The sequence below is a fragment of the Notechis scutatus genome, chromosome 3 (genome assembly GCF_049901735.1).
Source record: "Notechis scutatus isolate UNSWTSFEM ecotype Mainland chromosome 3, rNotScu1.2, whole genome shotgun sequence".
In the NCBI taxonomy this organism is placed as follows: domain Eukaryota; kingdom Metazoa; phylum Chordata; class Lepidosauria; order Squamata; family Elapidae; genus Notechis; species Notechis scutatus.
In genome coordinates, this window is record NC_142011.1 from 5802599 (window position 1) to 5924494 (window position 121896).

General features: G+C 43.7%; 3 protein-coding genes and 1 long non-coding RNA gene across 5 annotated transcripts; 3 read left to right on the forward strand and 1 right to left on the reverse strand.

Annotated features, from left to right (window-relative positions):
* The first annotated feature begins 22884 nt into the window (after nucleotides 1–22884).
* Nucleotides 22885–38224, forward strand: TNFRSF6B (TNF receptor superfamily member 6b). The gene is made up of 6 exons (XM_026688060.2): nucleotides 22885–22969; nucleotides 30770–30884; nucleotides 31668–32043; nucleotides 32925–33119; nucleotides 34747–35566; nucleotides 35805–38224. Exons 2-5 carry the CDS (start codon nucleotides 30867–30869, stop codon nucleotides 35028–35030), a joined length of 873 nt encoding a protein of 290 aa, XP_026543845.2. The 5' UTR covers nucleotides 22885–22969; nucleotides 30770–30866; the 3' UTR covers nucleotides 35031–35566; nucleotides 35805–38224.
* Nucleotides 38225–38741: 517 nt separating this feature from the next.
* Nucleotides 38742–39447, forward strand: LOC148131067 (uncharacterized). Its single transcript, XR_015748411.1, has 2 exons — nucleotides 38742–38977; nucleotides 39013–39447. It is a non-coding gene; the product is annotated as an uncharacterized LOC148131067 (long non-coding RNA).
* Nucleotides 39448–75583: 36136 nt separating this feature from the next.
* Nucleotides 75584–107528, reverse strand: ARFRP1 (ARF related protein 1). Its single transcript, XM_026688065.2, has 8 exons — nucleotides 107317–107528; nucleotides 102668–102767; nucleotides 101484–101571; nucleotides 96461–96543; nucleotides 94599–94680; nucleotides 92782–92852; nucleotides 78958–79058; nucleotides 75584–76497 (listed from the first exon to the last, which is right to left on the reverse strand). Exons 2-8 carry the CDS (start codon nucleotides 102758–102760, stop codon nucleotides 76410–76412), a joined length of 606 nt encoding a protein of 201 aa, XP_026543850.1. The 5' UTR covers nucleotides 102761–102767; nucleotides 107317–107528; the 3' UTR covers nucleotides 75584–76409.
* A 79-nt stretch (nucleotides 107529–107607) lies between these two features.
* ZGPAT (zinc finger CCCH-type and G-patch domain containing) lies at nucleotides 107608–120241 on the forward strand. 2 transcript variants are annotated; one of them, XM_087962352.1, is made up of 7 exons: nucleotides 107608–108295; nucleotides 109401–110157; nucleotides 111983–112116; nucleotides 114570–114740; nucleotides 116031–116162; nucleotides 116925–117342; nucleotides 119643–120241. In XM_087962352.1, exons 2-7 carry the CDS (start codon nucleotides 109550–109552, stop codon nucleotides 119779–119781), a joined length of 1602 nt encoding a protein of 533 aa, XP_087818478.1. In that variant the 5' UTR covers nucleotides 107608–108295; nucleotides 109401–109549; the 3' UTR covers nucleotides 119782–120241. The 2 variants fall into 2 exon arrangements, with proteins under 2 accessions (XP_087818478.1, XP_026543847.1); XM_026688062.2 differs by having other exon boundaries at nucleotides 107608–108052.
* The last annotated feature ends 1655 nt before the right edge of the window (nucleotides 120242–121896 follow it).

The following is a 121896-nucleotide window of genomic DNA, read 5'->3' on the forward strand; positions in this document are numbered from 1 at the left end:
GAGCCTGATTTCCCCCAGTCTATATGTGTACTTTAGTCAGAGGTGGGATTTGCCGGTTCTCTGAACTACTCAAAAGTTCCACTACCGGTTCTCCAGAAACAGTCAGAACCTGCTGAATACCACTTCTGGATTTGGCCTCATGACTCCTTTCAGAAAATACTATAATATTTTAAGTCTTCCCTAGAGAAGTCCTAGAGATCAGAACACTAATCTACCTACCTATTGACCTATCTATCAATCTATATAATTTATATAGTCATCTATATATCTATTTTATATAGTTACCTAAATTTATTTTATATAGTCATTTTTATATGCTCTGTTGTATATAGTAATCTATTTATCTCTTTATTATCTATCTCTAATTGATATAGTCATCTATTTCATATATGTATCATCTATTTTATATAGTCTATATAGTCATATTTCTATTCTTTATGTTTATGTATTATCTATCTCATCTATTATCTATCTAATATAGTCATCTATCAATGTATCTATCATTTATCTTACCTATCTTCCTGACTGAGCACAGGGTTGAACTAGAAGACCTCCAAGGTCCCTTCCAACTCTATTATTCTGTTATATTGTCATCTGTCAATCAATTAAATGTAGGTACCATTAGTCTTCTCAGACTAATATAATGCTGACCCCCTTTAATCACCAAGATGAGATATGATATATTTAATGGAAAGTGCTCTAAATATCTGAGATTGCCGATTTATACATGACTGGTTTACTCAACCATGCTTGACTTAATTATGCCTGTGTTAGATGAATCACTCTTGGTTGGGTTCATAAGCTAAATGGAAAGAAACAGAGCATTTGATGGGTAAATTCTTAGTCCTGGAAAATAAACCTAGATGCAGGAACATTGACCCTGTATGTTTGTGGGTGTGAGAGAGGGAGGGAGGAGGAGAGATAGAGAAAGAGAGAAAGAAAGGGAAGGAAGGAAAGAAAGATAAGAAATAACAGATCATCAGAGTTGGAAGGGACCTTATACGTACGGCATCTAGTCCAACCCCCTGCCCAAGCGGGAGACCCTACACCATTTCTGACAGATGGGAATCCAATCTCTTCTTGAAAGCCTCCAGGGATGAAGCTCCCACAACTTACGGGGCCAACTTCTGTTCCATGGGTTGATTGTTCTCACTGTCAGAAAGTTTCTCCTTATTTCCAGGTTGAATCTCTCCTTGTTCAGTTTCCATCCATTGTTCCTTGTCTGGCCTACAGGCGCTTTAGAAAATAGCTGGACCCCTTCCTCCTCTCTGGGGCAGCCCCTCAAATATTGGAAGACTGCTATCATGTCTCCCCTGGTCCTAGATGATAGATAGATAGATAGATAGATAGATAGATAGATAGATAGATAGATAGATAGATAGATAGATAGATAGATAGATAGATAGATAGATAGATAGATAGATAGATAGATAGATAGATAGATAGATAGATAGATAGATAGAGATAGATAGATATAGATAGATGATAGATGGATGGATGGATGGATGGATGGATGGATGGATGGGCGGGCCGGCAGGCAGGCAGGCAGATGATAGATAGACAGACAGACAAATAGTAGAAAGGGAGGGGAGGGAGGAAGAAAGAAAGAAAAAGAAAGAAAGAAATGAAAGAAAGGAAGGAAGGAAGGAAAGAAAGAAAGAAAAAGAAGAAGAAAGAAAGGAAGGAAGGAAGGAAGGAAGGAAGGAAGAAAGGAAAGAAAGAAAGAAAGAAAGAAAGAAAGAAAGAAAGAAAGAAAGAAAGAAAGAAAGAAGGAAGGAAGGAAGGAAGGAAGGAAGGAAGGAAGGAAGGAAGGAAGGAAGAAAGAAAGAAAGAAAGAAAGAAAGAAAGAAAGAAAGAAAGAAAGAAAGAAAGAAAGAAAGAAAGAAAGAAAGAAAGAAAGAAAGAAAAGGCAACATATGTATAAATACAGGCCGGAGCTTTGATTGTGTTCTTGTGGTCACCATGTTCAACCCCCCAGCCTTGGCCCAGCTCCCCAAAGAAGAAGTGTGCCCAAAAGGAGCAACGGATGTCACACCATCAGTTCCGTACTTTCTATCACACTTCATCACTGACTAAAGCCCGCGTGCTGCCACTACCACCCCCGCCTCCTTCAGAAGACCTTCTAAAAATTGTCCTGACCCGGCCCATTTTAACAGGGACGGAAGTGGAGCTGATCAAACTGCCAGTGGAATCCTGAGTGCAAATTCCTGTTTTGTTCACAGGAAGCTGCTTTCTTTTAAGCCCGACATTTTCCAGGAAGCGAAAATGTGTCAGGTTGAGGATGACTCAGCAATACATTGAAAGAAGTTAAGTCAATCCATCGTTTTTTGGTCATGCTGAATAATCCTCCCTTCAAATAACATAGGGAGGCAAGGATGACGGGGCCAAAAGTCCTTGAATGACATGAAGATAAGCACAGCAAACCTAAACGAGAACAAGATGTCGAAACGTCTGGATGTGTGCTATAGCGGGCTTTTGTTTTTATGTTGCTTTCTATAATTAGGCTGCTGACTTTGTGAACCACACATTTAAATTGCGAGCCTCTTCTTTCTGTAACTGTACTCTTCAGTGAGTTTGGCTCTGTTTTATGACCATTCTTGCCGCAGTTGTTAATGTGCAATACATCAGGGGTCCCCAACCACCGGGCCCTGGACCGGTACCGGTCCGTGGACCATTTTGTACTGGGCCGCCTATTTTGCTTGGGCGCCACCATCTTGTTTTGACGGCGCTTGAGAAAGTGCTTCCGGGTGAGCTTGTTGGTCGTCGATTGCTGGAAAGCGGCATTTGGGTGCTGAAGGAATCCTTGCGCCTTAGTTTCGTCGAAGAGGGGGGGGCGGCTTCGAACGAAGAGCTGTCCCGATGGCGGTGGAGTCTCACGTTACTCAGGAGGAGATTAAGAAAGAGCCCGAAAAGCCCATCGACTGCGAGAAGGTACAAAGGAGGAGTTGAAGGTGGCGGGGAGAAGTGGGGGACGGCTGGCTGGCCGGTCGCTCGGCTCGCCTTGCCTTGGTCGTGCGTGCTGATGCCGGTACCAGTCCGTGGATCATTTTGTGAAGCCGGTACCGGTCCGTGGATCATTTTGTGAAGCCGGTACCGGTCCGTGGTACAAAAAAGGTTGGGGGCCACTGCAATACTTCATCCTGCTATGAAAATTGCCTTCATTAGGTCATACTTCTTGAATTCAAGAATTGCTGAGCCTGACTTGAAAGCTGACTCTTCATATCTCCCTCTGGCTTGAAAAAATCTTACTGGTGCTGTCACTAAGCCTGAACATTAAATGCAAGCTTTCCAGAAACAAATGAGTATTAGGCATCCCAACCATGGAATTACTTCAGAGGAGACTGGTTGCCAAAAATCACTGTATTGTCAGGACAAATCCCGAAGGAAAAAAAAAGTCAAACCACAACCATTAATACGTAATTTGTTCCTTGCTGTCTTTGACCAAACATTAAAGTTGCAAAGAAAAATGTTGGAAACTAAAGTGGAATATTCCCCGTGGATGTTGATGTCTTTTATTAGCAAGACATTTAATGCTTTTATCCTTAGCTATCCAGGCTTTTTGGAGAACATTCAAATATCTCTTTGGATTGATATCTCCATATCCATCAGGGCCAATGACTTTAAAAGGTTTGTCTGTTTTTACAAGACTTATAAAAAGTGAAACAAGCTTGAACATCTGAAAAAAGGGAACTCAATATCCATTACGCCAATTAAAATCCTGCCAATTATCTTTCATTTTAATTAAGTTTTTCCACTAGCTATTATCTGATGCTCAGCTTTCCAGAAGTCAGCCTTCCAATGGGATTTCTTTCTGAAGTTTAAACCAATTATGCTATAAATTTTAAAGCAACAGTTATTTTACAGTGGGGCAAGAGGAAAAAAATGTTGTAAAGGATATATTTATACCAGTAGAAAAAAACCACCCAAACTTTCAAGATACTGTAAAACAAAGGAGAAAATGTTAACCTTGGGGGTGGGGGGGTTTGGGAAATCATGTCAGTTCCTGAACTGAATTCCACACCCTTTCTCTCCTCAAACCATAAACTAATATGAGTCTATGCTGGAAGTTGATTCAAAAGTACTAACATTGAGATAATTCTGTTTTAGGGCTATGGATGCCCTGCCAAGTTAAATGTAAGGGAAGAACTGTGTGTATATACAGGCATACATGTATATACTTCTGTCAAAAAAATAATAATAACAAAATGAAATTCAGTGGTGAAAAAAGTCAGGTTCTTCATTTAGGCAAGAAAAACCAAATGCATAGGTATAGTATAGGTGGTAGCTGGCTCAACAGTAGTTAACAGCGAGAAGGATTTTGCAGTCCTAGTGGAGAATCACTTAAATATGAGCCGGCCGAGTGCTGCAGCTGCGAAAAAAGCTAACATAATCCTAGGCTGCATGAACAGAGGGATAGAATCAAGTTCACATGAAATGTGACCACTTTATAATGCTTTGGTAAGTCCCCTTCACATTCTATACAATTGAATTGAAAACCCCTGATATGGCATTAATATTGCACTATATAGTAGAATTCAATGGAGCTACTGCCCTGGGATAGAAGCTGTTTTTCAGCCTATTTGTCCTTGTTTTTGATTGTCCTGTACCGTCTGCCAGATGGTAATAGTTCAAAAAATAAAAGGGTGCCCAGGATGAGATGGATCTTTGAGGATGTTTTGAACTTTCTTAAGGGAGCTATAAAGCTCTTCCAAAGAGGGGAGAGGGCAACCCATGATCCTCTGGGCAATGATGGGCATATAGACATAGGAGAAAGTGTATTCTAGTGAGTGCCACACTGAGCAAGGAGGTAAGAGGCCAGGATTTGCTGGACAACTGTGCCAAAGTGAAAATCCACTTCATGAAACTGGGCAGGAATCGTGGAAAAAGATCTCTGCGAGGTGAACTCGGGGGGTCCAACACTGGAGGTTTTTTTTTAAAGAGAGATAGAATAGCTATGTTGGAAGTTTCGATTCCCCCCCTCTTCTAGGGAAACAGCCCGCACCCTTGGTCAAGTAGGGCTATTAAAATAGCTGGAGCCAGCTTACTTTTCACAACAAAGGAAGGAGAAAATTTACAGGCATGGGATACAGAGGAAAAAAAACCCTACAAACTAGCTAAGATCCTTTCCCATAGAAATCAAATAGATGGCAACTTATAAAAACTTGTGAAAAGCAAACCGAAAGGCATGGCAGGAAGGAAACATGATAGCAAACAACGGATCAGGACCATAAAAACCAAGATCCCAGGAAGAGATCCCAAAGAGACAGGAATTCAACGCACACAAATCAAAGTCTTCAAAGATTCACACCTAGAAATCAAAGAACCTGAAGTGTATAAAAGAGAGGTTTTTCTACTCACTTATTAGATTAATCCTAGGAATGCTGTGAGATTTTTTTTACCTGCCTTTCTATTAATAAACTGATTCTGACTTTCAACGCAGCTGACTAAATCATTTTGCATTTCTCCCAGCCGGGAAATTTGAATCCACAAAAGGAAAGAACTTTGCCTATTCCTTAAAGGGCAAGGTTTCTTTTTCTTTTTTTTCTTTCCTCAGCTATTTGTCTGAAATGGTATAGGATTTTCTACTTGAGCAGGGGTTGGACTAGAAGACCTCCAAGGTCCCCTTGCAACTCTGTAATTAAGACAATATTTGCAAATTTGCCTTGACCAGGCACATCAAATATGCACCTGCCAGAAGACAGGTGGACTAATTTGTCCCCCACTAATTGGCAAATGAGCAAGAAAAGGGACACAACGCTCTATAGAGCAGCCCCTGGAGAGGAAAAAAAACCCTCAATCAAAAACAGCAATGATAGACAGAAAGAACAGTCCACCCTCCCAGTCAAACTGAGCAGTGATGGGGAGTTTATCCCTCAATGCACCCAAGACACAAAGCGCAGAAGGTCCTTTGAATTCACACACACCAAACAGGGAGAATAATTGCCCCTTCCCGGTTATGAAAATCATGCAGCGTACGATTATTTAAATTCTGGAGACGGGAGAGAGATGGAAACTGCACTGCATATTCATACCTAGCTAATTAGGGTTTTCTAGTGCTGATTTAAACTGCAAGTAATTTGTCTGTGGTTTTGAAAAGCTATTAGACAGCTTTCAAGTCAAATGCGATCTAAAGAACCTGGCAACCCCCATTTAAATCAGACGTTTTTAAATCTTGAGGGTCAGGCGGTGCAGAGCCCTTTAGAAATCAAAAATTCCTACAGTGCTTGAGGCGAAGTCAGCAAGGGAAGGAGATGGGGCCCTGCAGTTGTGTGCATATTGGCACAGTTGTGCATACACAGTCAGCCTGTTGTGCTCTTAGGAGGCCAGGACTTAATGGATCCATGGCTGGTCAGGAAAATCAACTCTGTGCTTAGTAACTCGATATAGGAAACCACCGGGAAACCCCAGAAAAAGATCAGACGAAGAAATGAAAAGGAGGCAGAAGGGCAAACCAAGATGTGTTGACGCCACAAAACCTGATAGGGGTTTTTGTGTGGTCACCAGAAATCACCTAGTGGTCTTGGTTACCTTGAGGAAAATGATCTGGTGTGCACCTGGTGTGTACAGCACATGGTTGGGAATTCCCTAGACAACTACAGGTCCCCCCGAGTTCACCTCGCAGAGATCTTTTTCCACGATTCCTGCCCAGTTTCATGAAGTGGATTTTCACTTTGGCACAGTTGCCCAGCAAATCCTGACCTCTCACCTCCTTGCTCAGTGTGGCACTCACTAGAATACACTTTCTCCTATGTCTATATGCCCATCATTGCCCAGAGGATCTTTGGTTGCCCTCTCCCCTCTTTGTAGCTTTATAGCTCCCTTAAGAAAGTTCAAAACATCCTCCAAGATCCATCTCATCCTGGGCACCCTTTTATTTTTTGAACTATTACCATCTGGCAGACGGTACAGGACAATCAAAAACAAGGACAAATAGGCTGAAAAACAGCTTCTATCCCAGGGCAGTAACTATAGTGAATTCTATCGTATAGTGCAATATTAAAGCAATACCAGGGGTTTTCAATTCAATTGTATAGAATGTGAAGGATGTGCATCTGTTTTATTTTTTATAGTTTTCTTATGTATGATGATGTACACTGAAGATGGCATTTAATTTCGTTGTAGAGCTGCAGTGACAATAAAGTACTACTACTAGTAGTAGTAGTAGTACTACTACTACATTGATCTTCCATCCATCCTCCTTCAAATAGTGAGCAGGATGCTGTTCCTCAGCCTTCATAACTCTGGACCAACTCCCAGAATCCCCCAGCTAGCATTTGGGAGCTGATGTTCACCCATGCTGACAAAGGAATTCTGGGAGGTGAACTCCATCCATACTGGCAAGGGAATTCTTTGAATTGAAGTTCACTCATGCTGGCAGAGGAATTCTGGGAAATGAAATCTACCCATACTGGCTGGGGAATTCTGGGAGTTGAAATTCATTCATGCTGGCTGGGGAATTCTGGGAAATAAAATTCACTCATGCTGGCAAGGGAATATGTGAGTTGAAATTCATCCATGCTGACAAGGGAATTCTGGGAAGTGAATTTCACATGCTGGATGGGGAATTCTGGGAGCTGAAGTCCCCACATCTTAAAAGTTGCCAAGGTTAAGAAACTCTGGGTAGTACACTTCATTTTGGAGTCACGATGCATGAATAAGTCACATCGTAGTGGTTTGGTTCATGTGTCATCTTTATATAACGGAGGCTTTTGCTGTCGTTCTCAGTGTCTCTCCCTTTCTGCCACCTACAAAATTGGTGGTGCCATTTGCCTCTTGTTGAAACAAAAATAATTAAGGAAAAGTCTGCACGTGCTTGAAAATAACAAATAGCAATGCAATCACAGCATGCAAAGTTGCCTGAATAGGAAACCAACATTTAGGCAAATATTCGTAGGGTTTTTGGTGTCCTGCAGATGTTAGTCTGGTAATGAAATGCCTGCAAGAAAGCCACACAGTGTGGAGAACACCTAGAACCAAATAATAACTCTAGGTGGATTCTCTACTATTGGAACAAATATCTAGGTTACCTCTCCTTTTTAAATTTTATTGATTTTTATTTGTCAAACATGTACAAGATAACAAGCATAAGTATGAACATAAATAAGAACAAGGGACAGTAAGACAGGGACGGTGGGTATGCTGGTGTGCTTATGCACACCCATAATAATTTATATTATAATTTATAGGCATCAAGAATTTTTCATAGGATAAAAGCAGAAAGAAAAGGAAGGGAGGAAGAAAGATGAGAGAAAGGAATGAAAGCTAGAAAGGGAGGGGGGCTGATGTTGAGGAAGGGAGGGAGGACAGGAAGGAAGAAAGGAAGGAAAGGAAAGAAAGAAGGAAAACTAGTTAGAAATATGATTATTTTTAACCTTTTCGACAGATTATTACAATCTTATAGTCCTTCCTCCTACTTAGATGCCATATGTCTCTTCTGCCTCCTCACTTCACCCACATCCATCTTAATCTTCAAATCCATACATCATCCATTTGTGTTTTTCTTCTTTCAGCAAAAAGTCCACACAAGATTTGTAGTCTTTCAGAAAAAATTTTTAATTTTTTCCTGGGTCAGTTTTGACATTGCTACAAATCCTGACGTTTTCACAATCCATTCCTCCACTGTGAGAACTCCATTCTTTTCCCATCGTTGTATAAATCAATTTTCTAGTTCATTGTCCATAAGTGGCAATGACAAGATTTCTTCTCAGTGGTGGTAATTCTCAACTTACAAGCATTTGTTTGGTGACCGCTGCCTCTTATACAGATAGTCCTCAATTTACAACAGTTCATATAGTGACCGTTCAAAGTTACAACAGCACTGAAAAAAGTGGTTGGCCACCATTTTTCACACTTACGACCATTGTAGCATCCCCCATGATCATGTGATCAAAATTCAGAAGCTTGGCAACTGACTTGTACTTATGACTGTTGCAGTGTCCCAAGGTCATGTTATGCCCTTTTGCAAAAACGTCTGACAAGCAAAGTCAATGGGGAAGCCAGTGTCAGGGTTCCAGTGATCGCCCTAATTAAATCATGAATCTCGAGCCAAGTTTCAAAAACTTCAAAGAATTTATCAGGAGCGAACATGTCGGCATGACCCGTATGCAGCCAATTCTGAGACACATCATTCACTGTCATCCTTGACCCTGGTTTTTCCCCAACCCTCTGGGTGTATCATAATTCATATTCTCCAATGAAACACGTCCATAGCCCAGAGTCATCAATCATATTCTCCAGTTAGAGATCTGCGCAGCAGAAACTCCAGTCAGTTAGTATAATCTTTGCAAGGTATGTGTCATGCCCCTGGTGGAGACTGACTCTGAGGGAGAGGAGGAACAGCCAACAGGGAGTGTAAGTGTGAGGCTGGAGGTTATGGAGGAGGCTGGGGAAGGGCAGAGGCCGGCTGGGCAGTCAGAGGAGAACCCAGGCCCATCCCCTCTCCATCCTAGGGCACGCAGGGAGGAGAGGATAAAGGAGAGACATGGTCTATGGGGGAGGAAAGGGCCTTGATCCTCTTCATGGGCTGCAGCTGTGACAACTGAATAAGAGGATGGACTTGCGTATGGGCGAGTGCTGGAAACAAAGCATGGAAATATCTCTAGTTTATTGTTCCTCTCTAAGTTGGTGTTCTTCCCAGTGTGTGTTCTGATATCTGTGAATGTCCTCCAGCCCTTATCTTGCCTGGTTTGTGTTGCTTTTTCCCTTCTTCTTGTAACTGTTTGTATGGGAGTTTTTTGTCTTCTGTCAAGGATATTTGGAGCTTGGAAGCAAAGTGAAGGAATAAAAGGGACTTCACCTGTTTTCTGTGACTGTGTTTGTTTTGTATCCCACACAGTATGCATGGAACGCACTTTCAATTCCAAACTGCTCTTTCAAACTCCTTCCCCCAACCCTTTTCTGTTGGCAACTGTAAAACGGGCATAGAAAACGTTTTATGAGTTGACAGCCAGATTCACTTAACAGCTGCCTTACTAACTTAACCACTGTGTCAAGAAAAGTGGTAAAATGAGGCAAAACTCACTTAACCCCTATCTTGATTAGCAATGGAAATGTTGGGCTCAGTTGTGGTTGTTAAGTTGAAGACTGCCTGCATCCATTCAACTATTTCCCACCTGCAGTGTCCTAGGAATTTAAAGGAAGGAGATAAAAAAAAATCGAAGGTAATTTGTTGGATCGAAATCTAAAGAATTCTGTGCGCGCACCAAGACTGGCAATCTATTTTCTTCCCTGCCACCCCAAAAATCGCTGAGCAAGCATGTATTTTTTTAAAAAAGAAGAAAAAAAGTAAAATTTAGCTCTTAGACATCAGGGAAATATTTTACACCATCGAGGGAAAAAACACAAGTAAAAAAAACAAGAATGATTTTGAAAGGACACCTTGACATGAATCAAGCTAACCTTTGCTCTTTGCTTCTGTTAAAAAGAATTTGATCGTAGTATTTTGTAAGGATGGGAATCGTTTGTTAGGAATTCGTTCTGTAAGAGAATTGTATCCTTTTTCTGTCTGGTTTCTCGCCTCTGCAATTTGCTTCGGAGCTAGACGCATCCTTGGGGACAATTCCCAGGAACATCCTACTCCATAGACAGGGGGGAGGCTGCCTAGGACCACAAACACACAAGGACAAGGGATACTGTGCAAAATGCTCCATGGATAAGGAAGGGGAGGGCATGGGCAAGACATTATTTATTTATTTTATTTTATTTTATTTGTCAATCGCTCACAAGATAATAGGCATAAGTATAAACAGGAAATAGGTATGAATAAATGGGGACAATAGGACAGGGACGGTAGGCACGATGGTGCACTTATGCACGCCCCTTACAGACCTCTTGGGAATGGGGTGAGGTCAATAATGGATAGTTTGAGGTGAAAGGAGTGGGGGTTAGAGGCATTGCCCACATTAATAACAAACTTTTGTCTCTGATTGGATCAACTTAATTTCTATCAGTGTAAAATGTATATAATACTCTGAGCCACTCTCGCAGTGTGTGGTTATTCCTTAAATGGTCTGACTTAAACATGGTATATAAAATCATACATTGCAATGTCCTACCTGTCAATGAATACTTCAGCTTCAACCACAACAACACAAGAGCACACAATAGATACAAACTCAAAGTAAACCGCACCAAACTTGATTGCAGGAAATACGACTTCAGCAATAGAGTGGTCGATGTCTGGAATACTCTACCCGACTCTGTAGTTTCTTCCCCAAACCCCAAAACTTTAACCTTAGACTGTCTACTATTGACCTCACCCCTTTCCTAAGAGGTCTGTAGGGGCGTGCATAAGCGCACCAACGTGCCTACCGTCCCTGTCCTATTGTTTCTCTTATTCTTTTATTTTTCTTATATGTACCCATTTCATGTATTCACAACTATGTATACACTTATACTTATTATCTTGTAAACAATTGGCAAATCAAATAAATAAATAAATAAAAATGCATTTTGTCTGTATGTTTTGGACATAGGATTCACCCAGACTTTTTTGCTTCGGGTAAAGAATAAAAAAAAAAGCTGTTATTTTTGCAAGGGTCATCTTGAGTCTCACTCTTTGGCATCTCTGTGGCTCGGGGAAACTTCTGGGAGCTTACATTTTATTTGCATTCTTGCACCAGGGTCGTCATTTACAAAAAAAAAAAAAAAAACACCAGTCCAGTTTACTCACTGGATGCCTGCAAGTTGATGAGGAACGACTAATAATCATTTATGCAAGGCAGTGATTCAAATAAACATTCTTAACTCTGAATAAAGTGCAGCAGCCCAATCTTGAGTCAGGCAATGAGTATTCTCTGAGTGTTATTCTGTTGAAAGCATTTAAAAAAAAAAAAAAGTCATGGTCCTCCGATGTTAAATGAATTTAAAATATTTTTGCACTTGATGGCCAAGCAAATTACGTGAGATGAAGTGGCCTGGAAATGTCCCCGCAAAGACAGTAGGTCCTCCCCTTAAATCTTAAAATTATTATATATATGAATCAGATATGAATCCTCCCCGTAAATCTTGAAATTATTATATATATGAATCAGATATGAATCCTCCCCGTAAATCTTAAAATTATTATATATATGAATCAGACAGATGCGTCACAAAAGGCATTAACAGATCAGGTATGCATTACAAAAGGAATACAGATGGTGCTAAACTTACAACAGTTCGTTTTAGTGACCATTTGACGTTAGGCTGCAAAAAAAAAAGCGCGACATGATCTAACAGTCATTTTTCACGCTTATGACCATTGCAACATCCCCTGGTCACGTGATCCAAATCATGCTTGGCAACTGCTCCATGTTTATGACGGTCGCAGTGCCCCCCACGGGGTGTGTGTGTGTGTGTGTGTCACAGAATCCCCTTTTGTAATCTTCTGGCCAGCAAAGTCAACGGGGAAGCCTGATTCACTTAACAACCATGGCAATAAATGTCGTAATGCAGGGCAGAGCTCATTTAACACATGTCTCACTTGGCGACAGAAATTTGGGGCTCAACTGTGGTCATACATCGAGGACTACCTGAACCCTTTTGTATTCCTTTTGTAAGGAACATAGGAGAACAAACCCATCAGGACAAGAGCCAGCAGTCCATCTACAAAGGCCACTCTGTGCAGAGGGTTGAACTAGATGACCTCCAAGGTCCCTTCCAACTCTGTTATTCTATTCTATTCTTTTCTCTCTTTCTCTTTTTCTCTCTGTCCTTCCCTCCTCTCTCTCTATTCTACTCTATTCTACTCTACTCTACTCTTCTATTCTCTCTTTTTCTTTCTGTCCTTCCTCCACTCTCTCTATTCTACTATCCTCTCCTCTCCTCTCCTCTCCTCTATTCTTCTATTCTATTCTCTCTTTTTCTTTCTGTCCTTCCCTCCTCTCTCCCTATTCTACTCTACTCTACTCTACTCTATTCTTCTATTCTATTCTCTCTTTTTCTTTCTGTCCTTCCCTCCTCTCTCTATTCTCTACTCTACTCTACTCTACTCTACTCTACTCTACTCTACTCTCTCTTCTTCTATTCTATTCTCTCTTTTCTTTCTGTCCTTCCCTCCTCTCTCCCTATTCCTACTCTACTCTACTCTATTCTTCTATTCTATTCTCTCTTTTTCTTTCTGTCCTTCCCTCCTCTCTCCCTATTCTACTCTACTCTACTCTACTCTACTCTACTCTATTCTTCTATTCTATTCTCTCTTTTTCTTTCTGTCCTTCCTCCACTCTCTCTATTCTACTATCCTCTCCTCTCCTCTATTCTTCTATTCTATTCTCTCTTTTTCTTTCTGTCCTTCCCTTCTCTCTCCCTACTCTACTCTACTCTACTCTACTCTACTCTACTCTACTCTACGCTACGCTCTACTCTATTCTTCTATTCTATCTTTTCTTTCTGCCCTTCCCTTCTCTCTCTACCTACTCTACTCTACTCTACTCTACTCTTACTCTATTCTTCTATTCTATTCTCTCTTTTTCTTTCTGTCCTTCCCTCCACTATCTCTATTCTAGTCTAGTCTACTCTAGTCTATTCTATTCCATTCTATTTTCTGAAGACAGCAAAGTCCATATGTTGGACAAGAGAGGACTTCTGGTTTGAAAGAAGGGTCAAAGAGGCCATCAATGTCCAAACTGAACAGCCCTCCATCAACAGAGGGGGAGGGATAAGGCATCATCCATCTCCAGTCTACAACACGGTCCTTTCAGCAATTCCACACCCATTTAATTTAAGTCTGTCTTATGCAAAGAAGGTCTAGGGGTGACATGATAGCAGTCTTCCAATATTTGAGGGACTCCTACCAAGATGGGGGGGAGGGGTGTCCAAGTCCAACCTATTTTCCAAAGCACCAAAAGACAAGAAACAATGGATGGAAACTAATTAAGGAGAGAAGCAACCTAGAAATAAGAAGGAATTTCCTAACAGTGAGAACAATCAACCAATGGGACATCTTGCCTCCAAAACGTATGGATGCTCCAACACTGGAAAAGAAGAAATTGGACAGCCGCCTGTCCGAAATGGTATAGGGCAGGGTCTCCTGCTTGATCAGGGGGTTGGACTAGAAGACCTCCAAGGTCCCTTCCAACTCTATTATTCGATGTTCTATTTCCACTCTTCAGCTGATCCCAAGGTCACAGATAAACCTCCAAGCAGCCTCAACGATTCTCAGAGAGAGTACTAACGATCAGATGACTGTAAGGGGTATAAATCCTTCTATCCTCCACCATTCAGTCAGAGCTGGAGAAGCTTCTTGAATGAGAAGCGAAACGTCTTCAAAGGGAAAAAACTAAGCAAGTCCAGTTGTCTTTTGAAAAAGCCCCTTTGGGACAAACCATGACCTAGATGACTGAGAATCTCCACAGACATTACAAAAAGGATACGTGTACGACCACAGAATTACTTAACCTTGCATTTATTACTCAGTTGCCTGGGAAAATATATTTATTCCCAGCTGGGTTTGGGAACATGGCATGATGCAGCAAAATAATACTTTTAGCCTAACCTATTTGATATGTATTGGAAATAATAACAGGAGCGGGGGCATTTTGCCAACCATCTGGAGCGCCTATAGAAAAACGTAGGACAGAAATGTAGGGAAAAAATGAAACGAAATGAATATGAGTTTTGCCTGGAGTTGGGTTTGATATTACTTCCTTCTGCTTCATAGCTGCATCTTCTCCAGAGAAACCCCAAGGAACTAACTACATTTCTGATGCTAACACCATTAATCTTCAATAAGCAGTTGAGATCTCCGTATCTATCAAAACCAACCAGAGGAAAAACTGCCATCTGTAATGGCAGTGTCTGACCAGCAGTTCAGGTTCCACACTGCTACTGGTAATTCAGCATTATAAATGGGAAGGCAGGATAAGAAGCCATGAATGGTAATTAATCAAGGAGAGAAGCAACCTAGAACTAAGGAGTCATTTCCTGACAATTAGAACAATCAAGCAGTTGAAACCAGAAATATTTTTGTTGGGTATAATGCCAAAGGGACTGTATGTTTAGTTTTGCATGTATTGACAGCTGCAAGGATTGTATTTGCATAATATTGGAAAAAGGGGAACACCCCATCAGATGAAGAAGTAATTTGGAAAATACTAGACTGTGCAGGGATGGATAGATTGATATTAAAAATAAAGGACAAAGAAGACACAGAATATTAATTAACATGGAACAGATTTTATGAGTAGTTAGAGATAAGAGGTAGAAATTAGGCAAAGAAAGATTATTGTTATGTATGAATTAAATACAAAGAGGATTGATAATTATAAATATGTTAATATAATTAACAGAATTATAAATAAGCTAACACAAAGAAATGTAGTTAAAATTATTTTGTTACACTATTATTATTGCTATTAGTATATTTGTTGATACTTCTGTTTTTCCTTTGCTTTTTCGTAAATGATATGCCCTGACAATATACTGTATTCAAAATGTTTATGAATAAAAATAAAATATATACAGAACAATCAAGCAGTTGGAACAATTTGCTTCCAGAAATTGTAGGTGCTTCAAAGCAGGGGGTTGGACTAGATGATCTCCAAGATCCCGTCCAACTCTGTTGTTCTGTTATTAATCTTTGACTTAATGACCACAATTGAGCCCTAGTTTGTCTAAACTTACAAAAAAACAACAAAAAAAAAAAAAAAAAACCCCCCCCCCCCCCCCCCCCCCCCCCCCCCCCCCCCCCCCTCCCTCCCCCGTCCCCCCCCAAACCTAGTTGGGTCGTGAAACGTCTGCAAGAAAACAGTCAAACTCAGAGAGCACCTAGGACCCCACAGTCCTCCTTCTCCTCTCCACAAACCCCACTCCCTTCTAGCCCTGATGATGTTAAGTGGTTGGGTCATGAAATGTGTATTCTATTGCCTTCATTCATGTTATTAAACTGGCAGGGAAATTCCCTGAGATCATGGGCGAGACGTTAATTTCATGCTCCCCCATGTTCCTCTCACATACTTCCTCGAGCACATCTGACTGGCAGTCCCTCTCCAGAGTAATCCTGAAAACAGGAACTGACTCAGTCCTCTTCTTGCAACACATTTGGGTCTCCCAGCTTGTCCTTCTCCTTGCCCCCCCCCCTGTTTCAAAGAATGTGCTCTCAGCAGTCTGAACCCCCAGTTTCCCCTGGTCACAAGGCCCTGAGGCTGGCACAATGGCCAACATCTGTCTCATGAGGGGTCCCTGGTGCTCTCTGAGCTTGGTTGCTTTCTTGCAGACATCACATTACCCAAACTAGACTGATAATGTTATCTAGTTTGGTAATGAAACGTCTGCAAGAAAATAACCAAACTCAGAGAGCACCAAGGACCCCCCCCCCACTGTCCTCTTTTTCCTCCTCCCCTTCCTCTTTCTTCTCCTCCTCCCAACCCCCCTTCCCTTCTAGCACTGATTATGTTATCTAGTTTGGTAATGAAACGTCTGCAAGAAAATAACCAAGCGCAGAGTGCACCAAGGACCCCATGGTTGTCATCCTCCTCCTCCTCCTCCTCCTCCTCCTCCTCCTCCCAAATCCCCTTCCCTTCTAGCACTGATGAGGTTATCTAGTTAGGGTAATGAAACGTCTGCAAGAAAACCGCCAAGCTCAGAGGGACACCTCATGTCAGCCCTGAGCTTCAAATATTCTCCTTTATCAGTGCAGCCATCTCAGGATGCTCTTGGGCTGGGTGATCTCCAACATTCTTTGGATATGAAGAATACCCACCTCCACATTTTTATATGGGCCAAAGGTTTTGGAAGGAGGCAGATGATGTGTCAAAAAGTTTCTTCACTTCTGCCAGCACTGTCATCTGATGTTCACACGGGGGGATGAAGCATCCAGCTCTCCTTTAAAAGGGATTGATTTATATGCTGGTTGAAGGGTACCGATAAAGGGGAATATTTGTAGGTTAGGGTTGAAATGCGAGGTCCTTAATGCTCTCCAAGCTTATTGGTTTTCTTGCAGATGTTTTATGACCCAACAAGGTCATGTCATCAATGCTAGAAGGGAGTGGGTTTTTTGGGGATAATCGCATAGTTTCGACGGCCGGGTCACGATATTTCGTGATTTTTTCCCCCAGTTCTTTTTCTTCAATTCTGGCATCTCCCGGTACAGGGATATCAATAAATTGTACGCTTTGGTTTTTCGACAATTGTGATATCTGGTGTGTTGTGTTCCAAATGACAATCCGTCTGTATTCGAAAAGTCCCACAAGATCTTCACCTTCTCATTTTCGACAACTTTTTCCACTTTTTGTTCCCGTGGCTTTTCGGATACAGGTAAGGCGCTTTTTTTTTTTTTAATATAACAACCAGTGGATTAATTTAGCAACTCGGTCGTGTCTAGTTTGTAATCAGTTTGCGCGATTTTGCTGCACTCACATATTAAATGCGAAACAGTGTCGACTTTGTCGTTGCAAAGTCGGCTGTTTGGATTGTCGGTGGATTTTTGTATCTTCGCTTAAGTCATGCCCATGTCAAGTTGTTATCGCATTTTCCTTCAATCTTTTTCAAGTGCTGCCCATGCAAAGCTTTGGTTTTCCATCCATTTAATTTGTCATCCAGCTGTTTTCCCTTATATTTGTCTTTGTTTCTATTGTTTTTATAACGTTCTCCGTTTTCACAGCCTGCGGCAATTTTTCTGTACTTCGATTCACATAGTCATTCAAACTTCGTTTCTCTTCTTCTATGGTTTGATGGATTTGCAAAAGCCCTCTGCCCACTATTCTGCTTGGCAAGTACCTGTCGATGTCACTTAGCGGATGTAAAAACATGGTACATATTCAATAGTTTACGTATTTTCCGATCCAAGTTTTCCAGTTCAGCCACAGTCCACTTGATGATTCCAGCAGGGTAGCGTATCACCGCCCATGTATTAATGGCTTTAATTATGTTTCCAGCATTCAGCTTTGAGTAGATCCTCCTGATGTATTCCTTTTGCGTTGACTCTTTGACTTTTCCATTCAAGATGTTATCTGCTTCCAATATGCCTAGGTATTTGTAACCGCCATCCTTTGCTAATGCTTTCACAAACGCTTCCATTTCCCAGTTCTATTCCTTCTATATATTTTTTTTCATTTTTCCTCGCTGCATGGATAATACAGCACATTTTTCAAGTCCAAATTCATTCTCATGTTGCTGCTGAACAGTTGAACCGTGTTGAGTATTGATTCAAGTTCAGTGGGGCTTTTCGCATACAGTTTTAAGTCATCCATGTTGCTGTTATTATTATCATCTCTTTTATTCATTAAATATGAAACTCAAGTCAACTGAACATTTAAAAATGTACCACAAATATCATTGACTGGCGCTAATGGTTGATACGGGCTGCTGCCAACATCCTAGGTATCAACCAAGTATCTTTTTAAAAGGTATTATTATTATTACTATTATTATTACTATTATTATTACTATTATTATTATTAGTATCATCATCATCATCATTTAATCTTTAGTGAGATTCACAGCCTTTGGGGCTGGTTGGTAGCTCAACAGCCTCCAAGGACCTAGGAGGAACTGTTTAGGTTTCATAATCAAGATATTTTCTACCTGCTTTTTCGATTTTTCTTCCAGTAATTTGTCAGCCCCATGCCCTGGTTGCCTAAAAGAGGGAGCTGAGCCCTGTAGCTCATTTTGCAAAGAATGCCCAGGAGCCATGGCATCCAACGGAATCCTTGTTAATCCGGGCGACAATTCAGCTGGCATAAATTTTGTTTTTCTTGTATTCACCATGTTTAAATGGGTTGTCCCTTCACCTAAGACCTGTCTGATATGGTTGCACCTGTTCAGCATGTTGTTGTTATTATTATTATTATTATTATTATTATTATTATTATTATTATTATTATTATTATTGATGATGTTGTTGCTGTTATTCTTGGTTGTTTTGCATGGACACCTGAGTACTGGGGACAAATTCTATTTTAATTTATTTTCATTATTCTAAGACCACACTTAGAATATTGTATCCAGTTTTGGTCACCATATTATAAAAAAGATGTAAGACTCTAGAAAGAGGACAGAGAAGGGCAACAGAAATGATTAGGACACTAAAACATAAGAAGAATGGTTGCAGGAATTGGGTTGGTCTAGTTTAATGAAAAGAGGAACCATGACATGATGAGAGATAGCACTGTTCCAGTATTTGGTATTTGAGGGGTTGCCCCAAAGAAGAGGCAGTCAAGCTATTCTCCAAAGCAGTGATCCCCAACCTTTTGACGCTGCGGCCCGGTAGCGGCATCAGCTGGGCGCCGCCATCTTTTTGATGAAAAAGTGCTTCCGGTGACCTCACGGAAGCGCGTTTCATCAAAAAAGATGCGGCGCTCTCGATGAGCTTTTCCGGGTAGAAATGGCTTTCTGCCGGAAAAGCTCACGAGCGCTAGCGCCGCCATCTTTTTGATGAAACGCGTGCTTCCGGTGAGCTTTCTACCGGAAAAGCTCACCGGAAGCACTTTTTCATGAAAAAGATGGCGGCGCCCAGCAAGCCGGAACCGGTAGGAGTTGTTCCGCGGACCGGTCCCGGTCCGTGGACCGGTGGTTGGGGACCCCTGCTCCAAAGCACCTGAGGGTGGGACAAGAAGCAACGGATGGAAACTACTCAAGGAGAGAAGCAACCTAGAACTATGGAGAAATGTCCTGACCGTGAGAACAATTACTCAGTGGAACAATTTGCCCCCAGAAGTTATAAATGGTACACACTGGTAGTTTTCAAGTAGAGACAGGACAGCCATTTGTCTGAAATGGTATAGAATTTCCTGCTAATCCCACTTGACCAAATAAAATATCCAATTCAATTATTCATAGCAGCCCAGACAGATGGCTCTATAAATTGATCGAATGAATGAAGAAATGAGTAAAACTGCCTAAATCTACCAAAGCAATTTTTTGCAATATTGCTTTTCTCACTCTTAAGATCGTGCTATCAAATTTCAACACGAAGCAGTAAGTCTGCTGACAGGTGTCAAAAACTCCCCTCCATAATACCACATGAACCACAATTTTCTTTCAGAGTCATAAAATAATTTGGGCTTGTTTCTGACTCAGGAAAAAAATAATAATATCCTCCTCTAGTCTTATCTTAAGCCATGATTTTTTTTTAACTGACTCAACCACAACTAGAATAGAATTAAATAGAATAGGAATAGGAATAGGAATAGGAATAGGAATAGGAATAGGAATAGAATAGAATAGAATAGAATAGAATAGAATAGAATAGAATAGAATAGAATAGAATAGAATAGAACAGAATAAACAGAGTTGGAAGTATGTGAGAGGAACATGAGGGCACATGAAATTAAAGTTTGTCCCATGATCTCAAGGAATTTCCCTGCCAGTTTAATAACATGAATGAAGGCAATAGAAGAGAATACATGTTTCATGACCCAACTAGGCAACATCATCAGTGCTAAAAGGGAATGGGGTTTGCAGAGAGGAGAAGGATGATTGTGAGGTCCTTGGTGCTCTCTGAGGTTGGTTGTTTTCTTGCAGACGTTTCATGATCCAACTAGGGCTCAACTGTGGATGTTAAGTTAACGATTATCTCTAATAATAGAATAACAAGAGTTGGAAGCAGGGGTGGGATTCTACAGGTTTGCACCTATTCGCTAGAACCGATTGTTAACATTCTAAGCAGTTCGGAGGACCCGTTGTTAGAAGAAATTATTGGGCAAAACCTGTAAGGAAGGCAGGAAGGAAACATTCTGGTGTTGCTTACAGAAACTGCCTCTCCATTAACCCTTATTATGTTCTTGGCAGGACTAGATTTCCTGTCTCAGGAATGTCTCTGGAGTTTTTTTTTCTTCCTTTGCTGGTACTTTGCTCGTGTGGAGTGACCATTCAAAGTTACAATGGCACTGAAAAAAGTGACTTATGGCCATTTTTCACACTTACGACTGTTGCAGCATCCCCACAGTCATGAGAGGCCAGACGAGGAGATGCACGTCTCGATGTGAGGGATGTTGAGTTGGCCACACCCAGCCAGTCACATGATCCACTAAGCCACACCCACAGAACCGGTTGTTAAAAAATTTGAATCCCACCCCTGGTTGGAAGGGACCTTGGAGGTCTTCTAGTCCAACCCACTGCTCAGGCAGAAAACCCTACACCACTTCAGACAAAGTCTCTTCTTTAAAAACTTCCAGTGTTGGAGCATTCCCAACTTCTGGAGGCAAGATGTTCCACTGACTAATTCTTCCCACTGTCAGGGAATTTCTCCTTAGTTCTAGGCAGACTTAAGGAAAGCATTAACCAGGAACATCAGCTTATCATCTGTGGCAGGGAAAGGGGGTAGGGGGCGTTTACACACAAACCAACTTGCTTTTATGTCATTTCAACATTAAACCCAAGAACTCTCACCCACCCACCCAGCCATGACACATGACACATCTCAGCAGAAACGGTTAAAAATAAATACCGCAGACTTGTGTGTGTGTGTGTGTGTGTTTGTGGCGGGGGGGGGGAGTGGGAGCGGGGAAGGGTTCTTTTGAAATCCCACAATTTGGTGAAGAAAAGTACTCTGGAAAATAGCAATTCGGGGATTCTCCATGCTGGGAAATCAATGGCAACCTTGTGTTACCTGGGTGAAAGTGAGTGGGTAGATAATAGCCCCATCCAAGTGGCTAGAGGGCTACCAGGGATGGACACAAATATGTATGTATGTATGTATATACACATATGTGTGTGTGTGTGTGTGTGTGTGTGTATTTCTATAGATAGACAGACATATACATTTATATATATATACACTCTATCTGTCTATCATCTATCTATCTATCTATCTATCTATCTATCTATCTATCTATCTATCTACCATGTTTATCCATCTATCTATTGTATCTCTCTCTCTCTCTCCCTCCCTCCCGTATCTTCTCTCTCTCTCTCTCTCTCTCCCCCTATATCTATCTATCATCTATCTATCTATCTGTCTATCTGTCTGTCTATCTATCTATCTATCTATCTATCTATCTATCTATCTATCTATCTATCTATCTATCTATCTATCGTATTTATCCATCTATCTACTGTATCTCTCTCTCTCTCCCTCCCTCCCATATCTTCTCTCTCTCTCTCTCTCTCTCTCTCTCTCTTTCTCTCTATCTAGGGTATCTATCTAGGGTATCTCTCTCTCTCTCTCTCTCTCACCTATCATCTATCTATCTATCTATCTATCTATCTATCTATCTATCTAATTTATCCATCTATCTATCTATCTCTCTCTCTCTCTCTCCCTCCCTCCCGTCTCTTCTCTCTCTCTCTCTCTCTCTCTCTATCTATCTATCTAGGGTATCTATCTACCGTATCTCTCTCTCTCTCTATTTCTCTCTCTCCATCCATCCACATCCATCCATCCCCCCCCACCCCGCCAATTGCATGACTTTCGCTGAATTGGATTACAGAATTACCTGAATTTCAGAGTTCGCAGAAAACACTCCGATTCCCGTAAGCCGCTTTAAACCCAAACCCAGCTGTGAAGACGCCACCTCCGCCTTTCCTTAACCTGGTTTAAAATGCCGTCTCAGCTTAACCTAAATCGCAGGGTGGTTGTTACCCCAAGTGTGTGTGTGGGGGAGAAAAAAAAAGGAGCCCTTGCAGGATTACGCCTCCGGTGCCGGTCAGGAAAACCCAATAGATCCGGGAGGGGAAGGAGAGGGAAATCCGTTAGGAAGAGAGAGAGAGAGAGAGAGTTAGAGAGCGGTTCGGATCCAAGATCAGGAGGAGCGCGGGGATGAGTTCCTGGATCCCACCGGGAAAGCGACCAGGCGAGGCTTCCGACGGTCCCACGACGACGCTGCTCCGGAGGCTGGATATCCAGCAGGGGCTCGACTGGATGACCTTGGCGATTGGGGGGGGGGGGGGGGAATTGAGTCCACTTATCTTCATCCACCAGCCCGCGAGGCGCAACAGTTGCGTGTGTGTGGGTGTGTGGGGGTGTGTGTACAAGGTGGAGTCAGGACGGCTTATAAGATCCAGGACGGCACAGCGACGAGGCAGGACCAGCGACCGAGGCGGCGCCTGGAAGGTAACCGCGTCCGGGCGATGGGGAGGAGGCTGCTGGCCAAGGAGGGCAGGCGGCGCCCGGGAAGGCAGAAGGGCCAGCCGGGCGTTGCGCCAACCTGGGTCCCGGGGAAGGGGAGAGAGGGAGGGAGGGAGGGGTTGTCCCTGCTGGGCTTCTCCTGCTCGGCCGTCCGCTGGGCTCCGACGCTGAAGTTTTCTAGACAACTTCAAGACGCGGCTTTTGGTTGGATTTGCTTTTGGTTTTGAACACGCCGGAGATCCCAAACGAGCAGGAACTGGTAATTGAGACGCAAGGGAGAGAGAGAGAGAGAGAGAACAAAGTGCAGAAAGAAAGGAAAAGAAAGATTAGGGAGCTTTGAGGCTCTTGGACAAGAGTTCTACATTTAAATTTAAATTAGCCTCTTCTTCTAAGATTAAAACCTTAGGTTTATTTTTTCTGTGAGCTGCTATTTGTGTGTGTGTGTGTGTATATGTATTTGTGTGTATCTATATGTATGTATATGTATGTATGTGTATATAAATATGTAGGTGTATATATATATATGTGTGTATGTAAGTATGTACACACACATGTATGTATATATATACCATATACCATATGTATGTGTGTATGTATGTGTCTATATATATGGATGTGTGTGTGTGTTTGTGTGTAGAATCTGCAATTTATAATATGATATAGAATCTGTAATACATAATATATATTTATAATCTATATCTATCTATCTATTTGGATCTTTGGTTATTTGGGTTTTCTCCTGCGTAAGATTGGAAGTATCTAGGCAACGTTTCGATGAAGTCTCATTCATCATCTTCAGGCTAATCTATTTCTATCTATCTTTCTATCTATATCTATGTATCTATCTCTTTCTATCTATCTTTCTATCTATCTATTTATCTTTCTATCTATCTTTCATTCTATCTATTTTCTATCTTTCTATCTATCTATCTATCTATCTATCTTTCATTCTATCTATTTTCTATCTTTCTATCTATCTATCTACACACACACACACACACAATCAGAATCTCATTTCCCCCCCACTTCATGCAAAATGACCTAAAGGGCTTTCAATCAATGTTAAAAAGTAATTGATGATCTTTCATCAATAATAGGGTAATTATAATCAAAATAGCCAATCACAGGGTTTCCTGCAAGGACCTTTCCAACCCTGCTATTCTGTTATTCTCTTTTATCTAGAGAAGTCTTTGGGGCATCTCAGCTGGTTCTACTCCCTTCGGCATCCTCTCTTCCATTTGACCCGCCCTGCCCTCCTTGCCTTGACTTTCATACCTCCCCCCAAACGCTCCCAAGGTTGCCAGGGAGCTCTTTTGATTTGCAACCTACTACAAGGTTGAAGTGATCCTCAGAGAGAGGGGTTGGAGGAGGGGAGGAAGGAAGGAAGGAAGGAAGGAAGGAAGGAAGGAAGGAAGGAAGGAAGGAAGGAAGGAAAGCCCTCTTCCTGCTAACCAACATGATTGAAAAAATTAGCCAGATGCAGTTCAGTTCTTGAGACGGGGTGGTTTGGCTGATGGATGATTTAAATGGAGATGAGATGGGGGAGAAATAATAGGAATAGAAATAGGAATAGGAGTAGGAATAGAATAGAGAACTGGAATGGAATGGAATGGAATGGAGGGGAGAGGAGAGAAGAGGAGAGGAGAGGAGAGAAGAGAAGAGAAGAGAAGAGAAGAGAAGAGAAGAGAAGAGAAGAGAAGAGAAGAGAGAATAGAATAGAAGAGAGCAGAGGAGAGCAGAGGAGAGAATAGAATAGAATAGAATAGAATAGAATAGAATAGAATAGAATAGAATAGAATAGAATAGAATAGGGGAGAGAATAGAATAGAATAGGGGAGAGAATAGAATAGAATAGAATAGAATAGAATAGAATAGAATAGAATAGAATAGAATAGAATAACGGAAGGGACCTTGGAGGTCTTCTAATCCAACCCCCTGTAGGCAGGAGATCCTACCATTTCAGACAAATAGTTTTCCAATCTCTTTTAGAAAACTTCCACTGTTGGAGCATCCACAACCTCTGGAGACAAATTGCTCCACTGATTGTTCTCACACTTAGGAAATTCCTCCTTAGTTCCTGGTTGCTTCTCTCCTTGATTAGATTCCACCCACTGCTTCTTGTCCTGCCCTCAGATGCTTTGGAGAATAGCTTGACTCCCTCTTCTTTGGGGCAGCCCTTGAGGTGTTGGAACACTGCTATCGTGTCACCCCCTAGTCCTTCTTTTCATTAAACGAGGAAGGAAGGTATATGGAAAAGACAAGCATGACTGTTTTTACTTTCTAACCAAAAGGGAAATAAATGTGGCGTCCTTGGTGCTTTCTGAATTTGGTGGTTCATGCACTGATGATGTTACCTAGCTGGGTCGTGAAACGTCTACGAGAAAACAACCAAGCTCAGAGAGCCCCAAGGAGCCCTTATTTCAACCTGAACTACAAACACTCTTTTCTATTGGAAAGACATATTCTCAATAAATATATTTCTTGGATTATCTCGCTTTCCACTGTGGCAATACTAATGGATTTGACTTACATGTACGTGATATATAGAGAAGGCTGATATTACTGAGAGGATGACTAAAATCAGAAAGAGTCCAGGAATACTTTCTCCTGCTTTCCATTAAAGACCTGTTTCTTTGCATGGGCAGGGGGTGGGATTCTACCGGTTCAGACTGGTTCTATAGAACCGGTTGTTATGATTCTGGGCAGTTCGGAGAACCAGCAAATCGTGCCCCTGGTTGGCCCCGCCTCTCTCCACCCACTCCTCCTCTCCCCGCCCAGTGAGTCCTTATCGTGCATGTGCAACATTGTGCGCATGCCCGACATCGCTGACTAGATATCTGTTCTACTGTATTCTGTTGTACTCTTATTTTATTCTGTTCTGTTCTATTCTGTTCTTTTTTACTCTACTCTACTCTATTCTTGTTCCCATTCCATTCCATTCCACTTACTCTACTCTACTCTACTCTACTCTACTCTATTCTTGTTCCCGTTCCATTTCATCCCACTCTACTCTACTCTACTCTACTCTATTCTTGTTCCCGTTCCATTTCATTCCACTCTATTCTACTCTACTCTACTCTACTCTACTCTACTCTATTCTTGTTCCCGTTCCATTTCATTCCACTTACTCTACTCTACTCTACTCTATTCTTGTTCCCGTTCCATTTCATTCCACTTACTCTACTCTACTCTACTCTATTCTTGTTCCCATTCCATTCCATTCCATTCCATTCCACTTACTCTACTCTACTCTACTCTACTCTACTCTTGTTCCCATTCCATTCCACTTTACTCTACTCTACTCTACTCTACTCTTGTTCCCATTCCATTCCACTTACTCTACTCTACTCTTGTTCCCATTCCATTCCATTCCACTTACTCTACTCTACTCTACTCTATTCTTGTTCCTGTTCCATTTCATTCCACTCTATTCATTTCATCAGATGCATTTCATCAGAGTAGCTCAACCGATGTAAGGAGGAAGAGACAGAGAGTGGTTTTGCTGACGCAAGACTGAGCACTTTATTCTATTCTGTTCTGTTGTTCTATTTTCTACTCTACTCCCACAGCAAACCTGTTCTGTTCTATTCCATGTTCTGTTCTTTTCTACTCTACTCTATCTATTCTTGTTCCTGTGCATAATATGCCTGACATCGCTGACTGCGTTCTTCCCTGCCCAGTCACTCCTTAAGGTATTTCTTTTTTTCCCCCTCCCAACGATCAGCTGTTCCAATGATCAGCTGTTCCGGGATTCCCCTCGCTTACTTACTGTTTCGCCCAGGAAGCTTTCCTGAGGCCCAGGGAGGCAAAAAAAAAAACACCTTCATTTTTTGCCTTCCTCAGGCTCCCCTGAGGCCCAAAAATGGGAGGGTGCTGCAAAAAAGAGGAAGCCACACCCACCCAGTCACATGACCATGCCCATCTAGCCATGCCCACAGAACCGGTTGTTTCGAAATTTGAATCCCACCCCCAGAAGTTGTGCTGAGGAAAATATCTACAGACCCCCTCACATCCTGGACATCAACTCTTCCTGACAGTTAGAACAATTAATCAGTGGAACAGGCTAATTGCCTTCAGAAGTTGTCGGTGATCCATCACCAGAGGTTTTCAAGAAAAGCCTGGACAGCTATTTGTCTGAAATGGTATAAGGGTTACTGCTTCAGCAGGGGGTTGGACTAGAGGATCTCCAAGGTCCCTTCCAACCCTGTTGTTCTGGTATTGCAGACCAAAACCACCAGACACAGGGGCAGCTTTTTTCCTCATGCCATCACTCCGCTGAACACCCAATCCTCACAGCATTGTTTTGTAGGTCGAAGTATATTTACCCATGTTATATGGCTGTGGTATTACTATTAGAACCATAGTGGCACAGTGCTTAGAACGCAGTATTGCAGGCTAATTCTGTCAACTGCCAGCGGTTCGATCCTGACTTGACCAGCCTTCCATCCTTCTGAGGTGGGTAAAATGAGGACTCAGACGGTTGGGGGCCAGGCTGACTCTGTAGAACCACTTAGAGAGGGCTGTAAAGCACTATGAGGCAGTATAGAAGTCTAAGTGCTATTGCTATTATCCTTCTCATCTTCTCTATTACCCGTCTTATTGGTATCATTATTATGTTTATTATTACTCTGTTGTTTTGCATGTACACTGAGAGCTTCTAAACCAGAGACAAATACCTTGTGTGTCCAACCAGACTTGGCCAAATAAAGTACAGTCTTCTATTCTGTTCTCTTCTGTTCTACTCTACTCTCTGTTCCATTCTATTTCCTATTCTGTTCTGTTTTATTGTTCTATTTTCTACTCTACTCTAACAGCAAACAGTTCTGTTCTGTTCTACTCTATTCTGTTGTTCTCTATTTTATTCTGCACTATTCCCTGTTCTACTCTATTCTATTCTGTTCTTTTTTACTCTACTCTACTCTACTCTACTCTACTCTACTCTACTCTACTCTACTCTACTCTACTCTACTCTACTCTACTCTACTCTACTCTTGTTCCTGTTCCATTCCATTCCACTCTACTCATTTCATCAGATGCATTTCATCAGAGTAGCTCATCCGATGTAAGGAGGAAGAGATATAAGAGTGGTTTTGCTGATGCAAGACTGTGTAATTTATTAGCCATTTAATATGTCCAGAACAGGCCGTTCTTGTTGAGTCCTTCCGAAACAGCCTAAATGGTGCATGCAAATTCGACCATTTCTCGCTCAATGGTGCTGTAAATTTCCAATGTGGTCACCCGTGGAAAGTACAGCCTCTTCTCTTTTGTGCTCTGTTCCACCTTATTTAAATCCTGCATCAGCCAAGCCATGTTGTGGCCGCAGCTCATAAAACCTTTGGCCTTTGAACCCCAGGTGCTCCTCCACTTACAGCCATTTGTTTAGGGACCTTCCGAAATCGTAAAAAGCGACCTGTGACCGTGTTTCAGACTTACGAGCATTGCAGCCTCCCCGTGGCCACGTGATCAAAATTCAGACGCTTGGCAACTGCCTCGTATTTATGACCCATTGCAGTATCCTGGGGGGTCACATGATCCCCTTTTGCTCAAGGTTGACTCAGCCTTCCATCCTTCCAAGGTCGGTAAAATGAGGAGCCAGATTGTTGGGGACAAGAGCCTGGCTCTGTAAACCGCTTAGAGAGGACCGTAAAGCACTGTGAAGCGGTATGTAAGTCTAAGTGCTATTGCTATAATCAGTTCAGAAATTGCTTCCTTGCCAGCATGGCTGTTTGCCCTCCTGGACTGCCATCAGTCAACAATGATGTAGGGTCTCCTGCTTGGGTGGGGGGGAGGGGGGTGGACTAGTTGACCTAATAGGTCCCTTCCAACTCCGTCATTCTGTCCTGCTCCTCTTCCCCTTAAATTCTGGATTAATTGCATCTCGTTCTTTTAGCGTTTTCTTGATTTCAGCAGCTTCAGGTCAAGCTGCCCTTTGGCAATTGACCAATGGGGATTTTTTGGGTGAATGCTGATGGAATTCAAGTGACGCTTCAGATATTGTTGGATTTGCACCCGAAGCATCTTTCATTTATTTATTGGATGGATGGATGGATGTAATAAAGCCAAACCCTCTCAATTTAGATGTACAGCTAGTCCTTGACTTACAACCGCTCCTGAAAGGTGATTTAGGACCTTTTTCACACTTATGACCGTTGCAACATCCTCATAGGAACACGATCAAAATTCAAATGGCAACTGACTCACATTTATGGCGGTTGCGTTGGCCCGGGTCACATGATCCCCTTTTGCAACCCTCTGACAAGGAAAGTAAACGGGGTGGGAGAGCCAGATTCACTTACTCACTGAACAACTGAAGTGATTCACTTAACAACTCTGGCAGGAAAGGTTGCAAACTGCGGGGAAAACTCACGTAACAATTGTCTTGCTCAGCAACAGAAAATGTGGACTCCATTGTGGCAGCAGCCAAAAAAGCCAATGCAATCCTAAGTTGCATTAACAGAGGGATACAATCGAGATCAAGGGAGGTACTAATACTACTCTATAAAGCCTTAGTAAGACCACACCTAGAGTACTGCATCCAGTTTTGGTCACCACACTATAAAAAAGATGTTGAGATTCTAGAAAAAGTGCAGAGAAGAGCAACCAGGATGATTAGGGGACTGGAGGCTAAAACATACGATGAACGGTTGCAGGAACTGGGCCTGGCTAGTCTAGTAAAGAGAAGGACCAGGGGAGACATGATAGTAGTCTTCCAATATTTGAGGGGCTGCCACAGAGAGGAGGGAGTCAAATTTTTTTCTTTTTTTTTTAAAATAATTTTTATTATTTTCCACCAGTACAAATCTTAATACTTTTTCAACAACATTGACATCCACATATAATATTGTCTTATACTTTAACACCTATTCGTACCTATTTTAATCTATGTTATTTTTGTTTATCATTAATCGATACATATATTAATTGATACATATATTATAGTTATTATTATACATCTTTCATATTGTCTTTAACATCTATTCATACCTATATTTAATACATATATTACACTTATTATTATACATCTTTGATCTTTCTGTCTATCCCTATTATATCTTGTGTATCACGCTATTTACTAAAGCACCCGAAGGCCAGACAAGGAATAAAGGATGGAAACTTAACAAGGAGAAATTCAACCTGGAAACAAGGAGAAACTTTCTGACAGTGAGAACAATCAACCCATGGAACAGAAGTTGTCTTCAGAAGTTGTAGGAGCTTCAACAGTTGAGACTTTCAAGAAGAGACTGGACTGCCATTTGTCAGAAATGGTGTAGGGTCTCCCGCTTGGGCAGTGGGTTGGACTAGATGACCTACAAGGTCCCTTCCAACTCTGATTATCTGTTATCTGTGGTTGTAAGTCGAAGACTACCTGTACATATGTGAGCCAGGAGGAGGGGTGAGAATAACAGATAATCAGAGTTGGAAGGGACTGTGTAGGTCATCTAGTCCAACCCCCCTGCCGCCACCCAAGCAGGAGACCCTACACCATTTCTGACAAATGGCAGTCCAATCTCTTCCTTGAAAGTGGACGAACCTCTGTTTCTTTATTATAAAATCCCCAAAAAGGAAACTGAATTTAGTTGTAACCACAATTGTCTGCGATAAGATGACGAGGCATTTTAACGTATGTGGGTTGTGACAAATGTTCTCTACGGGACGTTTAGCCTGTAAAGCGCCATTTGAATCTTTTTGATGTGCGCAGGAAACCTGCTTGCAAATCTTTTCCTGCTTTGAGAGAAAAAAAGGTAGTAATTATGGCGTTTTCTCTTTCTTGCTTCCCTGCCTTAGAATTGTAAGAAGAGGAAATTTCCATTGTGCGAAGAGTCTGCCCAGCTACAGACCATCGTGAATTTCTGGGAAAGTGAATCGATTTGATTTCAAGAAAATGCAAAATCTGGGCCAGGTAATCAATGTAAATTTAAAAAAAAATATTATTTCCAATGTTGAGTGAATGATCAGATGTTTAGGGTAATGTTAACTGACTTGTATTTATGACGGTGGCAGTGTCCCAGGGTCACGTAATTGATTCCCCTTTTGTGACCTTCTGTTGAGCGTAGTCCATGGGGAAGACAGATTCTGCTAACAACCACGTTACTCATTGAACAACTGCAGCGATTCACAGTACAACGGTGGCAAGAAAGATCGTAAAACAGGGCAAAACTCACTTAATAGCGATCTTGCTTAGCCATGGGAATTTTGGGCTCAGTGGTGGATGTAAGTCGAGGACTAGCTGTGTCTGGGAATCTGCGTGTCAACTCGTAAAATATTTCTATGGTCCTTTTAGAGTTGCCAGCAGAAAGGGACGGGGGAGCAGTGCAGCAGTTTGCAAACCGAAATTGCATTTCATAAATGTTTTCAAAGATAGTAACTAGGTGACCGAAGTTTCTGCCCCGCAAAATTCTACCAGGAGAGCATGATTGAGGACTCTTGGCTATGGAGGTGTCCCATTGGAGGATATGAATTATGATACACCCAGGGGGTGGGGGGGAAAGCAGGGTCAAGGGTGACAATGAATTATGTGTCTCAGAGTCAGCTACACCCAGGCAGTGCCGGCATGTTAACTCCCAATAAATCCTTTTGAAGTTTTGGAAGTTTGGCTTGAGATTCGTGATTTCAATGGGGGGTAAATGCCGGAATCCTGACACTCTGCTAACCTGCCTTCCTTTCTCTCCCCCCCGGCCACTAGTGGGCGATTTTGAGCATCTTGCTCTGGAGTCCTCTGACCCATGCTTCCCCGCCCACCTTCGAGTGGAAAGACCCCAACACCGACGAGAAGCTGTTGTGCGAGAAGTGCCCCCCGGGGATGAGCATGGCCAAGCCTTGCACCCGTAACGTGGGCACCCAGTGCAAGCCGTGTGCCAACGAGCACTACACCCAGTATTGGAACTACGTGGACAGGTGCCTGTACTGCAACGTCCGTTGTAACATCCTGGAGGTGGAGGTGGGGTCGTGCAACAGGACGCACAACAGGGTGTGCGAATGCAAGCCGGGCTACCACGCCGAGTCGCTCTTTTGCATCAAGCACTCCAAGTGCCCGTCAGGAAGCGGAGTGGTTGAGCCCGGTACGTACCAGGGGAGGAAAACGGCAACCTATTCCTGGTGTGTGTGTGTGTGTGTGTGTGTGTGTGTGTGTGAACTGGAATTGAGCAGGAACAAGCTGACATCTCTTTAAAATTTGGAGGGGTGGGAAGTCTGAAGGATCAACCCTTCAAATCGGTGTTTGTCACTCTCAGCAATTTTAAGATATATGACTCCTCCCTCCCTCCCTCCTTCCCTCCTTCCTTCCTCCCTCCCTTTTCTTTCTTTCTTTCTTTCTCTCTCCCTCTTCCTTCCTTCCTTCCTTCCTTCCTTCCTTCCTCCCTCCCTCCCTCCCTCCCTCCCTCCCTCCCTCCCTCCTTCCTTCCTTCCTTCCTTCCTTCCTTCCTTCCTTCCTTCTTTCTTTCTTTCTTTCTTTCTTTCTTTCTTTCTTTCTTTCTTTCTTTCTTTCTTTCTTTCTTTCTTTCTTTTTTTCTTTCCTTTCTTCTCTTCCTCCCTCCCTTTCTTCCTGATCAACCTTCCTGTCCTCTCCTCTCTTCCCCTTCCTCTTTGCCTCTCCCCACTTCGTCCCTCCCTCCCCCTCCCTCCCTCCCTCCCAACCTGTCCCTTACTCTCCTCCTTCCCTTTTCTCTTCTCTCTCTTCTCCTCTCCACTTCTCCCTTCCCCTTCCTCTCTGCCTCTCCTCCCCCTTCCTTCCTTCCTTCCTCTCTCCCAACCTCTTCTCTCCCCTCCTCTCCCCTTTTCTCTCCTCTCCTCACCCCTCCATTTCTCCTCCCCTTTTAAGGTTTTATTTAATTATTTTGATACACATTGAAAAAAGTCCTCCCGCTCCCCGAAAGAGACAGCAGCCATGGAAGGTGGCTGGAGATAAAACGAGACCTCTATTTCTGCTTCCGTTTTTTTCCAGGCAACGCACGAGAAGATACCCAGTGCAGAGTTTGCCCACAGGGGACCTTTTCCAGCAACCATTCCAGCAGCCAGCCCTGCCAGCCCCACCAAAATTGCTCCGCGCAAGGCCTTCGGGTCAACGTGCCTGGCACCCGTTTCCACGACACCTATTGCACCTCCTGCAGGGCTGACAAAGGCTGGGAGGAGGGCTCAGGTAAGACCCCCACCACCACCTGAGACTTACTGTCAGCTTTGGAAGCCATATTGAGACCAGATGCTCCCACGCTACCACATTTTGAGCCCTGGGAAAATGGGAGGGGGGGAATTTCTTGGAGTATATGTGGTTAGACATAACAACATTCTTTTTCTAAGTCAAGGTCATGTTATTTCTGCACCTGGGTGAGGGGACGTCTCAAGTTGGGACAGATGGTGATTGGGACAATGGGATGTGATGATGGATGCAGGGGGTGGATTTGTAGATTTAATTAATGCAAGGAAGCCCAGAACTTTCAGATTTGGGATTCCCCAGTTTGTGCCGGTTTACTATCTAGTTAAAACAGAACTTTTGAGAAGATGCCTGTCTCGGAGTTATTGGTTGGAGTGGAGGGTTGCTGGAACGCTGACACACTCCTCCTTTGTCTCTCTCTTTTGCTTTCTCCTTCTTCCCTTCCTTTCTTTTTCCTTCACTTTTCCCACCTCCTTTTCCTTCTCTCCCCTCTTCCTCCTCCTCCTCCTTTCTTCTCCTCCTGTCTCCATCTTCCTTCCTTCTCTTTCTCCTTCTCTTTCCATCTACCCTTTCTCCTTCCCTTCTTTCCCCTTCCCCTTTTACCTTTTCCTTCTCTTCTCTTCTCTTCTCTTCTCTTCTCTTCTCTTCTCTTCTCTTCTCTTCCCTTTCTCTTTTCCTTCTTGTTTCTCCTCTTCCTTCTCTCTCCTTTTCCTTCTCCTTCCCTTCTCTCCCTTTCCCCCCCTTTCCTTCTCCTCTCCCCTCCTTCCTCCCCCTCCCCTTCCTTCTTCTCCCCTTCTACCCTTTCTCCTTCCTCTTCCTTAGCCTTCTCTCTCTCCTCTTTCCAATTGCTCCAGATTCTTATAGAGAACTGGACTTACAACCATTCCTTTTAACGACCCTTTGAAGTTAAACAACATTGTAAAAAAAAAAATGAACGATTTTCACACTCAGGGCTGTTACCGCATCCCCATGGTCACGTGATCAACATTTAAATGCTTGGCAACTGACTCACACCCTCAAAACCGACGCTATGGAGCCCAGTACACCAGAACAACTTGACACAAGGACAGTTTTGACACAGATGACACAGATAGTCCTCAGCTTAGAAACACAACGGGGGCCAGAGTTTCCACCGCTAAAGGAGGCGCTTCTTAAGTGAGACATGCCCAATACTGCGATCCTTTTTGCCACGGTGGTTAAGCAAATCATTGCAGTTGTTAAGTGAATCACATGGCCGTTAAGCAAATCTGGCTTCCCTCCCATTGACTTTGTTTGTCAGAAGCTGGCAGGGAAGGTTGCAAAGGGACAGGGGTGGATCTTTACCTCCAGTGGCAAGAAGTTCCAGAGGTCAAGGGGCCATGGCAGAAAAATATCTTCTCCTGGACCCTGCTAAGCTAGCTGAAATTTCTTGGCTGATCAAGTCCAGAGCATGGTGATGTGATAGCCGTCTTCCAATATCTCAGGGGCTGCCCCAAAGAAGAGGGAGTCAAGCTGTTCTACAAAGCCCCTGAAGGCAGGGCCAGAAGCAACGGATGGAAACTCATCGAGGAGAGAAGAAACCTGGAAATTAAGGAGGGACTTCCTGACAATTCCTCACCTGTTCTTTCTCTTCTAGGTATCGGAGACTGTCACGAGGCAGCCCTTGACTTCGTAGCATTCCAACTGAAGTCCCCACGAAGGCTCCAGCGTCTCTATCGGAAGCTCACTCAAACTCCTCCTGGGACGCAGAAGAAGAAGGCCATCGAAGAGCTGCAGGTGGACCTTCACAGCTACTTGCACCAGCTGAAGAACCTGCATGGAAAGGAGCGAGCGTGGGATATGGTCCAGGTAGCCCTGGCCAAGATGAAGTTGGAGCACATTCTGAAGAATGTCCAGAGGAGTTTCTCTGTGGGTTTATGAGGCCCCCGCCCCCTCAGTACGGGGTTTATTATATCGTCATAAGATAGGTATCAGATGGTTGGTCATGGATTTATTTATTTATTAAAAAAAAAAAGATAGTTTTTTAAAATGAAAAATCGGTTTTCGAATCCTCTATTAGGTATTTGGTTTGAAGAAAAGGGGGCTGCGGAAAGGAAGGGTGGCCAGTTCGTTCAGCTTCTCTAAAATGTGGTCTACGTGACCGTGCGCAGACCGCACTAGGGAAACACAACAGACCCCTCTCCATCCTTGGACCAAACAGCTGCGTTCCAGAAGGAGCCGCCATTTCGGAGGGGCACAATTCCTAGCAGCTGCTCAGAAAATGGCGTCACAACTATAGGGTCCAGGGATGTTGAGTGGCCTTCCCTCCTTCTCCAACATAAGATCTGGAGATCTTCTGAGGCTCTTCTGGAGATCCTCTGAGGATCTTCTAGAGATCTCGAGATCTTCTATGAGACTTCTGGAGATCTTCTAAGGCTCTTCTGGAGATTTTGAGATATTCTGAGGATCTTCTGGAGGTCTGAGGATCTTCTGGAGATCTTCTGTGGATCTTCTAGAGATCTGGAGATATTCTGTGAGACTTCTGGAGATCTTCTAAGGCTCTTCTGGAGATTTTGAGATGTTCTGAGGATCTTCCGGAGATCTTCTGTGGATCTTCTGGAGATCTTCTGTGGATCTTCTGGAGATCTTCTGTGGATCTTCTGGAGATCTATGGATCTTCTGGAGATCTTCTGTGGATTTTCTGGAGATCTGGAGATATTCTGAAACTCTTCTGGAGTTCTTCAAAAGATTGGTCCTGGACAGGTGACAGGGTGTGGGAGAGTAGGTGGGGCCCGCTGGTCTGGGAAACAGGTCCAAGGCCTGCGAGGACCTGGTGGGACAGGATGGGAGGGAGATAGGGAGGGGAGGGAGTAGATGCTGCAGTGTCCCTGGGATCGGTTGTAAGGGCGAACAATCCCAAGGCTGCCATAACTTTGAAACATGGTCATAAATAATGTGTGTGTGTGTGTGTGTGTTTGGGGGAAATCTGCCCTAACTTTGAATGGTCACCAAGTGACCAGTCATAAATGGAGAACTACCTCTCTGCAAATGTCTATTTTGGGGGGAAATGCACATGTTTTGACCCTGTAGATCAGTGGCCCCCACTCCGACTTTTCAGGCACCAGGTTCCGTGGTATGTCCACGGGCCGTAGGGGCCGTGGTTTCATGTGCTGCCTGCATCCTGTGGATGGGACTTTGCCTGGCCCGGTTTCTAGCATGCCGTACACCAGTGCCAGACCATGGATTGGAGGTTGGGTGACCCCTGCTCCATCAGGTTGAAGGTTGTCCAAGGGTTGGGAAGAACCCAGATCCTGTTGGGTCGACACGCTAAACTGCCCTTCCCTTCCGAGGTCATTATTATACAGCCCTATAATCCGTGATGGAGAACTTATGGCACGTGGTGTCAGAGGTGGCACGCAGAGCCCTCCCTGTGAGTGCATGCGCCATCACCAACTGCACTTCTGGTTTCTGGAATGCACATGTGTGCCAGCCAGCTGGTCTTTGCAGGCACCAGAGTGCCGGAAAAAAGCCGGAAAAACAGCCAAAAAAACAGGCCATTTTTGGACCTTTTTCATGCCATTCTTCAGGCTGTTTTCAGGCCATTTCTTGACCCCAAAACGGCCTGAAACGGCCCAAAAAAACTGCCTGAAAATAGCCTTAAAAAGGCCCCCAAAATGGCCAAAAACAACCCCCCAAAAGGCCTGAAAACGACCCCAAAAGTGGCCAAAAAACAGGCATGTATGCACTGGCCAGCTGGTCTTCGGATTTCCAGCGTTCGGCACGTGCATTCCAATTTGGGCACTCAGTGTTGAAAATGTTCGCAATCACTGCCCTCTGTCTAGGGATTAGATGGAGGGATTGTGTTTTTCAGGAATTAAAGTATTTTCAATTGATTTGCTTCTAGGAATTCAGTGTGTTTTTCCAGAATATGAATTTCTCAGGGGTGGCCGACCACCCCGAGAAACCAGGAACAGGCAGTCCTCGACTTACGACTATTTGCTCAGCAACCGTTCAAAGTTAACAACAGCACAGGGGGGGAGGGGGAAGCGGTATACATCCAATCCTCACACTTACCACCGGTGCAGCATCCCCGTGATCACAGGATCAAAATTCAGGTGCTTGGCAACTGGCTCGTATTTATGACGGTTGCAGCATCCCGGGGTGTGTGTGTGTCACACAATTGCTATTTGTGACCTTCCCAGGGGGTGTTCAACAAGCAGACTCAAAGAAGAGAAGCTGGCTTAACGGCTGTGTGATGTGCTTAATGACCGTGCCGTTTGCTTAAAAATAAAAGTAGCGTAGTGGTCAGAGTGCAGTACTGCAAGCTACTTCTGCTGACTGCTGGCTGCTTGCAATTTGGTAGTTCGAATCTCACCAGGCTCAAGTCTTGACTCAGCCTTCCGTCCTTCCAAGGTGGGTAAAATGAGGACCCAGATTGTTAGGGGGAAGAGGCTGACTCTGTAAAACCGCTTAGAGAGAGCTGTAAAGCACTGTGAAGCGGTATATAAGTTTAAGTGCTATTCCTTCCTTCCTTCCTTCCTTCCTTCCTTCCTTCCTTCCTTCCTTCCTTCCTTCCTTCCTTCCTTCCTTCCTTCCTTCCTTTCCTCCCAGTGGTTAGAATGCAGTATTGCAGGCTGCTCTGCCCACTGCCAGCATTTCGATCTGACTGACTGGCTCAAATTTGACTCCGCCTTCCGTCCTTCCAAGGTTGGTAAAATGAGGACCCAGATTGTTGGGGGCATTAGGCTGACTCTGTAAACCGCTTAGAGAGAGTTCTAAAAGCACTGTAAAGCTGTATATAAGTCTAAGTGCTATTGCTATTAAGGACCACACCCCCAAAAGTTTGTAAAATTGGGTGCGGCTTACTTAATGACCCGCATTGCTTGCTGACAGACGTTTTTGATCCCAATTTGGTCGTAAATGGAGGACTACCCAGCTCTGAGAAATACAAATATTTTGGGGTGTTTTTGCGATCCTTTCCAAGGGCACCAGTTACAGGCAGCTGAACCGAACATCACTGTGTGTCTGTATTTCTGTATTGTAACTTCTGCGTTGTGCATGTGTCTGCATGTTTACGTTTCTTAGTCTAATCATGGTCTGTTACATTTCAAGCAAAGATAGTGTCTCTACTTGAACTGTGGTGTGTGCCTCTTCCTTTTCAATGCAGGAGCTTCCGAGAAGTATTTTTGTGTTCAACCGCTTTTTTACATTCAGGGAAAGATTACAACAGTTGGGTAGCAAACCAAGGGAGGAAGTTGGATGGAGCAAGTGGTTGCAGTCAGCCCTGAGCCACGTTGAAGGTGGTTGGTCATCTCCAGATTATGCTGAAGCTCCACTCCCAATAGCTGAAGAACAGGGCAAGTGATTTGGGGAGTTGTACCCCAAAATATTGGAGAGCCCCAAATATTTGGGGGATGTCTGATTTACTAGACCAAAGTTTCTCCATCTTTAGAAGAGAACATGAGTAGCTTGTCGCTGAATTGTGGGATCCTTGTGCTTTCTGAGCTGGGTGGCTTTCTTGCAGAAATTTCATGGCGGAGGAGGAGGAGGAGGAGGAGGAGGAGGGAGGAGGAGAGGGAGGAGGAGGGAGGAGGAGGAGGGGAGGAGGAGGAGGAGGAGGAGGAGAGGAGGAGGAGGAGGAGGAAGGAGGAGGAGGAGGAGGAGGAGAACAATTGTGGGGTCCTTGGTGCTCTCTGAGCTTGGTGGTTTTCCTTACAGACATTTCATGGTCCAACTAGGTAACATCATCAGTGCTTGAAAGGAGTGGGATATACACTGATGATGTTACCTAGTTGGGTCACAAAATGTCTCCAAGAGAACAACCAAGGACTTGGAGAACATCAAGGTCTCCATAGTTTCTCAACTGTGCTGGATGGGAAATTATGGGAGTTGTCCATGTTGAGAAGGTTGAGAAACCCTGTAGTAGAGGCCCTCTTCCACTTATCATGCATGACATGGCCAGGCCAAAGAGTTGGCGGTCTTCCTTTCCATTGTCAAACCTTAAAACTCACTTCCTGAGTCAATCCCAGTTTCTGAACTGGGGGGAAACAGCGTGGGAGTTGGATCCAAGGGTGGGATTCTACCGGTTCGGCCTGGTTCGGGCAAACTGGTTCACTCTGACAATCAGCTGTTGGGCTCACCTGCCTGCCCCAGCTCTAGTCTGGGCTTTATCTCAAGGTTTTCCAGCTTCCAGCTTTCGAGTTTGCTTGCTAGCAAATTTTATGTGACCGACTCAGGCAGCAGATTGCAGAAAGGTGAATCTCTGAGTGAATCCGTGATTCTGTGAGCAATCTTTCTGCCTGCTTTGCCTGATTTTGGGTAAAATTGCTCTTTTTTTAATAAAAAAATTCAATATTTACATACATGGTGTGTTGTGAGTTAATTTTGTGAGCTTGCTTGCTAGCAAATTTTATGAGTTCGCTTGCAAGCAAATGGTACGTGACAGACTCAGGCAGCAGATTGCAGAAAGATCGATCTCTGAGTGAATCTGTGATTCTGTGAGCAACTCAATCTGCCTGCCTGCTTTGCCTGCTTTTGGGTAAAAGTTGCTCTTTTTTTTAAAATAAAAAATTCAATACTTACATAAATATTTACAATATTTACACACAAGCCATGCCTAGCCAGTCACGTGACCACCAAGCCACGCCCAGTCACATGACCATCAAGCCACACCCACAAATTAGGCCATGCCCACAGAATCAGTTGTTAAGAAATTTGAATCCCACCCTGACAATCCCTGATATTAGTGGCTCCATCACACTTCTTTGGAGAGTCCCAGCACCACACAACAAATTCAGGGGAGAAGAATCGGCCGGGGGGGCTTCAGGAAAGATGGACCTTGAGGTGAGGTTGAGGTGAACAGCTGGGCCTTCTCCAGCACCTCATGGACTTGCTGTGTCTCTCCAAAAGCTCCTTATACTTGGTCATTCGTGAAGAAGCCACTCTTGTTCTCCCTACTTCGCCCACAAGAAAATGTCTTTCTGCGTTGAAAGCTGCTCCTTCTGCCTAAGGGGTGTTTACTTTGTAAAGTTGTCTACTTACAGGTAGTCCGCGACTTGTTCATTTAGTGACCATTCCAAAGTTACAAGGGCACTGAAAAAAAAGTGACTTATGGCCATTTTTCACACTTAAAACCATTGCTCTATTCCCCAGGGTCACGTGATCAACATTGGGAAGCTTGGCCACTGAATCATTTTTATGACGGTTGCAGTGTCCCGGGGGTCATGTGATCCCCTTTTGCGACCTTCTGACCAGCCAAGTCAGCAAGGAAGCCAGATTCTCTTCACCGCCACGTGACTAACTCAACGACTGCAACAATTCACTTAATAACTGTGGCAAGGAAGGTCATCAAATGGGGGAAAGTTCGCTTAATTGTCTCGCTTAGCAACAGAAATTTTGGGCTCACCTTTGGTCGTACGTCGAGAGCTACCTTTACCTTTATTCCGAGAGACTTTTGTAAATTCACTTTATTATCAGTGGTACTCACAGCCTCAAAGACCCATGTAGATTTACACTTCAAAGAGTACATTTTTGAACAGCGGTTGCCAACTGGTGAGCCGTGAGAAAATTTGGGTGGGCCGCAGCATGCTGAGGGGGGGGGGGCAATCCTGCAGTCTCCTGTGTCGTGGCCGCTGCCTCCTGCCTCAGCGCATCGAGGAGGCCAAGCAGCATCAGGAAGAGCGCGGACCTCCTGAGCCGCAGGAAGCGGCTGCCCTCAGGTGAAGATGTTGCGAGAGGGCGAGGCTCGACACCCTCTTCCTCCTCGCCAGAAGTGCTCACACGCTCAGCGGGAAGGAGCTGGCTTGCCGGGGTCCAGAGGGGCAGTGAGTGCTTTGCGCATGAACACAGGGCATCGCTGTTGCTTTGGGGATTAAATCATTCTCCTTTCCTCACAGCTATCTGAATTTCGTTCTTATTTCTTCTTGTGCAACCCAGACTCAAGTTGGAACCCCAAATTAGTCTTCTGGCACTCCTGACAGCAAGGAGACAGGGGCAATTGGGGAAGCGGGCTGTTATGTTCTGGGCATGGGCGCAAGGAACGGAGACGAGGCAGTGAACGGTGAACTTCAACTCTTTATTAACGATCAGGAACAGAGCAAAAACCCTAGGCAGCAGCAGCTCTTTTATAGAGCTGGCTGCTGTCCCATTAACCAATGACTTACGTTAAAACGTTTAAATTGTACCCAATGAGAGGCGTTCCGCTAATAGCCAATCAGGTTGCTCCGTAAGGACCAATCCCAGCTCGCTATCCACGGACCAATCAAAATTGCAGGATTACGAGCTTGCTTTTCTATCAAGGTTGTCAAGCTTTATTAAAATACGTTTATGTTAGTTCATAACAGGGGCACTCTTGCTTATTCTGCAAGTCCTCCCCGACTGTCATCTTGTTGTGGCCCGCCAGCGGCCAGTGGAGCTGGCAGCAGACTCGGACAGTGAGGGAGTTGGGGAGGAACATGGGCCAGTCCTGGAGTCCGGGGAAGGCTCTGTCGGGTGCTCTGCATTGGAGGCAGAGATGGGGCCAGGGCCGTCCGACAGTTATCAGCTGCCTTCTGAGTCTGAGATCAGTGGGGCAGAAGAACAGCTGGAGCCTGTTCCCAATGTGCACATGCACAGAGCTGCCAGAAGAAGGGAACAATTAAGGAACAAGAGTTGACTTGGGAGTAAAGGCTCAGGTGGACGGTGAATGGCCCCTCCCATAGGGAATAAAGAGGAGGGAAAGGGGAAGTGGGGTTTGCAGGAGACAATTAGTTCATTTCATGAGGGTGAAGATTTGTTCCTGACTCCTTGCCAAGCATTTTCTGGTACAGCATTGCGCTTCGAAGCTATCGGCCTGGCAACTCTCCAAGCCTGATAAGGTCTGTGGTTGTAAATCACCCTTGAAAGACGGTTTGCCGGGACTTCGCTGGATGTGAATGAGAGGAATTCACGTTATAGCCTAATAAAAGGGGCTTTGTCAGGATGGGGAGTCTGCTTCATGATTTTGGAAAGCCTAGGTCAGAACACATCTGTTTCAGATTGAGTCAGGCCCCACGAACCAAGAAAGACATGTGGAATTACTTCACATGTGGTGCTTTGCATGCACAGCGAGGCTTCTAAAGGTGTTTATTCAACCCTCTCAAACACAAAACACACACACACCCACTGCCACAGGTTCAGATTCCGAGCTCACACAGCAAGAGCCACTGAGTAAACTGAGATGGACTGACATGAAGTCCAGGGAAACAGTCCACGGGTCAAACAGGCCAGGATACACAGCACGAGCACACAAGGCACAGAACTGGGCACATTGCTCCAGCAACGTTCAAGTCCTCAGGGTGGGATTAAGGAGACAACGCCAGTGCAGTCCTTCAAGAGAGGTGAGGTTGCCTCCTCGTGAGTAATCTAACTGACTGGCATTGCACCTGACTTCTCTCCGCTCTGTAACAGAATAATAAGAGTTGGAAGGGACCTTGGAGGTCCTCTAGTCCAACCCCCTGCTCAGGAAACCCTATTGCATTTCAGCTGTCCCAGTCTCTTCTTAAAAACCTCCATTGTTGGAGCACCCACAACTTCTGGTGGCAAGCTGTTCCACTGATTAATTGTTTTTATGGTCAGGAAATTTCTCCTTACTTCCAGGTTGCTTCTCTCCATGATTAGTTTCCATCTGTTGCTTCTTGTCTTGCCTTCAGGTGTTTTAGAGAATAGGTTGACCCCCCTCTTCTTTGGGGCAACCCCTGAGATATTGGAACACTGCTATTATGTCACCCCTAGGCCTTGTGTAGAATCTTAGCACCCGCCCCTCTCCGAGAAGAATAAATTATTTTGAGAAATATTTTTAAAAAACCAGAATATTATATTTCCCTGGATGAAAAATTGAGAAACATGTTTTTAGAGGGAGGAAAGCAGCCCCCACCTTTCCTAATAGCCCTCAGCAGATGCCAGCACTTAAGAGATAAAGAGCTTATTGAGATCTAGGTAGCTCTACTCATAAGCAAATTCTCTGCAGCAAAAGTAGGATTAGCTAACTTGAAATTTGGCAGGTATGTTCCTCTTGGCTTCTAGGTGTTCACTAAGAAAGGATTTTTCGAAATGACCATCAGAGCATTTAGAGTATTTCCTATATTATTATTATTAACATGCTCTGATGCTAAGGAGTTTTACTCCCACCTCTCCACCATAAGCTGCCTGGGAAAGCCAAGGGAAATAATCAAAACCATTAAAAAGAGAAAGTTACAATATGTCGGACATGTGATGCGACAGCTAGAAAAATACGGCATTCTTCACTTTTAATCTTCCAGGTTCTGGCAGAAGAAGAACATCAAGGCTTCAAAATCTGGGACTGGTTTGGACAAAACTCAGCAGCACTTTTTCGTTTGGCTGTTGATAAAAATAGGATCATGAACGTCCGATGACAGATATGGAAGGAGGAGGAGGAGGAGGAGGAGGAGGAGGAGGAGGAGGAGGAGGAGGAGGAGGAGGAGGAGGAGGAGGAGGAGGAGGAGGAGGAAGAAGAAGAGGAGGAGGAGGAGGAGGAGGAGGAGGAGGAGGAGGAGGAGGAGGAGGAGGAAGAAGAAGAAGAAGAAGAAGAAGAAAGAAGAAAGAAGAAAGAAGAAAGAAGAAGAAGAAGAAGAAGAAGAAGAAGAAGAAGAAGAAGAAGAAGAAGAAGAAGAAGAAGAAGAAGAAGAAGAAGAAGAAGAAGAAGAATGGTCGTAGGTTGAGGATTTACCCTGGCTGCTAAAAGGAGCAGAAAGGAGCAGCTAGTGCACCTCTACAGCTACCCAAAGAGTACTGGTAATGGTTGGCTGCATTCCAGCTCCCTCAACCACTTTAAATCTGCATCAAGATTATGTAGGAGGGAAATACCACTCAAAACAAGAACAGTTGAAAATGTCTAAGTTCTTTCAGTTGCCGTTGGGACCAAGAATCACAGAATGAACAACTGAAAGGCTCCACACCCATTTGCATTAATCAGGTGACCCTGAAAACACAGATAAACCTCCGAGTGGCCTCAAGGACTCTCTAAAACAGCGGTCGCCAACCGGTGGGCCGTGGCCCACTGATGGGCTGTGAGAAAATTTTGGTGGGCCGCAGAGAACTCTCACCCCCAGAGCACCCCCCCAAAGCAATTAATCCAGGCTGCGCAGAAACACAAGGCTGCACCGCCCGCATGGCCCGTGGGAACCTTCCCCACCCATTCACTCCCTACCTGGCAAACTTGCCTGCTAAATTGCTATTTTTCCAGCCATCAGCTGTGAGATTTAAATTAGCTAAATTAGCTTGCTTTCTAGCTAAGCACAGCCGAACCTCCCTTAGGACTGAAGGTTTGCTTGCAAGCAAATTCAGTGCACTCACGCCAAGCAAATTTGAGAGACTGAGCTAGCCGATGGCAGATAGATCACTGAATGATTCTGTGAGCAACTCAATCTGCCTGCTTCGCCTGATTTTGGATAAAAGTTGCTTTTTTATATAAAAAAATCAATATTTACATACATGGTGTGTTGTGAGTTAATTTTGTGAGTTTGCTTGCAAGCAAATTTTATGTGACAGACTGAGCTAGCCGAGGGCAGATAGATAGATTTCTGAATGAATCTGTGATTCTGTGAGCAACTCAATCTGCCTGCCTGCTTTGCCTGATTTTGGGTAAAAGTTGCTCTTTTAAAAAAATAAAAAATTCAATATTTATATAAATATTTATAATATTTACATACAAGCCATGCCCAGCCAGTCACATGACCACCTAGCCACACCCACAAATTAGGCCACACCCAGAGAACCAATTAGTGGTCCCTGGGATCTAAAATTATGAGTTTGGTGGTCCCTGAGGTCCAAAAGGTTGGCGACCTCTGCTCTAAAAGGATGCAAATGACCAGCTGTCTGAAAGGAATATAAATCCTTCCCTTTCCCACCATCCAGTCAGAGCTGAAGAAGCTTCTTGGATGAGAAGCGAAACGTCTTCCAAGAAAAACAATGAAGTCCTGTTGCCTCTTGAAAAAAGCACCTTGGGTGACGGAAAACCTTTGCTTCCCCCACACCCTCCTATTCCTTCGTAATTGTTGTTTAAACAAAGCAGCTGCGTTGTCAGCCACAACACCAACATTGTGTAACACCTCCCCCCCCCTGATGTGCAGGATGGAACCATGATGAAGTTGGATATGAATGGAGGGGGAATTACCCCGTCTGTAACTTCGTGAAAGGTTCTTGCTGTCACAATTTGTTTGTTTTGGTTTTCATTTGACGTTCCTGGATGGCATTTCAGTTGTGAGTCAGGATCTCAGCATGGGGGAGTTTTCTGCCATTGCTAATTGTGGTGCAACCATCACACTTCTCACATCCGATGTTGCCGTTAATCAAAGAAAGGATCTTTAGGAATCCTTTTTGGTATTTCACATGAATCACTTTCCTTCCCTTTTATTATATGTACAAATATAGCATGGACAGGCGCTGCCAGCCAATCCATGTTATATTTTTTTTTTGCCCCGGTTACTCCTTACTGAGCAGTGGTATTATTTTACTTCCTGGGACTTTATCTATGTTCCTATATTTAAAGCCACACAACCTTTCAGAGCTACTAAAACGTATTTCTCAACCTTGGCCCTCTTGAAAGATCTGTGGACTTCAACTTCCAGAAATCCCCTGCCAGCTGTGTTACATAACTACATATCAGGGCCAGATGTTACCTCGTTGGAAAATGAAACATATGCAAGAAAACAACTAAGATCAGAGAGCACCAAGGACCCCACAGTCGTCGTGCTCCTCCTCCTCCTCCTCCTCTCTACCACCCCACTCCCTTCTAGCCCTGATGATGTTACCTTTTGGGGTAGCAAAATGTCTGCAAGAAGATAACCAAGCTCAAAGAGCACCAAGGACCCCACAGTTCAACCCTGAGCTACAAACATTCTCTTCTATCCATCTAATGTTTTGTTTGTGCTTTTGCATAAACCACCATTTAATATTGTGGCCATTAGTCATTCCTAAATGTTCCTTTCCCCACCCTTGAAAATACTCCTAAAAGCTTGTTGACATTAGAAGGACATGATCTGCTGTTGGGGTGGCATGCCTTCCTATGGTACAAAGGAACTAAAACACAGGGGTACTTTAGAAGACATTATATATGGGAGGCTCTGTGGTTAAATTGGGAGAAGACTAAAAGGCAATGTTATTTGAAAATTCCAGTCTGGCTATCGACTATCGAAGCATTTTCTTATCCTATAATATACAAAAAGGAACAAACAGATATGGTGAAATATTGAATGAAAAGGGTGAACTTAAATCTATGCAAAAACTAGAGGAGCAAGGTATAAAGATGAACTGGTTTTCATATGCGCAAATACGTTCTAGATACGATAAAGATTCTAAAACAGAAGGTTTCTATGATAAATTGACTGATTTAGATAAGATTTTGACAGGTACTGATGAAAAGGTGATTAAAAAATTGTGTGGATATTTATTAGAAATTAAGCTAGAAGAACAAGTCAAAGAAACAATGATTGCTTGGGGGAGAAATTTTTGGATATGGGATTGATTTAAAGAAATGGCAAAACCAACGTTGTGGTCTCTTATTCTTTTATTTTTCTTATATGTACCCATTTCATGTATTCACAACTATGTATACATTTATACTTATTATCTTGTAAACAATTGGCAAATCAAATAAATAAATAAAAATAAATAAATAAACAATGTCAACAGCATATAAAGAAAATCTGTATAAGATGTTTTACAGGTGGCATTTCCCCCTGACAAGAATAGCAAGAATGTTCAAGAACAAATCTGAAAAGTGCTGGAAATGTCATCAGATACCTGGCTCATATTACCATATGTGGTGGACGTGCGCAGATGCTAAAAGATATTGGACTAAAATCCACACATGGTTGCAAAAAATGACAAAAAAACATATAGATTTGAAACCAGATATATTTTTATTGGGAATTTTACCTGAAATATACAGTAAAGAATTGAAATATTTGATTGTAAATGTATTAACAGCGGCTAGGATTGCATTTGCTAAAAACTGGAAAAATGAGAAAATACCAATGCAGGAGGAAGTTATTAAGAAAATAATGGAATGTGCTGAAATGAGTAGATTACATTTGAAATTAGAGAACAAGAAGATAAACAATTTTATAAGATTTGGGATTTATTTTATCAATGGTAAGACAATAAAACATGGCAATGAAATATGTAGATTTTTAGAATATAAAGAATATATAAAGATGTATTATTTTCATCACAATCATAATATAATTATAGGATAGATTTGGGATGATAATACGAATTGTCATAAAATAAATCAAGTAAAATATGGATGAATAATAGTATAGTCAAATGATTGATTAATAATGATATTAATGTATTTAGGAATATTTGATTGACAATATGAGAATATATACAATGTAATTGTAAGTGATGACTATGAAGTGGTTGCACAAAACAATTTGTAAACCAACCGACACACTGTATGTACATATGTGGAAGATGGTTTGATGTTTTATGTTGTGTTTGTCTATGTTTGTCTAAAAAAAATAAAAATAAAACCTTTTCAAAAAAAAACAAAACCTACTCCTAAAAGCAAAATGCAGCCCATTAAAAAAAAAAGCAAGCATCCTTCACCCAAAATAGCTAGCCACTTCTAACCACTCCTACAGTAAAAACAAACCACCAGATCTCTTGGAAAGCCCGTAATGATAATTAAATCATGAGAAAAGAACAGCAGCCTCAGTTTAATCAAAACCAGGCCCTGTGATTTGGGAAGAGTCTTCTATTTTGATCATTGGTTGTATTTTCTCCTTGATTGTGTTTCTTGTTTCTAACTCCTCCTTGTTTCTATCTAAATGTGGATATATGCTGATGTTTTTCAGGATATTTATTTTAACAATTCTCATGGGTAGATATACATTCATCCAGTTGTAATTTACCAGTGAAGGCTGGTACAGTCAGCCAATAATCTGTAACAGCTGTATTTTTGTGTTTTTATTATGTATAACTCTGGAGTCATAGAAAAACGAGTCATGATGGACCACAGCTGGGCTTTGTGGTTACGATCCCTTGTAGTTGCAAACCTCTGGGCCGAGAATCCCTAAATAATTATGAGCAGATTATAGACCAGATTATAGCAGATTATAGACCAGCTAACCTTTTTGGCCTTTTTGGGCTGTGCCAAAAATTGTGTGTGTGCTTGCATGCTCGCGCTCCCATGCCAGCACCCAGAAGGAAATGTGCACCCCCCCCACACCTCCCCACATGTGTGCATAATACCCACCCACCCACACTGTCCCCTTACCTGCACTGCGCCTCACAGCTGATTTTCGCCCGGTTTGAGCCTTTTTTGGCCTCCTAAAGGCTTGAGGAAGGTTTCTGCAGGCTTTGCAGGCCGAAAACTAGCCCCATTTCACCACTTCCGGTATTTTCGGAAAAACAGGAAGTGATGAAACGGGGCTAGTTTTCAGCCTGCAAAGCCTGCAGAAGCCTGCAGAAACTTTCCTCAAGCCTTTGGGAGGCCGGAAAAGGCCTCAAACCAGCCAAAAATCAGCTGTGAGGCGCACACATGCGCAGTGAGGTAAGTTTCCCTGCAGCTTGCGTGCCGGCACAAATGGCTCTGCATGCCACCTGTGGCACACGTGCCATACGTTCACCATCACGGGTGTAGGGTCTCCTCTTGAGCAGGGGATAGGACTAGAAAAGCTCCACGGTCTTTTCTGGCTCTGTTCTGATTAGTTAATTTTATCGTCCCTTCTTCAGATACTCGCCATATTTCAGTGATTATTCCATACTGGTAACGTTTGGAGTGCTTATCTAACAATATTTTACTATTAGAAGTTCTTGCAATTGTTAGAAATAAGAAAATTCAAAAATAAAATGTAGTTGAATAGAATAGTATATTATAGTATTAAGAAGACAGTTCCTCTATAGACATTTACTATCTTGATGTAACCTGTAAATATATTTTTAATACATTTACTCATTGTTAAACATGTACCTGCAATCTATTACATCCTCCTGTATCAAGTAATGCCACCCCTATTTCTTCCTGGATTAGGAGGACAATAGGATAAGAAAAAAACCATTGCCCTAACTTTCTTTAATCAATTGAAGTTAGATTTTGTTTTTCAAAGCATCTGCTTAAGTTTATCAGACTTTTATTTGCATAGGTGAATATGTTAGAGATGCATGTTGTTCTACGAAGATGTGCTGAATGTAACATTAATATGTAACATGTGTGGTGTTAGGAATAGATATTTCTTTCTCAGACCGTTGGAAAGAGGCCCTGCTGAAGGAACATTCCTTAATGCCAAGTAAGATAAGATGTGGTGGGAGGTCATTGGTCCTTCTCTTTACTAGACTATCCAAGCCCAGTTCCTGCAACCGTTCATCGTATGTTTTAGTCTCCAGTCCCCTAAACATCCTGGTTGCTCTTCTCTGCACTTTTTCTAGAGGCTCAACATCTTTTTTATAGTGTGGTGAACAAAACTGGATGTAGTACTCTAGGTGTGGTCTTACTAAGGCTTTATAGAGTGGTATTAGTATCTCCCTTGATCTTGATTGTATCCCTCTGTTAATACAGTTTAGGATTGCCTTAGCTTTTTGGCTGCTGCTTCACACTACTGACTCATATTTAGCTGGTTGTCCACTAAGACTCCAAGATCCCTCTCACAGTTACTGAATAATGGAAGAGAACTTTAGCAAAACCGATACCTATCTAATTATACACATAAGGACAGCAGCAAGAATAATATTCGCCCAAAATTGGAAAGCAAATGAAATTCCAAGTGAAGATGCTACGATTAATAAGATTTTTCAATGCACCGAAATTGAAAGGTTGACAGGAGAATTGAAAGAACAAGATAAATCAGAATAATACAATGTATGGAATAAATTATATTATTGGAGGAACATGTGTGATGACCTTGTGAGATTTATTGCTGTGGTATCCTTGGTCTTGTGCTGTGATATCCTGGGTCATTTGCTGTGTTGCAACTTCTTGAGTTCTTGTGGTGTAATTTCCTGGGTTTTCTGATGTGATATCCTGAGCGGGTGGCTGTGATGTAGCATTCTGGGTTTTAGTCTGGCTTTGAGTTTGGGGTCTGGGTCTGTGTTCTTGGCGTGTGTCAGCTTGTTTGGTTTTGGGGGCTAATGGAAAAAAGATCACTACAAAACAAACAACCCAGAAGATTACAACACAAATCCAGGATATCTCCACAACAAAACTCACAAGGCCATCACACAGCCCATTATACCAACATCAACTCCATCAACCAATCAAGAGGCAGCAGCGCAGCCAACCAGCCCCCACCACCAGTATTTATAGTGAGACGGCAGCTCCGATCACACACTGCTTGCACTGGCACGAAGCCGAAAGCACCAGCCTGAGGATGGCGAGTGGGACCTCGCCGAAATGTTGCCAAGATACTCTTAATCTTACACGGAAAAAGACCCAAACACACCTAGACCTACATACATATATACATACATACATACATATATTTTCTTAAGTTTTCGCGGGTACTTACATGTATGTTATTCAGCTTTGTTCGGGTATTTTCCCACGTCATTATAGTCGTGCTTTTAAAGTTGTAGCAACGTTTCGGCAGAATCTCATCTGCCATCATCAGAGTCAGGTAGTGCAATCCAGGCATTGACCACTCTGTTGCTGAAGTCGTACTTTCTTCAATCAAGTTTGGAGCAGTTTACATTGAGTTTGTATCTGTTGTGTGCTCTTGTATTGTTGCGGTTAAAGCTGATGTAGTCATTGACTGGTCTACTTACCTATCATCTAGCTATCTTCTACCTACCTACCTATCTAACCCATCTATCATCTATCTAGCTATCATCTCTATCTACCTATCTATATCTATCTATCTATCTATCTATCTATCTATCTGTCATCTATCTATCATCTATCTATCATCTATCATATCTATCTATCTATCTATCTATCTATCTATCTATCTATCTATCTATCAACTTTATTTATTTGATTTGTCAATTGCTTACAAGATAATAGGTATAAGTATAAACAGGAATAGGTACAAATGAATGGGGACAATAGAACAGGGATGGTAGGCACAATGGTGCACTTATGCACACCCCTTACAGACCTCTTGGGAATGGGGTGAGGTCAATAGTGGATAGTTTGAGGTTAAAGGAGTGGGGATTAGAGGGTGTAACAGCAGAGTCAGGTAGTGCATTCCAGGCATTGACCACTCTGTTGCTGAAGTCGTACTTTCTGCAATTAAGTTTGGAGCGGTTTACATTGAGTTTGTATCGGTTGTGTGCTCTTGCATTGTTGCAATGCTAACCAACCACCGAAAACTGGAAATCTTTCAAGAAGAGACTGGACAACCATCTGTCAGAAATGGAAGAGAGTCTCCTGCTTAAGCAGCAGGTTGGACTAGATGACCTCTACGGTCCCTTCCAACTCTGTTATTGTGTAGTCTGTATGTTCCATGCAAGAATTGCTTTGCCCTTCCCTCTTTGCGACCTTCTTGTCTGAAAAAGCAAAACTTAAGATGTAAAATTGATTTCTGCAAAGAAAGATCAAAATTCAGTGCTGCTCTTTGCGATTCAGAATGCATTCGGGTCACTCATACAAGGCTTATATTTTTATATTTCTCTGGAAAAAAAATTCATTGGATTTGGTCAGGGTTCCCGCCCCCCCCTTACTGAGGTTAAGTGGAAAAAGATTTCTCACACTTATTTCTCTGTTGGCTGAGAAGTTATTAGCAGAAAAGGACAAGTGCATACATGCCAATGTCCACATATGTTTCATCTACCTTGTAAAACAAACTTGTTCCACACCCTGTTTCAAGGGAAAAAGTCCTTTTTCTGTCACTGAACAAGGAACTCAAGGATGTAGGTAGTTCTATTTACAGACCTCTCACATCCTGGACATAAACTGTTTCAACTCCTTCCCTAAAAACGATGCTATAGAGCACTGCACACCAGAACAACTAGACACAAGAACAGTTTTTCCCCGAAAGCCATCACTCTGCTAAAAAAATAATTCCCTCAACACTGTTCAACTATTTACAAAGTGTACACTACTATTACTGTTAATCTTCTCATCACTCCTTATCGCCCAACCCCTCCCACTTCTGACTGTATCACTGTGACTTTGTCGCTTGTATCCTTATGATTTATATAGACTGTTTCCTAGTATTGTTTGATTGCTTATTGCACCTATGACTACTATTAAGTGTTGTAACTTATGATTCTTGACTCTTGATGAATGTATCTTTTCTTTTATGTACACTGAGAGCATTTGCACCAAGACAAATTCCTTGTGTGTCCAACCACACTTGGCCAATAAAGAATTCTATTCTATTCTATTCTATTCTATTCTATTCTATTCTATTCTATTCTATTCTATTCTATTCTATTCTATTCTATTCTATTCTTATTGTACCCTATGACTATCATTAAGTGTTGTAGCTTATGATTCTCGACTCTTGACGAATGTATCTTTTCTTTTTATGTACACTGAGAGCATTTGCACCAAGACAAATTCCTTGTGTGTCCAACCACACTTGGCCAATAAAGAATTCTATTCTATTCTATTCTATTCTATTCTATTCTATTCTATTCTATTCTATTCTATTCTATTCTATTCTATTCTTATTGCACCCTATGACTATCATTAAGTGTTGTAGCTTATGATTCTCGGCTCTTGACGAATTTATCTTTTCTTTTTATGTACACTGAGAGCATTTGCACCAAGACAAATTCCTTGTGTGTCCAACCACACTTGGCCAATAAAGAATTCTATTCTATTCTATTCTATTCTATTCTATTCTATTCTATTCTATTCTATTCTATTCTATTCTATTCTTATTGCACCCTATGACTATCATTAAGTGTTGTAGCTTATGATTCTCGACTCTTGACGAATGTATCTTTTCTTTTATGTACACTGAGAGCATTTGCACCAAGACAAATTCCTTGTGTGTCCAATCACACTTGGCCAATAAAGAATTGAATTCTATTCTATCTGAAGAACCGATAGTGGAAATTTTGAGTAGTTTGGAGAACCTGCAAATCCCACCTCTGACTGGCCCTGCCCCACCTATTCTCCGCCTCCCATCGAGTCCCAGCTGATCAGCTGGGTCTCCTTTGGTTGCCCTGCACAGGAGAACGGAGCTGGAAAGCAGGTTAGTGGGGTGGGGAGGGAAGGGGGATTTTGCAATCATCTTCCCCTGCCACGCCCACCAAGCCATGCCACGCTCACAGAACCGGTAGTAAAAAAAAAATTAATCCCATGACTCACAACTCACAACCGCCTTGATTAGCAACAGAAATGGTGGTCCTGATTTTGCTCGTAATTTGAGGGTTACCTGAATTCTAAACTCAGATTTAACAGATATTAACAGAGTTGGAAGGGACCTTGTAGGTCATCTAGTCCAACCCCTGCCTCCCCCTGCCCAAGCAGACCCTACACCATTTTTGACAGATGGCAATCCAGTCCCTTAAACTTTCTCTCTAGGAACCAGAAGATTGTAAATCAAACTCGGATTTATTTATTTATTTATTTGATTTGCCAATTGTTTACAAGATAATAAGTATAAATGTATACATAGTTGTGAATACATGAAATGGGTACATATAAGAATGGGTATAATATAGCAAGTTATTAGGCATACGTGATGAACATGGGCCCATTTATATTTTAAAGGCTGTTCTTGACTTACAACTATTCATTTAGTGCCCATTTGAAGTTACAACGGGACTGAAAAAAGAGACTTATGACCGTTTTTCACTCCTACAACCTTCGCAGCCTCCCTGTGGTGAACGTGATCCAAATTCAGACACTTGGCAACTGACTCCTATTTATGATAGTTGCAGTGCCCTGGGATCAAGCGATCCCCTTTTGCAACCTTCCGACAAGCAAAGGGTCAGCGGGGAAGCGAGGTTCACTTAACAACCGGGTTACTCACTTAACAACTGCAGCAATTCACTTAACAACTTCGCCAAGAAAGTTCGTAAAAACGGTACAAAATTCACTTCGCTTGTGTCTGGCTTAGCAGTAGAAATTCTATGCTCCGTTGTGGTCTTCAATATTTTCCTTAACAACTTAGAGGAGGGACTAGAAGGGGAACTGACCACATTTGCAGATGATACTAAGCTGGCAGGAATAGCTAACACCCAAGAAGATCGGCTCAAGATTCAGATGGATCTTCACAGACTAGAACATTGGGCTGTATCTAACAAAATGAAATTCAATGTACAGAAAAGTAAAGTCCTACACTTAGGCAAGAAAAACCAAAAGGACACATACAGACTGGGTGAAACCAGGCTCAATAGTCGTAACTGTGTGAGGGATCTTGGAGTCTTAGTGGACAACCAGCTAAATAGGAACCAGCAGTGTGTGGCAGCAACCCAAAAAGCCAATGCAATCCTAAGCTGCATTAACAGAGGGATACAACTGAGATCAAGGGAGGTATTAATACCACTCTGTAAAGTCTTAGTAAGGCCACACCTAGAGTACTGCATCCAGTTTTGGTCACCAGACTATAAAAAAGATGTTGAGACTCTAGAAAAAGTACAGAGAAGAGCAACCAGGATGATTAGGGGACTGGAGGCTCAAACATATGAAGAACCGTTGCAGGAACTGGGCTTGGCTAGTCTAGGGAAGAGAAGGGCCAGGGGAGACAGGAGAGCAGCCTTCCAATATTTGAGGGGCTGCCCCGGAGAGGAGGAAGGGGGTCAAGCTATTCTACAAAGCATCTGAAGGCCAGACGAGGAATAATGGATGGAAACTGAACAAGGAGAGATTCAACCTGGAAATAAGAAGAAACTTTCTGACAGTGAGAACAATCAACCCATGGAACAGAAGTTGCCCTCGGAAGTTGTGGAAGCGCCATCACTTGAGACTTTCAATAAGAGACTGGATTGCCATTTGTCAGAAATGCTGTAGGGTCTCCCGTTTGAGGGGGGGTTGGACTAGATGACCTATAAGGTCCCTTCCAACTCTGATTATTTGTTATCTCTTATCTGTCGTAAATTTGAGGATTACCTATGGTTTCATTCGATTCTCCACGTTCAAGTCTCAATTGAGAAATGACCTTTCGCAAGTATTGGTGATTCTTGCTCAGCGATGATATAAGACTATGTCACACAGCCAAGAGAGTTTGAACTTGACTGACTAAAAATAGGACGGAGTGAGAAAGAAATTCTGGATAATCCAAGTTGTTGAAAAGCAGAGATGATGCTGCCTTTCTTGGCTTGGATTTTAGCAAAACCTTCTGTGATTACCTAAAGGGGTGTGGCATGAAGGCAACACAGTCACATAAGGAAGAAAAATCCTTTTAATACCTCCAACTTTGCCCCCAATGTCCAGTTACATTTGGCTGGAGAAAAAACTCTCCCAGTAACAGTCTTTAAATGGAAGAAATTCAGTCCGAAAATAAAGTACATATAAACTTTAAATAAAAATCCACACAAACCACACTGCAGCAATTAACTGAACAAGGCAGGAGAAGGAATTCCAGACTTCAAAAGCCAACAAAACACACACAGTTGGGAAGATGCCAGGAACCCAGATAAGCCTCCACAAACAAAGATAACTCACAGTTTGCTTCCAGCAACTTTGCTGTGCGTAGCTTCCCTTTTAAAACACTGTTTTCCCAGCTGCAGTTAATGAAGGGTGTTAGGGATAACATTGTTTACCCTAACTGGTTTGGGTAAAAATAATAAATATGGTATCATGGTTTGTTAGTTAAAGTGTGTGTAACTTTAACTGCAGGAATGTAATTAAGAGTGTGGTTGTAAAAACACTATATAAGAAGCGAGGCAATTGCAGCTCCTCTCTCTGTCTTACTGATCCCTAATTACTTGATGGATTGATGACTGCGTTCTTGCTGGAAAGGGGAGAGAAGAAGGAGTGTTGATTTTTCTCAACGGAGAGAAAATAAAGATTGGACTGATTTATTGTAAGTGAACTGACATTGGCTATTCAACACGGACTTTGCAAATAGAGTATCCCCGACAAGACTTGACTGAAATTGATATATGACTAATGGACCGTTTATTTGACTAAGCTATAATTCTTAAATGGAATAAACTATATTTTTGATAGCACAAGCGTATCTGTATTTTTACTGCGTGTTAACTAGAAAACTTATCTCACACATTTACCTGTCTTCCTATCTGACTTCGCTGCACATTCTGTTTAGTTTGTTTTCCTTAACACCCGTTGGGGAATCCAGGCTTAACACTGGTTATGGGCCCAGAGAAACTGCAAAGTCAGTTTAACTAGGATAAAAACAGGTTTATGTAAAAAGTGAGATTTTGTGTTGTTACGTTACAGTAAACAGACAGCTGTGTTTTATCAATTATAGTTTTATATCCATATATTGAAACATGGCACAAGTCAGTCTACAAAGTTTGTCCCTTATATCCAAGCTGGATGGAACAAACTATGTTTCATGGTCTATGAATGTAGTCTACTTCTACGAAGAGAAGGTCTGTGGAACATAATTGAAAACCCACCAAACGTAGAAGAATGGGATTCTGAAGATGAGGAAGATAGTAAAAAGATAGAAGAATTTAAACAGAAAAATGAACAAGCTCTTTGCATCATAGGACTAACATTAACTGATCAGCAACTTGTTCATATACATGGAGAGCAAACAGCTGTTGGGTGTTGGCAAAAACTGAGGAGGATTTATGTTCGAGATAACGTTGGTGCTCACATAAATCTAACACGGAAGCTTTTCCGCACGTATCTCCAAAAGAATGGTGATATGCTGAGTCATTTGAATACTATGAAAAGCATTTTTCAAGAACTTCATGAGAAGGAGTTAATTTTCTCTGAGCTACACCAGGCCTACATAATTCTATCTTCATTAGACGAAAGTTTTGATGACTACGTAACTTCCCTTGAAATATTGCCTAAAGAAAGCCTAACTTTAACTGATATCACTGGCAGATTGATTGAAGAGGCCAGAAGAAGGCTTGAAAGAGATCAGTTAAGGAGGGAGCAACCTCAAAAGGAAAATAATGAATCTCCTACTGCATTCGCAATTAAAAAGTGTTTTAATTGTGGAGGGAGAGGACATTTGGCAAGATTTTGTAAGAAACCAAAGCGCCAGAATGCAAGCCAGAATGCTGTAAGCCATCAAAGAAGAAATAAGAATTATGAGTTAGCAATGTATAGTAATGGAGTTGTAAAAAAATAATTTATGGGTGGTTGACAGTGGTGCGTCCCACTGTATTACAAATGATAACAAAAAATTTGTAAAAATGTCCATGAGTTCACAACATATCTCATTGGCAAACGGATGGAAACTGAAGGCAAAAGGTGAAGGTATAGCTCATTGTTCTAGTATAAAGGAGAACATAAAAATGTTATATGTACCTCAACTTAAATTTAATTTGCTTTCAGTTAGAATGTTGGTTAGATTAGGATACATAGTTACCTTTAAGGGAGATACTTGTTTAATTGAAAAAGAAGGTAAGAAAATTACAGCAACGTTAAGAGGTGACTTATATGTGTTAAATGATAATGGTTTAGAGGTGGCTAACACAGTTTATGATAAAAGGAAACCTCATGATGAATGTATTCACTTGTTACACCGAAGGTTAGGTCATTTAAATTTTAAAATGATTAAGAGAACTGTTCAACTATCTAAAGGAATAAGTTTAAAACCTTGTAATAAGTATTTGCAATGTTCTGCTTGTAATCAAAACAAAAGCAAAGTTATACCGGCAAATAGAGTTGATGGATTTACTACCAAAGAGCCTTTAGAGGTAGTATTTGCCGATAAAATAGGTCCTAAAAAGCCAAGTGTAGGTGGTGCTAGATACATATTAAGCATAATGGACCACTATTCTAGGTATGGTTTCTGTTTTCTAATGAAGAGAAAAACTGAAACGTATACAAATTTCTTTAATTGGTTAAAATTTGCAGAGAGAAAACTAAAAAGAAATTAGTAACTCTTATAACAGATAATGGTGCGGAATTTACAAATAATAAATTCCAGAATAGACTTAGAATGGCAGGTATTCAACATAAAAAGTCTGCACCATATAGGCCTCAACATAATGCATTTATAGAGAGACGAGGCCAAACACTGCAATCAATGGGAAGAACAATGTTATCTGATTCTGGATTACCTGACAATTTGTGGGGAGAAGCTATAATGTGTGGGAATCACATATTAAACAATGTTGTTAATTCAACAACAGGTGAATTACCATTCACTCTGTGGCATGGTAGGAAACCTGATTTGAGTTATATTCACACATTTGGTGCACCAGCATGGGTGCATATCCCTACACAACTCAGGCACAAAGGACAACATAGAGCTAAAAGATTAATTTTTGTTGGATATCAAGCAAACCATAGATCTTATAGATTCTGGGAACCAGGTACATCTAGAGCAGTGGTCGGGGAACAGGGGTAAATTACCCCAAATGGGGTAAAACTGAAAATCCTGGGGGTAATGAGGATGGTCGCGCTGGCACGACCGTTCTCATTACCCCCAGGCATTTTATTTCCGACATTCTGTTCGCCTTCGGTGAATGCTGCTGGGATCGGGAATCAAGGACACAAATGAGAGAAGGGGAGGGAGGAAGCAACGGAAGCCTGTCCTGCTCTCTGGCTCAGCAGCTTCGGTTTCCTCCGCCTCATTCCTCTCTCAGTCGCTCTCTCGCTCCTCCACCAGCCCAGGAAGAAATTGCTTCAAAGAAGCCGGGGGTGGCTTTTCCTGTCGGCGCAGCTCCTCCGAAGCGCCCGTTTACCCCCACCCCGCCGCCAATCAATCCAATCAATTCTGCCTGCCTTCGTTTCTGGTAGTTTCGGATCAGCTTCGGCTGAGAATAATAACTATTCGCCTCTTTTTCTCAGCCGAAGCTGCTCCGAAACTACCAGAAACGAAGGCAGGCAGGCAGAACGGAGCACTGGATTGAACCGCGGGCGGCGGGGCGGGCGGGCGGGCGGGGCGGGGTGAACGGGCGCTTTGGGAAGCTGCGCCGACAGGAAAAGCCACTCCTGCCGGCTTCTTTGAAGCAGTTTCTTCCTGGGCTGGTGAGGAGTGAGAGAGCGACTGAGAGAGGAACGAGGCAGACACCTGAGGGATGGGGCTGAGGGAGGGAGGGAGACACCTGAGGGATGGGGCTGAGGAGGGAGGGAGACACCTGAGGGATGAGGCTGAGGGAGGGAGGGAGACACCTGAGGGATGGGGCTGATGAAGGCAGGGTCGAGAGGCGAGGCTTCTCAGCCGTCCTGCAGGGACTATCTGTCGGTCAGGGTTGCAATGAGGAGGCATTGGCGTTCCCTGAACTTGGTGGTTTGCTGGCAGACGTTTTATTACCCGACTAGGTAACAACATCAGATGTTACCTAGTCAGATAATGAAACGTCTGCAAGCAAACCACCAAACTCGGACTCTTTCTCCCCCCCCCCTTGAAGCTTTCAAAGTAATTTTAAATACATCCAATAACATTTTGAATTCAAATAGTGTATGATTTCCTTCCTTTCAAATCAAGGGGGTAACGTCGGCGTTTATAAAATTTTTGGGGGGTAAAAGGTAAAAATGTTCCCTGACCCCTGATCTAGAGTATACTGCAGTGCTAGTGCACAATTCCTAGAACATATAGGATGGAATAGATTAGAGCAAGATTCAGATAATGACGTAATTATAGAACACTACAAGAGGCGGAAAGAAAAGACTAGTTATAAGAAAAGTCCAATTAAAGAAGAAGTCCATGAAGAGCAAATAGAACCAGATCAAGAGGAAATAATTGATCAAGAAGAGATAGATAGTCATGAACAGGAAATAAAGGAAAGTCCACCTGTAAGTCCTGTTATACCTAGACGCACAACGCGTATAACTAAACCACCTGAAAGATATCAGGCAGTATTGTTTGCCAAGTAAATAAAGTTCCTACTAGCATAGATGAACTTAAGATGTATCCTGCTAAGGATCAGGAGAATTGGCAAAAAGCAATGGAAAAAGAGTTAAATTCATTAAAGGAAATGAAGGTTTATGAAGAAACCAAATTACATCCAGGAGAAAAATCCATTGGGTGCAAATGGATATTTAAAGTAAAGACTGGAAATAATGGGAAAGTAACTTATAAGGCTAGATTAGTAGCACAAGGATTTAATCAAAATGTATATGATTATGATGAGGTATTTGCACCAAATCTTAAGGCTACAACTTTAAGAGCAGCTTTAGTATGGGCAGCTAAGAATAATTATATAGTTAACCATTTAGACGTAGAAACTGCATACCTGCATGCACCATTGCAGCATACAATATATTTGAAAAAACCAGTTGGTATAAATGATAATAAAGTAAATAGCAATGATTGTTGGAAACTCAAGAAGAGTTTATATGGATTGAAACAATCTGGCTATGAATGGAACCAATATATTGTGAAAGAATTAAACAATATAGGGTTTAAATCTGGTTTAGCAGATCCATGTATGTTTAAAAGAGAATATAATGGAACGGTGTCATTATTGTTATTATTTACAGATGATATTGCTTTGATTACTAAGACCAATAATGAAGCTACTGAGATTATTTCATTATTAGCCAAAAGGATAAAATTAAAGCATTTAGGTGAAATTAAAAAGTACCTAGGATTGACAATTAATAAAACCACAAAAGGATTTAAGATATCTCAAGAGGATAAAATTTGCCAATTAATTAAATTGTATAAAATGGAACTTTGTAAGCCTGCAAAGACTCCAATGAGTCAGGAAATTTGCAAAATTGATGCTCAAAGTCCCAAATTTGATAAGACCATATATCAATCTTTGATTGGTAGCTTATCATATATAAGCAATTGGTCAAGGCCAGATATAGCTTATAGTGTTAATCAGCTGGCACGATTTAATAATGATCCACATCAATGTCATTGGCAAGCACTAAAGAGAATTTTAAGATATCTTAAAGGAACAATGCATCATGCATTGTATCTAGAACCAAAAGGTGATTTGAATCTTAGTGCCTATGCAGATGCAAGTTTTGCAACTGACATAAACACTAGAAAATCAACATCTGGGATGGCTATATTATTTGGTAAGACTCTAATAGGGTGGAGGTCAATCAGACAACAGCATATTAGCTTGTCAACAATGGAAGCAGAATTTTCATGTCTGTCATTACTATGCACTGACTTAATTCTGTACAAACAGTTATTATTAGACATGGGTATAACTGTTAAAGATTCTATTATTGTGTACGAGGACAACCAGGCAGCTATACAATTAGCTACTAATATTGCTGTAAAGACTAGATCAAAGCATACTGATTTAAGATACTTAAATGTTAGAGAATCTGTGAAAAATGGTCTAATTAAACTTGAGTACTGCATGACGGAAGAAAATATTGCAGACCAGTTTACAAAAGCTCAAGGTGTTGTAAAATTTAAAGAGAGTTGTAACAATTATGATTTAAAGGTGTAAATGGTTATATTATTGTAATATTATTATTATTACCCAAAAGGGGAGAATGTTAGGGATAACATTGTTTACCCTAACTGGTTTGGGTAAAAATAATAAATATGGTATCATGGTTTGTTAGTTAAAGTGTGTGTAACTTTAACTGCAGGAATGTAATTAAGAGTGTGGTTGTAAAAACACTATATAAGAAGCGAGGCCATTGCAGCTCTCTCTCTGGCTTACTGATCTCTAATTACTGAATGGATTGATGACTGCGTTCTTGCTGAAAAGGGGAGAGAAGAAGGAGTGTTGATTTTTCTCAACGGAGAGAAAATAAAGATTGGACTGATTTATTGTAAGTGAACTGACATTGGCTATTCAACACGGACTTTGCAAATAGAGTATCCCCGACAAGACTTGACTGAAATTGATATATGACTAATGGACCGTTTATTTGACTAAGCTATAATTCTTAAATGGAATAAACTATATTTTTGATAGCACAAAGCGTATCTGTATTTTTACTGCGTGTTAACTAGAAAACTTATCTCACACATTTACCTGTCTTCCTATCTGACTTCGCTGCACGTTCTGTTTAGTTTGTTTGCCTTAACACCCGTTGGGGAATCCAGGCTTAACAAAGGGAATCAGGGCCCTTTCCTCCCCCGTAAACCACGCAACTCACATTGCTCCATTCTCCATTCCTCCCTGCGTGCCCTAGGATGAAGAGGGGGTGGGCCTGGATCTTCCTCCAAATTCCCTCTCCCTTGCTCTACCTCTCCCCTGCTCTGCCCAGCCAGACTGTGCCCTTCCCCAGTTTCCTCCACAACCAACGGAGCCACACTCCCAGTCCCTGTCAGCTGTTCAACCTCCTGCTCTGAATCAGATTTCGACAGGGGCATGACACCTTCTACTGGAAAAAATATATCACTGGAAGTCAAGTAAAAACTAGACAGAATAATATTTTTAGTCAAACTCTCTTGGCTGTGTGACATACTTATATCATCGCTGAGCAAGAATCACAAATAACGAAAATCCCTTAATCACTCAACAAATGACTCATTCAATGGCAATTTCAGCCAAGAAATACTATTTTACACCAAAGGCCCAATCTAACAGGGCTAAGGAATGTTTGGAAACTTTGTCTTCAGTCAGCTCAGTCCCTGACAGATTTATAAATACGATAACCCTCTTTTTTTATGTATATACCTTTTTCAATCCTGTCTGACTTCCAGAGACTGCTTGGAGTGGACTTATCTCTGTAGTTTTCTTGGCAAGGTTTTTCTGAAGTGGATTTGCCCTGGATTCCTTCCTAGCGATTGGTCCAAGGCAATGGGATCCTATCTGTTTTACTACCAGTTTGGTGATCGTGCCAGTGGTGGTATTTAGCCGGTTTGCACCGGTTTCGGCAAACCGGTAGCAATGATTTGATGTGGGTTGTGGAACTGGTAGTAACTTCTGGCTGGACATGCCCCTGACCCAGTTACCCATTTGCTGCTTGCTCCCTTGCCCCACCCGCCCAATGCTTGGTCACCCTGCCCGCCTGAAGCTAGTCTGCCCAGTCACTACTTAAGGCCATGATAAACTTACCTCACTGCACATGTGGGTGCCTCACAGCTGATTTTCGGCTGGTTTGAGGCCTTTTTCGGCCTCCCAAAGGCTTGAGGGAGGCTTCTGCAGGCTTTGCAGGCCGAAAACTAGCCCCGTTTCATCACTTCCAGTATTTTTGGAAAAACAGGAAGTGATGAAATGGGACTAGTTTTCGGCCTACAAAGCTTGCAGAAGCCTGCAGAAACTTTCCTCAAGCCTTTGGGAGGCCAAAAAAAGGCCTCAAACAGGCCGAAAATCAGCTGTGAGGCGCAGTGCAGATAAGGGGGCGATCAGGGGTGCGTGGATTGCACACACATGCATAGGGGGTGTTGGGGGGCACATTGCCTTCTGCGTGCTGGCACACAAGTGCGAGCGTGTAAGCACGCATACAATTTTTGGCACAGGATCCCAAAAAGGATAGCCACCACTGCTTTAAGGTATTTCTTTTTTTTTTTTGTCCTTCCTGACAATGAGATGTTCCTACAATCAGCTGTCCTGGGATTCCCCTCGCTGTCTTACTGTTTCGCCCAGGAGGCTTCCCTGAGGCCCAGGAAGGCAAAATAAAACCCTGCTCCCTCCATTTTTTGCCTTCCTGGGCCCCAGGGAGGCCCTAAAACCAGGGGTTGGATTCTACTAGTTCGCACCTATTTGCTAGAACCAGCTGTTAACATTCTAAGCAGTTCGGAGAACCGGTTGTTAGAAGAAATTACTGGCCTAATCCTGTAAGGAAGGCAGGAAGGAAACATTCTGGTGTTGCTTACAGAAACTGCCTCTCCGTCAACCCTTATTTACATTCTTGGCAGGACTAGACTTCCTGTCTCAGGAACTTCTCTGGAGTTTTTTTCCCCTCCTTTGCTGGTACTTTGCTTGTGTGGAGTGACCATTCAAAGTTACAATGGCACTGAAAAAAGGGACTTATGACCATTTTTCACACTTACGACTGTTGCAGCATCCCCACAGTCATGAGAGGCCAGGCGAGGAGATGCGTGCCTTGATGTGAGTGATGTTGAGTTGTCCACGCCCAGCCAATAACATGACCGCCAAGCCATGTCCACCCAGTCACATGACCACCAAGCCACGCCCACCACCTAAGCCACACCCACAGAACCGGTTGTTAAAAAAATGGAATCCCACCCCTGCCTAAAACAAAGCGTGGGGGGTTGCTGTGCTCCCCCCACGCTCCGTTTCCTGCCTCTGGGAACAAAAATGTCCCCTCCCAGGAGCCTTGCCTGAGGCCCAGAAGGCCCAAAAAATGGGTGGGGGAGAGTGTTGCAAAAAGCAAAAAAATAGCCACACCCACCCAGTCACATGGCCATGATCCCCAGCCACGCCCACAGAACCGGTAGTCAAAAAAATTTGAATTCCTAGCGCGCAGCTTTCCCCAACCAGCTGAGGCCTTCAGCGCCAATCAGCTGAAAGGATAAAGGAGGAAGATTGAAGCGGACCCCAACCAAGTGACATGATAGTAGGGGTTCCAATATGTGAGGGGCTGCCCCAAAGAAGAAGGGATCAGCCTATTCTCCAAACCACGTGAAGGCAGGACACGGAGCAACAGATGGAAACTAATCAAGGAGAGAAGCAACCTGGAACTGAGGAATAATTTTCTAATAGTGAGGACAATGAATCAGTGGAACTGCTTGCCACCAGAAACTGTGGGTGCTCCATCACTGGAGGTTTTTAAGAAGAGACTGGGCAGCCATTTATCTGAAAGGGTATAGAGCAGGGGTGTCCAACTGGCTGAGGAATTCTGGGAGTTGAAGTCCACAAGTCTTAAAGTTGCCAAGGTTGGACACCCCTGGTATAGAGTCTCATGCTTGAGACCTGCAAGATCACTTCCAACTCTATTATTTCGTTCTTTTTTTTTTTTAAGAAAGCTTTTATTTTTATTTTGTATACATCTCTTCAAGTGAGCAATGTGATTCCAGGTGACACCATACATAATTTTTCACTTCATATTTTCCATTCATCAATCCAACAACAAAAAACATTTTGTTCTTAAACATATTTTCCATTCTTTATCCCCTATTATTTTCTTTTCCAGCTTACCACCTATTTTATTTTACATATTTTCCTCCTTTATTTTCTCAAAGCCGATGTCTAGCAAACAAAACAAAAAAACAACAACAAAATAAAACTAATGCATTCAAGATCCAACATGGTATTATTATTTTGTTCTGTTATTTTTCCTATGATCGTGTGTATCCATCCCATCAAATCTAAAGCAAGCCCAGAATGGTATATAGGAGGGGTCGCCAACCTTAGAGATCTGGGTTTCTGCCATTGGCTAGCTGAGTCTGTACTGTTTCAGTCCTAAGGAAGGTTTGGCTCTGCTTAAAAGCAGAGCCGAAGATCTAAAGATTAGCTAAAAAGCAAGAAATGCAACGATTTCCTGCTTTCTAGCTAATCTAAATCTCCCAGCACAGCAGAACAGTTGATGGTTGGGAAAAATAGCAACTTAGCAGGCAAGTTTTCCAGGTAAGGAGTTGTTAATCTTACGTAGCTTTTTCTCTGGTAATATTACACTACTAACTAACTAGAAAACATTTGCTAGACCAATACTCAAATACAGCTCATCAGTCTGGAACCCACATTACGTATCTGATATTAACACAGTTGAGAAAGTCCAGAAATATTTCACAAGAAGAGTTATCCACTCCCCTACTCATTGCAGAATATCTTATGACACCTGCCTCGAAATTCTAGACCTAGAAAAGCTAGAAGTACACCACCTTCAGTCCGATCTAAGTATAGTATACAAAATCATACCTTGCAATGTCCTACCTGTCAATGAATACTTCAGCTTCAACCATAACAACACAAGAGCAAACAACAGATACAAACTCAAGGTTAATCACACCAAACTAGATTGCAGGAAATATGACTTCAGCAACAGAGTGGTCAGTGTCTGGAATACTCTACCTGACTCTGTGGTTTCTTCCCCAAACCCCAAAAACTTTAACCTTAGACTGTCTACTATTGACCTCACCCCTTTCCTAAGAGGTCTGTAGGGGGCGTGCATAAGCGCACCAACGTGCCTACCGTCCCTGTCCTATTGTTTCTCTTATTCTTCTTTTATTTTTCTTATTTGTATCCATGTATTCATAACTATGTTTTTACTTATACCTATTATCTTGTAAGCAATTGACAAACCAAATAAAATTAAAAATAAATAAATAAAGTGGGCGGAGAGGATTCCCATGGGCCACGTGGGCGGCGCAGCCTTGTGTTCCTGTGCAGCCTGGATTAATTACTTTGGGGGGGTGTGTGCTCTGGAGGTTACATTTCTCTGTGGACTGCCAAAATTTTCTCACGGACCACCAGTGGGCCACGGACCACCAATTGGCGGCCACTGTTCTAAACCACCCCCCCTACTCAAGCAAGAAACTCAGTATCAGACAAATGGCTGTCCAGTCTGTTCGTGAAAGCCTCCAGTGTTGGAGCACCCACAACTTCTGAAAAAAAGTTATTCCACTGATTATTTGTTCTCCCTGACAAGAAATCTCTCCTTAATTCTAGGTTGGATCTCTCTGTGAGAAGCTTCTACTCATTGCCTCTTGTTAGCTGTTCAGGTAACTCAGAGTTGATATCAACTGGATGGCATGTTGAACTGGCCAAAATTTTCATGTTTACCTGGATATGACCAGAAAAGGCAAGCATCAACCACTATAATCTCACACAATTGCCATTTCCTCTCTCTCCCATTCAGCTTCTCAAGACATTCCTAACGATTCTAAGATTGCTTTCTGCATAATCCTGCTCGGAGGTGGCAAATTTTCCTGGAACATCAGAGAAATCCAGCATCAGAAAAAGCCCTAATTTGGAATAAATGAGAGCACCTGTCAGGCTTCAAGATTTATTTCCTTTGCTTTGCATCTTTCGGCTGTCATAAGTAACAGGGTGGGTTGCGGGGTGAAATAGTTATGGGAAGTGAGCTGGAAGTTTCAGAGTAAACTGTATAAGTTGAGGAGGGGAAGTTGCTTGTTTATTGTGCTATGCTATGCGTAAGCATACCTCTTTATCAAAATATGTCAAGATCAATGGACAGATGCCAGATCACCACCTGAAGATGCCCACGTGACGTTATATACAATTTTTAATTGGATGGACAGTTTGAATTATTGTGGGTGGGAATGTTGCCATCACTTTGTATATGTGATTCACGGGCTCATTTTCTCCGATTCAGAATTCCTTTGAAGCTGCCACTTGATTTCCGGGTAAAAGATATCTTTTCTCTAATTAATGGAGTCTAAGTATTTCTTTCTTGGATTTTGACTGGAGCACCAGCTGACATTATTCTGAATCCGAGTAATTCTCCTTTTATGGCCCTAGAGAAGTTTTTAGCTCCAGAGCTACCAGAACCTTCTTGTAATTTTTTTTGGAACTACATCACTGACTTTCCCTGGAATCTGGAACACAGAATTTTACATTCAGTCATTACCTGAAAAAATTGCTCTTTTTCTTCCTTTGTATGTATAAAATATGCAATGAATTTGTAGTATTAATTAACACACTTTCCATTTTCCTATTTTCCGGATCTGGTATCAGCAAAGCAGGGTTTTTTTTATTTTTGTCAAGCTGATTAATTATTCTAACTGTCAGGAAATTTCTTCTTAATTCTAAGTTGCTTCTCTCCTTGATTAGTTTCCACCCATTGATTCTAGTCCTACCCTCAGGTGCTTTGGAGAATAGCTTGACTCCCTTTTCTTTGGGGCAGCCCCCGAGATATTGTAACACTGCTATCATGTCATCCCTAGTCCTTCTTTTCATCAAACTAAACATACCCAGTACCTGCTACCGTTCTTTATATGTTTTATAAAGTCCCAGTCCCCAAATCATCTTTGTTGCTCTTCTCTGCAATCTTTCTAGAGTCCCAATGTCTTTTTCACATCGTGGAGACCAAAATTAGATGCAGTATTCCAAGTGTGGCCTTTCCAAGGCCTTATAAAGCGGTGTTAACACTTCACGTGATCTTGATTCTATCCCTCTGTTTATGCAGCCTAGGACTGTGTTGGCTTTTTTGGCAGCTACAGCACAAGGCTGGCTCATATTTAAGTGATTGTCCACTAGACTCCAAGATCCCTCTCACAGTTACTACGATTGAGCAAAGTACCACATATAATGTATCTGTATTTTGTTTTTCTTGCCTAAATGTCTCCTTGGAAAATCCAACAGAACAGAAACCTCATTGTGGGGTATCTGAGCCTGTTTCAGGCCTCCAAATAAGATGCTCTTGGAATCCAGTCCTGAAATAGAGCCACAGCCATTTCTTTCTATCTTTCCTTTCGCCCCAATATTTGCATTAAGGAAGGAAATCGAATGTCAATTCCAACGGCATCCATTAAGATTTTGTGGGAAGCCAACCTCCACAAAGAATGAACTATTTTGAGGAATATTATGTTGGAAGAAACATCCATCTGGATTCAGTTCCAAATGGGGAGAAGGACACTGGAAACATGGAGGATGCTTGGAAGGATGGTTAAATGGAGCAGAACCATTAAGCACATGGTCCTGGTGCAGTTGAACACATGGAGTAGAGTGAGTGTTATTTATACCCGCTCTTGGGCCTTGCCCTTGAGCTTCCTGTTCCTGAGCAAGAAATGTATTCTATTGGTTGTCGGACTCCCAGGGAGCTATGCAGGGGTGGTACCGTAGCTAACTTTTAAGGTTGCCTAAATTTATTTATTTATTTTGTTTGTCAAGCATGTATGAGAAAACAAGTATAAGTATGAAGATAACATATAAACATATAAGTATAAACTGGTATGAGTATATACATAATAAACGAGTACGAATAAATGGGAACAGTAGGACAGGGATGGTAGGCATGCTGGTGCGTTTATGCACACCCCCTTATACAGACCTCTTAGGAATGGAGTGAGGTCCATGGTAGACAGTTTAAGGTTAAAGTTTTGGGGGTTTGAGGATGTGACAACAGAGTCAGGTAGTGAGTTCCAGGCATTGACCACTCTGTCGCTGAAGTTCTATTTTCTGCAATCGAGTGTGGAGCAGTTTACTTTGAGTTTATATCCATTGTTTGCCCGTGTGTTTTTGCAATTGAAGCTGAAGTAGTCATTGACGTTCGTAGCAGACAATTTTGTGTACTAAGTTTAGGTCAGACTGTAGGCGGCGTAGTTCTAGGTTACTGGTGGCTAACCTTTTTGGGCTCCTATGCCAAAAATTGTGCATGCACTTGCATGCTCGTGCTCGCGTGCCAACACCCAGAAGGCAATGTGCGCCCCCCATGCCCCCTACATATGCGCACGCAAACCCCACCTGCCCGCCACTCCCTTACCTGCACTGCGCCTCACAGCTGATTTTCGGCCAGTTCAGCAAAGTCTGAACAAAGGCAGATCAGTCCTCTCCCAAGAACCAAAACAGGGCAAAATCATTAATTATTGCATCACCCTCAGAAAAACCAACCAAGCTTAGCTCAGACAAACACTTTGCCTATAGAGCCAACTATGACCCCTACATAACCCCTACATGGTCCCAAGGCAGTCTGACAACAACCAATAGAAGACATGTTCTTGCCCAAGAACAGGAAGCTCAAGGGCAAAGCCCAAGAGAAGGTATAAAACACCCCTCAGTCTCAACTCCATGTGGTCAGCTGCCCAGAATCATGTGCTTGGTGGTTCTGCTTTATCATTAAATCATCTTTCCAATCAGCCTCCAGCCTCCATTTTGTCTTCAGTGCTTTTCTCCTAGCTTGGAACCGGACCAGATAGCTATTTCTTCCAACAATTGATAACACTGTTCTTCAAAGTTGGCAACCTTAAAAAATACTGCTTTATAACATTATGTACTGTAGGTGTGTGTGTGTGTGTGTGTGTGAGAGAGAGAGAGAGAGAGAGAGGGAGAGAGAGAGAGAGAGAGAGAGAGAGAGAGACAGAGAGACAGAGAGAGACAGAGACCAACATTTCTAGATCAGCCCCAAAATATTCTGGATGCCTAACCAAGTTTGGTCATAAAGGCTGGTGGGCTGCAAAGAGCCTGAATTTTGAACACGTGACTATGGGGGTTCTGAAAGAGCCGTAACTTTGAGGACTGGCTGTACCTGCCCTGCATTCAGCATCGTCGTAACTCGGGACGGTCATTGAACAAATGGTCATTTAAGTGAGGACTACAGGGGGTCCTCGACTTATGACAACTGAGTACCAAATTTCTGTTGCTAAGCAAGACATCTGGTAAGTCCGTTTTGTCCCAATTTGCAACCTTCCTTGTTACAGTTGTTAAGTGAATCACTGCAGGTGTTCAAGTTAGTAACACGGCTGTTAAATGTTGTGGTTACCCGGCAGCAGGTACGGACGGCTGAGGAGCGCAAGGACTCAGATGAGGGGCCAGGACCATTAGGGAGTGGGCTGCTGCCTTCAGAGATTGTGCGGGCTGGCAGCAGCGATGAGGAGGTTCCCGAGGAGCCTGTGCCAAGTGCATGTGCGCACAGGATTGCTCAGAAGAACGAACAGTTACAACAGCACGGGCGACTCAGGAGTAAGGCTGCAAGGTAATGGTCCCTCCTTCAAGAAGATAAAAGCCAGCCGTGAATCAGATGTTCTTTGTAGGAAGCAAAAATGTTTTGAAACTCAGCCTCGTGGACATTACAGTTGGTATTTGAAGACTCTTGTAAACTGTTTCTTGTCTGTTGTTTTTTGGCAGCCTTGCAAAAACTTGGCAAGGCTCTTTCTTGTCGGAGCTAATTAGTTGGAAGCAGCCCTTTATCTGTGAAGAAACAGGATTCTTAGCTTAAACATAAAAAGATTATACTGCTGCATTTGTCTTGTGTTTGCTCTTTTGGAACCAGGTTTGGGTCAGAACATTAAGTGAATCTGGTGTTCCCCCTTGACTTGGCTTTCAGAAGGTCGCAAAAGACCAGGGGACACTGTGACTGTCGTAAGTATGAGTCGATGGCCAAGCATCCAAATTTTGATCTGGCGACTGTGCAGATGCTGCAAGGGTCATAAATTATAACTGTTGTGGTTCGCTGGCAGCAGGTGCAGACAGCTGAGAGTGAGGACTCAGATGAGGGGCCTGCGTGTGAGGCAGGGATGGGGCCAGGACCATCAGGGAGTGGAATGCTGCCTTTGGAGATTGTGGAGGCTGGCAGCAGTGATGAAGAGGTCCCAGAGGAGCCTGTGCTCAGTGCATGTGCGTGCAGGGCTGCTTGAAGGAAAGAGCAGCTGTAGCAGCACAGGCGACTCGGGAGTAAAGCTGCAAAGTAATGGCCCCTCCCTGAGAAGATAAAAGCCAGCTGAGAAACTGCAGTTCTTTGCAGAAGGCAAAGAAGTTTGATACTCGAGCCTGGTGGATAATTAGGAATATCTGAGTTGGTGTTTGAAGACTCTTTGCATTTGAATTATTGCTTAGTAACTTTATCTGGTGTTCTTGGCAGCCTTGCGAAAGCTTGGCAAGGCTCTTTCTTATCAGAGCTAATGGGTTTGAAGCAGACTTTTACCCGTGAAGGAACAGGATTCGTAAAGAAACATTAAAAGGTTGAGCTGTTATTTTTGTCTCGTGTTTGCTTGCTTGGAACCAGGTTTGGGTCAGAACAATAACGCCAGTCATCATCAGTCAACTTTTTTCAGTGCCGTTGTCACTTCAAATGGTCACTAAACAAACAGTTTTCAATCGAGGATCACCTGTGCCTTATGCTACCTGTCATCCAGAGGATACAAGGAGAGATGCTTCTATTTGCAACATAGAGTGTGTTAACTCGTAAAACATTCCTATGCCTGTCTTTGTAGTTGCCATAAAAAAGAGGGAAGGGAGGAATGAAATCTGGAAGAGCAGTGCAGCAGTTTGAAAGGGAAAGTACATCCCAACTCTTATCTTTAAAAGATTGTAACTAAACTACCAGAGTTTTGCCAGTGAATATATTTCATTGGAGAACGTGAATGATGACACCCAGCCCGTCGTGAATGTGCTCAATTGGGGAATCTGGTTTATGAGACACATGGGGGGGGGGGGAACAGGGTCACAGGGGACTGTAAATGACGTAGGCCAGAGTTGGCTTGCTGTCAGGATTCCAGCAATCGCCCTAATTAAATCATGATTCTCGAGCCAAACTTCAAAAAACTTCAAAGGATTTATTAGAGGCGACATACAGGGCAGTATGTCACCTCTAATAAATCCTTTGAAGTTTTTTGAAGATTGGCTCGAGAATCATGGTTTAATTAGGGCGATTGCTGGAATCCCGACAGAGAGCATGATAAAACAAAGCAGCGTTGGATGTTAAAACCCATCCCTCTCCTAGAAAAATGAAATATTTTAGGATATACTAATAAGGCAGAATATTTCCCCTAAAAGAGAAGTAGAAGCTCAAGAGAGGAAGAAATTCAGCCCCACTCCCACCTTTGTTAACGGGCCATTAAGTCCTGGGGCCTAGGTCTTATTCTACATAACAAAGACCTACTCCTTCAGACAGAGCCATTTAATTGCCCTTCATTGCACCGCCCACCAAGTTTCAACCAAACTTAGCCCACAAGACAACCTACAAAGCTAGCTATGACCTCTGGCAGCAACCAATCAGGATGCTCTTCCTGTGCCCCAGGAAGTTCAAAGCCCAGAGAGGGCATAAAACCCAGGGACTCTCAGCATCTCTTCCTTTTTCTTTGACCAGGATCCCCCAATCCATGAGGTCCTGTCCACCATTAAACCATCTTTCCAAACAGCCTCTTCCATGTTTCCAGTGTCTTTCTTCCCCACTTGGAACTGAACCCAGAAGGAGATTTTCTTCCAACACAGGTTCGGGACTGTAGGCTGGTCACATTGAGGTCACTGAAAAAAAAAATGTCTTGGCAAAAAATTAAAATTTCCACTATCATTCCAGTTTCACAGCCAAGAAATGATTACAAGCCTTTCACACTTTCTCTAGTAGAGACCGGCAGGAAACTGATTAACTTACTTTATTCCAGAAGTAAACTGAAAGGGAGCTAAATCTGCGGGAATAAAAAATGACTCACACCAGATTAGGCTGAATGAAAAAGGGGGACAACACTCCGTGTCATCGAGATAAGGAGAAAAAAAATGACATATTTAAACTGGCAGGCCCTGGATTGTGGGGTGGGTTTTCCATCTGGAGTTCCGTGATTGATTCCATTCAATCATTTTCGCATTATTTTTCCAGGAAGACGTGTAAAATGCCAAGAGACTACATCAGTAATGCTAAAATAATCTGATTACATAATATGCATTTTTTTTGTTTGCAAAGTTTCCTCAATGGAAAATTGCAGCGAAATGTCTTCTAGGAAAGTCTTCCTCCTCCTTCTTCCTCTGCCCCTCCCTCCTTCTCCTCTTCCTTCTCTTCCTCCCCTTCACCTCCTTCTTCTGCTCCCACTCCGCAAACCCCACACCCTTCTAAAACTGATGATGTTACCTAGTTGGGTAATGCAAGCTCAGAGAGCACCAAGGACCCCACAATCTTCCTCCTCCTCCTCCTTCTGCCCCTCCTCTCCCCTCCTTCTCTCTTCTCCCCCTTTACCTACTTATCTTCTCCCACACCCCGCAAACCCCACATCCTTCTAAAACTGATGGTGTTACCTAGTTGGGTAATGAAACGTCTGCAAGAAAACAACCCAGCTCAGAGAGTACTCGCACTCCTTCCTCTGCCCCCTTCCTCCCTCTCTCTTCTCCTTCTCTTCCTCCCTTCTTCTCCTACACTCCACAAACCACACTCCCCTCTAAAACTGATGATGAGGTTTTGTGAAGATGACCTCATTTTCCATCGGACATTATGCCAGGCTGACTGTCTCCATTGCACAAAATGTAAGAGAGCCACAAATCCCATTCAGGTCAATGCTGGACTAAGGGATAATGAAGATTTCATGGGCCGTAATCTTTCTACAATCGCTTCAGAAGTTGGGCTCTTGCAACGCCTGCCACCCATTGATAAACTGGTTCCTGGTTATTCCTTTTCCTCATTTAAACAGGATGACCAGAAAAGCCTTGGACAACTCTCTATACTCTTTATGTGCATGACTGCATTCCCACTCACGCTAGTAATACTATTGCTAAATTTACAGATGATACAACAGTGGTGGGACTCATCTCCAAGGGGGATGAGTCTGCCTACCGAGGAGGTGGACCAGTTGCTTTTGTGGTGTGGAGACAATAACTTGGTCCTCAACACCAATAAGACCAAGGAGCTTATAGTGGACTATAGAAGGAATAGACCAGACATCCAGCCCTTGCTTCTCAAGGGAGACCGAGTGGAGCAAGTGACCAGTTTTAAGTTTCTGGGTGTTACCCTAAAAGAGGACCTGACCTGGGGTGCCCACATTGCAGCCCTGGTCAAAAGGGCCCAGCAGAGATTATACTATCTGAGACTTCTCAGAAAACAACTGAATGGAAAACTGCTGGTGACCTTCTACCGCTGCACCAGAGAGTATCTTAACATACTGCACCTCTGTATGGTTTGCCAATTGCACTGTGGCAGATAGGAAAGCGCTCCAGAGGGTGAATGTCATTGCCCTGAGGATCATGGGTTGCCCTCTCCCCTCTTTGGAAGAGCTTTATAGCTCCCACTGCCTTAAAAGAGTTCAAAACATTCTCAAAGATCCATCTCATCCTGGGCACCTTTTTTTTTAACTATTACCATCTGGTAGATGGTACAGGATAATAATAAAAACAAGGACAAATAGGCTGAAAAACAGCTTCTATCCCAGGGCAGTAACTCTATTTAATTCTACTGTATAGTACACTGAAGATGGTATTTAATTTCGTTGTATGATATGCAATGACAATAAAGTTTTATTTGTCCAATTTTCCAGGGAAGAACAGGCATAAGGACAAAGCATCCTCAACTAAGTGGATCTTAGTTGAGTTAAAGTTAAAGTTAAAATTAAATTAAAATAAAACTTAAAAGAAGCCAAAAAAAAAAAAAATGGTAAGAGAAAACATCTGTCTGTTCTTGATGAATATAGATCTTTGGAGCCTTTTAAAAATAATAAATAATAAAAACAAGGACAAATAGGCTTAAAAACAGCTTCTATCCCAGGGCAGTAACTCTATTGAATTCTACTGTATAGTGCACTATGAATGCAATATCAGGGGTTTTCAATTCAATGTATAGAATGTGAAGGATGTGTGTTTGTGTTTTATTTTTATAGTTTTCTTATATATAATGTACACTGAAGAGGGCATTTAATTTCATTGTACGAGGTGCAAGAACAATAAAGTAAACTAAAGTAAATTCGCTCCAGACAACTTGCTGCGGCCGAGTTGTCACAACTAACTCATCACTGGCCAACTCGCTGCGGGACAAGAGTTAAACTGATACCGAAGAAAGAGTGGGATAGAATCATGAAGGAAAGGATACGAAAATGAAAACGGGAGCGACAAAACATTAGAATCGTTTTTTAAAAAAAATGATTGTCAACAATTAAATTGAATCGCTGAATTGTCCAGAGATCAGTCGGCTGAGGCGCGTTGTCCCATTTCGTGACCAGAGCCAGAACTTTTCCTCAGCTAGTCCTTCTTTAACACAAATCCTTGGCTCTCTTTTTTTTTCTACTCACACCGTAGAGAAAAGCAACAGACCAGAAAAGAAAAGAACTAGAAATCAGTTTTAATCCTGTGCACAAATATAGGAACCAAGATGAAAAAAGGACAGAGAGATCCAGCAGGATCTCTCTCTCTCTCTCTCTCTCTCTCTCACTCACTCTCTCTCTCTCTCTCCTCTTTCTGTGTCTCTCTCATTCTCTTTCGCTCTCTCTCATTCTCTCTTTCTCTCTCTCATTTTCTCTCCCCCCTCTCCCTCTCTCATTCTTTCTCTCCACTCTCCCCTCTCTTTGTCTCTCTCTCTCATTCTCTCTCTCTCCTCTCTCTCTCTCTCTCTCTCATTCTCTCTCTCTCATTCCCTCTCTCTCTGCAGCATTTGTGAGGTGTACATTTGCTATAAAAGAAGAGTCCGTCTGTCCCCCTACTGCTGATCGCTCCTTTTCCACCCAAGTGCAAAATCAGATTTGTGGAACGGCCCAGAAGATCACTGGAAAAGGGGATTTCCCCCTAATTCCATGGCTCCGTTTGATCAAGTAGCCCCAGAAGTCTTCAAACTCCTGACAAGAGTTTTGCAAAAGAAACAAGAAGGGGAAAAAAAAACAAAAAAAACGGGACGTGTCCTGCGCATATTTGGAACATCGATTCACCCCGTCCCACTCCATGCTCAGGAGGCGGGACAAAGCAGGAAGGAAAGGAGGTTCTGTAGGGGGTTGAGGTCTCTTGCAAGATGGATCCATTTGTCTTTGATCCGGGGGCGTCCCTGGAATCTCCTTGAGGGACAGAGAGAGGGGAGGAGAAACGAGGGAGAAGAGAAGGAGGAGAGGCTCTGTGCAGGGCCAAAGTGTCCGGCGTGGAGATCGCTGGGTGGTTCTCCTATGTGATGTCCTTCTGCCTCGGGGGACGATGAATGTTCCTCACCACGGACCTGACCATCCACTCGATGCCTTCGTTGACGCCTTTCCTGTAGAAAGGGGGAGAGACACCGAAGGGTCCAGCATGACTTCCAAATCCTCTGCGGGATGGGCCTAGTCGGGTAGGCCGCTACCGGTTCGCCCCAGTTTGCGCAAACCGGTTTGCTAATTTTATCATTTTTAATTGCTGGTTCAGCAAACTGGCAAATCCCAGTCCTGGCTGGCCCCGCCCACCCCTCCCAGGAGTCTCCCCATGGCCCGTTCTGGATCCAAGGAAAGTACAGGGCCCGCGCGGAGGCTCAGGGAGGGTGAAAAAGGGCCTCCTGGAAGCTCAGGAAGGCCAGAAACGGGCCCATTTGCTGCCTCCAGAGGGCCTCCGGAGCCCGGGGAGGCCATTTTCCCTCTCCCGGAAACTTGAGGAAAGCCTCGGGAGCCCAGGGTGGGTGAAAACACCCCTCCCCCGCCGTGATGCAGGAGGCCGACTAGGCCACACCCACCCAGCAACCGGGCAGAGAACCGGTAGCTAAAATTTTTGAAGCCCACCCCTGGTCCTAGTCTTTTAAGAGAGGCCTTCTTCATAAAACCCCTTTTAGGGGGTTCTAAATACTGTATTTGGCCTTCCCTGACAGGGCTGTCCAGTTTTCAACTCCTTCCCTCAAAACGACACTACAGAGCCCTGCACACCAGAACAACTAGACACAAGGACAGTTTTTCCCCGAACGCCATCACTCTCCTAAACAAATAATTCCCTCAACACTGTCCAACTATTTACAAAGTCTGCACTACTATTACTATTAATCTTCTCATCACTCCTTATCGCCCATCCCCTCCCACTTGTGACTGTAGGACTGTAACTTTGTCGCTTGTATCCTTACGATTTATATTGACTGTTTCCTAATATTATTGGATTGCTTATTTGTACCCTATGCCTATTATTAAGTGTTGGACCTTATGATTCTTGACGAATGAATCTTTTCTTTTGTGTACACTGAGAGCATTTGCACCAAGACAAATTCCTTGTGCGTCCAACCACACTTGGCCAATAAAGAATTATATTCTATTCTGTTCTGTTCTGTTCTACTCTACTCTATTCTACATTCCAATATCCTATTTGATTGTTTCCTAGTATGATTTGATTGCTTATTGTACCCTATGACTATTAAGTGTTATATGTGATGATTCTTGACTCTTGACAAATGTATCTTTTCTCTTATGCACACTGAGAGCATTTGCACCAAGACAAATTCCTTGTGAGTCCAATCACACTTGGCCAATAAAGAATTCTATATCTATTCTATTCTATTACGACGATGGAGCCCCAAGTTTCTCTGGTTTGGTGAGAAATTGGCTAAGTGAGCTTTGGCCCATTGTGTGAACTTTCTTGCCACTGTGGTTAACCAAATCACTGCAGTTTAGTAACCCTGTTGTTAAGTGAATCCCCGTTGACTCTGCTTGTCAGAAGGTCGCAAAAAGGGGGATCCCCTGACCCCAGGACGCTGCAACCGTCATAAATAGGAGTCAGTTGCCAAGCGTCTGCGATTCATTTCAGGTGATCATGGGGGATACTGCAACGGTGGTTAAGCGTGGAAAAATACGATCATGAGTCACTTCCTTTTTTAGTGCTATTGAAACTCTGGTCATTAAATGAACTGTTGTAAGTCGAGGACTACCTGTAACGGACTTTCGTCCCCTACTCAACGGCTATTCGATGGTTGGGGTGCTCCAGTGGTGTATTCCTGCCTTGGGCGGGGGTTGGACTAGAGCTATGATGGCAAACCTAGGGCACGTGTGCCATAGGTGGCACTCAGAGCCATTTGTGTGGGCACACAAGCCCCAGCCAAACTTACCTGCACTGCACATGCATGCACCTCCCAGTTGATTTTCAGCCCATTTGAGGCCTTTTTTCACCCTCCTGAGGCTCGAGGGAAGCCTCTGCAGCCTCGGGAGGCCGAAAAACGGGCCTTCCGGAAATACCGGAAGTGCCGAAACGGGCCCGTTTTCAGCCTCCTGAGGCTACAGAGGCTCCCCTCAAGCCTCCAGGAGGGCGAAATGGCCTCCCCCAGGCTCCAGAGGCCCTCCGGAGGCTGAAAACGGGCACTTCCAGTATTTCCAAAAGGCCTGTTTTTCGGCCTCCCAAGGCCGCAGAGGCTTCCCAGGAGGGTGAAAAAGGCCTCAAACAGGCCGAAAATCAGCTGGGAAGCATGTGCATGCGCAGTGCAGGTAAGGGGGTGGGGGTGTTGCATGCACATGTGTGGGGGGGGGGACGCATTGCATTGTGGGTGCCAGCGCGCAGGTGCTTTCGGCACACCGCAACAAAAAGGTTCGCCATCGCTGGACAAGAGGCCCTCCAAAGCCCCTTGCGAGTCTTACATTCTTGGATTCTAGGCGCCTCCAGAATCCAGGTCAATACTATTTGAGTAGGGGGTCCTAAGAGTGACTTGACCGCCTTTTGACCTGGCCTTTCTTTCATGTCCCCTTGTTTTCCTTCCCCCGGGAGGCTCCCTACCTACCCGGTGAGGGCCGAGCAACTTTGGGTCAAGCAATCCCTCTTCCCAATTTTGTTGATGCAGTCGCTGAACGCCGTCTTGATATCGGGGATTGAGAGGCAGTTCTGGAGAAGGAAGAGAAAGTTTAAGAGTTACGTCTTGGCAAATCCACGCAACAAAACTCTCTGAACGAGTAGTTCAGCACAAGTAGCTTGGAAGATCTCTGCTTCCTGTTGGGAAAGATGGAGGTAGTTTTAGGTAGGCCTGGACCTACAATTGCAATGGAGCCTACCCATTGCAGGTACTGTGTTTCCCCAAAAGTAAGACCCTGTCTTATAATTTTTTTTGCCACCAAAAAAAAAGGCACCAGGTCTTATTTTCGGGGGATGTAATCCACTGACTAACCTCACTTGTGAACGTTGCTCCCAGCCTCCTTTTTGCTGTCAGGGGCCTTCAAGAACATCCTCTTCTGCGGCTGGCAAGGCTTTCCTGAAGGCCTCTGCAGCCGATAACAGAGCTCAGGATCGATCCATAGCTTTGTTACCAGCTCCAGAGGCCTTCAGGGAAAGCCTTGCCAGCCTTGCCGGCTGCAGAAGAAATGGGATGGCAAGGCAGGTGCCGGGGTGTGTGTGAGGCCTGGCTACAACTGTCCAAAAGTAAGTAGTAGGGCAGCTCCACACACACCCCATTCCCACACTAGCTTAATTTTTACCCAGGCACTCTGGAGTGGGCAGAATCTTAATAAGGGCTTATTTTGGGCACACATATAAAAATCAATCTAGGATTTACTTTCAGGGTAGGTCGTATTTTCGGGAAAAAGGAATAAACCTGTCAGGGACAGAGATAGGGAAACAGAAAGCAAGTACGATGCCAGAATGGCACGAGTGGGTATTTTTGATGCTAAGATTTGAGAACAGAGAAGGAGGAGGTGGCTAAAACTCAGAAGATGCTTTCAGAAACCGACTAACTTCCAAGAAACGGCAACAGAAAGCAAAACTTTCCTGAAATGATAACAGATAATCAGAGCTGGAAGGGAAGTCGTAGGTCACCTAGGAGTGGGTTGCCTAGAGACGTAGCTTTTGTAGGGACAAATATAATAAAATATGGGATATATAATAATAATAATATAAAAATATAAAATAAAAATATAAAATATACTTTACACAGTGGATTTTTTTAAAAAAGAGAGAGCTGTATAATGTATTAGAAATACATACTTGAATAATATTCGCATTAGACCAGTACATATAGAATTGCAACCTTTTACTGTATTTTCACAGGTAGTTCTCGACTTACACTCCTCAATTTACAATCATTCTAACAGATAACAGGTAATCAGAGTTGGAAGGGACCTTGTAGGTCATCTAGTCCAACCCCCTGCCCAAGCGGGAGACCCTACACCATTTCTGACAGATGGGAGTCCAATCTCTTCTTGAAAGCTTCCAGGGATGAAGCTCCCACAACTTCCAAAGGCAACTTCTGTTCCATGGGTTGATTGTTCTCACTGTCAGAAAGTTTCTCCTTATTTCCAGGTTGAATCTCTCCTTGTTCAGTTTCCATCCATTATTCCTTGTCTGGCTTTCAGGCGCTCTAGCAAATAGCTTGACCCCTTCCTCCTCTCTGTGGCAGCCCCTCAAATATTGGAAGACTGTCTCCCCTGGTCCTTCTCTTCTCTAGACTAGCCAGGCCCAGTTCCTGTAACTGTTCTTCATATGCCTTAGTCTCCAGTCCCCTAATCATCCTGGTTGCTCTTCGCTGTACTTTTTCTAGAGTCTCAGCATCTTTTTTATAATGTGGTGACCAAAAGTGGATGCAGTACTCTAGGTGTGGAAAAGCTGTCATATAGATAGATAGATAGATAGATAGATAGATAGATAGATAGATAGATAGATAGATAGATGGATAGATCGATCTTTGGTTATTCGGGTTTTCTTCCGCGTAAGATTGGAAGTATCTAGGCAACGTTTCGATGAAGTCTCATTCATCATCTTCAGGCTTGTGTCTTCGGCTCTGTGCTTCTGTGCTTCTCTGTGCTTCACTCTGAGAAGCACAGAGCCAAGACACAAGCCTGAAGATGATGAGACTTCATCAAACGTTGCCTAGATACTTCCAATCTTACGGGGAGAAACCCGAATAACCAAAGATCCACATACAAATACCATGAGAACCTCAGAATACACACACACACACACACACACACACACACACACACACATATATCAAAAAAAGGCACCAGGTCTTATTTTCGGGGGATGCCATCCACTGACTAACCCCGACCTCCTTTTCACTGTCAGAGTCCTTCAGGAACTACCTCTTCTGCAGCCGGCAAGAAGATGGATCGATCCGTAGCTTTGTTATCAGCTCCAGAGGCCTTCAGGGAAAGCCTTGCCAGCCTTGCTGGATGCAGAAGAAATGGGCTTGCAAGGCAGGTGTCGGGGTGTGTGAGGCCTGGCTACAACTGTCCAAAGGTAAGTAGTAGGGCAGTTCCAAACCCCCATCCCTACCCTAGCTTAATTTTTACCTGTGAACTCTGGAGTGGGTGGGATCTTAATAAGGGCTTATTTGGGGAGTAGGGCTTATATTGGGCGTATGTGTAAAAATCAATCTAGGACTTACTTTCAGGGTAGGTTGTATTTTTTGGGGGAACAGTATAAATCTGTCAGGGTCTGAGTTTTCCGAAGACGAAGTTTTCAAAGATGAAATATTTACCTGTGCATTCTTGCCGATGTTTCATTACTGAATTAGCTAACATCATCAGTCCTTAAAAGGGTGTGGGGTTTGCGGGGGAGGGAGGAGGATGAAGATGGCCATGGGGTCCTGGGCGCTTCGTTGTTTTGATGTTACCAAACTAGGTTAACCTCATCAGTTCATTGATGTTACCTCGTTTGGTAATGAAACATCTTGCAAGAAGACGGCCAAATGCCGAGAGCACCAAAGACTCCTCGCACATTTCATTTTACAAGATTTGGCACGCTCTAGGTAAAACCGACACATGTATCCTAACGCGGAGCCATTTATTTAATCTTCACGCCGCTTCAGTTCTTTTAAAGCTGGAATCGGTTTCATCATTTCTGGTTATCCAACCCCGCAATTAATTTTCCAAGCAACGAGACCAAAAGCTGTGACGCAAAATGTTCCATGCTACTAAGGGCTTTAAATCAAACAACTATTTAAGCTTTGGAAAGCAAGGTTACAGCCTGGCACGGAGCAATGGAACTTAGAGATAGGGAAAACGAAAGCAAATAGATGCCAGACGAGTACAAGATTTTTTTATTTTTATTTTTGACGCCAAGGTTCGAAAACAGGGAAGGAGGAGGTGGCCGAAGCTCAGAAGGTGCTTTCAGAAACCGACTGATTTCTAAGAAACGGCAACAGAAAGCAAAACTTTTCCCAAAATGAATACGGGCTGTCCTAGACTTATGACCACAGCCAAGCCCAACATTTCTGTGGTTAAGACTGACCATTGGTTAGGTGGAATTTTCCCCGTTTCACAATCTTTCTTACCACCTCTATGGCTGAGTGAAATCACTGCAGTTGATAAAAAGTCAGTTATGCTGGTCGTTAAGTGAATCTGGCTTCCCTGTAGACTTGGCTGGTCGGAAGGTCACAAAGGGGGATGGCAGGACTCAGGGACACAGCCACCACCGTAAGTACAAGCCGGTGGCCGAGCCCACTGAATTTGGATCCCATGATCACGGGGGTGCCGCAAAGGTTTTTAAGTGTGAAAAATAGACCAGGCACATATTAGCACATGTGGTGGCCATGTAAAAAAGCAAAGGAATTTTGGCGACAAATCCAGACGTGGTTGGAAGAAATGCCTGGACAGAACTTAAGAATACAAACCAGAACTATTCTTATTAGGAATGATAAAAGAGAGATACAGCAGAGGGTCGGTCTAGCTAATACTACACATCATAACAGCAGCGAGTATGGTATGTGCCCAAAATTAGAAAAAGAGAGACATCTCCTTAGAAGGAGAAACAAGAAAGAAAATACTGGTTTGTGCAGAAATGGACAGAACTTAAAAATAAAGGAGACACAGAGTATCATGATGTATGGAATAAATTTTACCAATGGTTGGAATTGAGAGGAAGGAGTCAGAACAGAAAATAACAAGGATTGGTAGAACTGAAATCTGATGTTATCTAGGAGAACAAATGGAGTGTAGTGGATAAAATGACTGCATAAAATTAGCCAGGTATGAGGTTTTATGCTGTAAATAAAAAATGAATATACTGGATAGAATAACAGTATAAAAGTAGCAATGCATGATGAGTATAATGTTATTGGTTTTATACCTTAGTGCGGTGATGGCGAACCCATGGCACGTGTGCCACAGGTGGCATGCAGAGCCAGTTGTGCGGGCAGGCGAGCCCCAGCCAAACTTACCTGCACTACGCATGCGCGTGCCTTCCAGTTGATTTTCAGCCCGTTTGAGGCCGTTTTTGCCCTCCCCGAGGCTCGAGGGAAGCCTCTGCAGCCTCGGGAGTCTGAAAAACGGGCCTTCTGGAAATACCGGAAGTGCCGAAACGGCCCTGTTTTCAGCCTCCGGAGCCTCCAGAGGCTTCCCTCAAGACTCCCGGAGGACAAAACAGCCTCCTCCGGGCTCCAGAGGCTGAAAACGGGCACTTCCGGTGTTCTTCTGGAAGGCCCGTTTTTTGGCCTCCCGATGCTTGCAGAGACTTCCCGGGAGAGGGAAAACGGCCTCAAATGGGCCAAAAATCATCTGGGAGGCATGTGCAGTGCGGGTAAGGGGGGGCTGGGGGTGTTGCACACGTATACGCAGGGGGTCGGGGCGCATTGCATTGCGGGTGCCGGCATGCACGCACACCACAACAAAAAGGTTCATCATCACTGCCTCAGTGTGTATGGAGACAACGCCAGGACGGGTGCAATATTTTAATACGTAATCAATAAAAAATTTTTTTAACAAAGTGTGGAAAAAATAGTCGTTTCTTCGGCGCCATTGTAACTTTGAACGGTCACTAAATGAATGATTGCAAGTCAAGGACTATCCTTATATTGTCATGGTATTTTTAATCCCCGAAGGAACTTAATCCACTCTTGACCAATTTGCCCGTGACTTAAACGTTAAAATATGAGGGAAAAGGGAGAGGATTAAGTCATGTGTAGCCCTGGGAGAAGAAAACAAAAACATGAAAAGGGGAGAATTGATTAACTTCTTGTGTAGAAATGTCACAATAAGCAAGAACTGACTCACAACTAGCTTACACAACAGCAACAAAGGCCCAGCTGAACCTGAAACGCCATCAGCGTTTCCTAAGACAACACCCAGGTGGTGTTTTTTTTTAAGCAACATTACACTATTCTGAAATTCTTTAGTAACCAAACTTCTGTTTTCAAAACATTTGTGCTGAATTAGGCCACAAACGTTTGAAGCGTGACAAGGCGGGAAGGCACAAAATACGCCCAGCTCTTTCTTTGAAAGGGCCGAGGAGGATCCCTTTTGAGTTGCGTTTCGAAGTAAAGTCTCGTTTTAAAAAGAAAAAGAGACGAGACCCAAAGGTGTGGGGTTTTTTTTCGAGAGGCAAATGGGACTTCCTTGGTTTTTCTCTTGAAGAGGTTTCCTCATCCGAGAAGCTTCTTCGGTTCTGACTGAATGGCGGGGAACAGAAGGATTTACTGGGTGTTCTTTGCAGTCCTCTGGTCGTTAGTACTCTCTCTGAGTGCTTGGAGGTTTATCTGTGTCCTTGGGGTGACCTGGTCTCTTCCATCCCTCTTTCAAACCAGCAGTCCTCTCTATCCAGAATGGGGTCAAAGAGGCCACCTACGTTAAGATTAAACGGCCCCCTCTCAATAGGAGGAATGCAACGCAACACCCATCAAGTCTACCACACAGTCCTTTCCAGGGTTCTAGGAAGGCTCCATACTCATTTGCACTACTCAGGTGAACCTGAGAGCATAGAGAGCAATAGCAATTATACTTATAAACTGCTTCAGAGTGATTTACAGCCCTCTCTAGAATAGAATAGAATAGAATAGAATAGAAAAATAAGAATAGAATAGAATAGAGAAATAGAATAGAATAGAATAGAATAGAATTAGAATAGCATAGAACAGAATATAGAATAGAATAGAAATAATAGAGTAGAATAGATTATAGAATGGAATATGGAATAGAATAGAAATAATAGAGTAGACTATAGAATCGAATATGGAATAGAATAGAAATAATAGAGTAGAAATAATAGAGTAGAGTATAATAGCATAGCAAAGGAATAGAATAGTATAGAATAGAATAGAATAGAATAGAATAGAATAGAATAGAATAGAATAGAATAGAATAGAGAAATAAGAATATGAAATGGTATAGAAAGAAATAGAAATAGAAATAGTATTGAATAGAGAAATAAGAATATGAAATGGTATAGAAATAGAATAGAATAGAATAGAATAGAATAGAATAGAATAGAATAGAATAGAATAGAATAGAATTCTTTATTGGCCAAGTGTGATTGGACACACAAGGAATTTGTCTTCAGTGCATAAGCTCTCCATGTACATAAAGGATATAAGTGATAAATCGTGATCATAGCCCCGATTTATCATGACTATCATTTATCATGACTATTTTACATTCATCATGAATCATAAGATACAACACTTAGTCATAGTCACAGGACACTAAATAAGCAAACAAATCATACCAGGAAACTAAACAAAAACAAGATAAAGCGTAAGGATACAAGCAACAAGGTTCTAGTCATAAGTAGAAAAGGAAATAGGTTTACAGGAAGGGTGACAAGAAGAATTTCAAAGATGTTCCTAGAGTTCGCAGGGGGGCAATTTTTCGCGCTTAAAAACCCCTCGAAGAGACCACAGTCTTAAAACATAAATGAAAGGTGAGCAGCGTGGCTGGGGCGTTGTGCAAGCCAGCGGACTCGATGCCTTGTCTTGAGTCAGGAGGCGCTACTGACTCAAACATCCTGAATATATTAAGAGCGATGTGCTTGATGTCATAAATATTTGGAAACCAAGCAATGGCTTCTCCCTTTCTTCACGTGTGTTTGGGCGGGAGACAAAGAACGCACTCTTTGCACCTGGTGTGATGCAAGAGGGCGAGAAGAGGAAGTAGACACAACGGCCCACGGCCCCTTCGTGTGGCATGAAATGGGTAACGTTCGTTTTCAACAGAGGGCCGGCGCCCCCTGGGGGGGCAGCACACCGCTACCGCAGCTGTGGTGCACAGTGAAGGCGCATACAATTCAAAACAGCAGCATCTTTTGAATGCAGTCAAGTTCACAACCTGGACAGACAGGGCCTCGGGGTTGGAAAGGGGGGTCAGAGAGGCCCCCTGGGTTAAAACTAAACAGGTGTCAGGATTCCGGCACTTAGCCCCCATTTAAATCACGAGTCTCGAGCCAAACTTCCAAAACTTCAAAAGGATTTATTGGGAGTTAACATGTCTGGCATTGCTTGGATGTAGCCGACTCTGAGACACATCATTCATTGTCACCCTTGAACCTGGTTTTCCCCCACCCCTCTGGGTGTATCATAATTCATATTCTCCAATGGGACACATCCATAGCCAAGAGTCATCAATCATGCTCTGCAGTTAGAATTTTGCACGGCATAAATTTCAGTCACCTAGTGACTATCTTGGAAAAACTATTTATAGAATGCACTTTTGATTTCCAAGCTGCCGCACTGCTCCCCTCTCCCTTTCTGTTGGCAACTCTAAAAAGACCATAGAAATATGTTATGAGTTGACATCCTGTTGGTTATATTGGCATACTTGTAGCTATAAACCATCTTTTTTATTTAGTTCATACACAGCAGTAATCTTTCTTCATCTGATTTCTACCTCTTATACCATCTCGGACAAATGCATGTCCAATCTTTTATTGAAAACCTCCTGGGCCATTGCAACCGAATGTCAGGTTCATTGTCACCCTTGGCCCTGGTTTTCTCCACACCCCCTGGATGTATCATAATTCATATTCTCCAATGGGACACATCCATAGCCCAGAGTCATCAATCATGCTCTCTCCAGTTAGCATTTCGAGCGGCAGAAACTTCGGTCACCTAGAACAGTGGTCGCCAATCGGTGGGCCGGGGACCACTGGTGGTCAGCGAGAAAATTTTGGTGATCTACAGAGAAATGTCCCCCCCCCAGCAATTAATCCAGGCTGCGCGGGAACACAAGGCTACGCTGCCCACACCCGCTGGCCCCCACCCTTCAGCCAAGCACAAACCTTACCTTGAGTAGAGCCATATGAGCTAGAACGGGAAGGTAAGACCAATAGTGGGGGAGGGAAATCCACCCCGGGGTGGCTTGCTGACGTCAGTGGGAAAGTCGGTCGCATCTTCCAGAGCTGCAGGAGTCACAGGACTGGCCCCTTGGGTCATCCCGAGCAGCTCCTCCAGTCCACGGAAGGCCGTTGCACATGGGTGGAGGAGCAGCTGCTCCGGGATGACCCAAGGGCCAGTCCTGTGACTACCGCAGCTCTGGAATATGGGACCGACTTTCCCAACAACGTCAGCAAGCCACCGTCAGTCAAAATTTATATTAGTGGTCCGCGGGGTTTGAAATTATGAGTTTGGTGGTCTCTGAGGTCCAAAAGATTGGCGACCCCTGTTCTAGAAACTATCTTTGGAAACATTTACGGAATGCACTTTCGATTTCCAAGCTGCCACGCTGCTCCCCCCCCCTCCCTTTCTGTTGACAACTCTAAAAAGACCATAGAAACATTTTATGAGTTGACAACAGGCTTCAACAGAAGGGGGGTGGGGACTCAACATCACCCCTAGTCCTTTCAGCAAATGTCTAGAGAGATTCTCCGTCATCCATGGTTGTCTGTCCCCAAGGCGCTTTTCTTCTAGAGGCAACTGGACTTTCTTGGTTTTTCTCTTGAAGACATTTCTCTTCTCATCCAAGAAGCTTTTTCAACTCTTGATTGGAGGGAGGGGTGCAGAAGGATTACTAGTCCTTGCAGACAGCTGGTCATTTGCATCCTTTTGAGAGGGTTGTTGAGGCCACCTGGAGATCCGCAAGGGGTATAAATCCTTCCATTCTCCACCATTCAGTCAGAGCGGAAGAAGCTTCTTGGAAGCGAAACGTCTTCAAAGAAAAACCAGAAAGTCCCGTTGCCTTTTGAAAAAGAGTCTTTGAGTCCTTTCAGCCGTTCAAAGAAGGTTCCACATTGATTTAAACTACAGTTAATTCTCGAGTTAGGACTGCAATGGAGCCCAAAGTTTCAGTCGCTAAGCGAGACATTGGTCAAGGGAGCTTTGCCTCACTTTACGACTTTTGTTGCCCCGTTTTTTAACTGAATCGCTGTTCTTTAGTAATGCGGTCATTAAGTGAATCTGGCTTCCCCGTGGACTTTGCTTGTCAGGTCACAAAAGGGGATCACACGACCCCAGGACACTGCAACCGTCACTAAATGAACTGTTCTAAGTTGAGGACTACCTGTACAACTGAACTTCCAACAGTTCGTTTAATGACTGTTCAAAGTTACAATGGCACCGAAAAAAGTGACTTACAGCCGTTTTTTCACACTTACAACCATTGTAGCATCCCCATGGACATATGATCAAAATTCAGATGCTTGGCAGTTCATACTTATGACCGTTGCAGAGACACAAGGTCATGGGATCCCTTTTTGCGACCTTCTGACAAGCCAAGTTAATGAGGAAGCCGGATTCACTAACAAGCAAGCGAGTTAATTTCTCAGCTGCAGTGATTCACTTAACAAACGTGGCAAGAAAGGTGGCAAAATGGGGCAAAACTCACTTAACAGAAATTTGGGGCTCAAGTGTGGTCGTTAAGTTGAGGACTACCTGTATTTAGGGGACCCTGAGGCACAAAAAAACCCTCCAAGTCTCCTTAAGAGCTCTCCGAGAGAGGGCTAACGACCAGAGGACTGCAAAGAATATAAATCCTTCCATTCTCCACCATTCAATCAGAACTGGAGGAAGCTTCTTGGGTGAGAAGCGAAACCTCTTCAAAAAAAAAAAAAGGAAGTCCAGTTGTCTTTTTTTTTTAAAACAAAAAACACCTTTGGGACAACCATGACCTGGAGGACTTGAGAATCTCCACAGACATTTAGCAATGGACTCAGTTGTCTATTACTATCAATGAGTAACTATGCTCGAGTCCTCCGGAGGCTGAAAATGGCAATTCCAGTATTTCCGGAAGGCCCATTTTTCGGCCTCCCGAGGCTGCAGAGGCTTCCCTTGAGCCTCCAAGAGGGCGAAAACGGCCTCAAATGGGCCGAAAATCAGAAGGGAGGTGCGTGCATGCGCAGTGTAGGTAAGTTTGGCTGGCTGCACAAATGGCTCTGCGCGCCATCACGGACTTATACCTATCAGCCTCCCATGCAATGACCATTTGAAGTTGCAATGCTGAACGGACTTATGACTGTGCCGTTACAGATACTGTAGAGTTCCTACTCTCATCGGATTATGACCCGAGTAGCTGGCAACGTGTCTGCACTCACGACCGGTTGGCAAACAGCCTGCGATCTCACAATCCCCCTTTGCAATCTTTCCTGCTGGCTTCCCAAAAAGTCAATGGGGAAGCCTGCAGGGAGGGTCACTCTGGTTCCTGTGGGCTGGAGGAAAAAGATCTGTCCTGAAATCCGAGCCAGATCTCGGCACAGAATACTAGCAGTGGGTTGCTCTTTGCTGTTCTGACAAAGGCTTCCGAGACCGTAATTATGTACAGGCTTATTTTAAAATCAAGCCTTGTTTTCTTGCAACGGTGGGAATTATTTTCATTCCCAGCTGGTAATGAATCTCAAATAGTCCCTCGAGATAAGCACCCACCTTTCTTTCCTGTGAAGTGCTGCCAATAACAGGAGTGTCCAATGAACTAGAAAACAAAACCAACCGAAGTACAAAGAGCTTCAAGAATGGATCTAAAGGAGAAAATTTATTGGATGTGATGGCTGATATACTGGCAAAGATATCAGAGATGGATAAGGAAGAGATATTTACAGAGATGGTCGAACTCTATAGAGTTCAAACAAACTATGCAAGAAGGTTTAACGTCCCAAGAGAAGTCCACATCAGATCAGTCAAAAAAATCCATGCAAGATGAAATTTTACACAAGACAAGAGATGAATCACTTAAGTATGCGGGTAAACAACTGTCTTAAAGCAAATTCCAAAGAGGGTAAGAGATCTAAGGAGGCCATACCTGTTTTTAACATCAAAACTGATAAAATATAACGTAAATTTTAGATGATTGGTGCCGGAGGGTATCATGGTAACATGGCAGGAAAAGAGATTTAGGCTGGATACCCTTGAAAAAGCAGAAGACTTCTTTGATCAACAATTTACTAGGGAAGACGAAACAGAAGAAGCAACAGGAGAGAGGTGGATGAGAAGGAAAGAAAAGGGAAGTAGCAAATGTAGAAGGAGATACAGTAATTAATAAAGAGAAAAGGAATGGAAGAAGTGACATAGGAAAATAAAGAACCTAAGGAGATTAGAATCACAAGGAGCACTAGACAAAGGCATCAATAAAAATTGGGATAGGTGTGAACTGATATCATTGAATATTAATGGCATAAACTCCCCAGTAAAAAGGAAAAAAAATGTTTAAAAATTTACAGGCATTAAAGGTCGACATAATAGCACTTTAGAAACTACATATCTTAGAAAAACAAAAATATTTATTAGAAAATAAAAAATTAGGGAATTTTTTTTCTGCTCTTAAGGTACAAAAGAAAAGAGGGGGTAGCATTTTATATAAAGGAATGGAAATTTATAAAGACAACGAGGGTAGGATTCTGATGGTCATAATTGGATTAGGAAATAGAAAGATCTTATTGGTAGTAATATATGCACCGAACGGCCTACAAGAATCTTTTTTCCAAAAATTGTATTATAGACTCAAAGAGTTGCAATATGAAGAAATCTATATTATGGGGGACTTTAATGCAGTTGTTGACAAATTATTAGACTATAAGGGAAACAATACAAAGTTAGAAAAAAAAAAAGAAATTACATTCAAATTGTTAATGTAAGATTTGTTTGTTTTTGTGTTTAAATGAAGTTTTTCTAAAAAAAAAAAAAAAAGAATGAATCTGAACCGAACAAACGACTTTGCTTCCTGCAAAGGTTTCGTCATCTTTGCCTGTCCTTTATACCTTATGGGAGGGGCAATCACCTCCCAGCCTTACTCCCGAGTCGCCCCTTTTGTCTTAGCTGCTCTTGCATCTAGCAGTTCTGCGCACACACGCACTGGGAACAGGCTCCCCTTGCTCCTCTACCTCGCTGCTGCCAGACTCCGGAGGCTCCAGAGTCAGCACCCCACTCCCAGATGGTCCTGGCCCCATCTCTGCATTGGACGCAGGACCCTCATCCGAGTCCTCTCCAAACTCCCGGACTGGTCCCCGTTCTTCCCCACTGTCCGATTCCGCTGCCGTCTGCACCGGCTGCCGGCAAGCCACAACACTGCCTGCTTAATGTCCCAGGAGATAACTTGATTGCAACTGGACATGCCGGGATTGTGGACATTGAGTGAAGCCTCTCACTGAGACGACCGCTTCCCTCAACGACCTAAGATTCAATTGTGGTCCTTAAGTCAAAGATTTACCTGTATACCTGATGGCTTTCAAGGCTGCAAAAAAACAACAACCCCGAAACCTGTTGCTTTTTTGTGGCATCTTCCCCTAGATTGAAAAGTGATCGACGTGTATCAACAGAAACATTGGGCGTAATGCAGAATCCGTGAGAGAAGAACTTTTTTTTTTTTTAAACTATTGTAAAACAGGGAAATGTCTTCGGTGATTTCTACATTAAACCAACCACAGATTATGCATCAACATTTTAAGAAAACCACCAGAAACATGAAGTTAGTTTTAGTTCATTCAGTGGAAAATTGTTTGACTTCTGCTTCAACTTTTTTATTTGTGTAATAATTACTTCTGCTTTTTTTAAAAAAACTATATAGCCACCCAGTCACTTTGTAGTGAGATGGGTGGCATATCAGTTTAAAAGAAATAAAGAACAGAATAGAATAACGGAGTTGGAAGGGACCTTGGAAGGCTTCCAGTCCTGTGGTCACCAACCGGTGGTCCACAGAGAAATACAATCCCCAAAACATTCCCCCCAAAGCAATTAATCCAGGCTGTGCGGGAACACGAGGCTGCGCCGCCCACATGTCCCACCTACCTGCTGGCTCCCACCCTTCGGCCAAGCACAAACCTTACCTTGAGTAAAGCCACCCAAGCTGGATCTGGAAGGTAAGACCAATGGCAGGGGAGGAAAATCCACCCCAGGATGGCTTGCTGATGTCGGTGGGAAAGTCGGTCGCATCTTCCAGAGCTGCAGGAGTCACAGGACTGGCCCTTTGGTCATCCCGGAGCAGCTCCTCCAGTCCATGGCAGGCCGGTGCACCCGGGTGGAGGAGCAGCTTCTCCGAAATGACCAAAGGGTCAGTCCTGTGACTACTGCAGCTCTGGGACCGACTTTCCCATCAATTTCAGCAAGCCACCGTCAGTCAAAATTCATGTTAGTGGTCCATGGGATTTTAAATTATGAGTTTGGTGGTCCCTGAGGTCCAAAAGGTTGGCGACCCCTGCTCTAATCCAACCCCCGCCTTGGCAGGAAACCCTACACCACTTCAGACCAACATCTTCTTAAAAACGTCCAGTGTTGGAGGCAAGTTGTTCCACTGATTCATTGTTCTAACTAAAGATGTGGATTAATTACACTTTCTCTCTCTCTCTCACACATACACACACACACACACACACACACATCCATCCACCCTTCAATGATACTCTCCTTGCTTCTGGACAGAAAAGCCACCTGGATCTATTAAAATAAATACAGGTACTTTTTACAAAATAATACTTTAAAAAAACCCCATACCTCTATATCTTGTTTGTTAGCGAGAACCAGCAAAGGGACGCCTTCCAGAACTTCATTGGTTATCATCTTTTCTGTAAAGAAGCAAAAGACAGAGAGAGAGAGATCAAAAATCCAGGCTAGATTTGTCAAAATATATTCTGAAAATAAGGTTTAAAGGTGGCAAGCAAATTTATTGATTCAATTTTGACCCCCCCACCCCCATGTAAGTTGAGTCAAGGCAGACATAGAGAGATATAGCACTTCTTCCGCCTCCTATTTTCCCCACAACAACAATCCTGCGAGGTGGACTGAGTTGAGAGAGGGTGAATGGCTCAAAGTTACCCAGCCGGTTTTCAGGGCTAAAGCAGGACTTGAGCTCATGTTCTCCTGGGGATTGGCGCAAAGTCACCCAGCTAGCTTTCATGTCTAAGGCAGGACTAGAACTCACAGCCACCTGGTGATTGGCGCAAAGTCACCCAGCCGGCTTTCATGCCTAAGGCTGGACTAGAACTCTCAGTCTCCTGATGATTGGCCCAAAATCACCCAGTTGGCTTTCATGCCTAAGGCTGGACTAGAACTCTCAGTCTCCTGATGATTGGCCCAAAATCACCCAGCTTGCTTTAATGCCTAAGGCTGGACTAGAACTCCCAGTCTCCTGATGATTGGCCCAAAATCACCCAGCTTGCTTTAATGCCTAAGGCTGGACTAGAACTCCCAGTCTCCTGGTGATTGGCACCAAACCATCCAGCTGCCTTTCATGCTTAAGACAGAACTAAAACTCACAGCCTCCTGGTGATTGGCCCAAAGTCACCCAGCCGGCTTTCATGCCTAAGGCGGGACTAGAACTCACAGTCTCCTGGTGATTGGCACCAAACCATCCAGCTGCCTTTCATGCCTAAGACAGAACTAAAACTCCCAGTCTCCTGGTGATTGGCCCAAAGTCACCCAGCTGGCTTTCATGCCTAAGGCGGGACTAGAACTCACAGTCTCCTGGTGATTGGCCCAAAGTCACCCAGCTGGCTTTCATGCCTAAGGCGGGACTAGAACTCACAGTCTCCTGGTGATTGGCCCAAAGTCACCCAGCTGGCTTTCATGCCTAAGGCGGCACTAGAACTCACAGTCTCCTGGTGATTGGCACCAAACCATCCAGCTGCCTTTCATACCTAAGACAGAACTAAAACTCCCAGTCTCCTGGTGATTGGCCCAAAGTCACCCAGCTGGCTTTCATGCCTAAGGCGGGACTAGAACTCACAGTCTCCTGGTGATTGGCCCAAAGTCACCCAGCTGGCTTTCATGCCTAAGGTGGGACTAGAACTCACAGTCTCCTGGTGATTGGCCCAAAGTCACCCAGCTGGCTTTCATGCCTAAGGTGGGACTAGAACTCACAGTCTCCTGGTGATTGGCCCAAAGTCACCCAGCTGGCTTTCATGCCTAAGGTGGGACTAGAACTCACAGTCTCCTGGTGATTGGCCCAAAGTCACCCAGCTGGCTTTCATGCCTAAGGTGGGACTAGAACTCACAGTCTCCTGGTGATTGGCGCAAAGTCACCCAGCCATCTTTCATGCCTAAGGCGGGACTAGAACTGACAGTTATCTGGTGATTGGCACCAAACCATCCAGCCGGCTTTCATGCCTAAGGCAGAACTAAAACTCACTGCTTCTTGGTGATTGGCCCAAAGTCACCCAGCCATCTTTCATGCCTAAGGCGGGACTAGAACTCACAGTCTCCTTGACCTGGAGACATGTCAAACCCCAAAGGTCTGGGTTTGTTGCTTAAGGGTGTTTCCTCTGCTAGCAAAGGAACCTCCACCTTGCTTTCTCTCTCACACACGCACTTACCAAAAGCTTGCTTGGATTCCGACAGTCTTTCCTCATCGGTGGAATCGATAATGTAAATGACCCCATGGGATTCTGCATAGTACTGAGGCCACATAAAAAGCAAAACAAAGGGAAGTCGATTAAGGAAGCTTTAAGCTTTCATTGCATTACACTACATCATCTACACGACATTCTATTCCTCGGTGCAAACCTACATTAAAATACATCTGGTTGCAAATATAATAAAAACCCCAAGCAATACCGCATAGAATAAAATTTTGAATGTTGAAAGTTAAATATGTGCTGAAATTTTAAATAATACGGTTCTTGCTTATTCTGTTAATGTTGTAGATGGTATTTTATGGTATGAATATAACTGCTTAGAATGCATCTCGGCAAGCCGGGTAGCATAGGCAGAGACTGATAGACAGGAGAGGAGAACAGGGGAGAAGAGAAGAGAAGAGAAGAGAAGAGAAGAGAAGAGAAGAAGAAGGGAAGGGAAGGGAAGAGGAGAGGGAGAGGAGAGGAGAGGAGAGGAGAGGAGAAGAGGAGAGGCAAAGGCAAGGCAAGGCAAGGCAAGGCAAGACAGATTCAAGTAAAGAGTAGAGCCATCAATATTCAAACTACCTTAGAACAGGGGTGTCCAATCGTGGCAACTTCAAAACTTATGGACTTCAACTCCCAGAATTCCCCATGTTGGCTGGGGAATTCTGGGAGTTTGAACTCCACCGGTCTTAAAATTGCCATGGTTGGAAAAGATATTCCGTACTTGCAAGAACTTCTAATAGTAAAATATTGTTAGATGAGCACTCCAAACTTTACCAGTATGGAATAATCACTGAAATATGGCGAGTATCTGAAGAAGGGAACGATAAAATTAACTAATCAGAACAGAGCCAGAAAAGACCTTGGAGCTTTTCTAGTCCTATCCCCTGCTCAAGCAGGAGACCCTACACCCGTGATGGGGAACGTATAGCACGCGTGCCATAGGTGGAACGCAGAGCCATTTGTGCCGGACACGCGAGCTGCAGGGAAACTTACCTCACTGCGCATGTGTGCGCCTCACAGCTGATTTTGGCTGGTTTGAGGCCTTTTCGGCCTCCCAAAGGCTTGAGGAAAGTTTCTGCAGGCTTCTGCAGGCGAAAACTAGCCCGTTTCATCACTTCCTGTTTTTCCGAAAATACCGGAAGTGACGAAATGGGGCTAGTTTTCGGCCTGCAAAGCCTGCAGAAACCTTCCTCAAGCCTTTGGGAGGCCGAAAAAGGCCTTAAACTGGCCGAAAATCAGCTGTGAGGTGCAGTGCAGGTAAGGGGGCAGTGTGGGTGGATGGGTGGAGATGCATAGGGGGCGTGGGGGGGCATGCATTGCCTTCTGGGTGTTGGCACACGAGTGCGAGCATGCAAGTACGTGCACAATTTTTGGCACGGGAGCCCAAAAAGGTTAGCCTCCACTGCCTTATACCATTTCAGACCTCTAACTAATAATTTAGACTCATTAACTTATTAATGTAATTAACTTATTAACTAAGCTATGCCAACATATCTGGAGAATATCACAATAGCTAACAGACTGGAAAAAGTCCAACAAATATTCCAACACTCTCGAAGGAAACTCTATACAGGCAGATCCTCGACTTACAACCGGTTGTTGAGTTTACCATCTGAAGTTCTGACGGACCTACCTGGATTTGGATTCCAAGGTCCAATGGTTCTGCCCCTCCCACGGTGGTCATGTGACTGTCCAAGCAGCCACAGGAGCGCATTTTGTGATGTTTTTAACCCAAAATTGGTGTTTACGTCCGGTTTCAGCAAAATTGCGTCCGTAATGCACGGTTGATTTATTTAAGGATCGTATAATTCTGAGGTCATATCTGTCCACCCTACCTTGTCCCAAAGAGATTGAAGTTCTTCCTGTCCTCCTAGGTCCCAAAACATCAGCCGAGCTTTTCCAACGTCTATGGTGCCAACTGGAAGACACAAGCGGACAATTCAAAGTGTAAATTTTTTTTTCTGCATTACGTCTTAATTTAACTTTTTTGGGGTCGACTCAAGTCTAAAACAGAGGCATGCAACAGAAAGTCAAAAGAGCTTTGGAGATACAGATGGCGTGAGGGTCCCAATGGAAGCCCTAATCAAATCATGAGCCTTGAGCCAAACTTCAAAAGAAATCCAATGATTTATTAGGAGCAACGTGTCTGCACTTACCCTAACGAAACCAGCGTTGCCTCACGTAATTTATGGCGCACCTATGCCCCGTTTCCCCCCCGCTCTCCCCTGGGTGTGTCATAAATCACATTCTTCAACCAGGGACTTTCACAGGCTCTAGAGCAGGGGTCCCCAACCACCGGTCCGCGGACCGGTACCGGTCTGTGGAACAAGTCCTACCGGGCCGCTGGTTTGCTGGGCGCCGCCATCTTGTTTTGATGAAAAAGTGCTTCCGGTGAGCTCACCGGAAGCACTTTTTCATCAAAACAAGATGGCGGTGCCCAGCTGATGTCGGTACCGGGCCGCACCATAAAAAAGGTTGGTGATACCGGGCCGCGGCGTAAAAAAGGTTGGGGATCACTGCTCTAGAGCAGTGGTTGCCAACCGGTGGGCCACAAGAAAATTTTGGTGGTCCGCAGAGAAATGTCACTCCTAGAGCATCCCCCAAAGCAATTAATTCAGGCTGCATGGGAACACAAGGCTGCACCGCCACCTGACCCACAGGAACCCTCCCCGCCTGCTCACTCCTTACCTGGCAAACTTGCCTGCTAAGTTGCTATTTTTCCTTCCGCCCCACCAATCGTCATCTGTTCTGCTGTGCCGGGAGATTTAGATTAGCTAGAAAGCAGGAAACCATTGGATTCCTTGCTTTCTAGCTAATCTTTAGATCTTCGACTCTGCTTTTAAGCAGAGCCGAACTTTCCTTAGGACTGAAGCTTCTATTATTCAGTGCAGACTCAGGCAGCAGATTGCAGAAAGGTAGATCTCTGAGTGAATCTGTGATTCTGTGAGCAACTCAATCTGCCCACCTGCTTTGCCTGATTTGGGGCAAAAGTTGCTTTTTTTTTTAATAAAAAAAATCAACATTTACATACATGATGTTTTGCGAGTTAATTCTGTGAGTTTGCCTGCAAGCAAATTTTATATGACAGACTCAGGTAGCCAATGGCAGAAAGATAGATCTCTGAGTGAATCTGCCTGCCTGCTTTGCCGGATTTGGGGTAAAAGTTGCTCCTTTTTTATTAAAAAAAAATAATCAATATTTACATACATATTTATAATATTTACATACAAGCCATGCCCAGCCAGTCACATGACCACCAAGCCACACCCACAGAACCGGTTAAGAAATTTGAATCCCACCCCTGCCTCTGTGTTTGTGTGTGTGTGTGAGAGAGAGAGAGGGAGAGAGAGATTAGATCAGATCTCTCTCTCTTTCTCTCTCCCACCAACGTCAGTCAACCGTATTAGTGGTCCCTGGGGTTTAAAATTATGAGTTTGGTGATCCCTGAGGTCCAAAAGGTTGGTGACCCCTGCTCTAGAGACCACGCCCCTCCAACTGGATCGACATTGGAGAGACAGACGCCTTGGTGAGGAATGCATGGAATGTACTTTTGGGGTTTTATGTTTTGGATTGCCTTGCTGCTTCTTCAGGATTTCTCCCCCCACTCCGTAGGGCAACTCGAAAGGAGGCTAGGAATGGGTTTACAAGTTGATAGGTAGTCCTTGACTTACAACAGTTCATTTAGTGACCGTTCGAAGTGACAACAGCCCTGAAAAAAAGAGACTTAGGACTGTTTTTCACGGTTACGACCATTGTAGCATTCCCCAGGATCACGGGATTAAAATTCAGATGCTTGGCAAGGGGTTCACACTTAGGATGGTGGTGGCGTCCCCGTCATCAAGCAATCAGAATTCAGACCCTTGGCAACTGGCTCGTATTTATGACGGTCGCAGTGTCCCCCGGGGGGGGGGTGAGCGGGTCACGGGGTCCTCTTTTGCGACCGTCCTGACGAGAGAAGTCAGTGGGGAAGCCAGATTCTCTTAACCACCATGTGACTCACTTAACGACTGCTATGATTCCCTTAACCAATGTGGCAAGAAAAGTTGTAAAACGGGGGAAAACTCACTTAAGAAATGTCTCGCTTATAACGCAACATAAATCCTGAGCTCGGTTGTGGTCGTAAGTCAAGAGGAGGACTAGCTGTACACAATTTTTATTTTCCGCATTATGATGAATTCTTCCGGGCCTCATCGGTCTAAAGCAGAGGCAATGCAGTAGGACAGGGATTAGGGATTATGGCCCTTTAGTGACTTTGTGGACTTCAACTCCCAGAATTCCTGTGTGATGACCCAGAGCGTGGCACAAAGACAACATAGTCACATAAGGAAGAAGAGTCCCTTTAATACCTCCAACTTTGCCACCAATGTCCAGGTTACCTTTTAGCTGGAGATAAAACTCTCCCAAGAACACTCTTTAAGTGGAGGAAATTCAGTCCGAAAACAAAGTACATATAAACTGTAAATAAAAATCCACACAAACCACGCTGCGGCAAGTAACTGGACAGGGCAGGAGAAGGAATTGCAGACTTCAAAGACCAACAAAACACACACAGTTGGGTAGACGCCGGGAACCCAGATAAGCCTCGGCCATAAAAGATAACTCACGGTTTGCTTCCAGCAACTTTGCTGTGCGTAGCTTGCCTTTTTAAACACTGTTTTCCTAGCTGCAGCTAATGAAGGGAATCAGGGCCCTTTCCTCACCCGTAAGTCATGCAACTCACGTTGCTCTCTTCTCCGTTCCTCCTTGCATGCCCTAGGATGAAGAGGGGGTGGGCCTGGATCTTCCTCTGAATGCCCAGCCGGACTGTGCCCTTCCCCAGTTTCCTCCACAGCCACCGGAGCCACACTCCCACTCCCTCTCAGCTTCTCGACCTCCACCTCGGAATCAGATTGCAACGCAGGCATGACATCCTGAGCCAGCCATAGCAACAGGAAGTCTAACTCCTGGGTATAATTCCTTGAAAATTTGCTCCTAAATTGAAATCTGAATGTTGCGGTGGGGATTAATCCTTTACGTTGAATCCAATTCACTTAATGTTATTTTAATCAATTGTCCAGGTAGTCCTGGACTTAAAACTGTTCGTTTAATGACCGTTCAAAGTTACAGCAGCCCTGGGGGAAAAAAGGGACTTAGGACCACTGCTCACACTTATGAACCACCATCACGTGATCACATTTTGGCTGCTTGGCAACTACCCTGTTTCCCCGAAAATACAACCTACCCTGAAAGTAAGTCCTAGCTTGATTTTTACACGTGCACCAAATAGAAACCGTACCCCGCAAAATAAGCCCTAATGTAATACATGTAACATGTATTTACTACCGGTTGCAGGGTCTTAGGACTGGGACCGCTTCCGACAAGCAAAGGCAATATGTCAAATGACCTACCACCCTTTTTCACACTTATGACCCTTGCAGCATCCTTGTGGTCACGTGGTCAAAATCGAGACGCTTGGCCATTGGTTCATATTTACGATGGCTGCAGCATCCCGGGGGTTGTGTGATCTCACTTTGCGACCTTTTGACAAGCAAAGTCGATGGGGGAAGCAAGTTAAACAACCCTGGCGCTAGCTTAACCGCCGCAGCAAGAAAGGTCGTAAAAATGGGGCAAAACTCACTCACTCAGCAACCGTCTTGCTTAACGGCAGGAATATTGGGCTCCATGGTGGTCGTAAATCGAGGACCACCTCTATAGAAGTGGCTTGCCTTGTCAGCGTTGTTGGGACGATCGAGGAACTGTCAGTTCAGACAAAGCATCCAACAGTAAACCATAGCCTAGTCAAGGAACCACGAAGAACACGCCCAACAATACAGACACGGGAAGCCACTTGTATATAAACAGAGAGCAAACCCCACTCCCCTCTAGCACTGATAATATTACCTAGTTGGGTCATGAAACGTCTGCAAGAAAATAACCAAGCTCAGAGAGTACCAAGGACCTCACAATCTTCCTCCTCCTCTTTTTCCTCCCTGCGCTCCTTTCCAGCACATATGATGTTACTTACCATGTTTTCCCCAAAACAAGACCCTGTCTTATATTCTTTTGCCACAAAAAAAGGGGGGGGACCAGGTCTTATTTTTGGAGGACATACACTGACTAACCTCACTTGCACATGTCGCCCCCGGCCTCCTTTTCGCTGTCAGAGGCCTTCAGGAATTTTTCTCTTCTGCGGCCGGCAAGGCTTTCCTGAAGGCCTCTGCAGATGATAACACGGCGCAGGATCGATCCAGAGCTTTGTTACCAGCTCCAGAGGCCTTCAGTAAAGCCTTGCCAGCCTTGCTGGATGCAGAAGAAATGGGACGGCAAGGCAGGTGCCAGGGTGTGTGAGGCCTGGCTACAACTGTCCAAAAGTAAGTAGTAGGGCAGCTCCACCTTCCCCCAATCCCCACACTAGCTTAATTTTTACCCATCCACTATGGAGTGGGTGGGATCTGAATTAGGGCTTATTTTGGGGATAGGGCCTATATTGGGCGCACATGTAAAAATCAAGCTAGGGCTTACTTTCAGGGTAGGTCGTATTTTCGGGGACAGAGTAGTTGGGTCATGAAACATCTGCAAGAAAACAACCAAGCTGAGAGAGCACCAAGGACCTCACAATCTTCCTCCTCCTCCTCCCTGCACTCCTTTCTAGCCCTGATGATGTTACCTAGTTGGGTCATGAAACGTCTGCAAGAAAACAACCAAGCTCAGAGAGCACCACGGTTGAGAGTGATTTCTCCTCTGAATGCACGCTGATGGGGCTAATTTTGTGTCCCCTCGTCATCTCTTGAGTGACATCAAAGCTTTGGGTAACATCAATCCAAGGCAAACGTCACCCACTCGTATTCTACCGCACTTGAGCTACCGAGATCGACTTACTGTTCAAACCGACAGTGGTGGTGATTTTGGATAAACTCATTCCTTTGTAGGTCTTGTTGAATCTCATTTTGGTTTGTTCAAGAAAGGTCTGGAGGAAAAAGAAAGAAAGAAAGGAAAGGTAAAAGAAAATTTGAGTTGTTTACATTCGTTATACATATTTACTAGCTCGATACCCATGCTTTGCTACAAAACTATGTGGTTGGGCTTAGTTTTGGGGGAGGAAAATAAGGGGGGGGGGAATTGTGCCTCTGCCTACCAGCGTCCATTGGCATTCATCTGGCTAGCATCCTGTCAGTATGTGAGAGAATTGAGGGCTGTTTGGAAACTGAAAGAATATTTGCTGTGTGAGCAAGGAGACAGCAAGGAGCCTGGGTGTGGCTTAGCTCAACTGTTCTGTACTAAAGCTGCTTGGTGCTGTGAAAGTAAAACTAAAACAAACTCCTCTCCTCTGCTTGTGTTTTGACTTTGGTTCTCCAAGGACATTATTTTTAATGATATATTCAGCATCTTTTTTTTTTTTTTTTGCTATAATGGACTTGCAACCAATAAGTGACTGTTCAAAGTTACAACAGCACAGAAAAAAGTGATGTGATTGGTCCTCACACTTACAACAGCCATAGCATATGTTTTCCACACTTAGGACCGTTGCAGCATTCCCATGGTCATGCAATTAAAATTTGAACGCTTGGCAACTGACGTGTATTTTTGACCCTAAACCTATAATCTTCTCCACTGTCCTGGCCACTTTCCGTAGGGACTTTCTATCTGCTATCCTCACCTCTCTCTGTATGGGCTATCAGAGGCACTGCTGCCACCAAAGTAAGCAGGAATGTGGTTTGTTAAAACGCTCTCAATTGCGCCTCTGTAAAAAGTGGTCAGGACACAAGAAATGCAGAGCCTGGTTTGCACACAGTTAATCTCATGAAGTCTTGGCAATTTCAACATTATTTTTTTTATTATTGTAGAATTTTCACTTGCGGAGGCCCTGAATGTGACAGCCTCCTCCCTCACCTGCAGGTGACACCCCCTAATGAAATTAGAGATGGGTGAAATTGATCTCATCCAGTGAGATAAATTGGAAGTTGGAAGTTTCTATCTTGTGACTAGGAATAAACCAACACAAGCACAGAGAGCGGGAGGAGTGGAGATTTCCCCATTTCTATGAACGAGCCTAGATAACACACCGTTTTTCCAGCATTGTCCAATCCCAGGATTAAGATGCAGTATTCATCTCGCCGGAACATATATTTGTAAAGCCCGGAAAGGAGTGTGTACATTGTGCTCCTGTTAAAACAAAGACAACAAAATTTAATTGGCCAAAAGATCCTTATTTTTCCCTTATACCGCTTCCTCCTCCAAACCTGGGCAGGAATTTCCCTTGCAAATGAAAAGGAACGGAGATTTGGTTGAGGTTCACCAAATGATATAACGGTTATTTTCCCCAAGACTTTCTAAAAGGATGAACCTGTGTGAGTACAGAATTATATATTTATTTATTTGCTTATTTGTATCCCACTTTCACTATTTATCTCAAGGCAGCAAACATATCCAACATACCTTCCTATTTCACTGACTTTGTGAGGTAGGGCTGAGAGAAAGAGTGACTGGCTCACAGTCACCCAGCCAGCTTTCATGCCTAAGGCAGAACTAGAACTCACTGTCTCCTAGTGATTGGCCCAAAGTCAGCCAGCCATCTTTTGTGCCTGAGGCAGAACTAGAAATCACCGTCTCCTAGTGATTTGTCCAAAATCACCCAGTTGGCTTTCATGTTTAAAGCAGGACTAGAACTCACCGTCTCCTGGTGATTGGCTCAAAGACACCCTACTGGCTTTCATGCTTGACAATCTACCACTTACTGGTACCTTAACCACTTGGTCTAGGCACGAAGTGATTATACAGGTACCGTCTTTCCCCGAAAATAAGACCCTGCCTTATATATATTTTTTGCCACCAAAAAAGGCATTAGGTCTTATTTTCGGGGGATACCATCCACTGACTAACCTCACTTGTGCACATCGCCCCCGGCCTCCTTTTCGCTGTCAGAGGCCTTCAGGAACTTCTTCTTCTGCAGCCGGCAAGGCTTCCTTGAAGGCCTCTGCAGTAGATAACAGAGCTCCAGATCGATCCACAGCTTTGTTACCAGTTCCAGAGGCCTTCAGGAAAGCCTTGCCAGCCTTGCTGGCTGCAGAAGAAATGGGCCGGCAAGGCAGGTGTCGGAGTGTGAGAGGCCTGGCTGCAACTGTCCAAAGGTAAGTAGTAGGGCAGCTCCACCCCTCATTCCCACCTTAGCTTAATTTTTACCTGTCCGCTCTGAAGTGGGTGGGATCTTAATTAGGGCTTATTTTGGGGGGTAGGGTTAATATTGGGCGCACGTGTAAAAATCAAGCTAGGAGTTACTTTCAGGGTAGGATCGTATTTTGGAGGAAACTAGAGCATACAAAACATTTGCTAGACCAATACTCGAATACAGCTCATCAGTCTGGAACCCACATTACGTATCTGATATTAACAGTGGAGAAAGTCCAGAAATATTTCATAAGAAGAGTTCTCCACTCCTCTATTCGTTGCAGAATACCTTATGCCACCAGACTTGAAATTCTAGACCTAGAAAACCTAGAACTATGCCGCCTTCGGTCCGATCTAAGTATAGTATATAAAATCATACATTGCAATGTCCTACCTGTCAATGAATACTTCAGCTTCAACCATAACAACACAAGAGCAAACAATAGATACAAACTCAAGGTTAACCGCACCAAACTTGATTGCAGGAAATACGACTTCAGCAACAGAGTGGTCAATGTCTGGAATACTCTACCTGACTCTGTGGTTTCTTCCCCAAACCCCAAAAACTTTAACCTTAGACTGTCTACTATTGACCTCACCCCTTTCCTAAGAGGCCTGTAGGGGGCATGCATAAGCGCACCGATGTGCCTACCGTCCCTGTCCTATTTTTTCTTTTATATTTTTCTTATATGTATCCATGTATTCATAACTATGAGTATGTTTTTACTTATACCTATTATCTTGTAAGCAATTGACAAACCAAATAAAATAAAAATAAATAAATTATAAGTTACAACTCCTAATTTACAAAGGTAATATAACTGGGTGCATCTCACTTAACAACTCCCTTCCTGTCCAACGGAAATTCTGGTCCTAAGTGCAGTCATAAATTGAGGACAACTTGTAATCCTGCCCTTAGAGATCTGCCTTTTTCACACTAGAAAAATTGGTACGGTAGTAGAACCAATTCCACATTGCTTTCAAAGAAACTACACGGACACTTCCACCAAGCGTGAAATGCAACTCGAGGGAGAGGTTAGGTATATACAACCGGAGTGCTGTGCACATCGAAGCAGGTACAACAGGTGGCAGCAGCTACCAGTTTTCAACTGGCCTTGAAAAACTAAGGGTTGGCCCAGATTAGCAGGAGGTAAACAATCGGAATAAGCAGAGGCTAGAATTTCCCTTGCAAAGTAGACTTAAAACTCAAAAATCTGTCCCTGCAGCAGAAATAACACAATTTTTGCATCGTTGCTCAGAAAACAACAAGGTTGGGACCAAAAGCCATCGGAAGTCGAGTTAAAAATTGCAAATACCAGGCAGTCCTAGCCTTACGACCTTAATTGAGCCACACATTTCGGTCACTAAGGGAGGCATTTGTGAAATGAGTTTTGCCCCGTTTTACGAGCTTTCTCTCCGTAGTTGTTAAGTGAATCACTGCCGTCATTAAGCTAGTCACATGGTTGTGAAGGGAATCTAGCTTCCCCCATTGACTTGCCTGGTCAATAGGTCGCAAAAGGGGATCACGCAACCCCTTGGACACGTCATAAATATGAAGCAGTTGCCGAAAAGTCTGAGTTTTGATCATGTGACCATGGGGATGCTGCAACAGTCATAAGGGTGAAAAATGGTCCGGAGTCACTTTTTTCAGCAACGCTGTAACTTCAAGCATAAATGAACTGATGTCTTTTTGGTGGCAAAAAAATAAATAAAAATAAGACAGGGTCTTATTTTTGGAGGAACATGGTAGCTTAAAGTTAGCAAGATTGAGAAACACTTTGTCTACAGTTATCAGAGTTGGAAGGGGCCACCTTTTATTTACTTTCTTTTAAGACAGTTTTATACCTGCTCACAAAGCACGCATGCATCAATTGCTTGTACTGTAATAAAGCAATTCTTGTATGTATAATGCATTATTCCTGTTTTTAGTTGCAGTTTCTCAGGAGGAAGGCAAATGATGGTGTCTTGTGCATGGGGGGAAGGCCTGAGTTTTTGAAATTTAGGATAGGTTTGGGTTTATAAAGAAGAAAAATGTTCCCTCACCCGGGGTCAGGGAGAGGGGAAGCTGGGCCAGGCTGAATTCAAAGCCCAAATCCTTCCAGTTTCCCTTAGAAAGGAGCACATCACGCCACAGGATTAGAGTACCAGGCAGGCACGCAATACCAAGACAAAGAGAGCTCCTGTGCATGTGAAGAGTATTTTATATTTATATCCGATCTATCGATTTAATTACTGGAACAGCTTGCCTCCAGAAGTTGTGAATGCTCCACTTAAAAACTCTAGTTTTTAAGAAGAGTTTGGACAACCATTTGTCTGAAATGATATAGGGTGTCCTGCTTGAGCAGGGGGCTGGACTAGAAGACCTCCAAGGTCCCTTCCAACTCTGTTATTCTGATATATTCAATCTTTAAGGAACAGCCTAAATAGAATCTCTCCTCTGACATTTACACTTCAATAAAGCAGCTATGAAATACTGGAAAAACAAGGGTCATATAGAGGGGGGGCGGAAAGACACTCCCCCACGAATATTTGGATGTGACACCACAAGGAGATCCCACTACAGATAGGTCTCGACTTTCAACAGTTTCATTTACTGACCGTTCCAAGTTGCGTCATTGAAAAAAGTGAAGTATGACCCTTTTTCCCACTTATGATCGCTGCAGCGTCCCCATGGTCATGTGATCAAAATTCAGACGTTTGGCAACTGGCTCGTATTTATGACGGTTCCCGTGATCCCCTTTTGCGACCTTCTGACCAGTCGATTCGCCAGATTCGCTTCAAAACCACGTTACTAACTTTTAACAACTGCAATGATTCACTTAACAACTGGGGCAGGAAAGGTTGTAAAATGGGGCAAAACGCGACAAATGCCTCACTTAGCAACAGAAATTTGGGGGGGGGCGCTCGGTTGTGGTCGTAAGTCGAGGACGACCTGTACAATGGGAACAAATATATATATATTATATATATATATATATATTATATATATATATATATATATTATATATATATATATATTATATATATATATATATATATATATATATATATATATATATATATATATATATATATATATATACATTATATATATTATATATATATATATATTATATATTTATATATATATATATATATATATATATATATATATATATATATATATATATATATATATATATATATATATATATATATATATATATATATATATATATATATGTATATATGTATATATATTATATATATATTATATATATATATATATTATCTCAGCAAGGAATTACCTGCAATTGGCTTTATTATTCATGCAAATGTATTGGCCGTTCAACGTCCTCTGGCAAGTGTCAAGAGGGCCTCTGAGCATGCACAGAGTGATTTCCTTTGCCCCATCAACCTCAATAAGCCGCTTCTGGATCCAGCCCACCCAGATGCCTTTCCCACCGGCGAGATGGGGATGGGAGTCCCGCCTTCCCCGCTGGGGTTTGGCCTTCGCTGTCCCCGTGAAACACCCTGCACTCCCCGAGGAGGGCGGCGCCGGACTTACCGGGCACTTTACAAGGGAGGCGAATTCGGTTAACGGCTCCTGCTCGCCTTCCTTATGGGCTTCTTCCGCAGCCTGCCCCGGTAGTGCGAGGCACCCTGGGAAATGGAGTCCCGTCCCCGCCGGCGACGGCGTCCCGCTGCCTGTAAAGGACCACGATCCCCATGAGCCTCTGCGCCTTCACGCCGCGCCCTCTTTTGCATCGCCAGGCACGAACCATAGACAAGGAAGGAAAGAAGAGGGAGGCGGTGCCATTTCCTGTCATATTCGCCGAATACGAACCATAGACAGAGAAGGAAAGAAAAGGGGGTAAGGAACCATTTCCGGTCGGATTCGCTGGGCACGAATCATAGACAGCGAAGGAAAGAAGAGGAAGGAGGAGCCATTTCTGATTGGATTCGCCGGGTATAAACCATAGAATAGAGAAGGAAAGAAGAGGGAGGCGGAGCTATTTCCGGTCGGCTTCTCTCTCTAGCCATGAAAGCCTATATAAGGAGACCGGAAGTGGAGGCGGATTTCGAGAGCCGTCATGGCGGTCGTTGGATACTGAAAGGGGGAAAGCCGTCCGTCGTTGGTCGTTCTGGTGAACCTCTTTCCCCTCGCTTGGGTGGCGCGCGAGAGCTTTCGCCGGTCTCCACTCGGACCCCGTCCAGAAGCCTAGGACTACAACGCTAATCGTACTCCATGCTAGTTGGACCCATATGGCTGTGGATGATGGGACATGAGTCCATTGTCTTGGGTGGGCTGAGACTTCCTTCTGGCTTTTTTTGGTCTAAATTAACTGCAAACGAAAGAAAGGCCTAGCTTGGAACGAGGCCTATTCCTTTCTGCTCGCAAATCCTTTTTTCCCCGTTTCTTTCCTCTTTTTTTTTTTTTCTGGGGCTTTTCCGGTTGAATTTCTGCTCGGTTTAGAAGCAAAAGCTGCCAGCCCTGAAGAATAAAAGGAAAAAAATAATATTCCTTCTCCCTGCCAAAAGACCAGGTGGAGTTGCCACCTTTTCTTTCTTGCCTTTGTTCCTGTGCCATTAATATCAACTGCAGAAATGAATTTCTTCAGAAATTAACAAATATCAACCGCAGAAAATTTTATTCCCTTCATATCTGAAATTATTTCATTGCCTGCTCATAAAAGGCACACTGGTAGCAGCAGAACAGGGGAGGGGGGACTATAACTTGGTTGCATTTTTTATTTGCAGTGTTAGGATTTTCTAACCTGACAAAAATGGTTTTCTAGCTTGGTTTTCCTTTGAAATGTTGCTCTGTTTTGTTTTTTCCTGAAAAGGCACTTGATGTGATTGGTTCCCCTCATTTCAGGAGTCATAACACATTTTATTGCAAAATTTCTGCTATTTTAGAAGATAGAGTAAATATCTTGGTGCATTTTAGATGCTAACTTTGTAATTTCCCAATACAGGTAGTCCTTGGTTTACAGTCATTTGCTTAGTGGCCATTTGGAGTTACGACAACACTGAAAAAAAATGACTTATGAACAGTTTTCACACTTAATGACAGTTGCACTGTCCTGGGGTCACATCACACCCACCCCCCCTTTATAACCTTCCCATCTGGCTTCTGACAAGCAAAATTATGGGGGAAGCCAGATTTACTTAACAACGACAGGATTCACTTCACAAATGTGGCAAGAGAGGTTTAAAAAAGGGGGCACAACTCACTGAGCAACTGCCTTGCTGAGCCGCGGTGGCATAGTGGTTAGAGTGCCGTACTGCAGGCTATTTCTGCTGACTGCTGGCTGCCTGCAATTGGGCAGTTCGAATCTCACCAGGCTGAAGGTTGACTCAGCCTTCCATCCCTCTGAGGTGGGTAAAATGAGGACCCAGATTGTGGGGGGCAATAGGCTGACTCTAACCGCTTAGAAAGGGCTGTAAAAGCACTGTGAAGCGGTATGTAAGTCTCAGTGCTATTGCTCTGCACAGAAATGTTGAGCTTAGTTGTGATCTTAACTTGAGGACGACCTGTAATATTGCTTTGTAACCTACTCAATGTCATAGATACCATTGTACAGAATTTGGAAAGGTTTCCCTCAAAAGTAGTATAAACCTACTGACAACTATCTGTGTTTCTTGCAGCGAGATGAGCTTGGATGTAAAAAAAAACCAACAACAGACCGCAACCATGAACTAAAGTGTGCAGTCCTTATTGTTGGATGAATATCGTTTTTCTCAGTTGCCTCTTAAGCTGAATATGCACTGAATTCTCACAGAAAAGGAGCGCCGCCATGGACGAGGAGAGCTTGGAAACAGCAATTCAGACTTACAGTGCCCAGTTGCAGCAGGTGGACTTGGCTTTGGGAGCTGGGCTGGACCCAACGCAACAGGCCGATCTAATCCAGCTGCAGGCCGATTTAAGGCAGCTGATAGAACTGACCGAAGCCAGCCTCCTTTCCGTGAAAAAAAGCAAGCTTTGTTCAGTTTTGGACACCGAGGCGCTTTCATCTGCCCACCCTCAACAGAGCAGTGGAGAAGCTGGTCATCTGAACGCCAGTGACGAATATGCTGCTTTTAAGGAAGCAATTGAACAAATAGGGGAAGAGGATGGTCCATTAAGGACTCAGGAGGACAGAGATGGGATGGGTGATGAAGAGGAGGAGGAGGAGGAAGAGGAGGAGGAGGAAGAAGAAGAAATAGCCAGCGGGATGAAAGTGAAAGCTCCTTACTACAGTTCCTGGGGAACCCTGGAGTATCACAATGCTATGATTGTAGGTAGTGAGTGTTTGGAAGATGGAGGGCCCGGAGTTAGGGTGCTCTACCTCTACCCAACTCACAAGTCTTTGAAGCCGTGTCCCTTTTTCCTGGATGACAAATGTCGCTTTAAGGAGAATTGTCGGTAAGTAGATCAGCTGGTAGGAGATGGGATTCCTGATACGTCCCAAAAAGCACTTATTTCGTTATGCAGGGCACATCTTTGTGGGCAGAACCGTACTATTTTATTTTATTTATTTATTTATTTTTATTCATTTATTTTGTCGAGAGCTTACAATATAACAGAAACAAGAACAAACGTACAATCTTATGTGATAAGACTGCTCTTTTCCTGCTTGGGGAAATCTTTGTATAGGTAGTCCTCGACTTATGACCCATAAATTCATTTTGCCAAGCAAAAGGAATAGGCTAGTATAGAATTCTTTATTGGCCAAGTGTGATTGGGCACACAAGGAATTTGTCTTGGTGCAAATGCTCTCAGTGTACATAAAAGAAAAGATACTGTATATACTCGAGTATAAGCCTAGTTTTTCAGCCCAATTTTTGTGCTGAAAAAATCCCCTCGGCTTATACTCGAGTCAGATTCCCTCTGAAAAAAATATGGTGTGGAGTCGCGGCCTCCGGCGGCAGCGACTCCCAACAGCCCAGCCGGGAAGGGAAAGGCAAAAAGCGCTTTGCCTTTCCCTTCCCGAGGCGGCGGGACTGGGGCCGCGCGGCGGTAGTGACTCCTGACTCAGGGGGCCTCCGAGGGAGGGAAGAGAGTGACTCCTGCCTCCCGCTGTCATCATCATCTTCTTCTTTTGGGTTAGTGAATCAATTAAACCTTTCATGATAGTGAGATCGTTTCCCAAATTAATTATTTTTATTTTTGAAATTTACCAGTAGCTGCTGCATTTCCCACCTCGGCTTATACTCGAGTCAATAAGTTTTCCCAGTTTTTTGTGTAAAATTAGGTGCCTCGGCTTATATTCGGGTCGACTTATACTCGAGTATATACGGTACATTCGTCAAGAGTCAAGAATCATCAAGTACAACACTTAATGATAGTCATAGGGTACAATAAGCAATCAAATCATACTAGGAAACAGTCAATATAAATCATAAGGATGCAATCGACAAAGTTACAGTCGTACAGTCACAAATGGGAGGGGATGGGTGATAAGGAGTGATGAGAAGATTAACAGTAATAGTAGTGCAGACTTTGTACAAAGTTGGACACTTTTGAGGGAATTATTTGTTTAGCAGAGTGATGGTGTTAGCGTCGTTTTGAGGGAAGGAGTTGAAACAGTTTAAGTCCGGGATGTGAGGGGTCTGGAGATATTTTCACAGCCCTCTTTTTGAATTGTGCAGTATACAGGTCCTCCATGGAAGGCAGGTTGGTAGTAATGGTTTTTTCTGCAGTCCTAATTACTCCCTGGAATCTGTGTTGTCCTGTTGGGTTGCAGAACCAAACCAGACAGTCATAGAGGTGCAGATGACAGTTGCAGTTTGAGCTTTCCGAGTTGGCACAGAAAGGGTTACTAAGTGAGTTTGCTCCATCTTGTGTCCTTTCTTGTCACATATTAATTGAATCACTGCAGTTAAGTTAGTTACCCAGTTGTTAAGTGAGTCTGGCTTCCCCATTGATCTTGCAAAAGCTGCTCATAGGACTTGGGACACTATGACCGTCATTATTACGAGTCAATTGCCAAGCATCCAAATTTTGCTTATGTGTGGGACGCTGCCCACGGCCGTAAATGCAGCCCAATTGTCGACCAACTGGGGGAGGCAGGGAGTGGAATCTATCAGTTCTTCAAATCTGGATCATGTGTGCTGTCAGGGAGGTCCGTCGTAACCTGCAATGGTCGCTAAGGGTCTGGTCATAAGTTGAGGACTTCCTGTATAAAGCTACGGGTGTTTTGAAACCAAGGCACTGACGATGGACTCTCCCTTCGTGGTCTTCATGGCAGGTTTTCCCATGGGCAGGTGGTATCCATTGAGGAGCTGCGTCCCTTCGAAGAGCCTGACCTCGGTTGTTTAGCTGTGGGGTCAGCCTGCCTGGCGAGACACCAGGATGGGATCTGGTACGCTGCTAAAATCACAGGTGAGGTGGCTTTTGGCATGCCCCATGGGTTTCATTGTGTGAAGAGTCTAGGACACTGTGATGACCTGGCACAAAGGCAACACAGTCAGGTAATCAATAAGAGTCCCTTCATTAGCTCCAACTTTGCCTCCAATGTCCTGGTTACCTTCTGGCTGGAGAAAAACTCTCCCAGGTACAGCCTTTAACTACAGAGAATCAAGTCTAAAACGTGGTCAACAAAAACTGGAACTATAAGTCCAATCAAGGCAAAATGAGGTAATTAGTTCGGCAGGGCAGGAGCAAGAATTCCAGGCGTGAAAGGCACGGCAATAACTCAACACGGTTGGGAAGACACCGGGAACACAGATAAGCAAAGTCCACACAAGATAAACTCACGTTTGCTCCCACGTCGCACTCAGCATGCATCTCTTTTAAACTCTCTCATTCCCAGGTGTAGGGAATCAGGTCCCTTTCCTCCCCCGTAAGCCATGCAACCCACGTTGCTCCCTTCTCCGTTCCTCCCTGCGTGCCCTAAGATGAAGAGAGGGTGGGCCTGGATCTTCCTCTGAACTTCCTCTCCCTTGTTCTACCTCTCCCCTGCTCTGCCCAGCCAGACTTTGCCCTTCCCCAGTTTCCTCCACAGCCAATGGAGCTACACTCCCACTCCCTGTCAGCTGTTCCTCTTCCTCCTCGGATTCAGACTCCGACAGGGGCATGACAAATGCTGGCAGCCACACCTGGGACAGGTAGAACTCTGGCCTAGAATTGAGGACCCCTTCATTGCATCCAGATTTGGTGGATTGTTTGCTCTTTAAAGATCACATTTTTCCCCCTCGCTATTCCAAATTTGCTCATTCGTTTATTTAAAGTTTCCTTAGAAGCTTTCAGAGACCTGAGGCAGCCAAATGTTGGAAATGTAATCAGACTCCAGGTACTTATTTATTATATGTGGTGGATATGTGTGAAGGCAAGAACATACTGGACGAAAGTACATACATGGTTGGAGATGATGAAGCAACACACAGATTTTTAAACCAGAAGTATTTTTGTTAGGTATAATACCAGAAAATTATGACAAAGGGGCTATATACTTAATGTTACATATATTGACAGCAGTGATAATTGTATTTGCACAGTATTGGAAAAATGAGAACACCCTACCAGGTGAAAATACAATCCAGAAATATTGGAATGTGCAGAGATGGGTAGGTTGACATTGAAAATAAAATAAAGGAGACACAGACTACTATTTTATGTGGAATAGGTTTTATCAATGGTTAGAGATAAGAGGTAGAAATTAGATGAAAGAGTATTGTTATATGAATCTTGTTTATAATTATATGTATATCAATATACGTATTTAATAGGAACATAAATAAGTGAATATGATTATAGATATGGTTAGAATTATTTTGTTATTATTACTATCAGTATATGTGTTATCTTTTTTTTCCCGTTCCTTTTTGTAAAATGGTATACCCGGACAATACACAGTATTCCAAATACTTATATATATATATATATATTTTTAAAAACTGACTTAAAAAAAAAAGAGACCTGAGGCAGCCCATTTTTTTTTTTTGCCATCCTTTGAATTCAATGTTGCTTAATCTCAGCAACTTTTAAGACTTTTCAAATCCCAGAATTCCCCAGCCAGCCAATCACCTGGAGAGTTTGAGTTCTATTCCTGCCTTAGGCCCGAAAGGCAGCTGGCTGACTTTGGGCCAATCACTCTCAGCTCACTACACCTTCTATTCTCCCTCTTTTGCTCTCCCTCCCTCCCTCCCTCCCTCCTTCCCTCCTCTCTCTATTCTATTCTGTTTTATTCTATTCTTTTGTATTCTATTTCTGTTCTATTCTCTCTTTTTCTCTCCCTCCCTCCTCTCTCTATTCTATTCTATTCTATTCTATTCTATTCTATTCTATTCTATTCTATTCTATTCTATTCTATTCTATTCTTTTGTATTCTATTCTATTCTATTCTTTTGTATTCTATTTCTGTTCTATTCTCTCTTTTTCTCTCCCTCCCTCCCTCCCTCCTCTCTCTATTCTATTCTATTCTATTCTATTCTATTCTATTCCATTCCATTCCATTCCATTCTATTCTATTCTATTCTATTCTATTCTATTCTATTCTATTCTTTTGTATTCTATTCTATTCTTTTGTATTCTATTTCTGTTCTATTCTCTCTTTTTCTCTCCCTCCCTCCTCTCTCTATTCTATTCTATTCTATTCTATTCTATTCTATTCTATTCTATTCTATTCTATTCTTTTGTATTCTATTCTTTTGTATTCTATTTCTGTTCTATTCTCTCTTTTTCTCTCCCTCCCTCCTCTCTCTCTATTCTATTCTGTTCTGTTCTGTTCTGTTGTACTTTGAGGACTGCCTGCATATGCACTGCCCTGAGTTAGTGATAGAAATAAATAAGGCGGGATGTAAATAACGTGCATCCTCTTCCTTCTCCTTTCTCAGACCTTGACAGCGGTTACTACACAGTGAAGTTTGACTCCCTGCTCCTGAAGGAAGCGGTGGTGGAAGGGGATGGCATCATCCCTCCGCTCCGTAGCGAGGAGACCTCTTCCTCCTCCTCCTCCTCCTCAGAGTCTGAAGGCGATGAATTGGATAGTTCTGCATACGCTAAAGGTACAAGCTAATGGGGCTGCCTCCCTGCTTTTCTGACTCCTGCTGCCCTGTAGTTCCTGCATTTAATTTACACCTCATCTGCTGTTTGTACCCTCCAAAATCCCCTTTTGGCCACCGTGCAGGTAGTACTTGACTTACGGGGACACAATGAAGCCCCAAATCCCCATGGCAAAGCATGACTGTCGCTCAGTGAGTTTTGCCCCCAGTTGTTAAGGAAATCAGAATCAGAAATAGAGCTTGGAAGGGACTTTGTAAATGTATTAACAGCGGCTAGGATTGTATTTGCTAAAAATTGGAAGAATGAGAAAATACCATCGCAGGAAGAAATTATTAAGAAAATGTTCGAATGTGCTGAGATGAGTAGATTGACATTTGAAATTAGAGAGCAAGAGGATAAACAATTTTATGAAATTTGGGATCTTTTCTATCAATGGTTGGATGACAGAATACAATAATAGAATATTTAAAATGTTAGACAGCAAGGAATATCTTTGTTTTTTCTTTCTCTTTTGTTATTCGACATCATATCTATAAAGTGTTTTTAGGATAGATCTGGTATGATTATATGATTTGTTATAGAATAAACTGTTTAAAATATTGTTATCTCGTAAAGTATGAATGATTAAAAGTATAGTCAAATGATTTTCTAATAGCGATATTAGGATATATAAGTTTGGATTGACAATATGAGCTATTATGTAATATAACTGTAATTGAGACTACGAAATGAATGCACAAAACTGATGAACCAACCGACACACTGTATGTACATAAGAGAGTTGATGTTTTAATGTTTTGTTTGTTTGTAGAAAATCAATAAAATTGTTTTCAAAAAAAAGAAAAGAAATAGAGCTTGGAAGGGACTTTGGAGGTCTTCTAGTCCAGCTCCCCTGCTCAAGCAGGAGTTGTTAAGTTAGCAGATAACAGATAATCAGAGATGGAAGGGACCTTGTAGGTCATCTAGTCCAACCCCCCTTTGCAACACGCTTAAGTAAATCTGGCTCCCCCAGTGAGAAAAGGGGATCACGTGAGCCTGAGACACCCCAACCATCATAAGTATGAGCCAGTTGCCAGTTGTGACCTTGGGGGAATGCAGCAAAGATCAGAAATGGACATAAAGTCACTTTTTCTCCAGGGCTGTGGTCACTTTGAAGGATCGCCAACAAATGCTTGTAAATCGAGGACAATTTGTTCCTGGAAATCCACTGTTCCTTTTTCCATTTTAAGATGGGAAAGGAGAAGCTTTCTGCCTCTAATCTCTCTCTCTCTCTCTCTCCCTCCTGTCTCCAGTCATTGACGGCAGCATTCCGGAGAACGGGGAAGGGACGTCCGCCTGCCTTTCGTCCTTCGGCAGCTGGGAAGCCCATACGCGCGGCATAGGCTCCAAACTTATGGCCCAGATGGGTTACGAGCTGGGTAAAGGTAAGTGGGCATCAGGTGGGTGGGAGGAGATGAGGTGTACACCCCCAAGGAGGCTGTGATGACCCGGGGCATGGCACAAAGGCAACACAGTCAGATAATCAGTATTATTAGCTCCAACTTTGCCCCCAATGTCCAGGTTACCTTCTGGCTGGAGAAAACCTCTCCCAGGAACAGCCTTTGACTGCAGAGAATTAAGTCCAAAACATGGTCAACACAAACTATAAATCCAATTAAGGCAAACTGAGGTAATTAGTTCGGCAGGGCAGGAACAAGAATTCCAGATGTGACGGAACGGCAGTAACTCAACCTGGTTGGGAAGATGCCAGGAACACAGATAAGCAAGGTCAACACAGGATAAAGTCACATTTGCTCCCAGCAGCTGCTGCAGTCAGCATTCAGTTCTCTTAAACTCATTCCCAGCTGTGGCTAATGAAGGGAATCAGGGCCGTTTCCTCCCTCGTAAGCCATGCAACCCACGTTGCTCCCTTCTCCGTTCCTCCCTGCGTGCCCTAGGATGAAGAGGGGGTGGGCCTGGGTCTACCTCTGAACTCCCTCTCCCTTGTTCTACCTCTCCCCTGCTCTGCCCAGCTGAACTTTGCCCTTCCCCAGCCTCCTTCACAGCCAACGGAGCCACACTCCCACTCCCTATCAACTGTTCGTCGTCCTCCTCGAGTTCAGACTCTGGCAGGGGCGTGACAGAGGCCCTCCCCTCCGACGGATGCTCCAGCTGTGATTCTTCTTGTCTTCCTCTTTCTCTTGCAGGCCTGGGCAAAAACGCAGAGGGTCGGATCGAGCCAGTATTAGCTGTTGTGCTCCCCAAGGGCAAATCGCTGGATCAGTGCGCGGAAATCTTGCAGAAGAAGAGAGAGGGGAAGCTGGATCTGTCCAAGCCCCAGAAACGGAGGGCAAAAGGCAAGAACGCGGCCCGGATCCGGCAGCAAAACCCCAAACCCCGAAACGTGTTTGACTTTTTGAACGAGAAGCTGCAGGGCCAGGATTCTGGGGGGCCGCAGGGAGGGGCTCCCCCGCCGCTGGAAAGGAGCAGCAAGGAGATCTACCACGCCAGCAAGACCACCAAGAAGGCCCTGAGCGTCCGGCTCTTCCAGGCCATGGAAAAAATCGAGCAGACTCAGAGGGACATCCGAGGGATTCGCGAGGCCCTGGCACGCAACGTTGGGCGGTGAGGAAAGTGTCCGGTGGGCAGGAGAGGGGTCGTTTGGGTGACCTCCACTGATCCCGTCGGGTGGGGGGGGGGAATTGACACGCGGGTCTTCCCACGTAGGCTGGGCAAGCGTGCAGGGTGTCAGGATTCCAGCAATCGCCCTAATTAAATCATGATTCTCGAGCCAAACTTCAAAAAACTTCAAAGGATTCATTAGAGGCAACGTCCTGCCCCTGCCCTATATGAAGCCAACTCTGGCCTATGTCATTTACAGTCCCCTGGGACCCTGTTTCCCCCCTCCCCCCCGGGTGTGTCATAAATCAGATTCTCCAATTGAGCACATTCACAGGCTGGGTGTCATCATTCACGTTCTCCAATTAAATATATTTGCAGGCAGAAACTCTGGTAGGTTAGTTACAATCTTTTAAAGATGAAGAGTTGGAATGTACTTTCGCTTCCAAACTGCTGCACTGCTCTTCCAGATTTCCTTCCTCCTCTCCCTCTTTCTTATGGCAACTACTAAAACAGGCATAGGAATGTTTTAAGGGATCCGCTCTCGGCAGGACAGTTTGGCGGTAGTTGCCACGGATGTCTCTTGCCTTGAAGAAAAAGGCCTTTATAGCCAGGACAGTCCAAGGTCCAGAGGTGGTGGATTCCCCCAACCTGCAGACTCTTGATTGTGGCTCGCTGGGAGGAAGGTTTTATGTGGGTTAGCCAGTTGTGGAGTTCCAGCTGTGCTGGGTTCGTGATTTGGTATATCGTGCAAACCGGAGAGTAAGTTGAATGTGGTCAGGAGGTTGTGTGAAAGGGAGGGAGGGAGGGAAGGAGAAGGTTGATGAAAGAAGAGAAGAAAGTTTTGGGAAGGGAAGGAAAAAAGAATAGAGGAAGGAAGGAGGATTGGGCAGGAGGTAGGAAAGGAAAGAGGTAGGGAAAGGAAAGAGGAAAAGAAAGGGAAGGAAAAAGAAAGGAAAGGGAAAGAAGAAAAGGGAAGGGAAGGAAGGAAAGATGGAAAGGAAAGGGGCAAAAGAACATGGAGTTTTCCAGTGGTGTGGGGTCCATAACTAGCATTTGCTCCTTTGTGAGTATCAATTCAGGGCCACCCATTCAGGCTTCAAGATTATTTGATTCCAGTTGCAGATCTGACCACACACTGAAGGCAGAAAGAGTAAGAAAGAAGGCAGTTCCGTGTGTGTGTGTGTGTGTGTGTGTGTGTGTGTGTGAGAGAGAGAGAGAGAGAGAGAGAGAGAGAGACTTATGACAGCTGAAAGATGCAAAGCAAAAGGCTGACGTTGTGTGTGTTGTTGGCCGTTCTTGACTTTCCCCTAGTTGAGGTTGGTCCTCAGAGAAGATTCGTACCCCTCTGAATTTCTTCTTCACTCTCCCAACACATTGGTCGTTAAAAGCGAATACAGCGCCATTTTGCCCAAACCTGTAAATAAGTTGGGCAAACCCGTTGTAAAACGTGGATCAGATGACCCCTAGAATGCTGCAAACCACCATAAATGCAGCTGTATTGCTGAGCACCTGAAGTTGCTTCATGCGACCCTCCGTCAGGACTTTGAATCCAGATCGTAAGTCCTCTTTGTTAGATCAGTGCTACCTTTGAACGTTTGCAAAGTGGCCCGGTTGTAATTCGAGGACTACCTTAGTTTACTTTATTGTCATTACACCATGAAATCAAGCACCATCTTCAGTGCACATCATGACCATGAAGATAAGCACAAACACACACATCCTTCATACTCCACACATTGAATTGAAAAACCCCTGATAATTGCATTAATATTGCACTATACAGCAGAATTCAATAGAGTTACTGCCCTGGCTGTTTTTTCAGCCTATTTGTCCTTGTTTTCATTATCCTGCACCGTCTGCCAGATGGTAATAGTTCAAAAAAAAAAGGGGGGGGTGCCCAGGATGAGATGGATCTTTGAGAATGTTTTGAACTCTTTTAAGGCAGCGGGAGCTATAAAGCTCTTCCAAAGAGGGGAGAGGGCAACCAAAGGTCCTCTGGACAATGAGGTTCACCCTCTGGGATGCTTTCCTATCTGTCCCTGTGCAATTGGCAAACCATACAGAGGTGCAATAAGTTAAGATACTCTCTATGGTGCAGCGGTAAAAGGTCACCAGCAGTTTTCCATTCAGTTGTTGTTTTCCGAGAAGTCTCAGGTAGTATAATCTCTGCTGGGCCCTTTTGACCAGGGCTGCAGTGTGAGCACCCCCAGGTCAGGTCCTCTTTTAGGGTAACACCCAGAAACTTAAAAACTGTTCCACTCCTGATCTCTCTCTTTCTCTCTCCCTCTCTCCACGATTTCTAGGCACACCATCGCCACCTCCAAGCTGGAAGAGAAGTTGTCCGGGGCCCACAAGAAACTGGTCGAGCTGCGGGCTTTGGAGGCGAGTCTTCAGCAGGAGCAGAAGAAAGCCGACACGCACAAAAAGATGACCGAGTTCTAGGTTTTTTTCTCTCATGTCGGAAAAAAAAAGGATATTTCAGTTCAGGATGGCTGATGGGTGGAAAGCGGTTCCTTTCTTCGGGGTTTCATTCTCTCCCGTTGGACAAGTGGGCTGGATTTGAACAGCTCCCTCCCCTCCCGCCCCAGAAGGAGGACAGTCTAGCTTTTCCTCTTCAGAGAAAACCTCCCCCCCAAAAATCCACAGCAGGTTCGGAACTGATCTGATTGGGGAAGGTTTTCTGCTATAACAGGAGTGAGCGACTATGGCAACTCTAGAACCTGTGGACTTTGACTCCCAGGATTCCTGAACCAGCCCATCCCTGCACTGTGTTGTACCCATCTCTTTGGTTCTTGACCTCTCTAGGACTTCTCTGTGGCTGCTTGGTAGGCCTCTTTTTCTCCTCTCTCAGCTTGGAGAACAGAAAAAAAAATAAAACAAGGAAAAAAAAAACTCTGCGTTGTTTTTTGAAATGAATCTACCTTAATGCCTGGGGGGGGGTTGGACTCGATCAAGGGTCAGCAACCTGTGGCTCTGGAGTCGCATGTGGCTCTTTCATCCCTTTGCTGCGGCTCCCTGTTGCCGCTCAGCCCCACCATGGACAGGGCTTTGGGTTAGGACAGGTAGAGGAAAAAGGAGGCCGCGCTAGGAGGAGACTCTATGGTGGACGTGGAAAAGAGGGGCTAGGTGGAGACTATGGTGGGGAACTGGACTTCGGTTGGTAGAGGAAAAGGAGGCTGCGCTAGGAGGAGACTATGGTGGGGAACGGACTTCCGGTCGGCAGAGGAAAAGGAGGCTGCGCTAGGAGGAGACTATGGTGCGGGAACGGGACTTCCGGTCGGCAGAGGAAAAAGGAGGCTGCGCTAGGAGGAGACTATGGTGGGGAACGGGACTTCCGGTCGGGACTTCCGGTCGGCAGAGGGAAAAGGACGCCACGCTAGGAAGAGACTCTGGTGGGGAACCGGACCTCCGGTCAGCAGAGGAGAAAGGACGCTGCGCTAGGAGGAGACTATGGTGGGGAATTGGACTTCCGGTCGGTAGAGGAAAAAGGATGCCACGCTAGGAGGAGACTATGGTGGGGGAAACGGACTTACGGTCGGTAGAGGAAAAAGGACACCGTGCTAGGAGAAGACTCTATGGTGGGGGAACCAGACTTTCAGTCAGTTCCAAAATTAAAAGGCGGGGGGGGGGAGGGCTTCTGGTTAGGCCCTTTGTGGCTCTTTAAGTGTTTAAGATTGCTAATCCCTGGACTAGATGACCTAAAACCGTGATGGCAAACCTATGGCACACGAGCCGGAAGTGGCTCGCAGAGCTCTTTCTGCCAGCACGCAAGTCGTCGCCTCAGATCAGTGCACTGCGCATGCGTGCGTTCTTCCTGCCAACAAGCTGATTGTCAAGTATCTGCCATTCGGGGGCAGGGTGTGTGCATGTGCAGAGGCGCGCAGCGCACATGGGATTGTGCACACATGCGCAGAGGGCGGGAAGGTTCGCGCGCGCAGTGCATTATGGGTGCAACCACGCATGCGTGTGCGAAAGGTTAGCCATCACTGACCTAAAAGGTCCCTTTCAACTGTGTTCTGTTACGTGACCAGCAGGAGGCGCAACAATATTCTTGCAGAAAGCGGTCCTTGGATTGCGTTGCATTTCAAGCTGGCAGACCACACCTACCCCTTTACCCAGGGGCCATGCCTCTTTTCAGTTGTTTGTTTACTGTTTACAAACAATTCAAGGTGGCAACATTCAATGCACCTTTCTCTTCCCCCCTTCCCATTTTCCCCACAATAGCATCCCTTGTTTTTTCATATATATATATGTTCTGTCCCACCTGTATCCACAGATGAAAACTTCAAGTTACAGATTTCATATACTTCACGTAAACAAAACCAGAGACAGAAGATTCAATTGCTCTGTTATCACAGTCCTTTGCGATCCTCCTAGAATCTGTCTGGCAATTCTGTATAGTTCGTAAATCACAACGCTGTAGTCAGACGCAAATCTTTCCAAGGCAAAATCCACTTTGTTTCCAGCAAAGATTACGAACTCGTACGCTCCCTTATATCCTCTGAGAGAGGGCGTGTCAGTCTCATTAATTAATCCTTTGCTGGACGTCTCTTTTCT

Excerpts from the sequence above, each read along its gene's own strand:
- TNFRSF6B (XM_026688060.2), top strand. Across the intron at positions 32,044-32,924 it reads AAGCGGAGTGGTTGAGCCCG|GCAACGCACGAGAAGATACC; the intron begins GTACGTACCAGG and ends GTTTTTTTCCAG. Across the intron at positions 33,120-34,746 it reads AGGCTGGGAGGAGGGCTCAG|GTATCGGAGACTGTCACGAG; the intron begins GTAAGACCCCCA and ends TTTCTCTTCTAG.
- ARFRP1 (XM_026688065.2), bottom strand. The coding sequence starts at position 102,760 with ATGTACACACTCCTTTCCGGGCTTTACAAATATATGTTCCGGCGAGAT. Across the intron at positions 101,572-102,667 it reads TGGACAATGCTGGAAAAACG|ACCTTTCTTGAACAAACCAA; the intron begins GTGTGTTATCTA and ends TTTTTCCTCCAG. Across the intron at positions 92,853-94,598 it reads GGAATCCAAGCAAGCTTTTG|AAAAGATGATAACCAATGAA; the intron begins GTAAGTGCGTGT and ends GCTTCTTTACAG.
- ZGPAT (XM_087962352.1), top strand. The coding sequence starts at position 109,550 with ATGGACGAGGAGAGCTTGGAAACAGCAATTCAGACTTACAGTGCCCAG. Across the intron at positions 110,158-111,982 it reads CGCTTTAAGGAGAATTGTCG|GTTTTCCCATGGGCAGGTGG; the intron begins GTAAGTAGATCA and ends TCTTCATGGCAG. Across the intron at positions 116,163-116,924 it reads GGGTTACGAGCTGGGTAAAG|GCCTGGGCAAAAACGCAGAG; the intron begins GTAAGTGGGCAT and ends TTTCTCTTGCAG.